Consider the following 144,179-nt stretch of genomic DNA (forward strand, 5'->3'; position numbering starts at 1 on the left):
TCTTGCCCAGAAAATTCCATGAACACAGGAGCCTAGTGGGCTACTGTCTATGGGATTGCAAAGAGTTGGATAGAACTGAGCACGCTCACACACAATTAAAAGAGATTAAAAAGCAATTGCCATTCTGCATTTAGCTTCCATCTCGACAGACTTGGGCAGCCTCCAGCAACACGGAAGTCTCCAAGGCAAAGGCTGAGAAATTGTATATATTCCTCCAAGAGACAGTTCCAGGAAATACACCTCTGTGAGAAAATAAACTCCAAATGACATTCAACAGCACATAGCATACACAACATCGGCTGAGACAAAGACTGATTTGAGTTTCCATACTTTGCCCAATTTAAATCACATTCTCTCATTCTCTATATTTTTAAGACTTTTCTAAATGAAAATTCATTCAGAATGGCCTGGTAAAAGATTCTCTCCCTTTTGAATAAAAGCATGTTACTTTTACTAACTCTAGTAATATCTATACAATAATGCTGAAAGTGAAACACTACAAGAGAATAATGATGGTTATGTAAGGGATGTTAAAGTGGTTCTCCTTGTGGAAAATGTGCACCAAAGGAGCAGCCACTGCCTGCTGTTGAGTTCCTACCTAAGCTCCCAGCCCCCATCCACTGGAACATCACACACCCTTAGACATCAGAACAGTGCATCCTCAATTTCTGGCTACCAAAGAGGAAAGTGCCAAGGTTCAGGCTCCTGGTCTTGTGGCTGCTTTGATGAAAGGCTGGCATCTGGATCACAGCCCCTTCCATTTGCATGCCAGACAGTCGAGTGGCTCAGCTCTCTCCATCTGCCATCACTGGGCCCCAGTGGTTGGGCTCTCTACACCCCATCACTGGGCCCTGGTAGGGAGCAGCCTGTGTGACAAAATATTTCACCTTCCCCTCATCCCTTCTTTACTTCCAGCTTCTGCTCTTTCCTGGTGGAAGGTGAAGTATATACAGCTCTCTTTTTCCCCATCAACCAACATAATGTCAGGCATAGATTTCCAACTTTCCCTAGTAGTCACTGGGCAGAATGGCTTTGGAAAATTTACTTGGTAATAAAGACGATCCAAACAGGGGAAAAAAGAAAAAAAAAAAGGATTCCTTCCAAGTGACAGAAGCAAATATTTTTAAGACAAAAAAATGATACAAATGAAACTGGCTCCCCAAACTTTATACAACAATTAATTTCCCCCTAAAACATCTATCTGCTGTCATGTGGATATAGCCTTGTATATTTTCAGTAGGCCTTAAAGGGTAGTGTTTATCAATAAAATGTTCCTACGTACCAAAACTAATTATACTTTATATTGCTAAATCTGGAAGTTGCTTTATTTAAGAAAAAAATCTGAGGTTTCTATCTTTACCAAATATGTGGCTTCCTTGCTGTCTGTATTTCATTTCCCTTGCTTATTTACCAAAGGATAAACTAGTCACTTTTCCCCACTGGCTTTGCTTATGGGGAAAGTTATGATTTTTTAACATCATAGTCAACTTCCTTTTGGATTTTGATAATGGGAGATCCTGTCCTTAGGTTTTCCATGTTTGTTCTAATTTAAATTTCTACTTAATTTAAAAGTACATTAACAAAAGTTCAACTCAAACAACTCAAATCAAACTCAAAATATGAAAGTGAAGTTGAAAATGGCAGTGTTTGTTACCTAAATTCTAACTAAGAAGCAATGAGCAAATAGGGACTTTTTTTTCCTAGGTCCCCCTTTGTTCTCTGAAAACATGATTTAGTCTCATGCTGGAGAAGGCAATGGCAACCCACTCCAGTACTCTTGCCTGGAAAATCCCATGGATGGAGGAGCCTGGTAGGCTGCAGTCCATGGGGTCGCTAAGAGTCGGGCACGACTGAGTGACTTCACTTTCACTTCACTCAGATCTTCAGTGGTCAGATTGGGGCCTTGTGTTAAGAATCCTCATCTTTGGAAGTTTCAGTTGCTCACTAGGAATGTCCTCAAGTAGCTTGAAAGTTTTATTTTCCACTAATTATGTAAAATCTATGTGCTGTCACCCAGGCTTAAATTTCTAAGCAAAATAAGCAAATTATTTTTCATCTTGGCATAAAGCCAGCTCAGGAGTCAGATCTCTGCCCCCAAGAGAAAAAGGAGAAGGATGACTTGACACATAAAGCGCAGCCCAAAAGTTAGGGGGAAAACCTCTCTACATTTACCGCTACAATGTCAAAAACGAAGCTGAAGAGGCAGTTGTGCAGAACCAACATCCACATTGAGAAAAGGAACAAAGAGGGCTTTCCTGGTGGCTCTGTGGTAAAGAATCCATCTGCCAACACAGGAGACAAGGGTTCAATACCTGATGTGGGAAGGTCCCACATGCCACAGAGCAACTAAGCCCAGATGCCACAACTGTTGAGTCTGGGCTGCAACTACTGAAGCCTGCGTGCCCTAGAGCCTGTGCTCGGCAGTGAGGAGCCACTGCAGTTGAGAAGTCCCCACACTGCAACAAAGAGTAGTCGTGTTCACCCCAACTAGAGAAACGTCTGCAAAGCAAGGAAGACCCAGCACAGTCAAAAATAAATACATAAATTCAAAAATGAAAAGGCCTAGAGAAGCAGAGGACATGCTTTCATTTGAGCCTACATTCAGAACCCTGAATTTCTGGAAGAAGTAATAAAAGCAGGTATCTAAAAGAGAAAAATACAAAAAGACATACTGCAGTGTACCAACATCCTTACCTCTCAGATCTTCCTAACAGACACCCTCAAACTTTTCTAACTGGCATTTCTGAGGTTCAAAGCACTCAATCTGGGGACTCAGTGCTTTTTTTCTATTCACAGGATTGTGTGGGAATCCTGTCATTTGGGCAGGTTTCTCCACCTTCCTAGACTTCAACATGTACTTCTAAGATTAATACTCCTTTCTACTTCCTCTGCTGTCTTATTCACTGATGACAAAGAATTCAGTTTGTCTACAGTTTCTATTGCTGAAATGTTTAACTTTCTATGATAAACCAAATATTCATAGTTTCTTTCCAATCACAACAGACTACTTTCTCTGCTCCACTAAGCAATTTTTAAACTAGTTTTATTTCTGTCAACCTAGAAATTGTTCTCTAATACACAGAATCTAGTACTAATTCATATAAATAATAATGTTATTGGTAAATACTAAACTAGTGCAAAAGTTGTTTATGTATTTGGAAGACGGTAGTCAAAAGGCATAAACTTCTAGTTACAAAATAAATGTTATGTGTAAACACACTATGATGACTATAGCTGCTGCTGCTGCTGCTGCTGCAAAGTCGCTTTAGTCGTGTCCGACTCTGTGCGACCCCATAGATGGCAGCCCACCAGGCTCTCCCGTCCCTGGGATTCTCCAGGCAAGAACACTGGAATGGGTTGCCATTTCCTTCTCCAATGCATGAAAGTGAAAAGTGAAAGTGAAGTCACTCAGTAAGTGTCCGCCTCTTTGTGACCCCGTGGACTGCAGCCTACCAGGCTCCTCCGTCCACAGCTAACATTGTATAATACACAGAAAAGTTAAATTTATACCGAGATTCATGTCAGTTATTTCTCAATAAAACTAAAAGAAAAGAGAAAATAATGAAAATGAGCCACTTTAATTCTTGGTCTTCTTCCTAACTCATGCTTGGAGGTTAAAAAATATTTTCTAATCTATTTTAAATGACCTGGCAGGTTTTACTTTCCAATAATTCAAAACAATACTAGACAGCTAATAACAAATACTTAAAGGGGTGTGTGTGTGTGTGTGTGTGTGTGTGTGTGTAAAATGACAGAAGTGAGGGAATGACTAATATAATTTCCCAAAATCAAGCTTCTAATGGAAGAAAATATGGGATTAAAATATTTCTCATATATTTCCCCATTTTTGACCATGGCTGCTGCTGCTGCTGCTAAGTCGCTTCAGTCGTGTCTGACCATGGCAAATATAGGTAAAATAGTAAAAACAATACCAGATAAATACATAAAGCCAGAAAATGTTGCTACCTAATGCTATAAAGTAGGAAGAGCATAGCTAGCTTAATCCATGTCCAAATGAGCTTAATTTTCTCTCTGCCAATAAAACTTAAATAAATAAAGCCAAAATATCCAAACTTTCAATGATTCATTTCAGTTCAATTGCTCAGTCATGTCCGATTCTTTGCGACCCCATGAACTGCAGCACGCCAGGCCTCCCTGTCCATCACCAACTGCCAGAGTCTACCCAAACCCATGTCCATTGAGTCGGTGATGCCATCCAAGCATCTCATCCTCTGTCCTCCCCTTCTCCTCCTGCACTCAATCCTTCCCAGTGTCAGGGTCTTTTCAAATGAGTCAGCTCTTCGCATTAGGTGGCCAAAGTATCGAATTTCAGCTTCAACATCAGTCCTTCCAATGAACACCCAGGACTGAACTCCTTTAAGATGGACTGGTTAGATCTCCTTGCAGTCCAAGGGACTCTCAAGAGTCTTCTCCAACACCACAGCTCAAAAGCATCAATTCTTAAGGGCTCAGCTTTCTTTATAGTCCAATTCTCACATTCATACATGATTACTGGAAAAACCATAGCCTTGACTAGACAGACCTTTGTTGACAAAGGTAACGTCTCTGCTTTTTAATATGCTGTCTAGGTTGGTCATAACTTTCCTTCCAAGGAGTAAGCGTCTTTTAACTTCATGGCTGCAATCACCATCTGCAGTGATTTTGGAGCCCCCCAAAAATAAACTCAGTCACTTTTTCCATTCTTTCCTCATCTATTTGCCATGACATGATGGGACCAGATGCCATGATCTTAGTTTTCTGAATGTTGAGCTTTAAGCCAACTTTTTCACTCTCCTCTTTCACTTTCATTGAGAGGCTCTATAGTTCTTCACTTTTTGCCATAAGAGTGGTGTCATCTGCATATCCAAGGTTACTGATATTTCTCCCCGCAATCTTGATTCCAGCTTGTGTTTCCTCCAGCCCAGCACTTCTCATGATGGACTCTGCATATAAGTTAAATAAGCAGGGTAACAATATACAGCCTTGACATTTCTTTTCCCGATTTGGAACCAGTCTGTTGTTCCATGTCCAGTTTTAACTGTTGCTTCCTGACCTGCATACAGATTTCTCAAGAGACAGGTCAGGTGGTCTGGTATTCCCATCTCTTTCAGAATTTTCCACAGTTGATTGTGATCCACACAGTCAAAGGCTTTTGCATAGTCAATAAAGCAGAAATAGATGTGTTCTGGAACTCTCTTGCTTTTTTGATGATCCAAGGGATGTTGGCAGTTTGATCTCTGGTTCCTCTGCCTTTTCTAAAACCAGCTTGAACATCTGGAATTCACCGTTCACCTATTGCTGAAGCCTGGCTTGGAGAATTTTGAGCATTACTTTACTAGCGTGTGAGATGAGTACAATTGTGCGGTAGTTTGAGCATTCTTTGGCATTGCCTTTCTTTGGGATTGGAATGAAAACTGATCTTTTCCAGTCCTGTGGCCACTGCTGAGTTTTCCAAATTTGCTGGCATAGTGAGTGCAGCACTTTCACAGCATCATCTTTAGGATTTGAAATAGCTCAACTGGAATTCCATCACCTCCACTAGCCTTGTTCGTAGTGATGCTTCCTAAGACCCACTTGACTTCACATTCCAGGATGTCTGGCTCTAGGTGAGTGTGAGTGATCACACCATCGTGATTATCTTGGTCGTGAAGATCTTTTTTGTACAGTTCTTCTGTGTATTCTTCTTAATATCGTCTGCTTCTGTTAAGTCCATACCATTTCTGACCTTTATTGAGCCCATCTTTACATGAAATATTCCCTTGATATCTCTAATTTTCTTGAAGAGATCTCTAGTCTTTCCCATTTTATTGTTTTCCTCTATTTCTTAGCATTGTTCACTGAGGAAGGCTTTCTTATCTCCTTGCTATTCTTTGGAACTCTGCATTCAAATGCATATATCTTTCCTTTTCTCCTTTGCTTTTTGCTTCTCTTCTTTTCAAAGCTATTTGTAAGGCCTCCTCAGACAGCCATTTTGCTTTTTTGCATTTCTTTTTTTGGAGGGTGATCTTGATCCCTGTCTCCTGTACAATGTCACAAGCTTCCGTCCACAGTTCATCAGGCACTCTATCAGATCTAGTCCCTTAAATCTATTTCTCACTTCCACTGTATAGTCATAAGGGATTTGATTTAGGTCATACCTGAATGGTCTAGTGGTTTTCCCTACTTTCTTCAATATCAGTCTGAATTTGGCAATAAGGAGTTCGTGATCTGAGCCACAGTCAGCTTCTGTCTTGTTTTGCTGACTGTATAGAGCTTCTCCATCTTTAGCTGCAAAGAATGTAATCAGTCTGATTTTAGTGTTGACCATCTGGTGATGTCCATTTGTAAAGTCTTCTCTTGTGTTGTTGGAAGAGGGTGTTTGCTATGACCAGTGTGTTTTCTTGGCAGAACTCTATTAGCCTTTGCCCTGTTTCATTCTGTACTCCAAGGCCAAATTTGCCTGTTACTCCAGGTGTTTCTTGACTTCGTACTTTTGCATTCCAGTGTCCTATAATAAAAAGGAAATCTTTTGGGGGTGTTAGTCTAGAAGGTCCTGTAAGTCTTCATATAACCATTCAATTTCAGCTTCTTCAGCATTACTGATTGGGGCATAGACTTGGATTACCGTGATACTAAATGGTTTGCCTTGGAAATAAACAGAGCTTATTCTGTCGTTTTTGAGATTGCAACCAAGTACTGCATTTCAGACTCGTTTGTTGACTATGATGGCTACTCCATTTCTTCTAAGAGGTTTCTCAGTGATTAACTGAATAGAAATATAAAAGCCAGAATGACATAGACAAGGATAAGCCCTTATAGATTCTTAGGCAGAAATTAATTTTAAAATGACACATTTTGAATTTCATCCAACTGTTTATCCCTTAGGTAGGATTTATGTAGAAGCTTTCTTAATTTAGAGATAACCTCATATGTTCTCAACCACAAGGGCATGCTTTTCTAAATGCACGCGTTGGAATAAAATCTGAGAATTCTCCAATAGACTTGCTAAATGCTCTGGAGATTGTGAAATGTTCCTTTTCTCCCTCACCATTCCACAGCCTCAGCAGGGGCCCCTATTCTTCCTGCAAGGGCATTACACCCGTTAACGTTGTGAAAGCTGAAATTCTTGCAATTTGCTACCTTCAGTGTATAACTGTGTGTGTGTGTGTGCATGTGTGTGTGTGTGCACACACTCATGCGTGCACTCAACTGTGCCAGACACTTTGCAAGTGTAGCCCACCAGACTCCTATGTCCATGGAATTCCCTGGACAAGAATACTGGAGCAAGTTACCATTTCCTTCTACAAGGATCTTCTCGGCCCAGGGAGTAAACATATGTACTAGCTTATTACTGTCATCTTGGACAGGTTGTTTCATCATCTCAGGCCTTCTTTTTTTCTTAATTTTTTTAATCTGTAAGGCAAAGACCTAAAGAAGTTAAAGTCTTTTCCAGCTATAATGTTTCAAAGTTTTATCATTGTCAGGGTGATAAGGTGAGAGGATAAAAGAGAAATCCTTGAGCTAAGCTCCATAAATCTAGGCTATATTGATTTTTGTAAGAAGTTACACTCCTGTGAAATTTGTGGAATTGTCTAAACAGTGATCAACCCACAAAATTACCTGTATATGTATTTTATATTGGAAGTTTTGTTGCCATACCCAGCTTTTACGCCCAACTGTCTATTTCACGGTTGCCTATATCTCTATTCTTAAAGAATTATCCTTATATAAAAACAAAGTAGGCCAAAAAACAATAATACTAATTTCCCCTCTTTCCTTTCTGTAGTAAACCATAAGTAAAGGTCAGTCAGTACAACAAATTTACTCACAAAATTAATGATTTTAAAAGTTTAGTAAAAATCTGTATTAGAAAACATTCAAATTTTCATAGCAAAACTAAAAAGAAAGTTAATTTTAATATACATCTTTTAATACAGTTTTCCACAAATACATATCATTTACATAGTTTACACGTCACTGAATTCCTTTTCTAAAGTTATTTATGTGAAAGTTCCAATACTGAAGCTCTAACATTTTGGCCACCTGATGTGAAGAGCCAACTCATTGGAAAAGACCCTGGTGCTGGGAAAGATTGAAGGCAGGAAGAGAAGGGGACAATGAGGGAGAGATGGTTAGATGGCATCACCTACAATGGACATGAATTTGCGCAAACTCCAAGAGATAGTAAAGGATAGGGAAGCCTGGAGTGCTACAGTCCATGGGGTCACAAAGAATCAGACACGACTAAGGGACTGAAAAACAACAATTTTTTGCACACTTGGTAACCAAAACATTCTACTCTTTAATTTTGAACTTCAAAATCATTTACCAAATCAAAAAACTTCTGCAGTAATCAACCAAAACTCAATACTAGATGCTACACTTCTTAAAGGCAGATGACATGTCTCATTACTTTTCGTACAGCTCAAGAAATATAGCACATCAAGCAAAAGCTTCTCAACATACTTTGTATTAAATTACAGTCCCCTATGGATGTTTGCAATGGCACCCCACTCCAGTACTCTTGCCTGGAAATCCCATGGACAGAGGAGCCTGGTGGGCTGCAGTCCCTGGGGTCATGAAGAGTCGGACACTTACTGAGCGACTTCACTTTCACTTTTCACTTTCACTTTTCACCTTCATGCATTGGAGAAGGAAATGGCAGCCCATTCCGGTGTTCTTGCCTGGAGAATCCCAGGGACAGGGGAGCCTGGTGGGCTGCCATCTATGGGGTCGCATGGAGTCGGACACGACTGAAGCGACTTAGCAGCAGCAGCAGCAGCATGGATGTTTGCATGTATATAAAACCCATAGTGTTCTGCACTGGTTACTTACTACAGAAGATTTATACTGTAGTCAGTGTCCTGATTAAGACACAAAATTTACCCTGACTGATCCATATGAACAAAATAACTAGTTGCAGAGATATATGTGGGCTTTCCCAGGTGATTCAATAATAAAGAATCCACCTGCCAACACAGGAAACACAGGAGATGCGTGTTTGATCCCTGAGTTGGGAAGATCCCCTGAAAGAGGAAATGGTAACCCACTTCAGTATTCCTGCCTGAATACCCATGGGATTCCCTAAAATCCCATGGCAGAGGACCTGGCCGGCTACAGTCCATGGGGTCATAAAGAGTCAGACACGACTAACACTTTCACACATTCACTCTTTTTTTTTCATATTTTAATGTGAGGAACACAAGGTAGCAGATAGAATAGGGAACTCTTATTGGGAAGTAACTAAAATGATGCACTAGAAAGCACAAAATATACATCCAGGAGTTTGAGGACAGAAGGTAAGGAAATTGAGTTGGGTTTAGCTAGCGGAAAGGACCCAGCCAAAACCTCCAGAGAGCAGGAGACACTGTAAGGGATTGTGCCAGGGCCATAAAACAGCCAAAGATGGAGTCTGGCTCTCTCATTAAGTCAGAGAATAGAGGTTAGGGTTTCCTTTGGCTCTTCTTTTAAGGAGTAAAACAACCAGAAAGCAATTTCAGGGGCTCTTCTTTCTCTTTTCATTCTCTTCATTTGCTGTCTGAGTCCTAAAATAACCCTGTTTTGTCCATCAGTAAAAAAGTGCCTAAAGTCATTCATTCATCCAATCATTCATTCATGCTCTTCACAAGGTAAGCTGCTCTGTCTAATTTATTGGCAAAATCCTGCAACATGTAGGATGTGTGCCATCCAGCCGGCAAACAATAGGTATCAATAAACATTAGTTGAATAAAAACCAATTCATGAAAGAATGAAGAAATGAAGATACTATAAATGTCTGTTGTTACAAAACACTGCAACTTTAAAGAAAACACTATGACCTGCCAATTGATTCACAAACATAGATGACTGCAATCAGAATGGTTAAGATTTTGGTCTAGGATACAGGACTAAGAAACCTAGAGAAGTGGAAAGAGGCATGGTTCGACAAAGGGACAGCTGAGAACACAGAAAACAAACAGAACTTTGCAGAGACTTCACAGCTTTGTCAAAGGAAGGTTCTGTTTACCATCAGCTGGGAGGAGACAGACAGCAGCTTGGTGGAAATACGTTGTTGTATTTGCTGCCAAGCTGCAGAGTTCAATTTCCAGGAATTTTTGGAGGTTTAGTATATGACTTAAACATCCTTATATAGAATATTTTTTCCTTCTAAAGATCCTTTTTACCATCTTGGCCATTTTTTTTCTTCTCAATAAGAGATCAATAAGTCTATTTGAAAGCTGCTGCTGCTGCTAAATTGCTTCAATCGCTTCCGACTCTGTGCGACCCCATAGACGGCAGCTCAAGCTAGGGAATAGAATATCTACCTTAGTTTCAAACTTTGAAAAAAATTGTTTAAGCCAATACCTATGCTTTAAAATATCATACTACTTTCTGGAAATTTAATATTAGAATACAGAAAGCAAAATCAAATTATAAATCTACTTTTCTAGAAGATGCCAAAATATTTTGGAAGATAACTTATAAATTTAGATTTTATATTTTAAAATATCCTTGAATATTCTAGAAATACATATCTACATTGCTTCTCAATTGTGTTCATTTCACAGACTTAGATAAAGTAGCCCCCTTTGCCTATATTTATATATATATATAGCTATATATATATATCAATATTTATTTGACTAAACAACAGGTATTCTTTAATTTAATACTAAACTATTTTATTATTTTTCTCTGGCTAATCTATTATAACACAGAAATACTGGCTTTTCATAAGTAAAGCCTCTTAGTTCTTCTTATCACTTCCTTGCTGGCATCTCAGAAATTAGAGTGATGAGTGGTCAATGATAAGCAGAAGAACAGAGAGGAGGAAAGAGAAAATAGACAAAACAGGTGTTACCAAAAAAATTAGGACAACAGCCCGTAACCTAGCACCTGAGTTCCAAACTCTGTTCTACCACTAAGTGACTTGGGCATCAATGTTCATTCACCTATAAAACGAATATCAGAGTCAAACATTGCTAAGAGTCCCACTGGCTCTGCAGTACTATATGACTTTTCATGAGGCAAGACCTCTTTTCCTTTCACCTGAAACTCCTAGTTAAAAACAAATAACATATCACTATTTTATCTGTCCCCAATATCATGACTATTAACATCATCTCTAGCTGCAACCTAGGAGATCACAAGCCCTGTAATACCTTAAAACTGGCATCTTCTGTATCCAAAAGAAAAAATGAGCTGGAGCACATACTCATAAGGGCTGCACGGCAGACTTTAGAAATGAGGCCTGCACATGTCTACTCTGTAAAACAGCCTTTCTGACTTTTGACCTGCCTTAGTATTATTTGAAGCAGCTTACTGACATTGCCAATAACATCACACATAATAGAACACACATCTTGTAAGTGAACCACAGATAGTGCCAGGCAACATAAAGAATTCAGGAAATACACACTTAAAATGTAAACTGTGTCAACAGAATAGCTACTGAAGGATCTGGAAGCAAATACACAAGCTGCTTCTCTGAGGTTAAGTAACCACATTTTAGGATTCCTCAATGGCTGCTGCCATAGTCTTGCTTTTAAAAGCCTCCATAATTTCTCAAGACATCATGTTTAACAAAAGGACACATCTATTTCCCCCAATAAAGATTTAGTTTAACATTACTGGATATTTTTAGGGCACAGAAATAAAGCATGCCTTCCAGAGGTTGGAAAAAAGAGAAAAACAGCCTTTTAGAATTAGTTGGTACCACTATTCTGAAGCTTGTACTGTCCTTTTCAATCCTTGCAGAGAAACAATTAATAAAGGAATCCATTAAGACCTGATTATTGCTGCTAAAAAAGGAAGGTAGAATTTCAGTCCTTTGAAGTAACTGAGAATGATTCGGGCCTCATTACAGAGATATAATCTACATTCATACATTTATGTTAGTGATTCAAATCTGTTGGGAGAGATTGAATTCCGTTAAATAGTGCATCTTTCCTGTGGAACTTTTCTCAGGCTTTCTCCAGCTAACCTAAGAGGTGACCTAACAATGCAAAGCAGTGGAGTATTTAGGGATTCGACTGTGCTATAAAAGAAAGGCTGTACAGAAAAGAGAAAGAAGAATGAGATATAATCTAAAAAGCTATGTCAGCTTTTCCTTTGGGCTGTTTCCTAAATGCCCTTCCTGTCATCACGATGTACAGAAGAGCTGTGAAAGGGCTTCTAGAACTTTTAAACACTGCACCTGCTGCAACCAGAGTTTAATATGGAGTTTTCAAGATGTGTTTTTCCCATTTAAGACAGAATAAAAACACAAAGTTCTAGCTTAAAGGTTTGAACAGCTTCTTCTCCTGGATAAGAAAGTTGATAGATGTCTGTATGTGTGCTGCCTGTGTGAAAGAGACAGAGAGAGAGAGAGATAGAGACTATTTTGAGATTGGAGGTGGGAGGAGGGGGAAGATGTCTATTGTCAGTTTTAAAAAAAAAATTAAAGGCTCTTAAGCTGGCACCAATATTGTTGATGTCCAGTGTAGAGAAACCTCAAAATAATAACTTCCTGTGTTTTGTAACTTTTCATGGCAGGATCTTTATTGTATGGTTTCATCAAACATGACTTTTAAAAAAGTGTAGTTTTAATTAGTTGTGCATTCAAACATTTGGATTCTGGTGAACAATTGGACTGAAACTCTAGTTCCTTAGCAACACTAGGCTTTTTTTTTTCAGGCATTTTTTTCAGCTCAGGTATAAAACTGTGAACTAGAAAATTGAAATTAGTACCATGAGCTTATTTTTTAAATATCCAGGCTTTAATGAAAGAAACAGACTTGTTTGACACAGGCTCTTTATTTGCTTAACTCCCTAATTAAGAGCTACAGAAATCAGAGCTAATTATATTAAATATGAAAATCTACTGTGTCTACCACATTGTTAAAGTCTTCTAAATAAGCATTGTAGTGTTTTTTTTAATAATGCAATTAAAATCCTGATTCTAGTATTAAAATGTTCTGTTTCAAAGACCCTGAATGCACAGGAAAATAGAAGAGCATGTGTGTAAAGTCATTTATCAGTCACCAAACAATGATTTGCAATATTCCTAAATCCCATTTCCAAAGCTAGATTTTTTTTTCTTTGCATTTTCTCCTGTTCAATGTAGACTGAGACCAAATACACGTTGTAGGGGCTGTGGTTTGTAGTATATACACAAGCTCGCCTGATTAATCCTCTCCAAATTATAGTTACAGAAGTCAAACTCCCAAGTTCATCTTGAAGTGATTCTCCCTCTTAAAATAACTGCCTAAAAATTAGGTTGAACCATATGAAATTGCCACTTTTGAAGGTCAAAAACCATAAAATATTGGCAATTTCATGTGTCCAACTGCCTCACATAAATACTTTATATGATTTATCTTCAGTGGCTCCTCCCAGTCAAGCTTTCCCTAGTTTAGAGTCGTTCTTGAAGAGAATCTCCAGGAATTCTCACTCAGATTTGAAAGGATTATCACAGTATCTCCTTCTTTGTGCCTCTTAATCCTTGGCAAAGGCTTCCTAGTCTGGGACTTGATTCCGTCTGTACCTGAGACATGAGCAAGTCTGTCAGCGATGAAGGAGTTGCGGTGGTGAGTGTGAAAAAAAAAAAGGGTGACTGGCGGTGCAGTTATATTGTAAAATAGAGCCTTTTAAACATTAAAATTGAAGCCAGGAAAAAAAAAAAAAAAAAAAAAAACCCCTTCATGGCAAAGTGCAAAGGAAATTGCCTACCAAAACAGAATATTCTGCCAAATCGTAAGGTTAAATCTTCGCAATCTCAATAAAGGCGAATTCGCTTTGAAGTGCACGCGTTATTCTGTAAATGACCCTTGTGAGCAATTAGAAATCGGTCATTTCGGTTCCTGATTTCATTTGCGCTGAGAGGGGAGACTTTTAAGGGTGGTGATAAATCTCCCTGAGCTTAAAAGGCAGAGAGGGCCAAAGTGTGAACTTTTTACTTCAGCAACGGAAGCGAGAAATCAGAGTTTCATTAAAGCAAGAGACCTCCTTGGAAGCTGGCAGAAGAGGAGGAAAGGAAGCTAATTATGTCTTCCTTTTCTCTGCTTGTCCCACCAGTTTATAATCTGCTGCTTTAAAAGGTTTATCCTCAGCATCTTCTGCTTTCTCCCTCAACCCTCCCCTCCTGGGAGCGAGGGGAAAAAAAAAAAGTCAGCCAAGCACCAGGCTCCAGGTGGCTCTCAAGTACTTCACTGCCAAAAGAAAAAAAAAAAAAAAAAATCGTACGCTGGAAAACAAGTGAGAAAGGGGCTCCCCAGAGGGGACTGGTTCAGACTGGAAGGCAGCAACATTCGGAAAGCGCGAGGATACAGCTCGCACCGGTCTCCCGCGCGCCGAGCACAGGGACGCTTTCGCTGCAATTAGCCCGAGCTGGAGGCGCTGGCGGAGGCTGCAGGCTGCAGCGGCCCCGGGGGCCGGGCAGGGTCCCGCAGCCCCCGAGCTCCGGGCAAAGGCATCACGCTCCCTTCTCCCGGCTCCCCTGCTCTCCCCCGCTCTCCCAGCCCCTTCCCCCTCCCTCTTCTTGGCGTTCCCAGCAGCCGAGGGTTTCAGATGTCCCACCGCCGTTTGACCCCCTCCCTCCTACCCCCCCGCCACCCCCCCACCTCCGCTTCTCCACCCCTGCAAATGAGGTTTGACCAGCGGAGGCAGAGCCCACCTCTGGCTTAGAATCACTGACATTTAGACTCCAGGCTTCAACCTGTTTACAAGCGGGCTTTCCAAAGGAAGGGGGGTGCGGGGGGGAGGGAAAGAGGGCCAAACAAAACACCAACCGCCATCCCCCCCGCCACCCCAAACAAGAAGTGACTTTCTGGAGGCTTCAAATCAACAGGCACTACCAAAAAGAGAAAGCAACAGGGGGAAGAAAACAACGGCTACCCGGGCAGCCGCCTCCGGTTCTGACAACTCCGAGAGAAGCACTTTCAGAGCTGGCTAGAGAACGAGGGCTGGTGCGGAGAGGGACTAGACGCTGCCAACCGCACCGGGGCGCAGATAGCTCCCCCAGCCTCCCACCCCAACCCTTTTGGGTTTTGTTCACCGTGCTGTCATCTGTTTTTCAGACTTTTTTTTTTTTCCCCCTGAATTTAACATGGTGAAGAAAGGAGTGAAGAAGAGAACAAAGTAAACTCCTGGGGGAGTGAGGAGCGAGGGGGAGCGAGGGTGACCCACACCACCACCGCCACCACCAGCTCCTGCTACTGCGGCCACCCACGTCCACATTCACCAGGAGACCCAGGGGCGCGCGCGGCAGCGGATCCGAGAAAGGAGCGAGGAGAGGCAGCCGGCCCTTCCGCGGAGTTATGGATGTTGGTGCTTTCACTTCTGGCCAGATCCGAGCCCAGAGGGAGCTAACCAGTGGCCGCCACCTCCAGCTGTCTCCTTGCCTCGCACCAGGTCTTACCCTTCCAGTATGTTCCTTCTGATGAGACAATTTCCAGTGCCGAGAGTTTCAGTACAATGTGGAAATGGATTCTGACACATTGTGCCTCAGCCTTTCCCCACCTGTCCGGCTGCTGCTGCTGCTTCTTGTTGCTGTTCTTGGTGTCTTCCGTCCCTGTCACCTGCCAAGCCCTCGATCAGGACATGGTGTCACCAGGGGCCACCAACTCCTCTTCTTCCTCCTCGTCCTCGTCCTCCTCGTCCGTCTCCTTGCCTTCCAGTGCGGGGAGGCATGTGCGGAGCTACAATCACCTCCAAGGAGATGTCCGCTGGAGAAAGCTATTCTCTTTCACCAAGTACTTTCTCAAGATTGAGAACGGGAAGGTCAGCGGTACCAAGAAGGAGAACTGCCCGTACAGTAAGTAACAAATGCGCGTTCCCCTCCTTCCAGTTATCCACCCCCACCCCACAAGGGGGGTAAAATCTGTTCCAGATGTGGCCAGCTAAATATTTACGTCCCCAACTCCTGTAAAATGATTAAGTGGAATACTTTCACACTAAATCACCCCCCCGCCCGCCCCGTGTATACATTGTGCTGCCGCACCCCCTCCCCGCGGCGCGCTCCCTCAACACCCCCCACTCCGTTTGCCACCCCATCTGCCCTGTCTCCTTGGCTTGCCCCTCGCGGGACCACGCAGGGCGCCCAAGAGTTCCCTCAGTGCATAGATGCCCCTCTCTGTCTCCATCGTCCTTCCCCACCTCACCCCAAGGTCTCCTTTCCCTCCCTTCTGGAAATGGCTCAAGTAAACACATTTTGTTCTTTTCGCTGGCAATCTTATTAAGAGTTTCAGGACAGTTTCCTCAAGCTGAAAATAATTATCCGCTGTCAATTGTAGGGACTTTATGGGAACTTTAAGAGAGAAAAGTCAAATTCACTGTCTCCCCACCCCCGTCTCTTTACCCCACCACCACTGTAGATAGGAGGAAAACATTTTTCTGGTTTTGATTTTTTGTTGTTGTCGTTGGTCCCTCTTGTTGGTTTGAGTGATTGCAGTCCATGAAGTTAGCTTTTCAGGCACCACCGCTGCTATTTGTCTTCTGCCTGCCTTCTCTCTTGGTAACATGATGCTCATGTCTGCATTGTCAATAGCATATGCGCTGCTTTGTGGTGTCCTGTTGTACTCGTTTCTTCTGAAACCTCTCATATTGCAGAGGCATAGTACTACAGTGCTATAAACATCTGGGACTGGAGTCACACAGACCTCACACAAATTTCATTGTCATTCTTTTATTTTCAAAGTAAAAGTCATAAGTCTGTTTCCATGGTTATAGTTTATCCCACAGGATGAGGTTTCCTCCTCAGTACGAAGTATGCCCCCATCCTTTGATTTCTTGCCTTTTTCCTTTCTCCTTCCCTCTTTCTTTCCTTCCTTAGCTGTTTCTCCTCTTTCTTTCTTGCAGGGATGTGGGCTGGGTAGGGGGAGAGAGAACTAGAAGAGGAGGGCTGGACATTGTGTCTCTTCTTGAATCAGTCCAGCAAAGCCAGATTACACTGTTGGCTTCCTTTCCTGCTTACTTTCAAGTGGTGAGACTTATTCATCCTCTATTGATTGCAATTTGAAAGGATCGGGAGGCTGTGTAATGGCACACTGAAGACAGTAGACAATGACTTTAAACATCTTTAATGACCATTTAGCATTATCTCCATGGTGCTTCCAAGTCACCTTTTCAAGGGACTTTTTTGTGTCAATTGTTTGGGAATTCCAAGCATATATTAATATTTGCTAGCTAACTTAAAAAGAGAGTCATAGATTTCAGATTCCTTAGCCCAGAAAGTATCTGGTATTAATGGGAAAGACAGTTAACCAGAACTTAGCATTATCTTTTTAAAATAAAGATTTATAAGAATTAAGATTTATTTTTCTTATTTGGGGACTCACATTCAAAACTAACTTGTGTTCCTCCTCAGCTGCTACTTCCATGTACTAAAATTAGCAATATGTTTACAAGTAATAAAAATATTTGTATAGGTGTTTTAAAGTATTCCATCTTATGTTTATCACCAGAGATGAACCTGTATTCCTCTACCTATCTATATTTTTCCTGCTCTTATTAATTAGAAATAACTGAAATAAAGTCAGTTATGATGACTGTTTTTGCTATAATTTTGTATATGAATTTATTAGATATGATATGTAGTTGTTAGGTTATTGATTTAAATTTTTAATATTTTTATTCACTTCTAAAACAAAATAGTTATGGTACCATCCAGGTAGTATGATGGGGAAGAAGTGGTCCAACACTTACTGACAAGTGAGCTGGGACAGGGACTGAAATTTTTCTTTATATTTTTACTTCATGGAAATAACTCAAAAGAAATATAATATAATTTCAAAGTGTTATCCTTGAGCAAATTTTTTTTACAAATGACAATGTTATTGCTGTATTTTAAGTGTATTTATAATGTCATGTAAAGACCAATTATAGTAGTTTATTTATGTGTCTTAAATTACTATTTTCTCAAATAATGTACACTGTGTAATTAACCGTTTAGTAAGATGGTTTCCAGGGTACACATTAAAATATATTTTTACAGTAAGAATTATCTGCAAAGAGAAAAGTATATGATTTTTATCACATAAAAACAAGTGGAAATTTTTCACCCTGTCTAAAGTACACTAATACGTCTTCCATATGACAAATTATAACTGATAGTCCTTGTTAAAATTCTAATATCTTATATAGTAATGCAATCCTAATCAATGGTTGAAATGAAAGGAGGTGGAGCCTGCTCTGTTAATAGCAAGCCATAAATAATTTAGGCTTTCCAAAAACATCTGTATCAAGACATAACAAGTGAATAGTAAAGGTTGAAAAAGCTTTAATTTCACATGTGGCTGGGTAATCAGAATGCTGCTACAATTTCCAGCTGGACTGATTCAGCTGAACTACATGGTATCATTAAGATATTGTCTAAATGTTGCATAATTACATGAGAACAAACTTTGCCATGCCTACAGGGTATTCAGCCAGCCAGCCCACCAAATGGTAGCCTGTTAAATATTAGGGTATCTAACCTCTGATGTTCCTTGTCCAAAACCGCATTTCAGTAACATTTTCCTAAACAAGTTATTAATTATTCTCAATGTACAAAGCTGTTCTTTTAAGGTTTGCTTATTTGAAGCTTATTATTATTTGAAGCTTAATTTTCTTTGTTACTTTTGACCCTAGTATTATTGCTGCTAAAATACAGTAACAGCTTATCTCAGAGGCTACATGTTTGTGATGTCCTGAGTAATTAAATGACTGTTTCACTGGCTTTCTGCCAGCAAAATGCTAACAAAAGAGAAGTAAGGAAATCACCCATTAGCACTGCAAAATCATTTTTAGCTTCTACTTCCAAAGTTGGCTCCCAGAAATTGGATGGTTCTAAAAATATTACGTATGCTAGAGAAACTCTTCTCCATTTCAAGTGACTATTATAATTTTTTAGTGGTGGGGTAATTTTTGTTTGCTCCTTTGCCATTATGTGAGAGTAGAATAAAGGGAGCAGTGATGAATTATGTTTCTCCTGCTAGAAGTCTGAGAAAGCCTGAATAATTTAGAATAGCTGTGGTGTATCTGTCACTAGATATGCTCAGGCTCATTTAGGTTTGTTTTATCATTCTTTACATCTAGAGCTTTGCCCTTGAAACATTACCACTCAGCTCCAGTTCTGGCCTACTAGAAAGGCTGGATACAGCTGTTAAGTGCCCTTGCAACTGGGACTGGCGGTCTTATTTCTGGATGTCAGTAAAACAGCTGTGGGCTACTCCCATGATTGTCACTTATAGACAAGGGGATTCTAGTGAAAAGAAAATGCATCCCTAAACTTGAGACAGTCGAAGATAGATATTTTCAAAATGGAAAGCCATACCGCTAATTAGTATTTTCAGGAAAGGAGTATGGGAAATATTAGAGAAATCAGTGTGCACTGAGTATGCAGACTGTGCCCTGTTTCTTAAATATATACATCATTTGACACTCATAATCATTCTATGATTTAGATAAATCCACATCTTTCAAATATGAAAACTAACCCTCAAGAAAAGTAAATTGCCCAAGGCCATTCAACTGGAAATTGACAGAGCCAGATTCAAGCCAAAGTTGATTTGGTTTCATCATGACATTCCTTCTACCTCTCTACTACTGGCAACTTTGATGTCAATATTTCAGAAGTAGACGCCATAGGAAACTCTAAAAAACAAATTATCCAAATCCTTCATTGCTTCTTACTGTGTACACCAGTTTTTCATCAGAAGGAAATGGAAAGAGAAGTAAATGACAGTGGAGCAGAATGAATTATGTTAAAGTTATCATTGCAGGTGGCAACATGGTATCAGACAATGTTAGTGCACTCTCTGTGTGAAATACCGCTTTTGATATTGTGTTTGAGAATATAATTGCTTAGGGCACACAGTATACACATACATCCATCTCACAGAAGGCATTAGAAATACTTGACTAAGAAAAATCCATGAATATCATTAAATACAGCTGAGGACCAAATGTTTCATGGTTTCCACATGTAATAAAACAATTTGATTGTAAATACAAGTGTGAAATTGGGCTGTTGAAGAAACTTCTGATGTATGACTCTAAAAGGAGCAAATCTTAGAGACCTAAAGTTTTAAAATGACTCTGCAAATCAAAAGGTACTTAATTGTATAGGAATGATAGATTATTGCCCTGTACTCAATCAAGGTTTATGTTATGACTTTTTAATCAGGATTAGAGCTTATTTTGTAGGCTTCCCTGGTGGCTCAAACAGTTAAGAATCCGCCTGCAATGCGGGAGACCTGGGTTCGATCTCTGGCTTGGAAAGATCCCCTGGAGAAGGGCATGGCAACCCACTCCAGTGTTCTTGCTTATTTTAGGAAGAAGTTAAATAAGCTAAGGATATCATTTTTGAGGAAAATAAGGACTTGACTATTATCTCCTAATAAATATGTAGCAGTTTTCTGGGAAGAAAATGTACACAGTTTATGATTTCCACTGATAACTTGTTTAAGTTGTAGTTTTTTTCTAGAATTTGGTTGCGTAATTTACAACTGGCGGCATTTAATCATGAGGATTGAGGATTTATGAAGGTGGAAGGCACTATTTAATGTTTACATGACACTGTCCTGTTACCTTTACTGCATTCCTACCATATGGACCCTCCACTTTGATGGATTTATCATAAGCCCATTAAAAATGCACAATTACAGAGAGTTTCCCCTTTATAAACCTGATTTATAACCATCTACTAGAAGAAACTCAAGAGAACAGTTGGCAGAAATCACATGCTAATCATGGAGTATGAGAATTTAGAGACCTCAATCTCTAGGTTTTTGGGTAGTTTAGTAATCTAGTACCAAAAAGTATGTATCATTCTTTAAAAATAAATCTTTTCAATGTATTGTTTAAGCACAGAACTTAAAAGAAGAATTGTGTTTTATACAATGAAGGAAACCCCACTGCATGCATTTTTCTTCTACATTTTTTACTACTCAATTTAGAGAGAAAAGCCTCAATCCAGGTAATTTCTTCATTTTTTAATAAATTTATGGTAGAACCTGAATGGGCATTTTAAATTCCTATACAATTACCTTAATGTTCCGAGGCAAACCCCATTTATTATTCAAATGTCTGACTTTCCGCAAGCCAAAATGTTGGAAAAAAGTTGACGGCTCATTTGAAATGGAGCGAATATTCCTCACGTTTATGAGCTGTGTATGAATATCTCCATCTCTCCTAAGCCTTAAATGTCTGTATGCTTATCCAAAATTGAGTACAAATGATATTTCTTTATTATGCTTCAGAAGGAAGAGTCATACATGTGTATTAGTTCAAAGTGATTTTAATCTATCTTAACATTAATTCTGTGAACTTTGCAATGAAGAGTAATTCAGATGACATTTTTAGTATTACTGTTCCAACATTTGTCAGGATTAATACTTGATGTTTGCTTAATGTAAGTAAAATATTAGCATTTCCCTCACAGAAATTAAAGTTCTCTTTTAATTTTCCAGTAAAATTGAGCATACAATTTATGTTACTGTAATTTTAACACAGTTTTATTACAATCTAGAAAAGTAATGAACCTCATTTTGTCTTAAGTTGTTTTATGCAGAAGTATCTTAATTTTTCATGTATATTGCAAAGTATTAAGATCATTTACATTTGCCATTTTAAAAATGGTATTTGTTGCTTGGTTTTGCATACCAAAAGCACTTGCTTTTCTTAATCCGCACTATTTTTTTTGTCAGTGCTTATTACTTCTACCTGTGCTAGTCAGTCAGTTATAACAAATGGTAACCTAGAAATGTGCCTTTAAAATCAGTGTAAGAATATATCAGCATCTTGGGAAGCCACCAGTGACACTCTGATACCCAATTAATAAACAAAAAGTGTCGATGTTTTACAGAATTAGTTTAAAACCAAGTATTGATTTAGTCAGATTTTGCACAAATAGAATGTTCCAGGATATCTAAAAGGGAGCCAAGTCACCCACAAAATAATGGCTTTAAAGGTCCCCTTCCTTTTAAATCAGGTCAGTGGTGTTCTTTTCTTTGAACGCTAAGTTCTAATTGGAACAATAAATCAAAGACGACACTCAGAGTAGATTCCCATGTAAGGTGGACAACTGGACAGTGACTTTTTACTGCTGCCAACACGTGCATCCAATTACCATTTGATAGATTCATGGTGCTGGCAGTAAAGCATTGCCTCATTTTATAATTCACCTAATAATTCTTCAACCTAGACCTGTCTACCTTTACCTATATCTAATCTGTCACTATGTGTGTTATCATTAATGAGGAATTTTCAAATGTTTAGCATGCTTCCTACAATGAAGGATGACATTAAGATATTAATGAATTATTTAACTAACCATAATAGATGAGGTAAAGTATTGATTAAGTCAGTATATCCCCAACTTCAAGTAACTGTCAACTAAATATAACCTAATAATTTCGCTACATCTTAATTGTGAATAGTGTGGGCTAACTGGAACTTAATTCTAAATAGCAAAATTTAAGAACTTTAAAAAGAAATTCTAATTAAATAATTGTAATGGCAAACTTAAGAATTTTTTAACAGGTATTTTTCTATATTCATTATTATTTTCTTTCAATAACCTTATGTTAACATGTTTTCTAATCAACATATATTAATATGTTAATAAATGTATGTTAGTTCATCCTTAACTTTTTTTTCAGGCAACTGCCCTTATTTGAGGATAACTTGACATTTTCATAGAGTCTACAATTCAAGGCCCATCAACTGCTTTCTAATGTTTCTATATTGAGGCAGTTATATATCTGAAATGTCAGTATTGTGAATCCTTGATACATTATCACCCTTTTACTACTTCACTATTTTCTCCTCCTTCTTTTGCTTTCTTTTTTTTCCCCCTTTCCCTGGTTTCTAAACCTGTTATATTTCACTGAAGCAAGGGAAAGTCATCCATCGTCATTCCTTAGCATCTTGGTTATGTTTAGAGCCAGTAGCCTAGTCATTTTGGGATGTATAGTATCCAAAACATGTAGTTTCTATTCTATGCATAAAAGTCTTCAGCAATGCAGATTCCACATACTCTAGCAGGTGCCTCTCCTCACTGAATCTCCAGTAAATTCTCCATTATCCCAGCACTCAGGCCAGTTTCTTATAGCTTTGCCATTAGTGAAGTGAGCAAACCACTTCTGAGAATGGATGGTAATTGTCTGGTTACTAAGTCATCAATCTGCATTTTCCCTTCAGGTTAAATATTCTGTTCCAGTAACTCTCCCTACATGTTCATTTTACCTGTCTTCTAAAAATTGTTTTAGTATATGCAGGCAACCCACTCCAGTGTTCTTGCCTGGAGAATCCCAGGGACGGGGGAACCTGGTGGGCTGCCATCTACGGGGTCGCACAGAGTCAGACACGACTGAAGCGACTTAGCAGCAGCAGCAGCAGCAACAACATTTACTAAATACTTTGTCAATTTTGTGAACTTTTTCCTTTTGTCTGGACTCCTATAAGTGAGAGTAAAGATGATTTAGGAAATCAAATATTACTTATATTTTAATCATCATTTACTTCAAAAAGTTGAATGCTATTTTGGAGGTCTTTGTGCGTATGCATGTGTGCTAAATCGCTTCAATAGTGTCTGACTCTGTGACCCTATTAACCGTAGCCTGCCAGACTCCTCTTTTCTACAGATTCTCCAGGCAAGAATACTGTAATGGGTTGCCATGCTCTCCCTCCAGGAGATCTTTGCGACCCAGGGATTGAACCTGCATCTCTTACACCTCCTGCATTGACAAATCAGTTCGTTATCATTAGCATCATCTGGAAAGCCCCTTGGGGATGTCTTTAATATTTCCAAATTCCAGAATTTTACTTAAATTATAAGCTCCTCTGTATAACCCTGCCAATTGTAGCTCTCTAAAATGAAACCCATGTTCTCATTTTAATACTGGTTATCAAAGAAGAAAAATGTAAAATGTATATGCATTTGTATTTCAGGTTGACCAAATATAAAAATGCACATAGCTTTATTAGAAAGATACTGAGAAACTGAAAGGAGCTAAAATTTAAATTCATAGCATATGTGTATTCACATACTTCTCTCAAGAAAGAACTTTTGGCACTGATTTCTGAATTAGATTTATTTTTATTATATGCAGAATCTGACTGTTTACATATGTTAGATTGATTTGTTACTATAATAATAATTAAAAGCCAAGCTTCTTTTTACAATTAGTTTCAAATCATATAGATAGGCAGATATTGATAGATGGATTCCCAAAGCCTAAATAGCTTTGATTTACTGATAGAATTATTAAAAGACAAATTAATATTCTGCAACATGAAGAAACATGACACTAATTTATATACTATTTATGTTTTGAAGTGAAGTATATTTCAGTTCAGTTCAGTTCAGTCGCTCAGTCGTGTCCAACTCTCTGTGACCCCATGAATCGCAGCATGCCAGGCCTCCCTGTCCATCACCAACTCCCAGAGTTCACTCAGACTCACGTCCATTGAGTCAGTGATGCCATCCAGCCATCTCATCCTCTGTCATCCCCTTCTCCTCCTGCCCCCAATCCCTCCCAGCATCAGAGTCTTTTCCAATGAGTCAACTCTTCGCATGAGGTGGCCAAAGTACTGGAGTTTCAGCTTTAGCATCATTCCCTCCAAAGAAATCCCAGGGCTGATCTCCTTCAGAATGGACTGTTTTATTTACAGTGTGATTAATAACAGTAATTAACAAGGTTGTTGTTCAGTCGCTAAGTCGTGTCCAGCTCTTTGGGTCCCCATCAACTGCAGCATGCCAAATTACCAGATTTCTAGGGCACTTTTTGGAACATCTCTGTAGAAGGATGTGATTCCTCAAATATGAAATATGAAAAGAAAAAGTGCTAGGGATATTCATCCCTAAGATTAAGAAGTTGACGAATGAAATTACATAAGAAGTTGGCAAATGAAACTACATAAATGCTTTAAAGCTGAATCAAGAGGGATGGCAAAGAACATAATTAGAATGTTAGAAGCCAGAGGAAGAGCAGAGAGTCCATAGAGCATTTAGACACAGACTGTGAAAGGAAGAGGAGATGGTTTGCTGGAGTGATGAAGACAAGGGTTTTGAACTCTCAGGAAGGAGATCAAGCTAATGAGTAGCACTGCAAAAGGGCTGACATGACAAGAAAGGTGTGAGGGAAATGTAACCCAATCCCCGGCATTCGACTGGATGTTAAATGAACTGAAATGAGAACCTGCGATCTAAAAGGAATCCCACAGAAGTAATCGCAGCCATGGTATCAGAGTAAGGAAGGCTAAATCTGAGTTCCTGTTAAAGAGGCAAAAGGACAGAGGGGTTAAAAGTGTGGGCTTTGATTAAAAATGATTACAGCTATGGGCCTGGATCAAAAGTAAGCTGTGTAGACACAGAAGTGGGTGCATTTGAGGCTCCAAACTGCCGGACAATAGTGTATCGCTTGGGCAAGTTGTTATCAGTAGAACAAGGGTAGTAACAATACCTACCTCTTTTCTCCATGGTAAAGATGAAATGAGATGACTCATTCATTCAACAGAAATGTCTTAAGTGCCTGCATTGTGTCAGATACTATCGGACACTTAAATACATGCTGAACAAAGATAGTTTTGCTCTTGCAGAGCTTCACTTTACAGACAGTATCAAAAAAAAAAAAAAAAAACCAGACATATGATGAATAATTGGGGTAATTGTATGGAAAGCATGCTACCCTAACAGAAAACAGTTGGTAACTGTTTCAGGCTAGAGAAGCCAAAGCCTGTTGAAGGTGAGAGGTAGGAAGATGGGTAAAGCATGGAGAGAGTTTGGTGCCTCCTCTAAGAAGTACAGAAAATGCACACTGAGCCCAGGGTTTAGTGAGAAGATTGGAGAAGCTGGTATTCGTAAGAGCTTAATGGCGCCCTCATCAAATGAGTACTATACAAAGAAAAAGTATGATGCATCCTCTTATTGCAAGGGTAAGTATCAGGAAAGCAGCAAGCAGATTATTTGATGAAATGAGAGATAAATAATAGAATAGAAGAAAGAAGAAGGAATGAGGGATGCACTTGGAATTTTTTAAAGGCAGCAATGTTAGAACATCTGAAGTAATGTAAGATTTGGAATTGCAGTATCCATAATGTTCTGAAGGTTGGGGAAAAGCCTAGAAGTCTGGTTCATTAAGAGACTAGGCACTTTGAGAGACCAGCAGACATTTGAAAATTGAAGAGGACTCTAGCGGTTGAGTGATTAAGAATCCACCTGCCAGTGCAAGAACATGGGTTCTGTCCCTGGCCCAGGGAGATTCCACATGCCCCAGCGCTACTAAGTCTGTGAGTCCAAGTTCTAGAGCCTGTGAGCCGCAACTACTGAGCCTACTCTCTGCAACTTGAGAAATAAGACCCAGTGCAGACAAAAATAAAATAAATAAATAACATTTAAAAATAAAATTGAAGATAACTTGAGAAGAGAGTGAAGAGCTAAAAATAAAGAGTAAAGAAGGTAACAATTGTGTTCAAGGATACAGCAATAAAAGAGAACAAACAGAAGGAAATCAACAGCAAAGAAAGTAGGGACAAAACAGGTAACCATAAAGATTAGAAGAAGACAGATGACTGTATTAAATGGAAAAGTAAGTGACTCAGTTCTTAAATATTTCACAATAAATCTTATATTTTAAATTATATATTTAAATTATGATGTGGTTTTGAATCAGGATAATCCGAGATGCTCAGCTCTCAGGAAATTCTGTAGTTAAGCTTCTATCTCTTATCCCATGCCTGTGACCTTTTTGACCTATACCCTCAAAGGGTTTACAATCTAGAGGGGGAAACAGGAGATCTTCCCAGACAGTTGGAAGGTAACGCAAGGCAGCTTACACTAAATTCCAAAGAAGCAGGGTGGAACTTAAGTAAACAGTAGCCTGTGACTCGGCAGGGATGAATGACAAGGGGAGTGTCACACTGAGGAAAAGGAACTCCAGATAGATAAGAAAACCGGAGTAAGAAATATCCTAAAAGAGGCCCGGAACCATGTGGTCACAGAACCTGACATGAGACTTTTAGAAAATAACAGGCAGGTCAATGGGGTAGAGCAGAATTTGCAAATCAGTGGGTATCTTATGATATACAAACAAAATATGCCAGAATGTACCATCATGGGAGAGGAAAATATGTAAATATCCTTAGATTTGAGGACTAGGTTTTCTGCTAAAATATTACATTTACATAGTTTGCATTTAAAATTGGCCTTCTCTATTTTATATTTGTTTTATTTTTTGAGGTAAAGAAAAAAACAGAGAAAGCAGAGATATTTGAAAAGAGTATGAATTATAGTACAATTGACACAACCTAAAAATATTAAAACAGTAAGTTAATCTGCCAAAAAAAAAGAAAGCTCTGAACTACTTTTGTACTAGGTACAGGAAAAAGTCCCTGGAGGAGGGCATGGCAACCCACTCCAGTAATCTTGCCTGGAGAATCCCATGGACAGAAGAGCCAGGTGGGCTGCAGTCCATGGGTTCGCAAAGAGTTGGACACTGAAGCGACTTAGCATGCACTCAAGCACAGGAAGAAGCAGTTCTGATCTACACCAAATGGCATCATGTTTAGCATTCCTGATTTGCTAAATGATCGCTACTTAAAAATTTAAAATAGCTTCTCCTGCAGAACTTCTTGACTTATACCCACCCTTGGGAAGAGATGTTTGCACTTTCACAGCAGATTCCCAAAGGGAACTACTAAACCCTCAATTTTACTTGCTCTAAGGTAAGGTAAGGTGAAGTCGCACAGTCGTGTCCGACTCTTTGCGACCCCATGGACTCTTTGCGAGTCTACCAGGCTCCTCCGTCCATGGGATTTTCCAGGCGAGAGTACTGGAGTGGGTTGCCATTTCCTTCTCTAGAGGATCTTCCTGACCCAGGGTTCGAACCCAGGTCTCCTGCATTGTAGGCAGACGCTTTACCGTCTGAGCCACCAGGGAAGTCCTTAATCCTTAGTCCAAAGGGAACTACTGAACCCTCAATGTTACTTGCTCTACCTGTGTATTTTTTCTCATTGCTATTCTAAATTGTCTTAGAGTTACTTGGTTTGGGCGATTAGGAAGAAAAATAAAATTGACTACAGCTCTTTTTCTTGCAAAAGAGTAAACAAGTGTGTCTAAGGGAGTAGGATGCTGACAGCATATATGCAACTGCACCCAGTATTAAGATGATGAGCTTTGCAGACAAACTTATTGATGCAGAATCTGGGTTCTGAAACTGTGAAGCTTCACCCATGGCCTTGACAAAGGACTCCAAGGAGGGACTTGATCTGTGCAACTGTTAAGTGAGAATAATCATATCACCTACCTCATCATTGTTGGAAGGATAAGTCTGTAAATTTACATGTGAGACTATAAATGTAAACTCGACATAGGATCAGTATATTTTAAGAGCTCAAAAATGTTAGCTCCTATTACTATTTTATGCTATGACTACTGTGTTGCTTTTAATTATCCCATTTTCTGGAAAGATCTCTAAGTCATAGGATAATAAAAAATTAAACAGAAAAGCTGTATCATACCACCTTACTTCCCTGGTGGCTCAGACAGTAAAGCATCTGCCTGCAATGAGGGAGACCTGGGTTCTATCCCTGGGTCAGGAAGATCCCCTGGAGAAGGAAATGGCAACCCACTCCAGTATTCTTGCCTGGAGAATTCTATGGACAGAGGAGCCTAGCAGGCTATAATCCACAGGGTTGAAAAGAGTTGGACATGATTGAGTGACTTCAGTTTCACATTCACTTTTCACCACTTTACTTCGCTTTATAGTTTATACAGAATTTTAATGTTTTCATTAATTGATTCTCAGAAAAATTCTGTGTAATGGGTCACTGTTACCCCCTACTATCCTTTTTGTTATTGTTTAGTTGCTGAGTTGTGTCTGACTCTTTCATGAACCCATGGATTAAATAGCCCACCAGGATCCTCTGTCCATGGGATTTCCTAGGCAAGAATACTGGAGTGGGTTGCCATTTCCTTCTCCAGGGGATCTTCTGACCCAGGGATCGAACCTGTGTCTCCTGTATTGGCAGGAGGATTCTTTACCACTGAACCACCTGGGAAGCTCATCTTTTTTTTTTCAAATACAGGACTTTAGTTGTTTATTAATAAAGTATATCATCATTATGATTTGGGGGAAAAAACTGTAAAATCTTCAACTTTCACGTTAATGTAGGTTAGGCCACCCAAAAGACAAAGCAAAGATAACATAAAAGTCATAGTCCAATAGATAAATAAATATTTATTTATTTTTAGTGTTAGTCACTCAGCCGTGTCTGAATCTTTGGGACCCCATGGACTGTAGCCCACCAGGCTCCTCTGTCCATGGAATTCTCCAGGCAAGAATACTAGAGCGGGTTGCCATTTTCTTCTCCAGGGGATCTTCCCACCCCAGAGATCAAACCTGGGTCTTCCTCATTGCGGGCAGACTCTTAACCAACCGAGCCACCTTACTGTCTTTAAATGACAGACTTGAGTCTAAAAGTTATGGTGCCAGACCGAAGTTATATTGTTAGAAGTGAGTCAGGGTTTAAACTTAGGACAGTCTTGGAAGTGACCTTCTATCCTCCTGATTGGCCTGGACCAGTCTCAGTATGTGCTTCTTATCTGGCATGTTATTAACACCACTCTTGTTCACTCTCAAAGTACTTCATTACAAAGTCACCCTAGTCTTAGCCATTCTGGTTTGTGTAAAGCACAAATCTACACGAGCCATTTCCCTCTCAAATACTTCCATTTGTTCGCAGTGTTCTCAGAGTCATATCTTAATTTCTTCGCATGGCATTTTAGGCCCTCAAGATTGTTGCCTATGGACCCCCCCAGCCCCATCTCATTTCTTAATACATGCCCCATTATAGACATACTGAGTTGATTTTAGCTCCAGAACATGCCTTGTTCCTCACATGAAGCCTTTGCACACTTCTAGGTCTGATTGGAGTGGTGTTCCTGCCCTAGTCCCCTTTCTTTCAGGTCCCAGTTAGATGTCAGCGCTAGGAAACCTTTCTGACCACTCTATTGTTTCCACAAAACCTGCACTCCCACACACCCTGTATTTAGTATTTTAACACAATCTCATACTTGATTAATTTATCCATCTAGTTTCCTTATACACAGAAAACTTGTTGAGGATGAGCACTATATGCCTCACACTGACCTTTGTATACAAACCCTTAATATACTGTCTAGAATATAATGGGTCTTCTCGTTAATATTTATTAGATCAAATTTTTTTCTAACTGCATGTCCTTGAGTCAATATACTTAAGCCTTTCTTTGGTTTCATCACCTGGCCTGGAAAGTGTGATTAACATATTACCTACTTGAAAAACATAGTTGAAGTAAATTATCTTCTAAATTCCATAGGGTTCTAAGTTCTGCAATTCTGAGAACTTAGACATTAAATGAGGCATCATTACTTAACTAAGTGTTAAGTTCGTACATTCATACAAACTTCTGAATGCAAGTTTGTGTAATCCTTGAAATAGGTTGTTTCCCATATTTTTCCAATTTGCCTAAGTTTACTATTGACTATGTTCAGTGGATATATATGATAAATTTTCTCTTTTAAAACTGATGCTGACTGTGGGATAGTTATTAATGGCTTCAGAGTTGTATTTGTGTTCTGGGGTAATTTGGTGACAAGAAATGAGCAATTCTTGGTAATTCATTTAGAGAAGAAGAATGTACTGCAAAAGAATGGGAGTAAAGGGATATGGTTCATAGTCTTGGTTATGTCAAAACATTTGCTATGCAATCTTAGGCACATCATTTACTTTATCTTGGCCTCAGAAACTTAATCTGTGAAATGAGGGTATTAAACTAACTACAATTATTAAAATATTTTTGTCTGACCATTTCCTAGATTAAGGACCAGATGCTAAAAGCATATTTATTTTAGGAGAGATAATAAATACAGTATGCTGAAGAACAGCCACCCAAAGATATCAGGTCCTAATCCATGGAGTATGTGAATGTTACATTTATATGATAAAATTTTGCGGATGTAATAAAGTTAAGGATCTTGAGACGAGGAAATTATCCTGCATTATCAAAGTTGGTCCTAAATGCTATCACTTGTTATTATAAAAGAGAGACAGGGAGATTAGACACACATAGACAGCAGAAGGCACTTTGATGATGAAAACACAGAAAAAGAGATTTAAAGATACAGTGCTCTGGCTGTGAAGACAGATGAAGGAGCCAAAAGCCAAGGGATGTGGCTATAGAAGCTGGAAGAGGAGAAAAACAGACTTCTCTAAAGCGCATAGAAGGAGCTTGACCCCACTAATACTTTGACTTAGCTCCAGTGAAACTAATATTTAGCCTCCAGAACTATGAAAGATTAAATTTCTATTAAGATGCCAAATTTACAGCAGCTGCTTGTTACAGCAGCTACAAGAAACCAACACAAATTTTGATATTGCAGAGTGGGGTGCTGCTGTAACAAAAACCTAAAATTGTGCAAAAGACTTTGAAATTGGGTAATGAGTATGGACTGGAAGAATTTTGAGTCGTGTGATAGAAAAAGCCTTGATTGCCTTAAATGTAGCATTGGTAGAACTATAAATATTAAAAGCCCTTTGGTGAGACTCCAAAGCAAGTGAAGAGCACAGTAGAGAAAGCCTGTATCATCTTAGAGAATATATGTATCTTCACAGAATGTTGGTAGAAATATAAATATTAAAACTGCTTCTGGTGAGAGATAGAGGAAATAGGGAGCATGTTATTGGGAACCAGAGGAAAGGCAGTTCATGCCATATAGTGGCAGATACTTAACAGAAGCTGTGTTTTATAGTTGTGTGGAAAGCAGTAAGTGGTCAACTTGGAAATACAAATGAGAACGTTTCTAACAGAAGTGTTGAAGGTGCCATCTGGTTTCTTCTTGTGGCTTACAGTAAAATGTGAGAGGACAGCGATAAAGTGAAGAAAGAACTATTAAGTGAAATGGAACCAGTACTTGATTTGGAACTTCTCAGTCTATCCAGATGGCAAAAGATGATAAATTAAAGGATTCAGTATTTGAAAAGTAGTTTCTAAAGAAAAGGCTAACGGTGTGACTGAACAGCCTTATGCTAGTGCATGTGACGTGAGTTCCCTTAGCCATTATAACAGAAGCCAGGAATAGAGGATTTCAAAGATCTGGGGAGGACCCTTTTGTTTATTTATATGAATACCTGTGACAAATACACAGGAGACCCCCAAAGTTTTTGAGAATATTATGTCAGCAGAAACACTGCCTGCTTGGACTGAAAGAAACTGAAATAAGACCAAATGAATGGAAGCTGTCAGACTCCTCAGATTCTACAAGCAGGCTGATAAAACCATTCAGCTACAAAAACATATTAGCTTTCAAGAAAGGAGGGATCATGGTGAGGGCAGAGCCTTGGGCGTAGAAGGCAGAATCACAAGTACAAAAGCAGACCCTTCAAGCCAGAAAGGACTAATCTCAAGTCTTGAAACCTAATGGAATTTGCCCTGCTGAATTTTGAAATTAGGTGGGACTCTTGACCCTTTTCTTCCTTCCATTTTTATCTTTCCCTTTTTTCGTAATCAGAATGGCTATAACTAGTGCTATGCCTGTCCCACTATTGGATTTTGGGCATAGATATTTTATGTTCTAGGTTTCAGGATCATACCTAGAGTCTCACAGATACTTAATTTAGATTAGTGATGACATGTGGGATTTTTAAGCTCATCATATTTAACTGAGATTTTGGCCTGAAATTCATGCTGTGATACGTGGAAGTTGGGGAGGTATTGGGGTAGAGTGAGTATACTTCACATGTGAAATGGATATAAATTTGGGCTGTCTAAAAGGTATTATAGTATTCTGAATAATGACCAACACAAATATCAGGACCTAATCACTGAAACCTGTGAATGTTATAAATTTTTAAAAATGTGATTAGATGAAAAATCTTGAGATGAAGAGACTGAAATTATCCTAGATTATCCATGTAGGTCCTAAATACCATCACAAATGTCTTTATAAGATAGACTTATAGGGAGATTACATACACACAGAATGTAGAGGGTGATTTGATGATGGAAGCAGAGAGATATCTGAAGATACTATACTGTTGTCTTTAAGATAGAGGAAAAGCCATGAGCCAAGAAATATGCCTCAAGAAGCTTGAACAGGTAACGATCGTTTCTGTCTGGAGAGCCTTCGGAGGGAATATGATTCCACTAACATCTTGATTTCAGTCTAGTGAAACTGATAATGGACTTCTGGCTCCCAGAACTGTGAGAGAATAATTTTTGTTGTTTTAAGTCACCAACTTTGTGCTAACTTATTCCAGAAGCCCTGGGAAAATCATATAGTAAACTCTAACGGATTTATGTGGCCCAAACTAATGGTGATTTGACAAAAAGAGTATCTTATAATAGAAAGCACTAAGCATTGACTCAAATAGATGTAAAGTACAACACTTCATCCACCACTTACTAGTTGTGTGACTGAAATACGTCTCCGAGATTCTCCTGATTCAACTGATTCAATGAAGATTAAAATAATTTATGTAAAAGTATCAAGCAAAGTATTAGGTTTATAATGGAACGCCAAATTTTACTTGAATCTAAATTGATGACAAGTTTAAATGAGTGTATATTTATAAAACATTGTTTTAAAAATATAGTTTATTTGCATCTAGTACTTTGACTGCTGGGTACTACCAAAGGCAAAGAAGAGCTTTGAATGTTTGATGCCGACCTAGGCTATAATGGTGGCCTGTTTTTCCATTGGGTTATAAATTCAGTCTGGATTAAAGAATGTTTGTTTTCCTCCTCCTCACTGGTCCAAGAGCCAGTGTCCTGAAGATGCTTGCTAAACCCATGAGAACCTTGCCATGTTATAGTTAAGGATAATAGAAGATCTATTTTATAAATGAATCAGTTCAGTTCAGTAGCTCAGTTGTGTCTGACTCTTTGCGACCCCATGGACTGCAGCACGCCAGGCCTCCCTGTCCATCACCAACTCCCGGAGTTTACTCAAACTCCTGTCCATTGAGTCAGTGATGCCATCCAACCATCTCTGTAATTAACATGTAATCAAGTGGTACTTTATGAAATATTTCAATGTCTCAATATGTTGAATGTACTAAACTGTGTTCCCCTTGAAACTATACCCTGCCTCATCTATCCTCTTTCACTGTGGATAGAATTCAGATAACAGCCCACGTGTAAGCCTCTCACATCTCAAAATGTTTCCATAATAGTATAACTCTAAATTTATTATCATGATTGTTTCTGTATCTTGAAATTTTAAGGCCTGGGAACCTATGATGCTAAAACTGGCATTTCTTCTTCCAGAAAATTAATTTCTGTCACAATAATAGAAGCTATGAAATGATATTTAGTCACTCAGTTTTGTCCAGCTCTTTGGACCCCATGATTATACAGTCCAAGGAATTCTGCAGGCCAGAATACTGGAGTGGGTAGCCTTTCCCTTTCCAGGGGATCTTCCCAACCCAGGGATCAAACCCAGATCTCCTGCATTGTGGGTGGATTCTTTACCAGCTGAGCCACAAGGGAAGCCCTATGAAGCCGTAGACAATAGATACATGTTTTATTGTCAACATTCAAAACACAAAGATCATGGCATCCAGTCTCATCACTTCATGGCAAATAGATGGGGAAACAAATGGAAACAGTGACAAGACTTTATTTTATTGGGCTCCGAAATCACTGCAAATGGCATCTGTAGCCATGAAATTTAAAGATGCTTGCTCCTTGGAAGAAAAGTTATGACCAACCTAGACAGCATATTAAAAAGCAGAGACATTACTTTGCCAACAAATGTCTGTCTAGTCAAAGCTATGGTTTTTCCAGTAGTCATGTATGGATGTGAGAGATGGACTATAAAGAAAGCTGAGCACTGAAGAATTGATGCTTTTGAGCTGTGGTGTTGGAGAAGACTCTTGAAAGTCCCTTGGACTGCAAGAAGATCAAACCAGTCAATCATAAAGGAAATCAGTCCTGAATGTTCATTGCAAGGACTGATGCTGAAACTCCAATACTTTGGCCACCTGATGCGAATAACTGACTCATTTGAAAACACTCTGATGCCGGGAAAGATTGAAGGCAGGAGGAGAAGGGGATGACAGGGGATGAGATGGTTTGAGGGTAATTCTGACCTGATAGACTTGAGTTTGAGCAAGCTGTGGGATTTGGTGATGGACAAGGAAACCTGTTGTGCTGCAGTCCATGGGGTCACAAAGAGTCAGACATGACTGAGCAACTGAATCAAATTGATTGATTAGGATAATGGGACTTTTTCCAAGTGGAAGCTGACAGTGGCATCTCCTAATTTAGAGGTTATGGAGCTTACTCCTTTTTATCCTTAATACGCATTGCTAACTGAATACATGAATAAGTGTTGGTCGCTCAGTTGTGTCTGAGTCTTTGTGACTCCATGGACTGTAGTCAGCCAAGCTCCTCTGTCTACAGGATTTCCCAGGCAAGAATATTGGAGTGAGTAGCTATTCTCTGCTCCAGAGGACCTTCCTGATCCAGGGAGTGAATGTGAGTCTCCTGCATTGCAGGCAGATTCTTTACCATCTGAGCCACCAGGGAAGCATTGTTAACTGGGGTTACGGTAATTTGAGAAGAAGGGTAATAATGGTGAAATGGAAATGGTGCGTACAATTAGGAATAGGGTACTAGTGCATGAAAACTGGGGATAAGATCTGACCCAGGATTTTCTTGAGCACAGTGAGTACCCTAAAGGGAAGGATCAATACCATTAGCCTTGGCAGCAAAGATTTTTACTTGTAGTCTCTGAGACCAGGCAAATAATACAGATCCGTATAAATCAACAACAGTCTTCTTAAACTTTGGTAGCAATAAAATGTCCACAGAGACAGTTGAGAGTTATGATTTGAAATCCAGCCTCTACCCAATTCTCTTAATGAAAATAAGATACCTTTTAATAAATCCTTAGAAAAGAAGTTTGAAGCAAAAGGTGAGGCCCAGTTTCAAACAGCTAATAACAATAGACAATGCTAGGTATTTTTCAAAGCTGGGCCTATGGGCTGCATGATGAGAATGAACCAGATGTTTTCTCAAAAGGCAAATTATGAGTCTTATTCCAGAAATACTGCACAGGGAAGAGGGGATGGATAAGAGAAGATACCCAGGAATTTGAACTTTATTAAACATCCCCAAGCAATTCTTAATGTCAGTGAATCTCTAAGAAACAAAAAAATTAAGTGTGACGTTATGCCTAGTGTAGAGGTGAGGAATGAAAGGTCAAAGTGTTTTGAGTTTTGGATAATCTGAAAATTTTGCCAGAATGAATTTCATGGGCATATTCTATGTCTGCATGTTTCCCACTTTTGCACATCTTGTCAGAAAGAAGAAAGCGATAATGTATTCTGTAAAGAGAAAGTATTTTCAAAGTTAAGACGTATGCTAATGTTAAATCCCCCCTGGTTGGTAGAAGATTTTCTGAAAGATCTGAAGTTAGTCAGTTTTCAGTTCACTACAGGAAGTGTATGAGCTATGTGTATGCTACATGTTGGGTGAGGGAAGAGAAGACACCATACCCATGTAAAGCTGTCTGTGTTCTCACCATGCAGAATGCTCTGCCGGGAGAGGGTACACCAAATGACAATTGAGTAAACAAACTTTTAGAGATTCAGGGCTCCTTCTCACTTGTTTTTTTGTTTTTTTTTAAAGCCACAGGAATTTGTTCACAAGCACCTTTAATCCTAAGAGTCTTGGCAGAAAACTAGCCCTCAAAATAATCATTTGAGTTTGTAGCACAACTTCCAAAGCTGAAACGTTAAAAGGGAATATTGATGAGATTCTGTAGTCTCCTCAGGAATGATCATTCAAATGTACATAGCTCCTTAAAGTCTTCTCTGTTACTGAGAGGAATTTTTCTCATATTGAGAGGAAATTTTTCTTTCAGCTGTTCAAAGTACATTTATATCAGTTCCTGTATATGACCCTCTCTTCATATATCTAGGACTGGCACTACAGTAAAAGAGACTATGCCCACTTGGGATGTTCCAGAGTATGCAAACTTTAGGTTTCCTCCAGGCGTTCGTGACACTTCTTTATATCATAAAAGACACCTTGGACCAAATTTCCAGTCCATATGGAATGTAAATTGAGTGTCTTCCGCTAAGTCACAGAGAATATGAATCTGGAATGGTCAATAAAGAGAGAATACCTAGCACACCCATCAACACATCTTTTTTTTCCTCCATAATTTTTTGTATTTTTAATTTGTACTGAAGGCTTCAATGTCATTTAATAAGATTAATCAGAATGTGTTCAGCCGAGCTTAGCAGTGTTTAACTACTGATACTGACCATAATTTATTGGTTTGAGACGGCTATTGTTCTGAGCAGCCTAAACTAGTGTGGTTGGGCTTTTCACAATCCAAAAAGACTTCCTGGGGTTTGAAATTATTTGTTATATCCTGTTGTGCTATATGAAGCAATTGGCCCAAGGCATTTTTGCCCTGATGTTTTGTGCTCAAAAGAAGGCATCAAATTATTTAAACTATTAAAGAATCTGAAATTGAGCACTGTTGATTTTACTCACCATCAATTGTCGTATTATTTTCTTTTATGGTGACAGTGATTATAGAATAAAGGCATATTATTCTAGAGCTCCTTAGCATTTCATGTCTTTATTCAGTGACTAACATTTTTAATTGAACTAACAATGTTTTTAACTAGTAACAGTGAATTATTTTTTTGATGGAGCAGAGTTGAATACTAGAAAGAGAAAAATTAGAACTTAAATTTCATTAATTTCATTATTTTTCATTAAAATAAAGCATTCAGTAATATTCTAAAAATCTGACTACATAAAAATCTATATTTTTCTATTTGACCATGGAAAATGTTGTAAGGCAGTTCAGTTTTGACTAACGTATGGATTCTTCATATGACATCATCGTGCTTTTTTACAAATCATATTGGACATGAGCAGAATCCATTGAATAAACAGGTAAAGGTTTTTTTTTAATGTAAAAGGAATTTTATTAGGTTGAATGACTGATGCAAACTGGGTGAATATCCTCAACTATTGATATCAAGCTTCATGGTTTTAGATATCATTTCAGCTTTGTTATTAGAATAAGATAAAATCATAATAGCAGGTAATGATACTGAATACCTAGTCTTAAGTACGCCACATGTGTACTCATTTAACCTTCAAACAATCGTAAGGTGTGGATACTAGTGTTATCCCAATTTACAGGTGAAAAAATCTGAAGCCAGGAAGAGACTGAGTAACATCACTGAAGTATTATGGTTAATAAGTGGTGGAACTAGGCTTTGAACCCTAGCAGAGTGGCTGTCATGCACATATATTCAATCATTATAACATTGTACTCTTAAATAAGATATAAACTATAACTAGTCCCGTTTGAAATCCTTTAATCAAGCAGAGGTGAACAACATTGTGTGACATCAGCAAATTAAATTTTACAGCTGGAAAAGCCTTATATAGTATTTTATGCTCCTTGACAACTTTGTCTGCATTAAGACCAAAAAAATATCTCTTCTGGCCAAATTTGTACCTGCAGCTGCAAAAATCTGGCCTGTGATCACTTTTGTCTTTACAATGACTAAAATAAGAAACAAGTCAAAAAATATATGAACTTTTCTAGGAGTAATATTTTTAAAGAATGATAAACTGGAAATGTTTCAAAAATAAAGTTTTGTACTATGAGTTCATATTTTTTTCTATCAATTCTCTCAGCTTAAAATTCTTTATATCATTCATTTAATATCAAAGATGATACTTTTGATCCATCACATATGAAAATAAAATATTTATTCTGTTTTTTTGCAGTTTCAGAAATATTTGTCTCAATGCCAAACTGCCTGAAGACATTCTCTTTCACTGAGAAATCAAAATATTAAGAGAGGTTTATTTAGAATTGCTGATCTTGTCCCTTTTACTTAATGTCTCAACAGTTCCCAAGTTCAAGACTTGAAGTATTCTCTTTATTAAAGAAACAAGACTTCATGTATTCTCTTTGTTAAAGAAAGTCATCCATATTAAACTCTTCCATCTACATGTAGCTATTTTAAAGCTCCAAGGAGAACTTTAAAATGATCCAAATATTGAATCAAATAAAATATTTATTTTCTCATCTTATAAAATGTCTTTCTTAATGAATTTCAACCAAACCAACCTAGAGTCAGCTTTTGACATACTTCATGCTAATGGTAGATTTGCTTGCTGCTTTTGAAGACGAATTGATACTCACAAATCATATGTCGCAAGCCACTAAAAGTGTCAGAATCCCACAGCAAGCCCTTGGTGGCTTGTTAATCTCTCCTGTTTAAAGGAAACAGACTAATTCACTTAAATATAATGAAAGCCATGCCTTCTCTAGGCCAGTCCCTCAAAGAGTGTCAGCTCATGCAAGTCCTGCCTTCTTTCTTCACCTCCTTCTTTCCTGGCTCTGATAATTAAACGTGAAACTAAGAAGCAGTGATTTCCTTAATGTTGCCATGTCTGAGTCATTTCAGATGTCGCATATATACAAAATGTAGAATCCTTTTTTTTGACATTGAAAATATGTGCAAGGAGGTATTTCTGCCCACCTCTGTCCATTGTTCTCAACAAAGCATAAAAGATAAACCAAGATGTTAATTGAGGGGGCACAGATGTATATATAACCTTTTGCCCTCATTGTCCTAATTGGTTTCCATTATGGGAGGAAGGAAAAACTAAAGCAGGACAAAATTGGAAATAATTGTTACAGAGGTGTGAGAGTGAACTTTTACAGTTAGCAAAAATCTGGAAATATTATGGTCAGAGTGATAGAAGAGCAGTTTTCAAAAGGATCAAATCAAAGATGATTGCTATAATAGTAATAGGAGGAAGGGGAAGACTCTATATTGATTCTGTGCTTCCAGAAATTGTCCAACTGTGGGCAGTTATGCCCAAGCTATATTACTTTTAACATTTCTCATTTATTTCTGTAATTTTGAGGGAGAGTCAAAATGTTATCTCTTATTGTGCAGATATATTCAGCCCACACAATTTTGGCTAATTATATCTGTAGTTAGTTTCCCCCTTCTCATCTTGTGTATTTTCCCCTTTTAATAGCATTATCTTTTTGTGGTTCTCCATGCTGAAACTATCTGCAATATTTAGTAAAGTTAGATATTCCTATCAAGTGCCTTAATGACAAAGGAAGGAACCTAGGAATGGGATGAAAACTTCCTAGGATGAAATGGATTTTTACTTTTAGCATATGTCTTAATCAAGGCTTAGAGTCATAAAATAAAAATCCAGAGTTAGGACATTTGGGGGGAAAAAACAGTTTTCATTGCAAGCATACTGTACATGTTAGTCATGGCTCAGTGCAGTAGGAATTTTATGGAGCAAGAAGGGGGAGGTGCAAGAAGAAGGTTTTGAGTTTCCTCCCAAATGTATTTTTAACAGAGCATTACTGAATCAGGATTTATGAAGAAAGGAAGAAAGTAACAAAAAGAAAGCTTTTTATTTTGGCCAATTATTTGAGAATTAGATTGACCACCAGGAAAGGAGCACAAGAGGCAAAAGGGAGTCAGTTGATTGAAGAGCTTCCTAATGTGGCAGTGTCTGGAATCCTACAGAACAATCAGCCAGAGCCTGTTGACAGCTTATCTTGGGTTATAAAGTCTGAGTGGAGGCTGGAGGTATGGAAGAAGCTTTCTGAGGTCATTTATGTCACCTCCAGTCTCGCTCTACAAAACACATTCTATGTCATTTTAGACACCTCACACCCACACTGGTATTTAACAATAATCACCATAATTAGAGAATCTACAATACTCATTAATAGCCAATTCTAGTGTTTGGACATAATATCTGAATGTATATTAATGTTTTATCTTAAAGTTCTGGTTCTTTAACTTTAGCTCACTTTGTCTTGGTTTCTCATTGATCATGAGAGATAACTGAGTAACCTACTTAATATCCTTACAATGACCTACTTAAAATCCTTACATTTGCCTTTTATTTGTGTCTTCAACTCTTTCATTAATGTTCTATCATTTTCAGTCCTCTCCTTGGTTAAATTTATTCTTAAATGTTTTATTGTTTCTGGTACTATTTTTATTAGAAGCATTTTATTTTTCAGATAGTCAGTTGATAGTATATAGAAATTCATCTAATTTTTAAAAATTTATTTATTTTTAATTGAAGGAAAATTGCTTTGCAGTGTTGTTTTGGTTTCTGCCAAGCATCAACATGAATCAGCCATAGGTATACATTTGTCCCCTCCCGCAACTGATTTTTGTATGTTGGTTTTGTATCCTGCAACTTTACATTTTCAATTTGAAAGCCTTTCATGAAGATTATTTTGCCAGATTTCTATCTTGATTTCCTTGAATCAAAAGGACTCACTCATATTGTGGCTGAATTCATTCAAATACTTTATTTATTTATAGGATATATTATGTGTGTGTGTGTATATATATATATATATATATATATATATGATCTTATTTGGTTTTCAGAAGAGTTTTTGGAATTAGGCAGGGTAGGTGATAATCTTTGTTATGTATGTGAAAAAACTAACCATATTGTACTTAAGCTAGAATTCTCTTCCTGTGGTTATTAATTAATAATCTTTCCACTGCATTATTATATTCTGCTGGAATAGAGTTTCCTAGCCACAGCACTACTGACATTTTGGGTTGGGTTAAATCTTTGCTGTGGGAGGCAGCCCAATGAGATGTAGGATGCTCAGCAGCATCCGTGAGCTCTTCCTACTAGATTCCAGTAATACTCCTCTCCCAGTTGTGACAATCAAAAATTGTCATTGTCATAGTCCATGGGCTAGGAGATTGACAGCCTGATCCTATCTTGAGAATAACTGCATTTAATTACTGTTGCTGCTGCTGCTGCTGCTAAGTCACTTCAGTCGTGTCCAACTCTATGCGACCCCAGAGACGGCAGCCCACCAGGCTCCCTGTCCCTGGGATTCTCCAGGCAAGAACACTGGAGTGGGTTGCCATTTCCTTCTCCAGTGCATGAAAGTGAAAAAATAAAGTGAAGTCGCTCAGTTGTGTCCGACTCCTAGCGACCCCATGGACTGCAGCCCACCAGGCTCCTCCGTCCATGGGATTTTCCAGGCAAGAGTACTGTTAGGTATCATGAAATTCCTTAAATGTGAGATGCGTATCTTTCTATTACTATTGATAGGATTGTTGAGTTGTCATCTTTTGATGATGAGTACCTATCCACTCACAGAGGATATAATCCTGTAGCTTCCCTTACTATTTCTAAAGGCTTTAGCTTCCCATCTGAAAGTATTTTTCCATCTTTTACTTTAGAAAGAGTCACAGTAAACTTTTTTTTTTCTTCAAACGGTTTTTCTTAAAAGTTTAAACAACAAAAAAAGAAGATGTAACTCAGATGAACTTAGAAAGTCTCCAAAGCCAAGATTTGAGCCAAGATCTGAGCCCTGAAGTGTTCTTTCCATTTTGCAGTACTTTCTGAAACTATTGGCTTCCCCGCTGGCACTAGTCGTAAAGAACCTATCAGCCAATACAGGAGACACAAGAGACATGGGTTTGATCCCTAGTTCAGGAAGATCCCTGGAGAAAGGCATGGCAACCCATTCCAGTGGGTTGAAGAAGAGAATCCCATGGACAGAGGAGACTGGTGAGCTACAGTCCAAAGGGTCGCAAAGAGTAAGACATGGCTGAAGTGACTTAGCACGCATAAAGGCACTGAGGGCTATCAGTTGTTGACATATTAATATGCTGCTGCTAAGTCGCTTCAGTCATGTCGGACTCTGTGCGACCCCATAGACGGCAGCCCACGAGGCTCCCCCGTCCCTGGGATTCCCCAGGCAAGAACACTGGGGTGGGTTGCCATTTCCTTCTCCAATGCATGAAAGTGAAAAGTGAAAGTGAAGTCGCTCAGTCCTGTCCGACTCTTAGCGAACCCGTGGACTGCGGCCCAGCAGGCTCCTCCATCCATGGGATTTTCCAGGCAAGAGTGCTGGAGTGGGGTGCCATTGCCTTCTCCATATTAATATACAGTGAATTCTAATTAATATACAGTGAATTCTACAATTCAATTCAAACAAAATAAGTTGTGTTTATTACCAGTTGCTAATTTTCACCTCATTTCTGTGTGATCCAGGGCTATCTTACTTGTGTAAGTAGGGGTATATGAAAGAGCTGAAGAGACAAACTGTGAAGGAAAAATTTATCTAGGGTGACCTAGAAAATAACTCGGAGAAGGCAATGGCATCCCACTCCAGTACTCTTGCCTGGAAAATCCTATGGATGGATGAGCCTGGAAGGCTGCAGTCCATGGGGTCGCTGAGGGTCAGACACGACTGAGCGACTTCACTTTCACGCATTGGAGAAGGAAATGGCAACCCACTCCAGTGTTCTTGCCTGGAGAATCCCAGGGACAGAGGAGCCTGGTGGGCTGCCATCTATGGGATCCCACAGAGTCGGACACGACTGAAGCGACTTAGCAGCAGCAGAAAATAACTAACAAAAGCGAAAAGAATAAAGATTTCCTATAGACTGCAAGTGTAGATACATTTGAGTGATTTCAAGTAAATATGTAGTCAGTGACGCTCTATCTTCTAAGTTAATAATAAATTTTCTAATAACATATACAAATATTAGATTGCCAAAAATTACTTCCTTCACATTGTAAAGAGGTCTGATGAATTAGTGAAGAAATAGAGTGTCAATGACCTCATTGGAAAATCACATTTAAAGTGGACAAACCTTTTACATTCATTTTTCACTTTTCAACACACATCTTTTTTGATGCTGCTTGAGTGTATAAGATAATTGGTGTGAAATTCCAAACTCCGTGAAACTTGCTTTGCCCCAAGTCCTCACACAAAATTTAGAGCAGTCAAGCTTTATTTGAGATGTCTTTAAAAGCTTCCAATCTATATTTTAAATTTTGCTATTGATTTAGAGAATGGCTACTGGCTAAATCTTGCTGGCTCACTGAAAGTACTAATTTTATATCATTGAGATAGTAAAAGACAGGGAAGCCTGGCAGGCTGCAGTCCATAGAGTCTCAAAGAGTCGGACATGACTGAGTGACTGAACAACGAGACAGGCTGAATACCCATTTCATTACTTCTACTTATCTAAGTGTCCTGGAATCAAGATTGCCAGGAGAAATATCAATAACCTCAGATATGCAGATGACACCACGCTTATGGCAGAAAGTGAAGAGGAACTAAAAAGCCTCTTGATGAAGGTGAAAGAGGAGAGTGAAAAAGTTGGCTTAAAGCTCAGCATTCAGAAAACGAAGATCATGGCATCCAGTCCCATCACTTCGTGAGAAATAGATGGGGAAACAGTGGAAATAGTGTTTTCACTTGAAGAGCCATTATCTTTTGTATTACAAGTTGAAAACTGTATTAATAGTGCATTAAATAATGGGAATTTAGAGATCTGAGGCAAGTGAAACAAAAATTTTTACAACATGTAATTTTTAGGCACATTATATTTATCTATTGATTTTCCCCAAAATGAAGTCCAGAAAAATTGATATTGTCATGGAAAATTGGAAGAGTCACAGAGCACACTTATTCGGGAGTACATTCATTATTCAACAAACATTTAGTGAGTACCTATTATTCCAAACCCTGTGAAATATTTTGGGGACAAAAAAGTTAGGCATTATTCTCTCTCCCTCATGGAACTCACAGTCTAGAACCAGAAACAGACACATAAACACATAATCATATAATACAGTCAGTGAAAAGAACAGTGCAGTGGAGGTGAAAAAAAAAAAAAAAGAGGCAATAGTTAATACAGCCTGAGAGCATTTTGGGTGGGAACATTTGAAAATGAGTAATGTTAATTCCATTTTCTTGAGGGGGTATCTCTTTAGCAGAGGATGATAGCATTAGTGGTAAAGTACCTACCTGCCAATGCAGGAGACATAAGAGATGCAGGTTCGATCCCTGGGTCAGGAAGATTCCCTGAAGGAGGAAATGGCAACCCACTCCAGTATTCTTGCCTGGAGAATCCCATGGACAGAGGAGCATGGTGGGCTACAGTCCATAAGATCGCAAAGAGGCAAACACGATTGAAGCGACTGAGCACACAAGCACAAAGCTTATGTAGAATATCTCCAACATTTTAGAGGCATTATAAATAAAGGGAGAATAGCTCACATAAGGGAAGACAGCATTGAAACAATTTGTCATATCTAGGAAAATTAAAAATGCCTTAGTATTTATCCTCTAGCACATAGTATTCGTTGATATGCTGATATCTCTACCTACAATAGAGAATAGGACAAAACGTTTCCAAGATTGGCTGCTAAATAGTATCAGTATTATCAAATGTGAGGCAATATAAGAATAGCTACTATGCTGTATTCTGGGTTTACCGGACCTTTACGTGTATCTAGGTTAATTCTATCAAAAATACATTGAAGAGTTGATATTTTCCCATTTTTCAGAAGAATTAAAGGATCACTGGTGAGATGAGGGCAGTGAGTAGCAGAGCCATGATGCTAAACTTGATCTGCACAAATCTAGCCATTATGGAAAATTATCCTTTCTCTATGTGTATTACCTGAGTTACTAAGGTATTTTAGAGATTGTAGTCTTCTCAAGGGACCTGAAGGGAATGGAAGCAGAAGGCATAAAAGCCTGGGATTTGTTTGAACAAAATAAATACAGATCGCCTTCCTAGTAAAGGGAGCAATTGAGAGAGTGATCTTGAAAATTCAGATGAAGGGAATGAGAAATAGTATCTAGGTGCTTAGGAAATGGAAATTACAAAAATGCTGAGCAGACAAACCAAAATTAGTGAAATTTCAAGTAAACTTACAGAAAATATCAAATGAAGATTTATTAAGTGCAACATAATAATGAGTTTGTAAGGCACAAAGAATCTGTAGAAGCCCAACATTTCTAAGGCTTGCCAGACTATGTAAGACAGACTTCTCTCTCCTCCCTGGCTCAGCTCCTAAACAGAGCTATTATCTGGAGAGATAATTCCAGATGCTTTGACCCTTTCCAAATTCTTATTTGATGAACAGTCATCTGAAGTGGAACTCTTACTCTCCATCGGGTTTTCAGGGTGATGCACCAAGCTTTACTCTCCTAATTAACACTATGGGTCATCTCCATGCACCCAGTAGTTCTTGGAGACTGTCAGATTCTCAGATCTATGACACTCCCCCTGGGGAGGAGAGGGATGGGTGGACCCTTTGAGTGGCCTTCAAATGCCTCAGTATTAAAATAGAAGTCTCTCGTGAGTGTCTGAAAAATCTCAGCTGTTATTTCTCCAACTTAAAAAAAAAAATTGAACTCAGAAAGCAATAAACTACAAGCTAAAAAGGCCCATAGAGCTTCTGTGGGACAGCAGAAGCCGTTTTTAGCTGAACTAGCAAACTCTGATTGTCATCATTCCAGTCAAGATTTCAACACTGAAGAAGAATCTTGACACAGAGTTGCCTCTGCAAGGCAGTCCTTTCCATTTAAAATTTTTATTATTGCTTGTAAGTCCATGAAGCACCTTTTAATATAGACATTTCAGGGCATTCTGTATTGGACCAATGAAATAACTAAGAGGTCATTTATTCAGAAAAAGTTGGAAGAAGAATTAGGAATGCACCTATCTTTTCATCAGCAGCAGATCTCTAGAAGATCTAAATCATTAAGACAGAATATTTTCTAAAGAAAGTCATAGCTTTAATATTCTTTGACAATCTGTCAATTGGTAGTGGAGTTGCTAGAGGTGTCTTGCTACTTTTAGGGGCAGTGATAAAAATGATTGCAGGTGTAATGTAAAGAGGCATAATATTCCAGCCCCCACGCTAAAGAGTCTTCTATCTAGTTTAGAAGACAAAGTTTGTAATGCAGTAAGTACCTATAAAAATTCCTAATTACTAAGTGCAAATAGAATGGTATATAAAATCAACAGAGAGGCAGGCATGAAGGAGCCATAGAGGCAGACACTCAAAAGGTGCTCTTTCTTTGAAGGAAATATCCAATCTAGACAAGTGTCTGAGATGGCAAGGGCCTTAAGGTATTGGCTGTGGCCTCAAGAAGAAATGTGGCCAGGACAATTAGGGATCAAGGATGGATGTTTATTGGAGAATGAGCAGTTGGCATGGGGAAAGGAGTGTGGGAGGTTGGCAGGAAAAGCTAGATGAGCATATCAACAGGCATCAGGAAAACTCAAATATAAAGCTATGTAGGAAAGTTCAATCAACACACTAAATGTCTTACCCTTCAAAACCACTTTTCTTGATGGAGTATTTTAAACAATTAAATGGAATCTGTTTTCATTAAAGATGATCTTCATAGGATGAAGATAATGTCATTTTATATAGTGGCAGAAAATTAAGAACTAAAGAACCTGTTGATGAAAGTGAAAGAGGAGAGTGAAAAAGTTGGCTTAAAACTCAACATTCAGAAAACTAAGATCATAGCATCTGGTCCCATCACTTCATGGGGATGAAATAGATGGGAAACAGTGGAAACAGTGACAGACTTTATTTTCTTGAGATCCACAATCACTGCAGATGGTGACTACAGCCATGAAATTAAAAGACACTTGCTCCTTGGAAGAAAAGTTATGACCAACCTAGACAGCATATTAAAAGGCTTTGACCAACCTAGACAGCATTACAAAGGTCTGTCTAGTCAAAGCTATGGTTTTTTCAGTAGTCAGGTATGGATGTGAGAGTTGGACTATAAAGAAAGCTGAGCACCAAAGAATTGATGCTTTTGAACCCTGGTGTTGGAAAAGACTCTTGAGAGTCCCTTGGACTGCAAGGTCATCCAACCAGTGAATCCTAAAGGAAATCAGTCCTGAATATTCGTTGGAAGGACTGATGCTGAAGCTGAAATTCCAATACTTTGGCCACCTGCTGCGAAGAACTGACTCATTGGAAAAGACCCCGATGCTGGGAAAGATTGAAGACAGGAGGAGAAGGGGATGACAGAGGATGAGACTGGCATCACTGACTCAATGGACATGAGTTTGAGTAAACTCTGAGAGTTGACAATGGACAGGGAGGCCTGGCATGCTGCAGTCCATGGCATCACAAAGAATGGGACACAACTGAGTGACTGAACTGAACTGATAGTGAAACAATGAGTTATAACATTAGGATTTCAAAATTCTCCACATGTGTCTTGAGAAACAACGTCCCATGAAGTCACAATATGTCACTATAATCCAAAGCACCAAATGAATGCTGGTCATCGTAAGCCTTTTTATTGTTTTCAGGATTGTGAGGATGGGGATAATTTGAAGAGGGAAACTCCTAGGGTTCATAAAAGCATCCAGGTATTCCAAGAAGGGGATTCAGTCCAGGAAGGTGGCACTCTCTAAACAATCACAGGCTTAAATATAGATCACAAATTTTCAAGATGGAATTAGATTTTCCAGTCCAATCAAATTAGACCACCATTGCTTATAGAACACAAGGTACCTTGGGAAATAAGGGGTAAAGTAACCAACCATTAAGGAGTATCTGTGTCCATATGCAAATGATTATGTGTGCCATTGGATAGGTCTCTACTTAGAAGTCCAGTGAACAACACCCTCCCTCTGATTCAGTGTGTAGGACTGGCCCAAAAGGGCCTTATCTAATACAGACTTCCCCTCTCCCAGGTAATGTGGAAGATTTTGTGATTTCCTTGGGAAGCTATACAATGGCACATAGAATAATTAAGGATTATTTTCCTTAGGAGAGCCAGAATATCATGTCAGTGTCTTTGAATATGCATCTAATCTTTGCAATACTATCTTACCAGTGTGTTTCAATATAATTTTTCATCACAAGATCCTTTATGTAAAAATGTGCATGTTCAGAGCATACTTGGACTTTGCAGGTGGCAAGTATTAAAGAATCTACCTGTCAATGCAGGAGACACAAGAGACACAGGTTTGATCCCTGGATCAGGAAGATCCCCTAGAGAAAGAAATGGCAACCCACTCCAGTATTCTTGCCTGAAAAATTCCAAGGACAGAGGAGTCTGGCGGGCTACAGTCCATGGAGTCTCAAACAGTTGGACATGACTGAGAGACTGAGCAGGAGCAATAGCAGGAAGAAGATCTTAAGATTCTACTAGCACATAAAATATACATAAACACTTTGCAAGTTACTGTGGATGGTTCAAAAGCAGTGTAAGATAGTACCCTGACCTTTACAAGATTTCAAATCTTAGTAGGAGGCTCTCATTGGGGTATAATAAAATTGCACATAATCAACCAGTGGAAACCTTGAGCCTTTGTGCATACTGAGGTTTGGAGGTTTGGGCTGTGTGCATTGCATCACATGGAAAACAAATGTATGCAAAAGCAGTCTTTCTTGAAGAACATCAGCCTGAAATTTTGTATTTTTGAGAGCTACTCCTATTAATTATATAACTTCCATTTTTCATGGCTTTAAAAATAGATATATCAATTTAAGATAAAATGTACTTTTAGTGTTGTCATGGGGAGAGCATGCACCATTAAAATTGATGTGTGGAGATAATATACACCACATGGTTTCTTACTGTCTATATGTCTGGCTTTAATCACAAAGTCTTCATGAAATGTTGCAATCCTGGGGTGAGTTAACTGTGAGATTCTTCTGGGGGTACAGACTGGGCTGTGGATTATAGGTGAAACTGCCTTATGAGGCTACTGAGGTTAATTACATCTGAAAGTTTCCAGGACAATTTACATCAGTTGACACTCCGTGCTCACTAAATAAACAATCTGGAGGGATCCTTTATTAGCAGAGCAAGAAGGCAGCTAGCTGTCTGTGTTCAATAATGTCCTTTTGTTTTTTAGAGCTTCTGACTCAAATAGCCTTCCTGTTTGCTTAATGTATGCTTTATTGAGCCAAATAATGAAGAGCCAAGGGGATCAAAATCTTGAATAGAAAGTCTCCATCTCAAGGAACAGTTCTTAATTTAAGATTATGTGCCCCAGGACACTGCACACAGGGAAAGCATCCCAGTGATTACCAAAACTTGAAAGTTTATAGTATAGTGCTTAGAGCCTTTCTAAATTGCAGAAGTTTTATAAAGAAATTAGCCAACAAGCATAGGTTAAAGATTGTCTCCCTTGAGTATGTTCTGCCTTATCTATTGGAACGTCTGCCATATAAAAGCCTCCTAATTCTCTGTGAGTCACAATCCGCTTATCTGTAACACTCTTTGAGGTCTTAAACAAAGGAAGGGTAAGAAAAAAAAAAAAAACCCATCAGTGAGGGCCCAGTAGTCTAAGCTGACCTGGAAATACCTTTGTCTTCCACCAAGCCTCCTATTTTTGAAGTCATTTAGCCTCTGGCATACACCAGTTCCATTTTTCCTCACATGGTCTCCATTTCATTATCTTATAATTTGGTGGGTATGATAAGTTCTGAAGTCAATGGAGGGAAATATATAATTACTACAGGTCTTCCTAAGAACTTCCATGGCAGAAAAAATTTGGGAGGCTTTAGGGTCCTGATAACTTTATAAGGAAAAGGGTGCTGCACTTAGCTATAAAGAGAAACCTATATCCACCAAGATGCTGAGAAAGCAGGAAAATTTTGCCCTCAGTTGACATCTTTGTCATTGAGCTACTTAAGAACCTTATAAGAGAGGTGAAATACCATATGATTAAGAGCAAGGACACTGGCTTTGATGATGAGCTTGACTCCTGGATTCACTTTAATGAGATATGTGACCTCGGGCATATCACTGAACCTCAGTGCAGTGCAGTGCAGTGCTCTGTTGCTCTGTCCTGTCTGACTCTTTGTGACGCCATGGACTGTAGCCTGCCAGGCTCCTCTGTCCATGGGATTACCAGATAGGAATACTCAAATAGGTTGCCATTTCCTACTCCAGGAAATCTTCCCAACCCAGGAATCAAACCCACATCTCTTGCATTTCCTGCATTAGCAGGTGGATTCTTTACCACTGCGCTGTTATTGAACCTCAGGTGCCTGTTAACTCAGTAAAGTAGGATACTAAGTGGGCTGTTAGATGGTTAAATGACTTGATTATGCTTAATAAAACTATGTTATATAGTTTTAAGCATAATTGCAACTGGAAATTTTCAATTTCACCCACTTCTTTGCTATCACGTTCCCTGTTTCAGTTCACATATATATCAATACTTTATGTCTGTAAACTAGTGAGAAAAGAAACAGACACAGATGACAAGATATTACAGTTTCTGCCCTATCCCAGTACTTGCGAGCTGTGTGAAGATGCAATTACTTGATCTTTGGGGGTTCAGGTTTCCTCAGCTGTAAAATGAGGAGGTTGAAATAGATTATGTCTATGGCCCCTTTCAGGTCTAATGTCCAGTTACTCCAACTTGAGAGATTTGTTGTTGTCCAGCCAAAATAACTCATTTCCAAGTTACATTAGAATGTTTGTTTTTTTCCATAAAATCTTAGGAAATTACAGGTAAGTGTTAGTGATCTAAATGGCACCCCTCACCTACCCACACATAATGTTTTATTTTGCTTTGTAACAATCTTTTTTTTCAAGTTTTTGGCAGTTGAAGCAGGAAGAAGTGAAACATTAGATTTGTGAAAGCAAAGTATATTGCAGGGAAAGGGTTATAAGGTCACCCGGTTAGTCTGAAGTGTGTAATTCTTTTCTCTCTCACCTCATTCTTGCTTCTTCAGAGTAGCAGTTGAGTAATATTGCATGAGTTTGATAAGGCTTACTTGCCCTTCCTAACAACTAAAACCATCCTGGACACCTTTTCATGGACACTCCCTCCATTAAAGTATCAGAGAACTTTAGAACTGCTTTTAAAAATAGCAGATAAATTAATGATTTTCTTGAGAAACTCTTTTCACTAGAAAAGTCTGACTGAGAAACAGTTGATAATGCCATATAAGATCTCCTTAGTGAATAAAGACATGGAACGTTTCTATCTCCAGAAACATGCGCAGAAAATATCTCTGAGACATTGATATTAGAAAAGGAACAGACACAAACTCCACTGAACTTGGCTGCTAGTAAAGAGCTCATTTTGTTTACATTATTACTCTCCAAGGAAGACAAGTTGAGATTGTCATTATCCAAATGTTGTCCAGTGTTTTCCAACTCAGTTCTTGAGCTAAAGTAAGAGATTGCCAAAAATCGTGTTTACAACATTGAATGTATTGTGTAATAAAGTGTTAGGTAGATTAGCTAATAAAATTACTTTAGACTTAAATCTAAGTTGAATTTAGGTCTAATTCTCTCCCCGAAAGGGGCCAAAGAGAGTTGATTTTTCGATAAGCTGAAACATACCCAACTTTTCTTGATAATAGAGGGTGAGATCTCTTATCTGGATGTTGCCCATGAGAAAAACTCCTTTTCAGTGGGAGTAGTTGGCCAAGCTCAACTGAATTGCTGATGGTCATCTATCTAATTGATTTTGATTCTCAAATTTGTTAAAATGAAGTTGGCAAAGAATATTCTTTATTGTTCCTGTTGGCTGACCTCTGGACTCTGAGCCACAATGGAGTTGGTGAAAGTTTAGGAATGGAGATGAAATTAAATCTTCGGATTCCAATCATTGATTTCCTGGGGGAGATTGTAGTAGTTTTACCTCCAACCCTTTTGTGACACTGAGAGTTGTATGATTAGCATTCCCTTGTTAAAGCATTAGTGCTGCAAGCCTCTTGGGAAAAGCGGTGATGTGCATTGAATATTTGGCTCAAAGTACCACATAAGATAATTTATCTCAATTTATCCTACTATAAAATTCAGATTAGGAGAACGGAATCATGATGTTTTAAGTATAAACACACTCTAATCTCAAAATAGGCATGTTGATTCATATATGAGATTTCTCTTATGCTATGTTGTACTTACTATTTCCATGTTCGTGTTGTTAACAAATTACAGAAAAATATGGGCCATTGGGCTCTCCTTGCTTTTCTGCTACCTTTGTGCACTAATACCTGATAAGTCATTCTTCGTTTTTGAATCCAGGAATCTGAGATGCTTGTTAATTCTCTACTTTCTTGGTAAATGGTACCATTTTAATGTATCACTAGATTGTAACTATATACCAGAATATCCCACGTTTTTGAGTCCTGAGCAAATTTTCTATTCTACTTGGTTCTGTTTGTATCAGATCCTTGTAAGCTGTTTTCTCTTTCTGTTCAATCTTTTATTATGTCTACAACAAAGACATTTTTATCCCATGTAGAAAAGGAATATACTTTGATTTTCCTATAAATATATCCCTTTTAGATCATTTGTGATGTTAGATTGGGGCCACATTTGGTAGGATGAGGCTTTGCACATCCTGAGGAGTCTAACAGGCAATAGCTATGCTTCTTGAATCAATTGTCTCCTACCTGCCATGGTTCTAACTCTAAATACAAGTGAAGTAAATGTTCTTATAAGTCCTGTCTTCCTGTTCATGCCATTGAGACAATAGTTCTGCACTATATGGACACATAATTTGGAGACTGGGTACATGCAAAGAGGATGAAGTCATTGCTTTTTAAGCTTTGAGTTTACATCAACACTGCCTAGCCAGATAGAAAGCCTAATGAATGGAAAAGGGAACTAGTCTTACAACAGTAGTGAATCATGAAAGCCAATAAAACCAAGATCTGACCAAAGCTGCATCTGGGAGTGAGGTTTTAAGGAGCAGTCAGGAATGTGCACTAATTATCGGATTGTTAATGTCTTACATGTGTTTTGGAGAGGAGATAGTGTGACTCAGGGCAGGCAGTAGCCGAACCAGTAGCCCTGGGTTTTATCCATCACAGATTTAGTATTACAATGCCAGCTGCATTGCAACTTTTCTAATACAACAAATTCCTATACAGAATCTGGTGCTACAACCAAACATACTACCACTATTAGAGATTTTAATATGATATGAAGACCAGAGTCTGTTTGGACACCTTCTGAACTGGATGAAGAGTTTAGATGCGTCCATTAGGTGACGTTTACAGCTCTGCAATGACAATGAACAAAATTTGAGAGCTCCTAAGGTCTTCAGATACAATTAAGACTTAAGAACAAATTAATTGTAACTTCCTTTAGTATGAGGTAGTTGGAGTCAGGGAAGATATTTTAAGCATAATAGAGTAGAGATTATATTTAATTTATATTTAATAAGCACTTCTAATTAAGAATGTACCTTCCTCAGCCATTCTGAGAAATGCCATTCATTACAATATTTAGGTAATATGTGTGCTAAACAAAAATATACACCACCTGAGAAAATAGACATTTAACACGTCACCTACTAAGAGTTTTACTTGAAAAGATTTAAATGTTACTGGAGATGCAGTTTAAGAATCTTGTATGTTTTTTGTTAAGCAGTCTGTTTTTCTTTTCTTTTTTTTTTTATTCTTCTAAGAAAAAGGAAACTCTAACATTAAATAAGAAAGGAAATTCAACATACTCTAATCCATCTAAACTAAGAAAAGAATCCCAGAGAGCTATAGCTTGTTATTCGCCATTTTATCCTGTTCTTTATTTTATTACTTGATCTTATTGCTCCAGTATGAGAGACAAAGATAGAGGGGGAAATCCTCAAATTATTTATGGAATAAGTGCATTTGTTACAATTTCATTTTATTTCATAAATGGAAACATATGAGCTAGCTGGGCAAACTAGAAGTACCCCTTTCAAATTCACCTGCATTTTAACAAGGAAAATAAGAGCCTTTTTCTTCATGATAAATTACTGTTTTCTCCCCCAGTGATGGGTTAGTAGACAGTTCACTTAATCCTAAAGCTGATATAGGAAGAGATTGTAGAGCCTCCACAAAGTCCCCACTCCCCAACTTCTTCTGCTAGAGAAAAAATTTCCAGATACATCCAATTTTATGAACAGAATCTTCCAATTTAGAAGGCATCTGAGAAGCTCTCATTATGATATTTGGAAAGTACCCTCAGGATTTTTTTTTTTACCTAATTACCAAAGGATTTGAGGTAATTTAAAATAAAATACAAATGCAAAACAAAACCACTAAAATAAGGAAATAAAAATATATAGGAATTATATAATAAGGGCTTAGTTGCTATTGTTTTATTAGAAACCATCCTTGGGCTTGCTATTGAATGTAATGTTTCACTCTAAGCCTATTAAAATATAAAGAAAAAAGAAAAAAAACAGTATAAAGCATATAGCTCTCAATAAAAAAACAAAGTGAAACAAGCAGAACAAAAACTAACCACCACCACCAAACATCAATAACAGAGAGGTCATCTGGACAGTAAGTATACATCTTGGTTTTGGATTCTTTTGTGAATACTGAGGAGAGAGGATAGATTACAGGTATGGAAACTGTTGATAAGTGATAAGAGAGCATTGACTAGACCTAGATACTTTAGCTGAATAATCTAATTTATAATCATCACAAGATCTCTATGAGGTGAGTAGTATTGCTGCTGCTGCTAAGTCACTTCAGTCGTGTCCGATTCTGTGTGACCCATAGACGGCAGCCCACCAGGCTCCCTTGTCCCTGGGATTCTCCAGGCAAAAACACTGGAGTGGGTTGCCATTTCCTTCAATGAAATCACTAAGGTTATGTGGTTTCATCCTACCTACACATGGCACTATGTCATATTAGAAATTTTTTTCTTAAATCCAAAACATTTTTTTCTAAGAAAGTCTCTATTATCCAGTTTTGTGAAAAGCCTGAATAAGAAGTCTGAAAGTTTTATTTTTAATAGTAAGAAAATAACTTGCATTTCTTGAGCACATACTATATATGTTAACTCAATTAAACCTTAGAAAAATCTTTACATTAAATACTATCAATATCCCTAAAAGGAGTCACAGAGAGATCACCTGGCCTGGGTTCCCATAATTGCAGAACCTAAAAATTTCCTGGGCTATGTCCAAATTGTATACTCCTGTTGATCTGGATTATTGCAGTAGCGGGTCTTTGGGACTTCAGACTACTGATTTCAAAAATCAGTTATCTCACTTGAAGTTCAGTTAGGAGCTCAGTAAGAGGCTGGTAGAGTTCCTGAAATGCACAGTTGATATTTTGTTTCCAAAACTGAAAAACCTAGCTTGTACCTCAGCCCAGGAAAGAGTTATGCCACCTTCGTGTGGGTGTTGAATGGAGGCATGGAGTGTCAGTCATGAGTTTCCTCTGTGACAACTTTTACATTGTAAACAAGTAGTTCTTTTATTGAACCTGTGAGTTCTGACAATAGAATCCAGCACACCCAGAACTTCTGCATCAGAAACTTCAGAAAATCTACTTAAAGCCAAAGCCGTCATCCTGCTAAATGGGTCACTAGCATGGTGTCCTCTTTGTTATCAAGCCCAATGTTGTAACCACTGTGGAATAACACCTATGTAACACACGTCAGTGCATCACAGTGCACTCTTCTTACGTGGACCATAAAAATTTTGGCCCTGCTTAGACTGAGAATTGATTCTACAAACACTCACTAGCTTCTAAATTTTTACTACGGAATTAGTACTAAAGCATGGTTCGGAAAATTCACATTTAAAGTAAAAAGAAAAGATTAAATCATACACCCTAGAGTTAAAAAAAAAAAAGATGAATCAATAAATATTTAGCTCTAGATTATGTATCTACATGAATGATGTGTGCTGAAGGAAGGAATATACCCGTTGTGCATCTTTTGGTACACATTATTAGGTTAAATCTTCTTGGCAAACAGATGGGGAAACAATGGAAACAGTGACAGACTTTATTTGCTTGGGCTCCAAAATCACTGCAGATGGTGACTGCAATCATGAAACTAAAAGATGCTTGCTCTTTGGAAAAAAAGCTATGACCAACCTAGACAGCATATTAAAAACCAGAGACATTACTTTGCTGACAAAGGTCTGTCTAGTCAAAGCTATGGTTTTTCCAGTAGTCATGCATGGATGTGAGAGTTGAGCCATAAAGAAAGCTGAGCACTGAAGAATTGATGCTTTTGAGCTGTGGTGTTATAGAAGACTCTTGAGAGTCCCTTGGACTGCAAGAAAATCAAACCTGTCAATCCTAAAGGAAATCTGTCCTGAATATTCATTGGAAGGACTGATGCTAAAGTTGAAGCTTCAATATTTTGGCCACCTGATGTGAAGAAAAGATCCTAATGATGGGAAAGATTGAAGACAGGAGGAGAAGGATATGACAGAGGATGAGATGGTTGGAAGGCATCACTGACTCAAGGACTTGAGTTTGAAAAAGCTCTGGGAGTTGGTGATGGACAGGGAAGCCTGTGTGCTGCAGTTCATGGGATCACAAAGAGTTGGACATGACTGAGTGACTGAACTGAACTGATTTGGTTGAATAATAGATTAGTGACTTTATCTCCCAAAATCTTATGCACAAAAATGGAAATTTACATTATTCAGTCTGAGTGTTAGTTGCTAAGCCATGTCTGACTCTTGGCAACCTCGTGGACTGTAGCCCACCAGTCTCTTCTCTCCATGGAATTCTCCAGGCAAGAATACTGGAGTTGGTAGCTGTTCCCTTCTCCAGGGGATCTTCCCAGCCCAGGGATTGAACCTGGCTTTCCTGCATTGCAGGCAAAGTCTTTACTGTCTGAGCCACCAGGGAAGCCCTTATTTAGCCTCAGTTCAGTTCAGTTCAGTCGCTCAGTCGTGTCCAACTCTTTGCGACCCCATGAATCGCAGCACACCAGGCCTCCCTGTCCATCACCAACTCCCGGAGTTCACTCAGAATCACGTCCGTCGAGTCAGTGATGCCATCCAGCCATCTAATCCTCTGTCGTCCCCTTCTCCTCCTGTCCCTGATCCCTCCCAGCATCAGAGTCTTTTCCAATGGGTCAACTCTTTGCATGAGGTGCCCAAAGTACTGGAGTTTCAGCTTTAGCATCATTCCTTTCAAAGAAATCCCAGGGCTGATCACCTTCAGAATGGACTGTTTGGATCTCCATGCAGTCCAAGGAACTCTCAAGAGTCTTCTCCAACACCACAGCTCAAAAGCATCAATTCTTCAGCACTCAGCTTTCTTCACAGTCCAACTCTCACATCCATACATGACCACAGGAAAAACCATAGCCTGGACTTGACGGACCTTTGTTGGCAAAGTAATGTCTCTGATTTTCAATGTGCTATCTATTGTTTGTCATAGCTTTTCTTCCAAGGAGCAAGCATCTTTTAATTGCATGGCTGCACTAACCATCTGCAGTGATTTTGGAGCCCAAAAAAGTAAAGTCTGACAATGTTTCCACTGTTGTACCTCCAAAATACCAAACTATTAGTAATAGCAAAATATAAATAGAAATGGCATAGAAATTTAGCCGTTGGTAACCTGGAAGGCTTCCTTCTTAGAGAAGATAAGATTCCAACGATAACCTAGCCTAGACTTTACATATTTGTTTTCAGAGGGAAAGCACTCATTTCAGCATGTAACTCTGTTTAATTAAGTGCATACAGTATTTGTGATTCTCTAATTCAAGTTTTAATTATAGTTCTCAATTCTTCAAATATTTTTGTTTTTAAATACTTTAGAAACCATCTAGCTTTAAAAACAAGTTTAGATCATATCAATTGAAATAAATCAGAGACTATATCTCATTGGACATAGTCTCTAAGCATTCAAATATAAGAACAAACTTACTCATCTGTTATCCATCTCTGTATCACACTCTAATCTATTATTGGATGATAAACTAAGCCACTCTTTTATGTAAGAATATTGTTAGAAATTGTTGCATCTTTAAAGCATGCCTTGTTCAGCTATCTTTTTGCCTTTTCATACTGTTTATGGGGTTAAAAGATAGGACACTGAATGATAAATTCCCCAGGCCAGTAGGTGCCCAGTATACTACTGGAGAAATAGTGTAGAAATATGCTACTGGAGAAATAACTCCAGAAAAAAATAAAGAATGAAGAGATGGAGCCAAAGGAAAAACAACACCCAGTTGTGGATGTGACTGGTGATAGAAGCAAAGTCCGATGCCATAAAGAGCAATATTGCATAGAAACCTGGAATGTTAGGTCCATGAATCAAGACAAATTGGAAGTGGTCAAACAGGAGATTGCAAGAATGAACGTCAACATTTAGGAATCAGTGAACTAAAATGGACTGGAATAAGTGAATTTAACTCAGATGACCATTATATCTACTACTGTAGGCAAGGAACCCTTAGAAGAAATGGAGTAGCCATCACAATCAACAAAAGATTCTGAAAGCAGTACTTGGATGCAATCTCAAAAACGACAGAATGATCTTCGTTCATTTCTAAGGCAAACCATTCAGTATCACAGTAATCCAAGTCTGTTCCTGATCAGTAATGCTGAAGAAGCTGAAGTTGAATGGTTCTATGAAGACCTACAAAACCTAGAACTAACACCCAAAAAAGATGTCCTTTTCATTATAGGGGACTGGAATGCAAAAGTAGGAAGTCAAGAAACACCTGGAGTAACAGGCAAATTTGGCTTTGGAGTACAAAGTGAAGCAGGGCAAAGGCTAACAGTTTTGCCAAGAGAATGCACTGGTCATAGCAAACACCCTCTTCCAACAACACAAGAGAAGGCTCTACACATGGACATCACCAGATGGTCAACACTGATATCAGATTGATTATATTCTTTGCAGTCAAAGATGGAAAAGCTCTATACAGTCAGCAAAACAAGACCAGGAGCTGACTGTGGCTCAGATCATGAACTCCTAATTGCCAAATTAACTCCTTATTGCCAAATTAAGGAAGAAAGTAGGGAAAACTACAGTTATGAACTAAATCAAACCCTTTATGATTATATAATGGAAGTGAGAAGTAGATTCAAGAGATTAGATCTGATAGACAGAGTGCCTGATGAACTATGGATGGAGGTTTGTGACATTGTACAGGAGTCAGGGATCATTGTACAGGATCATCAGTGCCTGATGAACTATGGATGGAGGTTCGTGACATTGTATGGGAGTAAGGGATCATTGTACAGGTGTCAGACATTGTACAGTCCCCAATAAAAAAGAAATGCAAAAAAGAAAATGGCTGTCTGAGGAGGCCTTACAAATAGCTGTGAAAAAAAGAGAAGCAAAAACCAAAGGGGAAAAGGAAAGATATACTCATTTGAATGCAGAGTTCCAAAGAATAGCAAGGAGAGATAAGAAAGCCTTCCTCAGTGATCAGTGCAAAGAAATAGAGGGAGAAAAAGGAATGGGAAAGACTAGAGATCACTTCAAGAAAATTAGAGATACCAAAGAAACATTTCATGCAAAGGTGGGCTCGATAAAGGACAGAAATATTAGGGACCTAACAGAAGCAGAAAATATTAAGAAGAGGTGGCAAGAATACATAGAAGAACTATACAAAAAAGATCTTCACAACCCAGATCATCATGATGGTATGATCACTCACCTAGAGCCAGACATCCTGGAAGGCCAAGTCAAGTGGGCCTTAGGAAGCATCACTATGAACAAAGCTAGTAGAAGTGATGGAATTCCAGTTGAGCTATTTCAAATCCTGAAACATGATGCTATGAAAGTGCTGTACTCAATATGTCAGCAAATTTGGAAAATTCAGCAGTGGCCACAGGACTGGAAAAGGTCAGTTTTCATTCCAATCCCAAAGAAAGGCAATGCCAAAGAATGCTCAAACTACCGAACAATTGCGTTCATCTCACACGCTAGTAAAATGATGCTTAAAATTCTCCAAGCCAGGCTTCAGCAATACATGAACCATGAACTTCCAAATGTTCAAGCTGGTTTTAGAAAAGGCAGAGGAACCAGAGATCAAATTGTCAACATCCGCTGGATCATCGAAAAAGCAACAGAGTTCCAGGAAAACATCTATTTCTGCTTTATTGACTATGCCAAAGTCTTTGACCATGTGGATCACAATCAACTGTGGAAAATTCTGAAAGAGTTGGGAATACCAGACCACCTGACCAGCCTCTTGAGAAACCTGTATGCAGGTCAGGAAGCAACAGTTAGAACTGGACATAGAATAACAGACTGGTTGCAAATAGGAAAAGGAGTACATCAAGGCTGTATATTGTCACCCTGCTTATTTAACTTATATGCAGAGTACATCATGAGAAACGCTGGGCTGGATGAAACACAAGCTGAAATCTAGATTGCCGGGAGAAATATCAATAAAGATATGCAGATGACACCACCCTTATAGTAGAAAGTGAAGAACTAAAGGGCTTCTTGATGAAAGTGAAAGAGGAGAGTGAAAAAGTTGGCTTAAAGATCAACATTCGGAAAACTAAGATAGTGGTATCCAGTCCCATCATTTCATGGCAAATAGATGGAGAAACAGTGGAAATAGTGGCTGACTTTATTTTTCTGGGCTCCAAAATCACTGCAGATGGTGATTGCAGCCATGAAACTAAAAGACGCTTACTCCCTGGAAGGATAGTTATGACCAACCTAGACAGGATATTCAAAACCAGAGACATTACTTTGCCAACAAAGGTCCGTCTAGTCAAGGCTATGTTTTTTCCAGTGGTCATGTATGAATGTGAGAGTTGGACTATAAAGATAGCTGAGCACTGAAGAATTTATGCTTTTGAACTGTGGTGTTGAAGAAGAGAGTCCCTTGGACTGCAAGGAGTCCACCCAGTTCATTCTAAAGGAGATCAGTCCTGGGTGTTCATTGGAAGGACTGATGTTGAAGCTGAAACTCGGATACGCTGGCCATCTGATGCGAAACGCTGACTCATTTGAAAAGACCCTGAGGCTAGGAAAGATTGAGGGCAGGAGGAGAAGGGGATAACAGAGGATGAGATGGTTGAATGGCATCACCGACTCAATGGACATGGGTTTGGGTGAAGTCCAGGAGTTGTTGATGGACAGGGAGGCCTGGCGTGCTGTGGTTCATGGGGTCACAAAGAGTCGGACACGACTGGGTGACTGAACTGAACTGAATGATAGGTTATTATCTTAAGATAAAGAGAAAAAGATATTTAAAATCAAAGAGAATTCAAGTTTCAGCGTGGGCTAAATTGAAGTAGCTTATATTTTTTTATTAATGTAACAACAGGAATAAGCAATTTGACCTGAGAAGATTAATTTCAACAAATGGATATGTACTTAAATACTTTTAAATTCTTGGAGTTATATAGTACATACAACAGTTTTCATTCAGTATTATTTTCTAAGCTACCTAATGGTGCAAATGTAAACAAGTTTTCTTAGCATATAAGTTATTAAAAACATTCTTGAAAAAAAAAAAGACAAAAAACTTCACTCCCATCTAAAACATGAATCAAACTCAGAAATCACTATAGTTATTTAATAAGCTCTTACTGTATCTAAACAAATATATGACTTTTTTCATGTAATGAACCATGGAAAAATTAAAAATAATCTTCTTTCAAAAATCTCTATTAATGATTTTAAACTGAATGTATTTCTTATATATAATTTAAGAGCATGTATATATTATGTATCCTCACTTTTGAATTACATATATGTATGTTATTCATATGTTTATATATACACATATATGATTTTCTTATTGCTAATGTTATTTCATGTACATTTTTAGAAATATTGAAGAAGGTATTAAAATAGTAATCACTTATAATTTCACCATCCAGAGGTGACTGCTGTTTGGTTTTGGTTAGCTTCTTTTCATTCCTTTCTCTGTATCTATGATTACATAATTCTATATTATGTGATATCCTTAATGGATATCATACTGTACATAGTATATTTTATCCTGGTTATAACTTTGTCTTTTTATGGATACTTTTTCATATCATTACAAATATTCATGAATATTAATTTAAGACTCCTAGAAGATTCTGACTTATACCTATACCATAGCCACAAAAAAGTAATCTGTAAAGTGATTGTGGAAAAGATAAGATGGTGAAATCACATTGCATGTGAACTTAATAGAAATCACTACTGGGCTGAGTAGCAAGACAGGAGAGAGGGTTTAAGAAATTAAAGAGGAGGGGAAACAAAAGGAAACAAAAGACTGGAGAGACAAGTGGTTAGTGAGCAGCCAGTCATAGTGGAACGTAGGAGACCAATAGAGAGTGTGATTAAAATATTCTGAAGAATAAATACATCTTTTATTTAATCTTCAAGTATTTAAACTAAGATCTGTATCCTCTCCCTAGCTGCAAATGCAAATGTATATTGCGAAGCCTGCAATATACACAAATGCCTTGAATGAGTTTAGAGGAACATTATAGAAATGAAGTTCTGTTTCACAGTGTGAAACAGCTTACACAAGTGATGTGAGCATAAAGAAGAGAAGACTCATGGAAGGTGTGGTTAAACTTTTAGTGGGCACGTACGATTGAGAGTTGAGTGCAAACAAGAATTTAGAGCCATCGGTCATGAAGAATACAAGTCACCACCACCCAGCCTCCTCCCCAGGCAAGGCTGTCAGATAAAATAAGAGCTCCCAGTTAAATATGGATTTTAGACAGACAGTGAGTGATTTTTTTCAGTATAAATGTGCCTTAAATATTGCACAGGATGTGTATACACTAAAAAAATGTCATTCATTGTTTATCTGAAATTCAGATTTAATTGAGTATTCCATGTTTTTATTAACTAAATCCACAACCTACTGCTAATAACCTCCAGAGATAAAAGCAAGGATAACAGGTTCCACCTTATCTGGGAGAGGAGTGATAGAAATTTGTGCTGAATTTTCTCTACAATTCAGAAGATAGGTCAAACACAAATATGCATAGTTAGTGTCAAAACTATTGTGAAGTACAGATCCCATGTTAAGTGCTTACTATGATCTGAATGTATCCCCTCAAAATTCATATATTGAAACCCTAAGCCCCTAAGGTGATGGCATTAGTAGGCAGGGCCTTTGGGAGGTGATTGGGTCATCAGGGTGGTACCCTCATAAATGTGATTAGTGCTCTTATAAAAGGATCATAAGAAATTCCCTAGCTTATGTTAGGACATGAGAAGTAACCTGGAAAGATGGCCCTCATCCAACCACACTAGCATCACCCTGATCTCAGATTTCCAGCTGCTAATACTGGGAGCAACAAATTTCTTGTTTATATGCCATCCAGGCTGTAATGTTTTGTTAGCAGCCTGACCAGAGTAAGACAGTGTCCTTTTTTCTGTCTCTAAATCTGCTTTCACTGTGGCAGGATTATTCCAATGGTACATTTTATTAGCATTAGTTTTGTTTAATACAGAATATTTCATCCTACTATCACCAGTGATTGCATGTAAGAAAATTACATTTTTAATAGCTAACTGCTGACCCACCTTTGGAATAGTTCACACATTTTCTTAAAGAAATGTTGCAAGACTACCCGTGCCTTACTAACCACTTCATCCAAGGTACAGCTACAAGGCAGGTAGAATTCTTGAGATCTTCTGTTAACTATCCTCATATTTGTAAAATATTTTCACTTTGACAGGTTCTATATGCATTTTATACCAAAATCTGACAGTCTTGAGAAAAAATGACATACTGCAGTGTGGTTATATGGAAGACTCCTATATTTACCTTCTACATTCAATAAAAATATAATACAGCCCTAACATACATAAAATCATGTTACTCAGACAGTAAAAATAATTGGTCTATAAAATAAAAATGGAAGGAAAGAAATTACTTTTCTGTGGGAAAAACAAAATCCTAGAGTCAGAGCCACTGGGTCCCACCCATCTTGTACAATGGAATCCTACTATAAAGACATCAGCTGAATTTAATTAACAACCATCAGTGGAGCACTTACTAAGTACTACAGCTAGAATTTTGCTCTGTGCTAAGGCTATAAAAGTAAACCACAGTCCCTAACCAAGTACCATATATTCATGTAGGCATAAAAGCATGAGTGAAGTCGCTCAGTCGTGTCCGACTCTTTGAGACCCCATGGACTGTAGCCTACCAGGATCCTCCATCCATGGGATTTTCCAGGCAAGAATACTGGAGTGCATTGCCATTTCCTTCTCCAGGGGATCTTCCCAACCCAGGGATTGAACCCAGGTCTCCTGCATTGTAGGCGGACGCTTTTACAGCCTGAGCCACCAATAAGGTATTAAATATAGATATACACACGGACACACACACACACACACACACACACAAAAGAGCTGTTCTCAGCAAGAGAAGGAAGATTTGCCATGGGTAAATCAACATGTGCCGTGGGCAAATCATCACCAAAATCGAAACATTTCTTTGGGATTTGAAGGATATATGAGGATTTGCCAAACGTGAAAAGGAATGGTTGTTTATAGCAGCCTAAGATGTGTGAAAACTGCTAGTTTCAGTATTGCTTGAGTGTTAGATGAGAGGCAGGGAGAGCCATGTGTGTAGAAGTCACCATATCATTCAGGGATGCTCATGATAGTGACCCGCACCAGAAAGTACTTCCAGGAGTGCATCACTTGATCACAGAAGTAGTTCAAAATGATCACTCAGTGACGTGAAGGATAGATTCAAGTTGGGGCAGAAGTAGAATGAGGGTTCCAGGGAGGACACTATTACCAGTAGTCTGAACTAAAGATACTGTACCACAGGCCTAACTTCAGCCAGAAACAGAGGGGATGGGTTCATCCATTCATTCATTTATGTTTTCTACAAATACTTATTGAGTACTTAACTATGTGCTAGGCCCTCTTCTGGGCTTTGAGTACAGAAAAGCAAACAGACTCAATTGTTCCTGTTCTGTGAAGCTTACACTACATAGAAGAAAATTTTTTTTTCAAAAGTATATCAATAAATTTAAAAATAATACTATGATATGAAATTGTATTTTAAAAAATAGAGTGAAGTTCTGTGCTAGAACTGCACTATTCAATACAATAGCTGCTAGCCACAAGTAGCTATCTTAATTTAGATTAATTAATGAAAATTGTATTATTCAGTTTCTGAATATCACTAGCCCCATGTTAAGTGCTCACTTATATTAATATGTTGGACAATATAGATTATCAAACGTTTCTGTCACTGCAGAAAGTTCAGGATGGAGCTACCTTAAGGCAGTTTCTTTATATAAAAGTATTTATCTATGATTTGTACAGAAACATGAATGATGGGATCAAGTCAGCCATGTCAAAATCACGGGAAATAAAGCTCAGGCAGAGGATGCAAGTGCAACAGTCCTGAAGGATTAAATCAATATTTTCAAGAAAGAGCCAGTAGGACTGGAGGATGGTGTGTGGAGGAGAGAGTGGTGGGAGAAGTTTAAAAAGTAGACTGTGGTTCCCAAGGACCATATAGGAAGTCTGACAATTATTCTAACTTAGGAGGAAGCCCATGAAAGAATTAATATACATTATGACATCATGGGATTTATGGTTATTTTAATCACTTTATTTTGGGGACAAGAAATAGTTGGAGGGAATATGGAAGCATTATGTTGATGGAAAAAAATGTTAGTGCCTTGGATCGCACTAACAACAGAGCTGTGGAGAAGTAGTAGGATCCAGACACAATTTGGAAGAAGAACAAACAATTCTTTTTGCTTGACAGTAAATGGGGGCAGAAGGTGAAGAGATGAGAGAGAGTGATTGGTATTGCTTTGTACTGAGATGAAGAAATCTGTGGGGGCAAGGAACAGCTTTGGGTGGAAAACTTGTTTGTTTAATTTTGGAGATATTAAGATCACTATTAAAATTTAAGAGCAGCTGGCAAGTAGTTAGAGGTTTATGAGCTTAGGAAAGAAGTCAGCACTGGAGAAGTATGTTTGGGCATCATCATCACATGTATGGAACTTAAAGTCATGAAGCTGAGAGATCCCCAAGGAGATGGCATAGGATACCTGGCTGGGTCTGAGTCCAAAGTCAACCCAGTTATCTCCATATTCAGTAAAGCAAGGGGAGAAGCTACAAGAATGACTTAGAAAGAGTGCCAAAAAGATAGAAGAAAAATCCAGGAGTGAATTCTTGGAAGACAAGTGTGAAAGTGTGGAAGAACAGTTATTTCAAATGCAAATGAGGGGTGAGCCTAGAAGAAACCACTGGGATTTAGCAGCATGGACTCTAGGGCTTCCCTGGTGGCTCAGAGGTGACCCGCATCTGATCCCTGGGTTGGGAAGATCCCCTGAAGAAGGAAATGGCAACCCATTCCAGTATTCTTGCCTGGAGAATCCCATGGAAGGAGGAGCCTGGTAGGATACAGTCCACGGGGTCACAAAGAGTCCAACACGACTGAGCGACTTCACTTTCACTTTCACTTTCAATCTGTTGGTACCTGATGAAAGCATGTCAAGTAGAAACCCAGTTTTACTGAGCTGAGAAAGAGAATGAAAAGTGGAAAAATGGATATATAGAGACAGATTATGTTTTGCTGAGAAAGAAAAAAAATGGAAAGAAATTGGAGAAAAGCTTGAAGTCAAAGGACTATTTGAAGATTAGAAATTCCCAAACACACTATAGACAGTGATCCTGTACTGAGGCAGAAATTGATGATGGTAATGGTTATTCACTTTAGTTACCATGAATAGAAGTTCAGTGATATGGCAAAATTTTAATGTATTAATATTCTTTTAAACTGAAGGCTTCCCTGGTGGCTAAGCAGTAAAGAATCCGCCAGCAATGCAGGAGATGTGGGTTCCATCCCTGGGTCAGGAAGATCCCCTGGAGAAGGAAATGGCAACCCACTCCAGTATTCTTGCCTGGAGAATCCATGGACAGAGAAGCTTGGCAGGCTACATACAGTCCATGGGGTTGCAAACAGTTGGGCGTGACTTAGTGACTAAACAACAGCAAACAAACAAACAAAAAAAGCTGGTTGAAGTCTAATGTTCTCAGACAATATAATCTTAGTTCATTTTAACTTTGCTTATTTTCTCCAAAATATCTTCAAATCAAATTTTCTCATTTTATCATTAATTATTTTTCAATAATCAAATAGTATATTGTAATTCACAACCTTTTATTATTTGCAGACTATGTTTAAGGGTAATATATTTTTAGACTCCCACATAAAATCTTATAACTACCTTATGATGGAAAGCTAGTAGGTATGCTTTAAAATAAATTTTTACCAGTGCAAAATACCCACAAGTATTTGAAAAGTAGTGTATATCCATTAGATATGAGGCTTTTTCAAGTTATAGACAATGTGTAATGTGATCATTGACCATAAAAACTGAAATCCTTCAGGCACACAGATTGGAGGGAAGTCAGGACTTCCCAGGTGGCTTAGTGGTAAAGAATCTGCCTGCCACACAGGAGATGTGGGTTCTATCCCTGGGTGAAGATCCCTTGGAGAAGGAAACAACTCACTCCAGTATTCTTGCTTGGAAAATCCCATGATCAGAGGAACCTGGTGGGCTACAGTCCATGGGGTCGCAAAAGATTTGGACATGACTTAGCAACTAAACAGACAAAACCATATACAGTATGAAAAGAGGTCAATAAATGATTATATATACTGCTTTAGCCTGAATCAGGGAAATTGCTAGGAATATGTGAGTGCTTTTATCCAAATTCAAAAAATTATTTTTCAAATGAAATCCTTTGAAAGTCCAAAAACTTCCTTTCCTTTACTGACCCCTAGAAACCACTGACCCAGCACATACCATAAAATCAGAACAATGCTGAAACTTACTGTTATTATTAGCAAATGTTTCAAAGAAAAGCTTAGAGGAAAACTTGTAATCTCTCAATCCTAAGTATTGAAAATACAAAATATTTGTCCCTAGAAGCAGAAGTCAGTCAGGGATGGGAGTCACTTTAAAAAAAAAAAAAGAAAAGAAAACCTGTAAAACTCTAATTTTGTTAAAAAGAAATGAACTTTTACCCAAATTATCACTCAACTTAAACCTGTCATTTTTACTGTATTTTATTAAGAAACAAAAACCATTCATGTAGTACTTTTAAATTTTTCCAATCATATATCCTGTAGTTTTATAGCAAAATCTAGTGTGAAGTACAATTGTTTCAAATGCTGTTCTGTTAATGGTTTGTCTTAAATTGGACATGTTGTCTTTTCTGTCTGAATTTATCACCATGCAGGGGTGAAGTTTGGTTAAGGCTCAAAGCTGGACTATGACAATGGAATGTATTGACATACTTAGGCTGAGAAAGCCACTTGCCTGAGCCTCAGAACTTTCCTGTGTTTTGATGCTCACCTCTCTCATTGTTTTCTTTGGCTGTCCCTTTGCTCTCTGTCCAGATTTCTGACCACCCAGCTTAGCTCATCCTGTTTGTCCCTATGTCTGGATTTGTATCTTTCCACCTCTGGTTCCTTGATCATAGTCTTGCCTTGATTTATCTGCACACAAGCAGCAATTATACTCTTAGAAAATAAAAAGTGATGTCATTAAGTTTGCAGACATCATTGAACTCCTCTAAGAAGAAACATTCCCTAACCTAAAATCCTTGAAATATCTCAAAGTATATCATTGATATTTGAAAAAAATGTAGATGAACTTTAACCTGTGTGAAGTGGTAAAGAATTTCATAATATTTCATTTCCTTTACCATAGGGGTCCCTTGCCTCCCTTCTTCTGCCTGTGTTTTGCAAGAATGTTTGACCTAAAGCTGGCAGTCAGTAAATACTCTGAATAATGGATTCTGTTTTCCCCATAAAACATTCCATAAGCTTCCGCAATCCAAAATCCTCATTCTCTTGAACTCCTAGTGAAGTTTTTGCTTATGCAATTTACTTGGCATCCTATATGTTACTTCCTGATAACTCAGCTGGTAAAGACTCTGCCTGCAATGCGGGAAACCTGGGTTGATCCCTGGGTTGGGAAGATCCCCTGGAGAAGGGAAAGGCTACCCACGCCAGTATTCTGGCCTGGAGAATTCCATGGGCTCTATAGTCCATGAGGTCACAAAAAGTTGGACATGACCACGTGACTTTCACTGTACATAACAGATGGACATCTATATCTAATATTTATGAACTTTTCACAAATTCTTTTACCCTTTGCCAGAATGTGCCCAATACAGTGTTCAGTGAATTAGAGTGGTGAATTAAAAGATCTATATGCTAGAATATGACTTCCATTTCTTTGTATCCTGTAGCAAATAATACCTATGTGTTACTTCACAGGTGGTCACTGATTTGTCTGTGATGCTTATGAATATAAATTTTAAGTCTAAAATAATATAACTTTATAGAGGAGACAATTAATTAAAGAATAACAAAAGGTAGTATCAACTGAAGGTATAAGTTCACTAACTTTGAAATAGAATGCAATTCACAAATAGGATTATTAAGGAATACATCAATTCAGTCACACAACCATTCTGAGTCTTTGCTCCCCAGTGGACTTGCAGCACTTCAGGCTTCCCTGTCCATCACCAACTTCTGCAGTTTGCTGAAACTCATGTCCATCGAGTCAGTAATGCTATCCAACCATCTCATCCTCTGTTATCCCCTTCTCCTGCTGCCTTCAATCTTCCCCAGCATCAGGGTCTTTTCTAATGAGTCAGCACTTGCCATCAGGTGGCAAAAGTATTGGAGCTTCGGCTTCAGTATCAGTCCTTCCAATGGATATTCAGGACTGATTTCCTTTAGAATGGACTGGTTTGATCTTCATATAGTCCAAGGGACTCTCAAGAGTCTTCTCCAACACCATAGTTCAAAAGCATCAATTCGTCAGCACTCAGCTTTCTTTTTTTTTTTTTTTTTGATTTTATTTTATTTTTAAACTTTACATAATTGTATTAGTTTTGCCAAATATCAAAATGAATCCATCACAGGTATACATGTGTTCCCCATCCTGAACCCACCTCCCTCCTCCCTCCCCATACCATCCCTCTGGGTTGTCCCAGTGCTCTAGCCCCAAGCATCCAGTATTGTGCATCGAACCTGGACTGGCATCTCGTTTCATACATGATATTTTACATGTTTCAATGCCATTCTCCCAAATCTTCCCACCCTCTCTCTCTCTCACAGAGTCCATAAGACTGTTCTATACATCAGTGTCTCTTTTGCTGTCTCGTACACAAGGTTATTGTTACCATCTTTCTAAATTCCATATATATGCGTTAGTATACTGTATTGGTGTTTTTCCTTCTGGCTTACTTCACTCTGTATAATAGGCTCCAGTTTCATCCACCTCATTAGAACTGATTCAAATGTATTATTTTTAATGGCTGAGTAATACTCCATTGTGTATATGTACCACTGCTTTCTTATCCATTCGTCTGCTGATGGGCATCTAGGTTGCTTCCATGTCCTGGCTATTATAAACAGTGCTGCGATGAACATTGGGGTACACGTGTCTCTTTCCCTTCTGGTTTCCTCAGTGTGTATGCCCAGCAGTGGGATTGCTGGATCATAAGGCAGTTCTACTTCCAGTTTTTTAAGGAATCTCCACACTGTTCTCCATAGTGGCTGTACTCAGCTTTCTTCATGGTCCAACTCTCACATCCATACACGACTACTAGAAAAACCATTATTTTTGACTATGTGGACCTTTGTCAGAAAAGTAATGTCTCTGCTTTTGAATGTGCTGTCTAGGTTGGTCATAGTTTTTCTTCATAGAGCAAGCGTCTTTTAATTTCATGGCTGCAGTCACCATCTGCAGTGATTTTGGAACCCAAGAAAATAAAATCTGTCACTGTTTCCATTGGTTCCCCATCTGTTTGCCATGAAGTGATGGGACTGGATGCCACAATCTTCATTTTTTGAATGTTGAGTTTTTTAAGCCAACTTTTTCACTATCCTCTTTTACTTTCATTAAGAGACTCTTTAGTTCCTCTTTGTTTTCTGCCATAAGGATGGTGTCATCTGCATATCTGAGGTTATTGATATTTCTCCCATCAGTCTTGATTCCAGCTTGTGCTTCATCCAACCTGGCATTTCACATGATATACTCTGCATATAAGCTAAATAACGAGAGTGACAATATACAGCCTTGAAGTACTCCTTTCCCAATTTGGAACCAGTCCTTGTTCCATGTCTGGTTCTAACTGTTGCTTCTTGACCTGCCTACAGTTTTCTCAGGAGGCAGGTAAGGTGGTCTAATATTTCCATCTCTTTTAGAAGTTTCCACAGTGTGTTGTGATCCACACAGTCAAAGGCTTTAGTGTAGTCAGTGAAGCAGAGCAAATGTTTATCTGGAATTCTCTTGCTTTTTCGATAATCCGATGGATGTTGACAATTTGATTTCTGGTTCCTCTGTCTTTTCTAAATCCAGCTTGAACATCTGGAAGTTCTTGGTTCAGGTACTGTTGAAGCCTAGCTTGGAGAATTTGGGGCATTACTTTGCTAGCGTGTGAGATGAGTGCAACTGTGTGGTAGTTTGAACATTCTTTGGTATTGCCTTTCTTTGGGACTGGAATGAAAACTGACCTTTTCCAGTCCTGTAGCCACTGCTGAGTTTTCCAGATTTGCTGACATGTTGGGTGTAGCACTTTCACAGCATCATCTGGAATTCTATCACCTCCACTAGCTTTGTTCATAAAGAATCTACCTACAGTGTAGGAGACCTGTGTTCATTTCTTGGGTTGGGAAGATCCCCTGGAGAAGAGAACAGCTGCCCACTCCAGTATTCTGGTCTGGTCTATACAGTCCATGGGATCACAAAGAGTCAGACATGACTGAGCAACTTTCACTTTCAGGAAATACATACCTAGCTTTTAAAGTCTGTGTTAGACCATGCTGCCTTCCCAGATCTGCCTTTGTCATCAACAACTGGTAGTTTTGCAAAACCTACTGAATCAGTTTCCCTGGTGGCTCAGATGGTAAATAATCTGCCTGCAATTCAGGAGACCTGGATCCGATCCCTAGGTTGGGAAGATCCCCTGGAGAAGAGAATGTCTACCCACTCCAGTATTCCTGCCTGAAGAATCCCATGGACAGAGGAACCTGGTGGGCTACAGTCCATGGGGTTGCAAAGAGTGGGACACAACTGAGCGACTAACACTTTCACTTTTACCTTCACCGGATCAGTTAGAATATTGAAATAAGAATATCCATTATTTGTTGAACACTCTGAATACATTAAATAATTTATTCTCTTCTGTACGCCCTGTGAAGTAGGGTTGTTTCAGTTCAGTTCAGTTCAGTTCAGTCACTCAGTCGTGTCCCACTCTTTGCGACCCCGTGAATCGCAGCACGCCAGGCCTCCCTGTCCATCACCAACTCCCGGAGTTCACTCAGACTCATGTCCATCAAGTCAGTGATGCCATCCATCCATCTCATCCTCTGTTGTCCCCTTTTCCTCCTGCTCCCAATCCCTCCCAGCATCAGAGTCTTTTCCAATGAGTCAGCTCTTTGCATGAGGTGGCCAAAGTACTGGAGTTTCAGCTGTAGCATCATTCCCTCCAAAGAACACCCAGGGCTGATCTCCTTCAGAATGGACTGGTTGGATCTCCCTGCAGTCCAGGGGTTGTTTAATATCACCCAAATAATAAAAAGCAGAGAGGTCTGTCTGATTTTAATTTCTGTGTTCAATCCCCTATCCCATGATTTCCCCCCAGTCACTACAGGGCATATGCACACTTGTTTCTGTTCTTCTTTTGGGGTCCTATAATGGCAGGACCAGAGAAGGCGATGGCACCCACTCTAGTACTCTTGCCTGGAAAATCTCATGGATGGAGGAGCCTGGTGGGCTGCAGTCCATGGGGTCATGAAGAGTCGGACACAACTAAGCGACTTCACTTTCACTTTTCACTTTCGTGCCTCGGAGAAGGAAATGGCAACCCACTCCAGTGTTCTTGCCTGGAGAATCCCAGGGACGGGGGAGCCTGGTGGGCTGCCATCTATGGGGTCGCACAGAGTCGGACACGACTGAAGTGACTTAGCAGCAGCAGCAATGGCAGGACAATCAGCTCCAATTGTCAGGGCCCACTATGGGACTTCAGCATCTGCAGATTTCAACATCCACAATGGTTCCTATAACTAGTCCTCCATAATACAGACTGTACTGAGCAATACTAACAGTTCCCTCATCGATTTAGGTCTTCTAATAATGGTAGGAAATCTCTTCCAAGATTATTCTCCTATAGTAGGGTTGGTCTGTAATGTGGACATCATAGAGCTTTCATTGTTTTGTCCAAAATCTTGAGTTTTAAAATAATTCACTTAGTTATAAACTCTGCTAAATGTTGTGTTATTAATTCATATACCTGCCTGGATATGTAAAATAATGAACTATGTTGTTGATCTTTCATTTATTTGGTAAATCAGATCCATAACTTAATGAAGTAGAATTGAGTGACATAGTTTTTTTTTTTTTAATTCTTGCTTCTAAGAATTCCTTAAAAGCTAAATCCAATCAATTTTAATCTATCCTAATATTACATATATTAAATTTCTAAGAACACATGTTCAATGAATCTGTATAATATAAATAGAAAAAAGTATTGATACCTTCCATTATAAAACATTACATAATAGTTATGATGTTAATAAGGGCTTCCCGGTAGCTCAATGGTAAACAGTCCACCTGCCAATGCAGAAAAAACAGGTTTGATCCCTGGGTCAGGAAGATCCCTGGAGTAGGAAATGGCAACCCACTCCAGTATTCTTGCCTGGGAAATCCCATGGACCTAGGAGCCTGGCAGTCCATGGGGTTGCAAAAGAGTCAAACACAACTTAGCAACTAAACAACAAAAACAATCGTATTAATAAACATTTATTGCCATTAATTTCACCTAGAACTTAGGTACAAACTTTTGCTCGGGAACCTTAGAGATCATACAGAATCCAGAGATGCTGAAAAATAAGAGCAAAGGAAGAATTGTTTAGAATAAATTTTTCCATGTTAGATGGACAGTATATTTCAGATCATCATATAAACCCATTTGGATGATTCTCATATTAACTTCTAGAATTTATATACAGAAGTACATTTTCTTCTTCCTGGGCTGATTCTGCCTTTGACTTCCAAATCTTCTTTACCCTTTTCAGTAAGGGAGAATACTAAATTTGTTTAGTATTCTAGTTCCGTTTTCTTTTCTGTACTTTTGAATTTACTCAAGATGGTAGATCTTAAATCCTAGAAATTGGAGCCTAAATGAATTTCATGTTTATGATACTCTCCAGTCAGAAAGTAAATTCTATAGGCTAGCAGTCAATATGTTAGTATTGTTAGAATAATGAAAAGAAAAACTATCACATTGACAAAAGTTAATACCTATAGCCAGTGTGATAAAGAGACAGTGTCCTGGGGTTAACACTCCTTGTCTTAATGCCTGTATATGATATATTCTTAAACTTTCAAAATTTTATTGTTTCATAATATTTTGATATTAGGTGAATGAGGCATGTTTTTTTTTTAAAGAGTTAAAGGAGATTACCAACCTAAAAGATGAGCACTGTATGAATAGAGAGTACACCTCAAAGATTAATAACTCTTACTCAAGTTTATAACCCTCAGGTAATCCTTGATGAAATTGGAAAAGAAAAAAATCTAAGGAATGTCTTTCCTGTTCTTTGGATCACTCTCATGTCACCTTCCAATTCTGTGTTCATGCATACTCTGCTTTTTCCTGCCACCTACTACTTTGGTCTCAAACTGCTACTGTCGTTTATAAGATATCCTTCTCATTTTTATTGCCACTCTTCCTTAATTGTATGAAGTGGTGAAAGTGAAAGTTGCTCAGTCGTGTCCAACTGTTTGTGACACCATAGACTATATAGTCTGTGGAATTCTCCAGGCCAGAATACTGGAGTGGGTAGCCTTTCCCTTCTCCAGGGGATCTTCCCAACCCAGGGGCTGAACCTAAGTCTCCTGGATTGCAGGTGAATTCTTCACCAGCTGAGCCACAAGGAATGTGTGTGAAGTGGAAAATTTTATGGTTACTTTGACAAGACCAGCAATTGGTGAACTGGGGCAAAGGCCTGACTACAGTCTAAAACTTCTTACTCCCAGTTTCCCATGAATTCTGATTTCTTGACCATTTTCTGTCCTATCAACCAAACAGTGGAGAAAGACATGCAAAGTTAAGGGCAATGAAAAAGTTTTACCTTGTTTCAAAGAGTGTGTAAGAATGGAGACCTGAGTCTTCACAGGCAAAGACAGGTGTTGATAGGAGAGTGAAAAGAATAGGAGCAGCAGATGGCTTGAAGTGGAGTCTTTTGTTCAAAATAATAAGTATAGTATGTAAGAGGGGGAGAATGCGGTCAAAGTGAGAAAGTGGGATGCTGAAGAGCAAAGAGCAAAAAAAAAGGTGTTAAAGATAGGGGTCAATGATCAGAGAAGATCTTTCAGATAAGAGAGGCCACCTTTCAATGAATTTCAAAGTGTAAAAGGAAGATATAAGTGGAATTTCTCAGCATGGGCCTAATAAGTTACAGTTTCACATATAGAGTGTTGATAGTAGGTTATCACTGCATTTTAGATCATTTGCAAATACACAACATGGAAAATCCTCTTGCTAGAGCATAACACGAGCCATTCATATAAAAAAGAGATACTTTTCCCAATAGAATGCCTTATACTAAACTTTTATTTTGTGTTTTTTTTTTCTATTTTCCCCAACCTCACATTTATTTAATATATTTTAAGGACAGAATGATTTGTACATTTAAGTTAAACACTACTCAAATTATGTGTGATATATTTGAAGGGTGGGCCAATCTACATTTACTTGTATTACTAAATTCTAAAATGATTTATCTATTCTGATCATCACTTTGCAACATGTAGACTCTTAGATGTACAGGCTTCAAATAAAAATAATTAATTTTTTTAAATGTTCTATGTGCTTGTATTTTAATCTCAGTTTTGTGACTTTAGATATTTTGGAAATTTTCAAAAATACCCTATATAAATCATATTTATTGTTTTCTTTGGTCACTTTTTGAAAGAAAAATAGTAAACAGAAAGAGGCTTTTTAAAGTTAAATATACTTGGTCCTAAAAAACAGGAAATTAGATTCATTAATTTGGCTTTACATGAGCATCTATCCAAATTCTAATTGACGTTTTTAACATGCTTTATTATTAAGTAGCTGGTTAGATAATCTCAACCTAAATATAGCTTTCATTTCTACATTAATTCTCTATGTTATCTTCTTGCATTCCTCACTGAAGAACAATAAAATGTCTCTATTATTTGTCTTTGATACTTGAAACAGAACACATAAATTACAAGTGGCTAATGAAAATTAATAAAGTGCTCTAACTCAGCTGTTGGGGCATTTCTGATAAATAAAGTTATAGATAAACTTTACATTGTAATTCAGAGCTAGAGAGAGGTTTTGTTGCAATTTAGCTTCTTCATAACAAATGTTTCTTTGAACTTGTGCTGTAGTGAGGGAAAGTGAAGGGGAAGCTCTGCTGATCTTTTAAACATGTCAAAGCCTTAGGGAGCTAAGCATACTGGACCGAAGCTTTTGCCAGCCTGTACAGTATCTGTGCCTTGTCTTCCTATGAAGATCCGTATCTCCTCTAAAGGCAGACAGGAGCTCCCGTCACTGTAGGAACTCTACAAGGTCTACATGGAACTTCATGATTTCTGTTTCTTTTAGTATCCCTCTACTTTATTAAGTCATCTTTTCTGAAAATTGATTTTATGCTTGGGGAAAAAAGTTTTAAATACTGGTTGTAGAAAATACAGATTATAAAGAAAAATAAAAATCACCAATAAGGCCATCACTCTGAAGTAATCAGTTATTTTAGATTATCTTCCTCCTTTCTGATGTATAACTATATGTTATATGTCAAATTACCATTTTTATAGAACTGGGATCATACAGTACCATATTTAAAGAGTGTGTTATTAGCAATTCCTCAAATCAATAAGTAATGGTATCTCTAACATTTTTCTGACATTTTCTATGATTGCCAATGGAAATAAAACACATCCTTTTAAATTAGAAGAATGACTTAATGAACACTTTTAGTTGGACATTTAGATTGTTTTCAGTTTGTCAGTGTTATATAATAATTTCAATGTATATTTAACATATAAATCTGATTTTGGCAACTGTAACCATTACTTCAGCATAGATTTCTAAAACTAAAATTATTTGATTAAAGGCAAAGGTTGAAGGTTATTCTAGTAAGCTGCTTGTTTTAAAAATGTTCCAGTTTACAGGCATGGCAACCACTCCAGTATTCTTGCCTGGAGAATCCCCATGGACAGAGGAGCCTGGCAGGCTACAGTCCGTGGGGTCTCAGAGTTGGACACGACTGAACCACTGAGCACACACACACACACACACACACACACAGGCCTATCAGCAATACTTTGTTCATCTTAGCCCATTTGATAAGCAAAGTATTTTATCTTGTTTTAATTTGGATTTATTTCACTAACTGGTGTTGTTGTTTAGTCCTTAAGTTGTGTCTGACTCTTTTGTGACCCCATAGACTGTAGCCAACCAGGCTCCTGTGTCCATGGGATTTTCCAGGCAAGAATACTGGACTGGGTTGCCATTTCCTTTTCCAGGGGATCTTTCCAACCCAGGGATTGAACTCACATTTCCTGCTTTGCAGGTGGCTTCTTTACCAGCAAACCTCCTGGAAAGCCCACTGCCTAAAACCTGTATTTTTCTTCAAGTTGTATTTTTATGTCTTTTGCTCAGTTTTCTATTGTTTTAGTTTATTATTTTTTCACCAATTTTTGTGAGTGCTTAAAAGACTTAGGTTAGTTCCCTTGTCAAATCTGTGGTACAAAATGTTCTATTTTAAAAAATCTTTTATTTTTATTATGTATTTTGATGTAGAGTATCATTAATTTTTAATATTCAAATTCAGAATTTTCAATTTGATAGTGTCCGTGTGTTTTATGTTTCTCATAACCTGAGATTAGACTATTTTCCTGTAATTTTACTTCTGATTATATTATGATATTGTTTTTCATAGGTAATATTTCATTAACTTGGAGTTTATTATTGATTTAAGATAAAGAGATCCAGTTACTCTGCTTTTTGCCCAAATCAGTAATTACCAAATTGGCAATTATCTAATTATCCATTAGAAATGTAATGAGTCCATTTCTAATTTATATACTATCTTAATTGCAAACTATATTTGATATACTGTTATTTTTCTTTATACTGTGTCCTTTCAAATTATTTACGAAGAAATATAAAGGATTAAAAAAATGTCAAAAAGAATAAGTAAAATGAAGCAAAGAAAAAAAATGAAATCATAGATAGAGTCAAGAATCAGTTCAGTTCAGTTCAGTGCTCAGTCGTGTCCAACTCTTTGAGACCCCATGGACTGCAGCATACCAGGCCTCCCTGTCCATCACCAACTCCCAGAGTTTACTCAAACTCATCTCCATTGAGTTGGTGATACCATCCAACCATCTCATCCTCTGTGGTCCCCTTCTCCTCCCATCTTCAATCTTTCCCAGCAGCAGGGTCTTTTCAAATGAGTCATCTCTTCGCATCAGGTGGCTAACTTAATGAAGTTTCAGCTTCAACATCAGTCCTTCCAATGAACACTCAGGACTGATCTCCTTTAGGATTCAAGAATGAGTTAACACAAATTTTCTGCCTTCAGATGTTTTACCTATGCAAAGAGTAGACCATAAATAGTGCCCCTTAGATTTTCAAGTTAGTGAGACAAGCTTAGTGTATTACGGAATTCAGAATTCACAGATATTAAAAAAACTAATTACCTTAAACATCACAAATTTTTAAAAAATAACAAATTATCTGCCCAATGAAACAAATAAGAAGAATATTGTGTACTATGCTGAAATACATTTTTACTATATCTTTATAACAAACAGAACAATACTCAAAAAGAAATTTGGTGTATTAACTTGCTATTTTCAAGCTAATGGCTTTTGTTTAATTCAAGTATAGTTTTTAAAATGTTTCTAAGAATGTATTCCATATCCCTCATAATCACTGATACTCTTATACAAGCTTTTGACAGATATTGAGTTGCCATAATTCAAGAGTATTCAGCCTCGGGGTTGGGGGGTGGGCACTAGTGAATCCAGCTAGTTGAGGGCAGAACTAGAATTAACAATTTGAAGAGTTAAGAAAACTGACATCTTCTTGGGGAAATAGAAGAGTGTTAAAGGGTCTTGCCAAGTTTCTGAATGGAAGTCCATGTCTCCTCTTCTTAGAGGAAATTTTAATACATACAGTAGTTAGTGTCTGAGCCATTTATTCCATCCATCAATTTCATTTACTACTTACATTTTGAAAATTATTATATCTATAAAATATATTTTATTTGAAAATAAAATTTTCTCCTCAAAATTTTATAAAGGTAAAATTTGACTATTTTTAATTATTTATTTTTCCTAATGAAGTATAAGACCACTTTGCTAAATTAAAACATTGAAATTGTGGTTAAATTGTATAAAATTTAAAAACATAATAAATGAAAAACTGAAATGTTTACAATATTTCTATCTTTAATACTCATCTTTCTTTTATACCTCTCAAAATTTTGTTTTTTCTTATAGCTTCTGTATATGTCTCTTATGATTATTTCTTGTTTTTTATTTCTTATGATTTTACAAAGGGATTATTTTCATTTTCTTTTTGAATAGTGGCTGGAATATTTAAAAACTATTAATTTTAAATATTTTATAATGATCTAAATTAAAGAACTATGAAGATTTTCAGTAGGTTTTATTAAGTTAGCTAATCCTATCATTCAAAGGTAGCGATGATGTTGCTTACTCTTTTCAATACATATCCTTCTAATCTTTGTTTAATTTTTCTGTGTTGCATTGCCCTGAACTTCTCAGTTAATGGTAAATACTAGTTCTGTCAACAGGTTTAGTTTCAGTTCAGTTCAGTCACTCAGTCATGTCCAACTCTTTGCAACCCCATGAACCACAGCACGCCAGGCCTCCCTGTCCGTCATCAGCTCCCGGAGTTTACCCAAATTCATGTCCATTGAGTCGGTGATGCCATCCAAGCATCTCATCCTCTGTTGTCCCCTTCTCCTCCTGCCCTCAGTCTTTCCTAGCATCAGGGTCTCTTCAAATGAGTCAGCGTTTCGCATCAGGTGGCCAACGTATCCGAGTTTCAGCTTCAACATCAGTCCTTCCAAAGAACACCCAGGACTGATCTTCTTTAGGATGGACTGGTTGGATCTCCTTGCAGTCCTAGGGACTCTCAAGAGTCTTCTCCAACACCACAGTTCAAAAGCATCAATTCTTCAGCACTCACCTTTCTTTACAGTCCAACTCTCACATCCATACTTGACTACTGGAAAAAACATAGCCTTGACTAGATGGACCTTTGTTGGCAAAGTAATGTCTCTGCTTTTTAATATCCTGTCTAGGTCGGTCATAACTTTTCTTCCAAGGAGCAAGCATCTTTTAATTTCATGGCTTCAGGCACCATCTCCAGTGATTTTGGAGCCCCCCAAAATAAATCCAGCCACTATTTCCACTGTTTCCCCATCTATTTACCACGAAGTGATGGAACCAGATGCCATGATCTAAGTTTTCTGAATGTTGATCTTTAAGCCAACTTTTTCACTCTCCTCTTTTACTTTCATCAAGAGGCTCTTTAGTTCTTCTTCACTTTCTGCATAAGGGTATCATCTGCATACCTGAGGTTATTGATATTTCTCCAATATAAGTCTGAATTTGGCAATAAGCAGTTCATGATCTGAGCCACAGTCAGCTTCCGGTCTTGTTTTTGCTGACTGTACAGAGCTTCTCCATCTTTGGCTGCAAAGAATATAATCAGTCTGATTTCGGTGTTGGCCATCTGGTGATGTCCATGTGTAGAGTCTTCTTGTGTTGTTGGAAGAGGGTGTTTGATATGACCAATGTGTTCTCTTGGCAAAACTATTAACCTTTGCCCTGCTTCATTCTGTACTCCAAGGCCAAATGTGCCTGTTACTCCAGGCAGGTTTAGTTTACCAGTATCAAACTGTATTTGAATTGCTAAATAACTCTCACTTGATCATAACGGCATCTTCTTGTACTATACTATTGAAATCAGCTAATTAGTAGTTTATTTACGATTCGGTTGTAGTTTTATGTTTCTTCATCATATTTCAGCATCAGAGATATGTTTTTTTTTGCAAAATAAATTTGAATTATTAATACAAAATTGGTTAACATATTTTAGAATATTTAATAACTTTCACAAGTATAACGGTCAGAAATTAAAGCCGTTTTTAGGATTGGAGAAATTGTTTTACAGTAGTAGTGGTAATAATGGTAATATTTTATTAAAAATAGACCCTTTCCTCAGTTTGAATCAGGTGATGAATGATATAGGTCCTAAGGACTGCAGTCCATGGGGTCGCTAGGAGTCAGACACGACTGAGCGACTTCACTTTCACTTTTCACTTTCATGAATTGGAGAAGGAAATGACAACCCACTCCAGTGTTCTTGCCTGGAGAATCCCAGGGACGGGGGAGGCTGGTAGGCTACCGTCTCTGGGGTCGCACAGATTCGGACACAACTGAAGCGACTTAGCAGCAGCAGCAGCAGCAAGGACGTTTGAGGGTCATTTTTAGTGTTGAAGTCATTCATCACTATTTACATTCATTATATTCTGACAGTATTCAAGAGTATGAACAGTTATATGAGTTCTTAAGTTGGTATGCATAAGTAATATAGAATATTCTATAGTGTTTATTTATAGAATTTTTTGCATTTTCATAATATGTGCTCTTCCAATATGCAAATAGGGAAGAAAACAGTAAATTAAAGCTAAACATACAGGCAAAATATAAACATATAACTTAACTGCAACGTAAATTTGTATAGAGGATTTGTTTTGCATGCTTAGCTTGTGTTATGCAATGAATTAAAATAGTGATCTAAATAGAACTTCATTGATTTCTATTAATGATGTTCAAGATGTAGATCACTGAATAAATTTAGTATGCCAAAAGTTATATTTAGCCTGTAGCTCTGGGATCATAAAATCTGAATGTTTCTTCACAGTAAAATTTCCAAGAACTTTGTTTAAATTTTATTTTGATAAAGTATCCTTAATATAAAAAGAGGGTTTTTATTATGTGCTAAGACTGCAGGGAGATCCAGCCAGTCCATTCTGAAAATCAGTCCTGGGATTTCTTTGGAAGGAATGATGCTAAAGCTGAAACTCCAGTACTTTGACCACCTCATGTGAAGAGTTGACTCATTGGAAAAGACTCTGATGCTGGGAGGGATTGGGGGCAGGAGGAGAAGGGGACGACAGAGGATGAGATGGCTGGATGGCATCACTGACTCGATGGACGTGAGTCTTAGTGAACTCCGGGAGTTGGTGATGGACAGGGAGGCCTGGCGTGCTTCGATGCATGGGGTCGCAAAGAGTCGGACATGACCGAGCGACTGAACTGAACTGAACTGAAGATATATACTAAGGAGAACACTAGCTATGAATAGGACTGGAGATGCAGCCAAATGGAGGCTTTACAGTTATTAACATTTTTAACACTTCTTGATCCAAAAAGAAATCTGGAAACTCTTTGAGTGCGATAGCACTTACTTAAAGAGAAAATAGAGTAGGTCATTTCCTTACATCATTAAGATGCATAAGTATCTCTGGTGAGTGACCATTGTTGTGAATAATTCTTATCATGCTGTGATCTACATAGTCCCACCTATAGGTATATTCTTATAATTTATGGTAAGAAAAATACAAGCTATTTCGATCTTTAACTTATCCCTTTGCTATTCATTATTCTTTATGTTGAAGTTAAATTCTGAGTCTGGAACTCTGTGGAAGAGATTAAATTAAACCCAATACAATATATGATTAAAAATCTACTGTTAACAGGGAGGAATGTTGAAGTGAGAATGATTCAAGTGAGGAAAGGTCCTCTTTGCTATAGTGATTTTTCTCACAGACAGTTATTTACCCACAGTATTTATGATCAATTTCCACTGAGCTTTCTCTGGTGTGTTTATGACCGTATCTTTATTTTCTAATCAACTAAGCAATACCAGGCATTAGCACTTCTGTTTGCCTGGCATTGCACTTCAGATGGTAGCTACCCTGCAGAGCACCTTTGTTTTCTAAAGCTGATGGAAAGAATTTTAGCTGGGATTGAAAAAAAAAATCTGCATTGGAATTTCAGTTGTGCTAACCATCAGTTGTGTAAAGTCAGATAATTCCTTTAACTATTATGTCATTCTGTGTAATCCAAATTATTAACATTCTTTAATATGACCTCTAATAACATGTCTATTGATAAGCACATTACTGAATTCAGTTCATTTTGTATGAAATGACCACATTCCCCTTTGTAGTTGGGGTGAGGCAGTGACAAGCATTCCTTTTTAATGAATTGGGAGAAAACTTCTCTTCTTGCTGAGTTTCAAGAAATGTTTATAGAGGTGGCCTAGGAATATTCCAAACACACTTGAAGAAAGGCCAGTGGAAGCTGTATCTTTCAAATGGAGTCTCACTCTAGAATGCAAGGATAACAAGTTAAAATGGGCGAAGATGGAAAGACTGAAGTTGTAGACATAACAATAAGGCATTTATGTCTTCATTCAGAAAAATGATTTAGAGCATCACAAAGTTTCGAGCAGCTGAAGTTTACTGAAAGCAAATACTGGTAAAAAAAAAAAAAAAAACTTGAAGTAACATTTACTATTATTGAAAGGAAATAGTGCCCTTTTGGTATTTAGCTTTAATGGAGTTTACCATCTGCTTTGGGCTGCATTCCCTAGTTGAAAGAGCAAGAGAGATGAGAATCACCTTTTGTACCAGCTGACCATTAGTTTCTGAAAAAAAGTGAGACCCAGAAGAATTAGTGTAAGAGAAGGAAAGCTCTGATGGAGTGGGAAACCAGAGCTGAAACACAGATGAGAGTGTCAGGCTGTGCCTTCCCTCCTCCTGCCAGCTCCTCCCTCTTCCAACCATAACACGCCCCACACATAGAACACAAACATAGAGATAGTGGAATCCAACACACATCTTTTATTATTCAAACTGGCAGCCTCAGTATTATCTTCTTCCATTGCTAAAAGAGTAAGGAGGCAGCTGTTGACAATATGGAAATCAAATCACACAGAGGGAGTCTGCTAGTTAACATTTTGAAAACCAATGAAACACAACATCACTTAGTGCTTAAGAGCCTGCATATTTGATGTCATATAAGAGTTTGCACCTTAATGCTAAGCTATTTCAATGTTAGCTTCCTCTTGTGTATAACAGGATATATAATGGAGCCATAAATGTTTATGACCGCAGTGTTCTAAACGTAGGGTCCAGTACAAGGGGATACCCTATAAGTTGGAGCTGTGAGTTTTAACTTTATCATAGTTACATATTCATTTTCTTTCTTCCTCTCTATGAAATGAACTTTTGGACGAAACACCACTGTTGTCTCTCTTATTCAGGTCTGTACTCTTAGAACCTAGCACTGTGGTTTGAACATAAGTAGTTTTTTGCTGCTAAACTTAGACCACTCTGCTTTCTGGAAAGAAATCCCACTATGCAAGAGTTTAGTTCATCTGACCATATGTATTCATTGTTCCATTAATACAGCTTACTTCTGTAATAAATTACATAAATATGGTGACTATTTTCTGTCTAGACTGACTTTAATGTGTGTTTTCACATAATTATAGAATTGAAAATTCTGACTTAAGTTCCCCTAGTTCTAGTTTTTTTAATAGGCCTATCTGCTGACTTCACTTTCTGCTAATTAACCTAAATACAATAAAATATTAGGAGGGAGACTATGTAAACCCAAATGCATATAATATCATATTAAGACTTAGAAACTTTCTAGAGATGGCCAGATCAAGAGCAGTGTGGCTTTGCCACATGAGACCTTTCAGTCTGGTGGACTGATTTCATCCTTTTTTCTTATCCTCCTGCCCTTCTCTTTCTTCCTCCTTTTCCTCGTCCTTCTTTCTCTTCTAACTAGAAACATACTTCCTTCCTTACTTCAACCAAGTATGTGTCAAAGAACACTAATCACTTAAACTCTTGCTACTCAGAGTGTAGTTCTAGGACTGGCAGCATTGAAATCACTTGGGAGTTTGTAATGCAGAAGTTGGTACCCAGCCTCAGGTGATTTACATAAAGCTTGAACTGCTCTTTTCTTTAGCCTATCTTGTGGGTAGCCTAGGGAAGATATGGTTTCACCCACTAGAGGGCAGTAAGACATGCACACCACTAGGCACTGCATGTATCTCCCCAAGTATGATTAACAGTTTAACTACCTGCAGTTGCCAAAGGGGTAGTATGCCTAGTTCCTTTAAAGGAAAAACAACCAAGTCAAACCAGGTTACATAGAGAAGTTCAACATGTGAGATCAATGAAATAAGCAGTTCCATGACACTAGCATAGTATAAAATCAGGTGCCAAATCCGAAATTGTAATGTTGGCTCTCTTTCATAGATTATAGGACTGTAAAGCTGGAAAAGGCTTTGATAATCACCTCTGGGGCAACCTCTTTACTTTACAGATGAGGAAGGATACTCCAAGAGGTTAACTGTTTCTTTCAAATTCATACAGCTCGCAATTTGCCAAGCCAAATCTGGAACTACTACCAACAGACTCCCCTACCAAGAGTAAAACAAGATTTTAACGAGATGCAAAACATATCTCTGTAGTATTCCATGGCAAAATGAAGTTCATACTTGTACTTTACACAGATGATGGGTTTAATATTGCTGTTGTTTTCTTTAGAGGGAGGGGATAGCAGTGGAGGTACTTGTCTTTTTTTCTTCTTCAGGTATTTATATTCAGTTGTACTACCATCAAAACACAGCATAGGTGTCTCCAGCTCCAGTTCCATAAGTGTCCACATGTAAATATCAACCACTCACTACGTACTGAGTAACTATAATATTCATGGCACAGTTTCACATTCTTTTTAGTGTGATGCTAGCATGATTTCTACTCTTGGTGGTCTTTAGTTATGTATGTTATTATAGCTTAGCTGGTAACTGTTTTTAATTCTCAATCCCATATGTTTTTTTGCATGCAAAATAGTGTCAACAACATTATGTCAGACCCAAAGATACAGAAGGTGATGAAAACTGAGCTGGTGGATCCTCATTCATCTAATAAGCTGGAAAGGCTTTACAGAAAGAGGAACCCTAATTGCACATACAACACCCTCAGTCTCACATGTCTTCAAAATGACCTTTAAAAGAATGCTTTAAATGTCATAGCTTTTTTAGAAAACATTGAGCCAAACATGGAAATTGCATGAGAAGAATTTCTGAATCTCCAATTAAAGGCACAAAGAGCCACATTTTCAATTTCCTCTTCTTTTTTTCTTTCTCTAACTTGTCAATGCAATTATTTAATAAAAACCAACATCACATTAAAATAATTAGGCATAAGCAGTTGAATGTTGATGGATATAATACAAGCAGTTTCTTAGACAGAGGTTAAGTTTTTGAGCAAAGTTCCAGGATAGAAAACGTGGTGAAGCAAAAGTTTCAGTGGAGTGACCTTAGCAATAAAAGTGCTCCAAAAATAACAGCATACATTTTTTAAGGAATGTCCAATCTTATTCAATTTCAACCTTGTCAAAGAAATTTAAATCTAGCTCCCAAATAAATGTTTAAGAATCCTGACTTACTCATCTCTTCTCTTACTTTTAGCAACTATATATAAATGATGTCATAATCAACTGTTATAATTTTGTCGTAATTGTTTATAATGAGAGTTACCCACAACCTTACTTAAATTATCCAGAATATGACTCCAAAATATAGCTGCTAAGATTGGAGCAGATTCTGAAGTAAATGGCCTAAGTAGGTTTTGTTCTTCCTATTTTAAACTCAAAAGGAAATAATCTTAGCAAAAGAATGATGATGTCTGATCAAGTGAGCTAGTATCCATAATCTGTAATTTAAACAACTTAAATTGTAATATTGATTCCCCTAAGGGATAAACAAATTATATACTATTTGTATAGGATATGTATTTTCTCTACCATTAATAGTACAAAAACCATAAATAAAATCAGTAGCATTTAATAGACTATATTTTAGTATTCATATTAAAATATATATGCAGTTATTTTAGGAGGTTAATATTACCCTTTGCACTTACTTTACCTGTTTTATCTGAGAATATCCTTTTTCACATTATAATAAAATAATAGCCTTCAATTATTGCCAGTAATATTAATGGCATAGTCATGTTTATATCTCAAATATGCTTTTAATTTTCTGAAGCAGAGGCAAATTGCTGGTGATATCTTAATGTTTTGAGGTACTTAATGCCAAAAGGCTTGGACCTGATCTTTAACTGAATATTTCCCAGATGTGTGGTAGGGTGAAAGGTGGAACAACTAACAGAAACCAACTTCCTATCCACGTTAGACTTACTTAGGTGAGTTTTAAGTAAGGATTAATTAGACAGTGAGACCTTATAAGCAGTCAACTTCACAGCTCCCAGAGATAAAAGCTGGGAACATGCTCAGTTGTAACATAAGCCATATGTTGAGAAAGAGAAGTATCAACTACCAGTGTCTGCTTTCACCTTGTTTATAATGCTTTTTTAGCCAACTTTCTTTTGAAAATCTAATATTCTGGGAAATGTTGAAAAGTTGTTTACTAAAGGGTGAAGCACCTTACATTTTTGAATAAGTATCAGATAAATATTGAAGGAGCAAAAAAATGTGAAACATTTAACTCCTATGGATGAGCTCATAAATATAAAAAAACAACTTAAGAATGACAAGAGGAAACTGCTATTAATGTGGCTTATCCTGGACTGGCTTTGTACTGACAGTTACCCTGGGGACACTAATGCTCTGAAACTCTATGTCTCCGTGGGAAGCCAGGCTGCCCAGTTTAGGAAGAGGAATTTGGCGCAAATTTACAGTTGTTTGTCCAGATTCAGTGGAAACTAACGATGAATTGGAACGAGATCTTGCCAATTATTCATTCTTAGGGGTTGGGTGCTTTAACTTGACAAGATTTTGCCACCTAAAACAGCTGTTTTGTGTTGGAGACTACTAGATGGTAAGTTTGCCAGAACTACTTAGAAGGTCTGAGCCATAAATGTCAAAGCAAATGTTTCTGATATTGGGTACATGCTCATTTTGTGATATTTTTCATTTGAATTATCATTAGTTATGGGTATTGGTTTAGATTGGTAGTGTCAAAGTAGAAGACAGTGATATCAAGCTAAAAGCCAATGATCAAAATGTGTCAGTCATGAGAAGAGACCTGCTTCAACAAACAATGAAAATTAGATATGGTCCAAATCATATAAGAAATCAATCCGGTGTACTTATTTGCCAACAAGAACAAAATCTTCATCAATAATATCAGTTCCTCAAATATGTCAAGTTATTCTGGATAAAAATCTACTGGAAATAATTTTCCTTATGTGTTTTTTTTTCCTTTTTAGACTTTAAAAAATTATTTATTAGCATAGGTGAAATTTTCAGGTTGTAGTAAGAAATAAATGAAATGTAAAGAATCTGTCTGATAAAATACCTTGCAAAGCAAGTAACTGATATATATATATATATATATTATATATTTTTTCTGCCTGTAATAAATTTGCCAGAAAATCTTGTCTACCAAAAAAGTTAGTGTGTTGATATTTTGCTTCAATGTAAAGGTCAAAAATATTTCTGACTCTTCATGTGATTACCTTACATAATAGTTAGCTAGCAAGGGCAATTGAAAAAAAGAAAACTATCAGATTCCAAAGAATAGTACACTGCTCACTCTACAGGGTTGCCAGTATTTTTGGAGGGGTTGAATGAAGGTGAAAGAAAAAAACCATGAAAATAATTTTCAAGCATAGCCATTTAACATCACAGTGTGTATATTGCTTGAAGTTTGTGAGTGGGAAGACAGCTAAGCAAATGTCTCTGAAACTCTCATTTTGAAAATCAAGTTTGTGTAACAGGAAAAGACATGTGGCACAAGTCTATGAAATTAGATCACATAGCCTAGTACCACAAACATAATTATTAGCGGCTGTTTTTGTCAACTGGCAGGTTACAGAAACAATAAAAAGAGGAGCTGATGATGATGAAAGAGGAAGGGCATGAAATGGTTGTACTCTTCTCAGTAGCTTTTAACTCTCAACATAAAGATTTTGTCAAACTCTCCAGACTTCAAGTGTTGACTGAGAAGCAAAGAGGGATGAGACAGCTTTTTGTTGGCTGGAAGAATAAAGATAGGATCTCCTATCACGCCAGCCAGAAGGCTGTTAAGCACTCAAGATGAAAACACTCAGGGTTTTAGAGTCAGCAAGCAATTGTTTACCTTGGACATTTGCAGCAGACCTCATTACCTTAACATCCTTGACCAAGTTTTTGAGGTAAAAAACATCCAGGTTATGGACTGAGATATTGGACTTTGTGGTAAAGCTACTTCTTTTTTTTTTTTTTTAACTTTTAAATAGGTTCCCATAATTGTACACCTATGAAGGGAAAGAAAACAGAGAAATCTTTGGCTTTGCTGTGATTGAAGCAAATAAAATTTAGTAAGAGAAGATTGAGCAGAACAGTTTAGGCTTCGGATTCCACTTTACTCTTGACAGTGGTTCTGTATGTTCAGTAGATGGCTTTCATACACAGAAAACATCAAATACTTGTCGATGTGATTTTCATAGGATTACAATTGGTAATTAGTCCCTCAAGGTACCTGTACCTTACTTTGTTGATTGTACATCCAAAAATAATGTGAGGAATCAGTCTCCAGGATAGAGACCATGCTGAGGTTAGAAGACAAATTGGGGCAGGATGTTGGGGTGCAGAGGATGGTATGTTCCTCTATATACCTGCCATGGGAGGTGAAGATGAACTGGCTTGTGATTTTACCCCACTGTGTAACCTATGGAGAGTTGGCATGCTCAAAGAGAGAATACCTGCCAATGGAGAAGAGCTTTCTTTTCCTCTTTCCAGAGAAAAATAAGTTTGCCAAAGTTGAAATTGGTACTTTGCACGTGAGTTCCTTCAGATAAATTCCTAATTTGTTCTATGATTATATGTTGGATCCTTGTTATGGGATAGGTGCTGGCAGTACAGATGTGGCCCATTTGGAGAAATAGAAGAGTCATGCTTTCAAAAAATCCAGCCAAAGGCACTCTTCTCTTTCTTCACCATAGTTCTCATCTGCATACTGAACTTCTTGACATGCCCAGTCCTTGTATCAAAATGCATAAAGAAATAAGTTCAGTTCCATGGTGACTGTAACCTATCCATACGTGAAAATTTCCCAAGAGAGTTCTAATCCTGAGTTCCATTTCCATGTTCTGTCATAGTTTAATCAAAATTTTCAAGATTTAAGGGCATGGCTAGCTTTTAGCTTTTTGAAATTTAAAAAATTGTTTTTCTAACTGGTTTATTTATATAAGATAGATATACATTTCTATTCATTTATCTGCTAAATAACAGTTACTATGAAATATATATCATCTCATGGCACTTGAATTTCTGAGTCTGTTTTGGTAAAATACAGAAGCATCAAATATATGCCCTCATAAATCACGACTCTAAATTTGACATCTATTTGGACATGATTTATAAAAATTCTTATATGAAAACAAATAAACAAGGTTTACTTTGAATTTTTCCCAAGAATAATATGCAGTGAAATATTTCAGTGTTTGTACTAAATCAAATTATATTACAATTATGTTATTTTTCTGACCTTCTTAAATTAGTGGGAGAAGAAACATTTACAATAGAATTTAAATGGTATGAAAGTGTTGAATGTTGATCATTCTTTATAGATGTTTCCAGTAATTTATTATCCTGTCTTGCTTAAATAACAGTCAGCCACTTTATCTAAATGTGTTTTGCCAATCTGATGACAATTTGACTCATTATTTTAAAATATGTATTGTCTTTTTGAGCTTCTGTGTCTCTCTACCTATATCCATGCACTAAAATTTTACTCACCACAAATTTTATAAATTATTTTATTTCTGTTGAATTTAATAATTATTTGACAAAACAAGTTAGTCAGAATTGAGCAAATCCATTCAAATGCTTCTTTGCAATTGAGTATATGAATTAAATAACATCATGAGTCTTTATTTTGGGGGAAATGCTTTCAGATTTCAACAAATAAACATCAAGTAGAAACAGTTCTTCAAACTACAATATATTGAATTTTATCTAGCTGAACTGAAGGATACTACAAAGAAGGTTTTTTTTTAAAAAAATGTACCCCTAATTTATTTTTTTCAAGTTTTGGCCACACCTTGCAGCATGTGGAATCTTAGTTCCCTGACCAAAGATAGAACGCATCCCCCCTGCATTGGCAATGCAGAGTCTTAACCATTGGACCACCAGGGAAGTCCCTACAAAGAAATTTAAGTTAACTTTTATTTGAATATTTTTTCCAATTTTTTAAAGATTTTAACAATTTGGGATAAAATTTAATTGAATAAAATGAGCTACTTGCAATTAGCATGGTTTGGATATGTATTTTAATGCAAGATATACAAAATCAAGTCAGTACAATAATTTTAATTCAGTGGTTTTTCTCTATTAACTTTTGGTTTTGATTTTCTCTCTTTTTTTGTCTCCTGTAATCTGGATACAAGAAAGCATATCTTATATGCATGAAAACTTAAGTACTTATAAGCTATCATCTGCGCTTAAATACCAAACATTCAGTGTGCTTCATTCAGAACAGTTTATGTGCATCAAGATGATTATGAAAGAACACTTGTCTGAAATGCATATATATTATACATACACACATTATATATTAGTTCACTTATTTGCCTCTCGACATTTTTTAAAACTCTCTTACAAGGTCCTGCTGATTATTTGGGACCAGCACCTACATTTAATGTTCTCTTATCTGACAATTTTCACTTTCAAACTTGGATCAGATAGTGTTTTCATTTAAAGGGTGTGTGTTCCTTCTCAAAAGTATACTATTTTAAACCAATTTAAGCGTTGGTTTTAAAATAAGATGGATATTAAGATAATCCCTGGTCTTTGTCAACCATGGGGAAACATAAATCATGTGTCAGGTAAAATTTATCCTGTCTAGTGATACCTGTATAGATAGTCTGTTCACTTAAGACAGTGAAACAATAAAAGTAGAGTTTAAAAAACCTTACATAATATTTCATTTTCCATGTATAAATACAAAGAATAAGAAAGGATATATGTTGGGTTCTAATATCAATTATCAAATGCATCTCACTAAAGGAGTAATAATCTACTCCTCAACATGGTTAAGGTATATCTGTTCTTAAAACATCTCTTCCTAGTCCAATGTTGCTTTTCCCATGTTCTGTCTGACTTTTATGCTCATTTTTATTTTTATACTGTCTCCAAATACTCTTTTTAAGTACCAAGGAAATCCCTTATATTGATTTCTATGAAAGTATTCCTTCCAATGCAGTCTGCAAAATACTGGCTGTGTGCATTACTAGTGACTGGAAATGAATGTGCGACGCTGTCTTCCTCTATTTCCAACCTGAGAGAAACCTGTTTTCAGGGCATTTTCATTAACTTTGGAGATAAAATCACTTCTACCTTAGTACATGGAGAAGGAATTAGCAACCCACTCCAGTATTCTTGCCTGGAGAACCCCATGGACAGAGGAGCCTGGCAGGCTGCAGTCCATGGGGTCGCAAGAGTCACACACGACTTGACGACTAAACCACCACCGCCACCACCTTAGTGTATGACCAAAATAAATCAGTCATTTTGGTTAAAGTCCAGAGAACCATGACCTTTCCTGAGTATCTTGATTAAACTTTCCCTTTTAAGCAGAAGCCAGAATTCTTTATTGCAATATGATGAGTTACAGATATGCATAATTTTATATATGACAAATGAATCAACGTTTTAATTTGACAAGTATATATAAATAGCTAAAATGTTTTTTGCATACTCAAATAAAAATGTACATACTAAATAGTCATGTTTGTATTTCTTAGTATTATAACTATCCACTATCTAAGTAACTATGGGAGGAATCTTTGAAAGAATAAAGAAACATTATATGCTATTCCATATCATGCAAAAGCTTTATTAGTTTACAAAATACATGTTCAAAGTGAGCCATGAGCTTGAACTCTAAAACTTGTTGTACAGTAAGTAGCTTAAGCTACTCAGGGCTATTTATTCTTAGCTAATTTGTGAACACTTCAATGTATCAAGTAAGACTATTTCTTACTAGAAATCCAACATTAAGATGTGCTCTACTAACCATTTTATTCTTTTTGTTAAATTGACGAAAAAAGATATTTAGATATTACATTTAGTTGTATTAAAGAAAAGTATTAAATTTAGTAAATGTGATAGACATTTTATAGGAATAACTTTAGAGTAATTATCTATATTGACATGGTGATCATTTAGCAAAATATATCATGGAACAATTCCTCTAATCATTTATGTTAGCTTTAAAATTTTTTCTTACTTTATAAATAAAATGCAGTGGTCGAGCTCAACTAGAATGAATTGTTTCTGTGTAATGACCAAGATAAATTAGTCTATAAAACATTAAGTAGATAGAAAACTTTTGCCTGGCTGCCAACAGTTTTTAAATGTTTATAGGAGCCTCATGTTGTAGTAGAAAGAACATGTACTAACTATTTATTTCAGGCTCTAAGTAATCTTTTAGAGATGCTTGGATAAGTCTTTGGATATCCCTAGGTCCCCCGGTGTCATCTATTACAGAAGGGAAAGAGATAAACCAGACAATCTCTAGATTTCATCAAACTCTTCTCTGACTCTACAATTTACTAAGACCTAGCTTTTTCTTAAGCCTTAAATGACCTGAACTTTCCTCACAAAAATAAATGACATGAAGCTTTCTTATTTAGTAATTTTAGCCAATTTTGAGGCTTTAAAATCTTTAATCAGAAGTTTTGTTTGAACCAAAAATATTTCTCAAAATAATCTATGATGATTCATCTGGGAGGTAGGAGAAGGGAATATCACATTTGATATGTTTACCAAAGCCTCCTTATTGTAATAGATCTGATTTAGGGAGTTGGATGGCCTTTTATAGTACATAACATGTTTCTAGTATTATTTTGCATTGTCTGTAGATTTATCCAGCAGCAGTAAGATTGCAGTGATTGTCCTTTATTTTCATATGGTTGGTATTTAGGCCAACATTTATGCACAGAATGAAAGACTTTCCTTCCCTCTATGCTCAGTGAAGAGACATAAACCACATGAGGTTTCCCTCAGGCTTTTCCCCAAAATGTGAAATGTAGGAGACATGATAGAGTAGGGCCAAAGTAGGATGTGATTGGATGCCCAGGCAAGAAATCAGGAATTCTGACACTTTAGAGTTTTTTTTTTGAAGAATTAGTTTACGAAAGGAAATGGGGAAAAAAGAAAAAATAAATATATAGCTTTATAAAACTTTATATATATTTTCTGACAGAGAAATAAAGTTTACCTTTCAAAAAGAAATATTTTCCATATTTACTCTTTGCCTTATTATGGCCTTATTACCTACCAATCAAATGAATTGTGCTAGATTTTCCTGAGAGTATCTTCAGCCTCCCTTTCTAAACTCTTTCTGTTTTATGCCATTTCCCACCGTTTATTCCATTGTAAAATGGGATCCAATGTCAATTATCTTGGGTCACAGCAAATGATTCAAACATGTATCTCCAGTGTTCTTTTTCCAGGATTACCGGCAGTTGGAAGTAGAGCAAGGGGCACACAAAGTTTTCTAGGTCTTTATTTCATGCAAAATTAGACTTACTATTTTTTCTCATATTGCAAATTAGTTTAATTTATATCAGTACTTACTATGGACAACACTCAGGAATTTCAAATAAATTCTTATCCTTAGAAACATGTAATTTATCTCGTTATAGATCTGCCCTAAGAACACAGAAGGTAATATCTGAAAACACAAAATATTAATAATTATCTATGTCCTGATACAATTCAATAAAGTTAAAAGAACAGCCAAAAACACTCTGCTAGTGAGGCAAAAACGTAAAAAATTTTAAGTTTACTAAGTCTATTGATCTAGCACAGTGTCACGAAGAGCCACATTAGATGGTCATCTGCAAATATTTATTGACTTATGATCAATATGGAAAACTTCAGAGTCATGTTTCATTTGTAATACAAATACCATAATGAAATGAATCTTTAACACACTTTAACATTTATTTATAACTAGGGAATAAAGTCTCTAGATTATATTATTTCTGATACTTTTAATGTTAGGTCAGTGACAGTGGTTAAATTACAGCATATGTCAATTAAAATATAGCTTTAAATTGACAGATGTTTTAGAATTTGCCACCATACTCATCAATCAGACCAAGCTATTCACTGAGTTTAGCCTCTGACTTGAAGTACCAGGTGAGAATGTAAAAGGTCATTGTGTGTTGCAGTAAATTGGCAAAGGTATATCTCATTGTATTATATAGGGATGGTAAGGATTTTCTGCTAATGTAGGTCCTGTTTCTGTCTGCAATTCTAAAAGAATGTCAAGGGTATCTGAAAGAACTGTGGCTGATAGAGAAACTAAATATCTTTATTGCATCATGCTGACAAGGCAGCCACAGTCTATAATAGTACAAGGTGGACCAGCTTTAGATCAATGAGCAGCCCACTCTGGTATCATCCCTTTAAAGGTAGTGAGATTATTCTAGAGGGTGGGAGATCAAGGGGACCCCTGCAGATCTGTAACAATTTCATGGCCATCAGCATAATTTTAAGGGAACAATACAATCATTTAATTCTTAAAGTGTCCAATGTCAACACAATTACCCTATGAAAATGCCTATAAAATACTTCTTTAGGAATAGTTGAAGGCACTTAAGTTTCCACCAGCATTCCATACCCTTATTGAGAAGAAGAAAACAAAGATTCTGCTAATAACGTTATTATAAGTAAAAAAACTGACCACAGACAACAGTATACTATATTTGTTTGTAAACTCTGAATCCACATTATCTCACTTATGCAGACATTGAATCCCACACCTATAAAAACAAGCAAAAGAAAAACTCAGTACTTCTTTCCACATTCTTTAACAATTTGCTTTGATGTTAAGTTGTTACCATTATTTTACAATTTTGTTTCTCTGCATGTGTCTCTATCAATGCTTTTTTTTTTTTAATACCAGAGTCCTGCTCTGTCTCTGAATGTAGTATATAGAACACGGTGTGGTCCTGGGACCAGCAAAATCAACACTGCCTGAGAAATTGCTAGAAATTTAACTTTTCTGGTCCTACCCCAGATCTACCAAATCAAAAGTCCAAAACATCTGTGTTTAAACAAGACTTGCAAATGATTCTGGTGCATATCCTCAAGTTTTAGAACTACAGGTATAGAAAACTAGTTGCCTTGGCACCATTCTGACTCAGCAGACAGTAAATATCTATCCAGTGTTCACTGCCTGGCGTGGCACTAGTGGTAAAGAACCTGCCTGCCAATGCAAGAGACATAAGAGACACGGGTTCAATCCCTGGGTCAGAAAGATCGCCTGGAGAAGGGCATGGCAACCCACTCCAATATTCTTGCGTGGAGAATCCCATGGAAGAGGAGGCTGGCAGGCTACAGTCCACAGGGTCTCAAAGAATCAGACAGGACTGAGCACATATGCATACGCACATACACACAATCTCCATATATGAAGGAAATGAAAGAACATGAAGATACAGGGGCCAAGTTTTTTTTCTAATAAAGTTATCAAGAAAATTATTCTATATGGAAGTGAATCGCTTTGTGCAGACTAAATGGTATGCTTGTCTAAAATACTTTTGAAATCTAATAATCAAGTGTTTGCTAGAATATGGAGAAAAGTATCTAAATAGATAAAACAACCTTTATTGTTGACTTTGTTATAATTTGCTTAAAAGTAATATTAAACATTTATATTTTATAATTTGCCAACTTTTCCTTTGAAGCATACATTTTGGCACATCCTCTAACTTTTATTTTCATTTTATTTGGATATGGAATTACTAATTCATCTCAAGATTTTACAAAGATTACTGTCAAAGAAAAAATATATTTAATAAATACCCAGTTTTTCTCTACTCAGCCAGTACTGGACTAACCACTTATGATTTATTTGTTCATTCAATAAATACATATTGAACATATATTATGAACTGTATACTTTTCTAATAATTTTTTTTAAAAAGATCACTATGACTGCTATAATTCTTTGAGTAAGATACACAATTAAGGAGATAGACCCAGAGTGATCCCTAAACTGAATACCATATTTTTAGCCAGTTAGGCCCATGCTATTGGGTATGGCCCATAATCTCAGATATATACTGTATAAATGTGATACCAAGCCAAAGAGGTCTGTAAGTCTTTCTGTAGTAGGATATAATAGATCTGTCTGGGCCACTGAACAATTCATGGGAAAGAAAGAGACAGTTTAGAGAGGATGGGATTTGTGTAACATACTAATCATGACATGTTTCAGCACACTGACTAAAGCTGTCAAAGTACATATACAGCATTATGATCTATTTTGTGTTAAAATGTTTAGAAAAAAATTATACATGACTAATTCTGAATTCATAAGTCTCTGACATTTATTGAGCTGCTTCCACGTTTCACAAATCATTTTTTGAAAAGTCCTTCCTCATCTAGGAGAGCATCACTTCTACTCAAGCAGAACCCTTACATGTACTGAGTGTCCCCCACAAAGTGCAATCAGTGGGGAGAGCCCACAGAGGCTCCAGCACACACTGAGCTCTTTCCGTTCCTCCATGCCTTTCATCACTCATTCACTTTTCTCCCCCTAAAATGTTCCCCTCAACTTCTCAGTTCCCACCTATTAAAATCCTACCCACTGAAAGGTTCATCTCAAATACCAACCATCTTCTTCAGGATGACTTCTTTATTAAAAACCATGGCAGCATATTTTATCTCTAATAGATCACTTAACATATTTACTTTGTGTTGTAATTACTTAAATTTTTCCTGTCTTTATCCTAACCAGTTTTTAAACTCCTTGCAGGTAAAGATTGTGTCTCATCTGTCTTTTCATCCTCCATAGTGACAGCTATCACAAGCCCTGAACATGGATGGTTACTTAGTACATGCTAGCAGAGGATAAGATGGTTGGATGGCATCACCAACTCAATGGACATGAGTTTGAGCAAGCTCCAGGAGTTAGTGATGGACTCAGAAGCCTGGCATATTACAGTCCATGGGGTTGCAAAGACTCGGACAGGACTGAGAGGCTGAACAGAACTGAACATTCTATCGGAATTAATTTACTCAAATAATCTCCAGGAGTGATTTAAATATGCAAGTTCTGTCTGTCCAGGAGAGGATAATCAGATTTTGCATCCATTTTTTGCATTTCACTTCCCCCTTGTATATATCCATTCTGTTATTAATAAATCACTTTTACATTCCTTTTCCTGTTATATCAATGAAAAGTTATTTAAAGAGAAAGTTACCATCTACGCCAATAGCTTGTTTATTATCATGGACCAAAAAGAGTAGTCTTGGTCCAGTGTAATTGCTGGAGGAAAAAACAGGTTAGATGCTTCATTTCTGGAGATGGATGAGAGACAGAAACTGGGAATAATGTTTCTGAATGGCTGCATCCTGAGATGGACAACTCAGTGACTCATCAAAGCATAATTCTTGCCCTACGAAGATGACACCATCCTTATGGCAGAAAGTGAAGAGGAACTAAAAAGCCTCTTGATGAAAGTGAAAGTGGAGAGTGAAAAAGTTGGCTTAAAGCTCAACATTCAGAAAATAAAGATCATGCTATCCGGCCCCATCACTTCATGGGAAATAGGTGAACAAACAGTGGAAACAGTGTCAGACTTTATTTTCTTGGGCTCCAAAATCACTGCAGATGGTGACTGCAGCCATGAAATTAAAAGACGCTTACTCCTTGGAAGGAAAGTTATGACCAGCCTAGATAGCATATTCAAAAGCAGAGACATTACTTTGACAACAAAGGTTCGTCTAGTCAAGGCTATGGTTTTTCCAGTGGTCATGTATGGATGTGAGAGTTGGACTGTGAAGAAGGCTGAGCACCAAAGAATTGATGCTTTTGAACTGTGGTGTTGGAGAAGACGCTTGAGAGTCCCTTGGACTGCAAGGAGATCCAACCAGTCCATTCTGAAGGAGATCAGCCCTGGGAGTTCTTTAGAAGGAATGATGCTAAAGCTGAAACTCCAGTACTTTGGCCACCTCATGCAAAGAGTTGACTCATTGGAAAAGACTCTGATGCTGGGAGGGATTGGGGGCAGGAGGAGAAGAGGATGACAGAGGATGAGATGGCTGGATGGCATCACTGACTCAATGGATGTGAGTCTGGGTGAACTGCGGGAGTTGGTGATGGACAGGGAGGCCTGGCCTGCTGCGATTCAGGGGGTCTCAAAGAGTCGGACACGACTGAGCGACTGAACTGAACTGAACTGAACAGTTAAAAAAAACACTGATTTACATGAAATTATGATTCCAGATTATTTCCATTTGGAGTTCATCAGTTTTCAAAATCCTCCCCATTACTACAGTGATGCTGCTTCATTAGGTAGAATTTACCAATTAATAGGAGTTAATTTTTTTGTCACAATAACTCTTATTAGATTATCAAACTTTATTAAGATTTCACATATCACTCAAAATAAATCATATGTTGCTATTATTAAAGGAATTTGCTTTAAAATTAGCTTTTTCTAATATATTCTTTAAACTGTTACACATTTTAGATAAAATATTTCCTATTTGCCAGAATCCTTAGTGTCAGTAGAAGATGGTTGATACCTTGACTCTGACAACTCCCCACCCTTACTTCTTACAACTTCCTGCCTTGTTTCTCACTTTCCCCTAGGAGGCTGTCCAATTGGCATTCAATTTTGCATTAAAGCATACACCTGTAGAACTATAAGTTATTAATGCAACAACTCTGAAACATACTTTCCAAAAGTATTTTGTAGGCAAACTTGATCATCCTTAACAAAGAGCAGAGAACATGGGAGAGATTCTGTCTTAAAAAATAGACAAGTCCTTTAGACTTGAAAGTTTAGAAAGTCACTCGCACATTCAAAGAAATTCGTAACAAGTCATTGTCCTTTAAGCACAAACTGGAATCAAGATTTCCAGGAGAAATATCAATAACCTCAGATATGCAGATGACACCACCCTGATGGCAGAAAGTGAAGAAGAACTAAAGAGCCTCTTGATGAAAGTGAAAGAGAGTGAAAAAATTGACTTAAAGCTCAACATTCAGAAAACTAAGATCATGGTATCTGGTCCCATCACTTCACGGCAAATAGATGGGGAAGCAATGATAACAGTGACAGAATTTATTTTCGAGGACTCCAAAATCACTGCAGATGGTGATTGCAGCCATGAAATTAAGACACTTACTCCTTGGAAGGAAAGTTATGACCAACCTAGATAGCATATTGAAAAGCAGAGACATTACTTTGCCAACAAAAGTCCGCTAGTCAAGACTATGGTTTTTCCAGTAGTCATGTATGGATGTGAGAGTTGGACTATAAAAGGAAGCTGAGCACCAAAGAATTGAAGCTTTTGAACTGTGGTGTTGGAGAAGACGCTTGAGAGTCCCTTGGCCTTCAAGAAGATCCAACCAGTCCATCCTAAAGGAGATCAGTCCTGAATATTCATTGGAAGGACAGATGCTGAAGCTGAAGCTCCAATACTTTGGCCACCTGATGCGAAGAACTGGCACATTTGAAAAGACCCTGATGCTGGGAAAGATTGAAGGTGGGAGTAGAAGGGGATGACAGAGGATGAGATGGTTGGATGGCATCACCAACTCAATGGACATGAGTTTGAGTAAACTCCAGGAATTGGTGATAGACAGGGAAGCTTGGCATGCTGCAGTCCATGGGGTCACAAAGAGTTGAACATGACTGAGCAGTGAACTGAACTGAACTGTCCTTTACCCACAAAATTATTGAATTCTGACTTACTGATATATGATGTATATAAAAGTTTATTTTCAGAACTCAAAAGAACTTAAATCATCCAGGTCTTCCTCTTTGTATTTTGAAGCATACTGAAGCTTTTCAAGCTTGCCCTAACTGATTATAGAGTAAGAAAAATGGTTAACTGATTGATGAATTCTTTGAATATTGTGTTCCTATTTTGTGCAAAACAGAAAGAAACCCAAGAGTTTCTGAGCATAAATACAATCTACCATGTGCAGTGCACTCTCAGAAATAATCAATCGAGGATTTGCCAATATTTATTTCACCAAAACATTTTTGCTTCTGCCAACTCAGTCCATTCAGTCAGTTCAGTTCAGTTCAGTCACTCAGTCGTGTCCGACTCTTTGCAACCCCATGAGTCGCAGCACACCAGGCCTCCCTGTCCATCACCAATTCCCAGAGTTCACCCAGACCCAGTCCATCAAGTGAGTGATGCCATCCAGCCATCTCATCCTCTGTCATCCCCTTCTCCTCCTGCCCCCAATCCCTCCCAGCGTCAGAGTCTTTTCCAGTCAGTCAACTCTTCGCGTGAGGTGGCCAAAGTACTGGAGTTTCAGCTTTAGCATCATTCCTTCCAAAGAACTCCCAGGGCTGATCTCCTTCAGAATGGACTGGTTGGATCTCCTTGCAGTCCAAGGGTTCTCCAACACCACAGTTCAAAAGCATCAATTCTTCGGTGCTCAGCCTTCTTCACAGTCCAACTCTCACATCCATACATGACCACTGGAAAAACCATAGCCTTGACTAGACGGACCTTTGTTGTCAAAGTAATGTCTCTGCTTTTGAATATGCTATCTAGGTTGGTCATAACTTTTCTTCCAAGGCGTAAGCGTCTTTTAATTTCATGGCTGGAGTCACCATCTGCAGTAATTCTACTTGTTCTCATTTAAAAATCTGTAATTCTTTGCTGAAATCAACCTTTTTCATTCTAACAATTTCCAGTTAAAAAGCATACATAGGGCTTATCATATAATTTACTGATAGTATTTACTTGCCTTTTTTGGCAGGTAAAACAAATATCAGCCTAAATATTTGCCGCAGATTCCTATCATTGCCTTGTTTTATACCCTCTGCTTATGACATAAATAAAGCACATTAGATTTCCTTCCCTGAGACTCAGACATCATCATCCATGGCATGCCAAATCCTTGGGAGGAAAAGCACATTATTAAGTTGTTAAAGACTATTATCTTGATGAGTCATTTTGTCAGTTGGTTTTCCAGCAGAATTCCCTTGTGGAAACAGGAAAGAAGCAAGAAATATGATGGAGAGGCAACACAGTCAGAGACAGAGACGAAAACAATCTGAAAGTGAGAGGAGATAGGTACTGGGTCCCTCATAATTGACCTATGTCACTTACTCACCTTGTATGTAAGTTATAAAACCTCAGTATCATCATCCAGTTTTTCATCTGTAATTGAGAATAATCCAACCTCCTTAGATGACCATTGTGAAAATTAAAGAAATAAAGTAAAAAAAAAAAAAAGTACTTTTTAACATGTGCAAATAAATGTGTTTGTCCCTTGAAGACAACTACTAGCATAAGGAATGGGATATCAAAAATACAGATACTGATTTAATATCTTGTAATAACCTCTAATGGAAAAGAAACTGAAAGACACACATGTACATGTGTAGTTATTTTCTTCTCCAGGGGATCTTCCCAAACCTGGGTTTGCTGCATTGCAGGCAGATTCTTTACTGTCTGAGCTACCAGGGAAGCCCAAAATAACCTATAATGGAAAAGAATCTGAAACACATACACACACATATATGCATATATGTTGTTGCTGTTCAGTTGCTAAGTTGGATCTGACTCTTTGCAACACCATATGTATATGAATTGCTTTGCTGAATACTTGAACATAACATGACATTGTAAATCAACTACACTTCAATAAAGCAAAACAGAACAAAAGTACAGATACTGTCTCCCTCACTCTTCACACTCTTTCCTTGTTTGAGCTTGCCAAAAGAGATCTGTCTTACTCTATTAATGAGGAGGTGTGCTGTGTTAGGTCACAGGCTTCCTATAGGATATAAGAACAGAATGGTCTACGGCATGTAGTCTGGCCCAAGTCTCTCTAGTGATGTCAGCTTTGCTCTGGGGCATGAAAGCCCTTCTACTGGCCATAACATGGCTTGTCAGCATGTGAAGAAAGAAAAAAAGGTGTCTGTGTCTAAAGGACACTCTCTCTTTTTGGGAAAAGTATAAGCACACAATATGCTGACCACATTTAGGATGGTGTTTCTAATGATAGGAAGTACAGGATAAATGCTAACTTGTATCAGCTTTCTGATTTTATAGGCTAAGCCAGTGGGAATTTGTGTGTCTTATTCAGAATTTACATAGCCTGTTGAAGAAGTTTCAAACTCTGTGACTGTTAGAGGAAAACTTTCCTCTCATAATAATTAAGAAAGCACTGAGCTCTAGGCAATTTCTAATTGTTTTATATGTACTCTCATTTAATCCTCATAAAACTAGAAAGGAGGTACTAATATGCTGCTCATTTTACAAATGGAATTGAGACATAGGCAGTTGAGTGACTTCTCCTGTGGCCATTCACTGATGAGTGCAAAGCCAGGGTTCAAATGCAGTCTGGACTCAGAGGCCTTTGCTAATCACAGTGTACTTCTCTTCCCTGAGACAGCTTTCCCAAGAGTTCAAAAAGAAGAAGAAGCAGGTATAGTACCTGGGGTCTCTTTACCTAAGCTAGGGTGGCATTTTAAGTAGATAGTTTACCTACCAACTTTTCAGAGGAAATTATCTTTAGATGCACTAACCAAAATTTGTGTATTAGGAGAAAAGATCTCTTATCTGTCAGTTCCCAGTTCCTTTAGTTTTTCATTCTTTCTAAGAAAAAAAGAAACTAAAGCTTTCAAAAGTATTGATGGATACTCTCCCAACCTAGACTAGCAATTCTGTTATTTTAAAGACAATGTGGACATTGGGATTAGTCTCTCTGTATTTTAGAATGTCAGTACATTTGCCAAAAATAAATTTATCAGTTAAATGCAGCCAAGAGATTTAGTTTATCTGAGTCCTACAAAGAAGAAATAGCTTACCAGTGTTTTTACAGATTGAAGTAAATCTGACATATTATTGACATATGCTATAGATTTAGTTTAATACCATAGTACAGATGTGTGCTCTGATAATTTTTTTGTAAAATCTAGGCTAAGATGAGTAGAGTTGTTTCAATATTTATAGGGTTGAAAATGCAGAGTTAGCAAAGGAAGTATTTTAATTAAAACAATATTTCCCGTCTATGCTCAGAGTAAAATGCAGGGGAATTCATTTAAAGACTATTTTTTTCCTCATATAGTGACTGTGTTTTAGGCACAGTGAAAAAGGTGTGTTTCCCACCCCACCCCACCCCCATCTTTTTGATTTTGCAACCATTAAAAATGAACAATAGCTTCTTCTGACCTTTATTTCTTTCAATTAAGTATATGTGACTCTTTAAGTTCAGCCTTTTTAAATTGTATGTTTTAGGTATCCTGGAGATAACTTCAGTGGAAATCGGAGTTGTTGCTGTGAAAGCCATTAACAGCAACTATTATTTAGCCATGAACAAGAAGGGGAAACTCTATGGCTCGGTAAGTATTCTGCTTTTAATTGAAAAATCCAGTTCAGTAAATTATTACCATAGTTTTGCAATGTTTCCCCAGACATTAAATAGCTTTGTTATCATTCTGTTGCTAGTAAATAGAACCACAAAGGGCTAGTCACCAAGAGTTTCAAGGGCGGGCAAGGCAGCTCTTTCAACTCTATAATCTCCTCTGTGGTTCACTCATTAGTCTACCACACAGGCTGGCACTCATATCAGTCAAAGATTTGAATGCTAATATTCTGAATGTTCTGAGCTAACCAGTCAGACTCTCACGGAAGCATTTGGCCAAATTGCCGTGGTTGCTGCGGACAACTTGAAGAATCATTGAAAATAAAGATCTTGGATTGAGCAGAAACCCACATGCTATGTATGTTTGTGTATTATAGCAAGAGATAAAATAGCAGCATAAGTGTTTTGTATTCTGTTAAAATCTGAAATGGAAAGACACATCAAGAAATTCATAATTTTCTGTGCTGTTAATCAACTTCAGAATTTTATTTATCTGAACAATAATTATTAATTCACTGATGGAGCTATTACCCAGCCAGTGCTTTGGGTACATACACCCTCTGTGGTCCATAGCAAGTATCAGGGAATATCACTTTAAAATGTGTAAATAAACTTATTTTGTTGATTAGTATTAGGATTACTGCAGTGCCTGCCTAGGGCCAGCAGCTCTCAAACTTGAGTGTCAGAATCACCTGGTGGATTTGTTAAAACACTTTCCCAGATTTTCTGATTCAGTTAAGTCTGTAAGACTTTGCATTTCTAACGAGTTTCCATGTTTTATCAATTGGTACCCCCAATTTGAGAATCATTGGAAATTGGTCCTGTCATTGGTCTGGATATACAATAGCTTTGTATTTCATTCCTGTAAAACCCATTTATAATTGGAGAATCAGGCATACTTTGGGTCAATTTCTTTGATAGAGTAAATGCTTTTTGGGTGAATGGGTCAGAAAAATTTTAGTTATTTTTTTCCATTGTATGTAGCTCTACTACTGAACCTAGAAGTCTAATGGACCATTTAGTCCATTAGTCTTAAGGCTATAAGGCTTAAGTCCATAAGGCTCCATTTGGGGGTTCATAGCATAACCACTTTGGAGATATTCTTGTTTTTCTTTTCAATAAACATGCAGAGGTCCCTTTCCTCCTTAATCTACTATATCAGAATTACTGAGCAAGAGGTCCAGGTATATATTCTTTGAAGACATACTAATACACAGTCAAAACCAATGCTTTAAAGTAAAACCTAATAAAAATTTAGATTGAGAGAGACATGTAAAATTTTTAATTGCAATAAAAGATTGAAATGATTTTTAATTGATAAAGTATACTTTTAAACGGAGAAGGCAATGGCACCCCACTCCAGTACTCTTGCCTGGAAAATCTCATGGACGGAGGAGCCTGGTAGGCTGCAATCCATGGGGTCGCTAAGAGTCGGACACAACTGAGCGACTTCCCTTTCACTTTTCACTTTCATGCATTGGAGAAGGAAATGGCAACCCACTCCAGTGTTCTTGCCTGGAGAATCCCAGGGACGGGGAGCCTGGTGGGCTGCCGTCTATGGGGTCGCACAGAGTCGGACATGACTGAAGTGACTTAGCAGCAGCAGCATACTTTTAAAAAGTGACATCAAGGAAAAATGGATAACTCTCAAATGTCATAAAAATATTTAATACTTTTCCTTCCATTCCCCCACTTTTTCTTCTGTTCCAACACAGTTCATGCCCTGAGTCTATGCCTCTTCTTGAGCTCTAAGGCCTGTGACTTGTTTCATTCTCTATTTCTAACATAGATGCCCAGTTGCTTTCTATCACATCATACCATTTTAATGATCTCCAATGGCATTTATCAGATATTTCTCTCAATAATGTGCTTGTTGTTGACTGTCTTCTCAGAGTAGATTGTGAAATTTGAGAGGACAAGGTTTGCCTTGTCCCACATGATTTCTTTAGCACTTGGAACCGTACAATAAACAGATAGTACAATGCATAAACTTAACTACCTCTCCAAGTAGTTCAACTCATCACAGCTAACACACTCCACTTCTAGCCTGTCTCAGAAATGAGCTCTTTCTCTAACCATTGTGCACTGTTTTTTCTATTTTGCATTACCACCAGGAAGAGTAAAAAAAGTATGGCTTGTTCAAAACTAAATTAAAAATCTACTAAAATTCAATGTCTTATTCAGGGCAGAATAGGACTAGGAGCTACCAGAATTATTCATGAGTACACGTTCTATATAATTCTGTATGGACAGAAGAGCCTGGCAGGCGACAGTCCCTAAGGTTGCAAAGAGTCAGACATGACTGAGCAACTAACTTTCATTTTCACTTTTCATCAGGTAACAACTCTTATAATCCCTCTATATTTTTTCCAGATAATTTCCACTGATTCCATCGCCTTCTTGAAAATAGCAATTAGGTAAAAGCCCAAAGTGACTGATTAAACCAACTCTATAAATTCTATTCTCTTAAATACTTTCCTAGATTCCCTTTTGGGAAACATATATCTCCCTTATATTTTCATTATTTGCCTTCTGATCCATGTGTCAATTGTATTATATTGTATATCAAGTTTTCTCCTGACTGATGGACTTGAATAAATACTGATAGTTTATAAAACTGAATTATATAGAATAAGTGCTTATAGGGCATGGTTTAAAAACTGAAGAAATTTCCCAGGTAATCCCGAGAAAATCTAAAAATCTTTTTTAAACTATCAAAACTCTACTTTTGAGATCTTGCTCTAGCCTAGATTTTTTAAAAACCTTTAATATTTATTATTCACCTAAATGCTGTAAACAACTATAGATTCCTAGGTCTCCTCCAGAGATTCTGATAGAAAAATTTGACCAATAGTCTATTCAACAATCTAAACACCAGAGATGAGGAGTCTGATACAAGTGTAATTCACTTTCAGAAACATTTCTCAATAAATTAATTTTAAGGAAAAATAAATTTAGCATCCATTCATACTTTTTTATATATAGCTCCATTTCAAATATAAATTCTTCCATAGTCTCTAAACTATACCTTCTTTATTGAAAAAATATAATTGCTCATGTAAAAAAATCCTCTTTGCTTTTAAATCCATATAGTTTCAGACAGACTAGGATCAATTAAGAGAAAAAATAAATTAAGAATTCAGATCATCTCTAATGCATAAATTTTGGGGATGTTAAAATCATTACCTTTAATAATTTACCTTTTCTTCTTACTTTCAGCCAAATAAGTCATCACTTGAACATTACATTTAAATATTCTTTATAGAGGAGAAGCATAGAGGATAGATTCCAGAAAACAAAGCTTAAACTGATAACATTAAACTATACCTGCTCATTATGGTTCTGATAATGTTCAAAATTAGGATCTACTCTGCAGAAAACTTGAATTATTTAAATATACACATAGTCAAAATTTCTAAAAGTCCTGAAGTGAGAAATACTGAACTGCACAGTAGAGGTTTCAACTGAAAGATGCCTGTAGTCTCCATATGTATATAGATATAGATGCCCTTGGTTTCCATAGAGAAGATAGATACAGACGGAAGAAAGCCCCAGTTCCTTTTTAACTGCTTTAGTTTGGGTATAAAGGAAAAGGAATATTTCTAAAGTCAGAGTTTTGAAATTAGTAAGGTATCTCCTTTTTGCTATTCCCTCCTGAGAGAAAATCTGGATTTCTACAATCTAGATTTCTAAAATGAATGAGATATCAATCTTTGTCACTAAAGATCCCCTTAAAAAAACTGTGCCATTTGAAATGAAGCCAAAGGACTATGGCTATAAAGTGGAATTTCTCAGGGTTCAAGTCTGCAGATTTATACTATATAAGCTGTGCTGTTGTTGTTGTTGTTAAGTCGCTTCAGTCATGTCCGACTCTGTGCAACCCCATAGACAGCAGCCCACCAGGCTCCCCCGTCCCTGGGATTCTCCAGGCAAGAACACTGGAGTGGGTTGCCATTTCCTTCTCCAATGCATGAAAGTGAAAAGTGAAAGTGAAGTCACTCAGTCGTGTCTGACTCTTCGTGATCCCATGGACTGCAGCCTACCAGGCTCCTCCATCCATGGGATTTTCCAGGCAAGAGTACTGGAGTGGGGTGCCATCCCCTTCTCCGATAAGCTGTGCTAGTCACAGACTTATAGTTTCTCTGACACAGGAATTCACAAAGCAAGGTTGTCTCATGTCCTACTGTTCAACTATTCCTAAACCTCAGAGTAAAATTGGTCAAAATTCCAAGTTATGGAAAATTGTCAATAATTTACAAAATTGAGAAATCTGGTATTTGGAAAAGAGAAGGATATCCCTCACTCCCAGGGTCTCTTGTTTATCTAGAGCTATTATGGTTTTAAGATCTGCTTTCTTAACAATGTATGTATATTTATTGTGGATTTATAGGTAAATAAAATTTGCAGACTTGATAAGCCCACCTTTTCCCTGTAATTCTGTTTTTCCTATGGAACCTCAATTATTACTCTGAAAAAAAAAAGGATGATAATAACATTCTTTATTATTCGTTCATCATAAACATTGTTACTAGAATGCTTGTTTCTTAATAATCATTCTAGGCACTTAAACATGTCATACTCAAAGCACATCAGCTCCTTAAAAGGGCCCCAAATGTGGTTATGATGATCGATAAAAGTAAATCATGTGCCTTCTAATGTAGAATGTTTTGTCCTTTTGGTTCACTCTTCTGTTGGTGATGATTTGTATAAGCACACGACTTATGTCCAGATGACAAAAGCAAATAAAACCCAGCAAGTGGAGTTCTCTGGATGGTTTGTGTAAAATGGAACCAAGTGTCATCACCACAGGAATAAAGGATTTTCTTCTTCCCTTGCAGAAAGAATTTAATAATGACTGTAAGCTGAAGGAGAGGATAGAGGAAAACGGATACAATACCTATGCATCTTTTAACTGGCAGCACAATGGGAGGCAGATGTATGTGGCATTGAATGGAAAAGGAGCTCCTAGAAGAGGACAGAAAACACGAAGGAAAAACACCTCAGCTCATTTTCTTCCTATGGTGGTACACTCATAGAAGAAGGCAATGATTGCAGATGCAGTATAACCAAAGGCTCTTTATGAGGCACAGTTGGTATTCTTTATGAAGACAGTACTTCACAAGGCAAAGACACATTGCAAATGTCTGCTTGCTTGAAAGAAAGGAAGCCTTTGAAGGTTTTTGTACTCTCTGCTGACATATGATGTTCTCTTAGTTAGTTCTGTGTCCTGCCTTGTGATCACAATATAAGCAGATCAAATGGATGGAATTTATTCCCAAGTGAACAATATTGTGGCTGAGTTTTGGGGTCAAGTTTTTGTTTATGTTTTTGTTTTTATCCTCTGAGATAGAACTTAAAGGACAAGGAACAATCTGTTGAATGAATTTCGGGAAAGTTATTTATGGAATACGAACTCATATCAAAGACATTCATTGCTCATTCAAGCCTAATGATTCAATGAGCAGTAAGACATGCAAGCATTTACTGGAAAGCACTTGGGTCATATCATATGCACAACCAAAGGAGCTTTGCGCGTGACATCATGGAAGAATCGGATAGGATTAACAAATATAAACATGGTAGTGTAAAACTGTTCTAACCAAACAAATAGTAATGGTATGCTTGTGCATTCTGCCTTCATCCTTTTCTATTTCCTTCTAAGTTATTTATTTAATAGGATGTTAAATATCTTTTGGGGTTTTAAAGAGTATCCTCAGCAGCTGCTCTCTGTTTTACCTTTTCTTTTTCTTTAGCACACCACATGCATATTCATGACAAAGTGTTTTTAAAACTTGGCAAACACTTCAAGAATAGGAGATAAAATTGGGGAAAGAGTGTGAGTGCCCCACGTGCTGTCTGTTGACTTCACCTGCACTTCTGCCATAAGAACCATCAACAAGAAACATGACAATACTACGACATGGCCTGAGTGAGAGATATCCGCCATCATTTACAAACATACATCACTCCTAAGGCTTCCTTTCCTAAGCAATAGACCCAAAAACCAAATTCTTCTCTTAATCAATCAGTGAGCCTCCAAAAGTACAGTAAAAGAAAGAAAATTAATTGTCAAATGCATTTTAGTAGCATAGGCTCATTATTTACTAATGATTTCTGCCGTATGTCACAGTGGTAAATGATGAAGAGGCTGTCTGCCTATGTAAGAACACTTTACAAGTCTCACATAGTGTATCTCCCCACAGGAACTGTCAAGGAATTTGGTATGAAGTGCAACCCTCCTCCCCCACAGGGGCTTAAACTGAGCAAATATATCCTGGTATATGTGTAACTATATGCTGAAATTTGTTCAAATGGTATGATCTAGTCTTTGCAAAACCAAATAAAACTTATTTTCTGTAAATTTTAAGAGCTTTGGAAGGTTCCATAATGTAACCTTATTGAAATTCATTTTGTTAGAGCAGGTATAGAAAACAGTACAGAAAAGCATACCAGTCATCATCACATTGTATTCCACTAAATAAATACTTAAACCTTATTTGCAGTGTCTGTAGTGATTTTTAAAAGTGTAGAAAAATACTATTTGTTCTAAATACTTTAAGTGATAACTATAAGATTATACTGATACTGCAGTTTTATCTTAATATTTCTTGTTTTGAAAAGGTCTGTTTATTTTTATTATTTGACACAGTATTTTGGTACAAAGGAAAGACTTACTAAATGTGTCTTTTTACTAAAGTTTAAGCTCTAGAAAGTCTGGTGTTTTATCATCTTCTCTAATAACTTAATTGTGTCGATGCTTAACCAGCACTTCCAGTTAATCTGTTATTGAAAAATTAGCTTTATTGAGAAATTTTCCCATAAAGTAATTCCATTAAAGATCATATTTTTCTCATTCCTTAAAAAAGTTGGGATTTCAAAGGAAATGCATTTGAGGCAGAATGTTTTGGCTTATGATAAACTTGCATTTTATGGTACTTGGCTTCCAAGTTGCTTTTTGACAAATGGGATTCTAAAAATGTTTAATTTTGTGGTTGGAATCTGTATGTTGAAATTTCATTGGTAACTGAGTCTGAACGCTATACTGTAATGCATTCCTATGAGAACTAGATTATCTTTGTTGTTTTATTTTAAAATAATAATTGCACCTGACACATGAACATGGACCACCCGCAACCAAAATTAAATGTTTGGTGAGACAAATACAGTATTAGATGACCATGGTAACAGCACATAGGGTGCACACTGGATTCGTATTTCACATAGCCATTCAGATTACCAAGAGACTGTGTGTAAACAGTCATCATCCTAGTACTCAAAACACTGAAACAGCTTCTAGCAAAATGTATCAAAGCTTGCAGAAGCCAAAAATAGAAAACATCTCCTTTACCTCTCCCCTGTCTCACCCCCAGAATAAACACATGGACAGAAAAAAAGATAGAAACAGTTTAGTAAAGAGTAATTAGATTCTCCTGCATTTAAAATGGCATCTTTGCTTGATCTTGAGATAGAAATCTGGTCCCCCCCTTGCAGCTGGATTGTGCTACTGAAGGAAAAGCAGCTCCAGTCCTGAATGTTGTTGTTTTTTTTTTTAATCATAATTTTGGTAGCTCTGCCTCTGTAGGAAGTGTGAGCCCTGGCTACAATGTCAGGGTGCATCAGCCACAAATGTGTATCCATCTGAATGTTGATTTCAAGGAGACTCCTCATAAAGATATAGATTCCCTCCCTCCTCCTACCTCCCAAAAGGCTGAACAGTGTATAGTATGTTACATTTAAATAAATCAATAAAAATACTGGGTAAAGAAAATAAAAATATTGTCCTTGTTTGTTTTATTAGCCTAAGACTATACCTGGTAATTAAGAGAGACGCTCACGTGTTGTGTGCTAGGCAGGATGTGGTTAAATGCCCCACAGCCCCAAACAACAACAGAAAAAAAGTCACTTAAACATTTGTAAGGTTTCTTTAATGCTTTACACGTGTGAGTCAGCTATCCTTACTCTAATAACAACCAAATGCTTTTTGATTTTTTCTAAGTATTCAGGTCCACCTAGTTTACACAGTGGATAAAGAAGGATGAATTGAAAACAAGGATGGCTTGTGAAACAATGAAAGACTTTTGGAGGAAAGCCAGGAGCCTGCAAAATCTGATTTCAAGGGGATGGAATAAGCCAATGAGTTTGATTTGAAAACTAGAGAGAGAAAAATACATAATATTGCAAGTTGGGGCCAGGATCCAAGCAAGGGTGTGTGTGTGTGTGTGTGTGTGCGCGTGCGCACACGCGTGTTAGTCTCTCAATTGTGTCTGACTTTTTGTGACTCCATGGACTGTAGCTCACCAGGCTCCTCTGTCCATGGAATTCTCCAGGCAAGTGGAGTGGATTGCCATTCCCTTTTTCAGGATATCCTTCTGATCCAGGAATGGAACCCTGATCTCCCACATTGCCCACAGATTCTTTACCATTTGAGCCACCAGGGAAGCTCCAAGCAAGGTTATGGACACCATTTAAATATATCATCACTAATATACACAGTTTATAATTTGGATGTTTCTTTATTCAGGTTTTATGATCATTCAGCAAAAATTGAAATTGCCTTTGCCTTATCTAAGAAGATTTTAGCTTATCTAAGCTTTGTTTAAAAAAAGTTATTTGTAGAAGTCATGAAATATTTGAGGAGATACCTAGAGTATTAGAATAGTAAAACATTTACATGAAAACAAGTATCCTGTTGATTAAGGATTCTTGTCAGTTTCACTAGACAAGACTGTTTTTAACTTAAAGTAAGATTTAAGGGGGGAAAGAAGATATTTTGAAAAGATACTGGAAACAAAAGGGCAATTTTGTTCCACCAGAACTGAGAGATGAAGCAACTAAAGTCCTCTTCCTCCTAGGCACGCATTTCCTCTTACCTCTGATTGGCTTTATTTGCTTGACTGCTGCCTGTCTCCATTTTATTTCTTTCTAATTGTAAAGGCCCCAAATCTCAAATCTCTTTTTCTCAAGATTCCAAAATGGAAGCATCCAAGGTATGCCAAGTTTGGGTGAGGTACTAACCTTTAAAGCAATCAGTAGGACAAGGCATATGGGCACTATGATTGGTCAAGCTTTAGTCACATGTCCCAGAGTTCCATGGTGTGGATTTTGGCAGTCCACACTACTGGAACTGGTGAAAAATGGTGTACCAAAAAAAGGTGGTGCTGGGCACATACAAAATCAAAAACAATTCTTAGCTACATCTATCTAAATGAGACTACTGACTTAATCTTGCATGTTTGCTAATGCTAACTAGGCTTCATCCTTTCCTTCAAATCAGAGAGCTCAAGATTTTTAAAGGCATTTTTTTAAAGGGAGAAATAGCATTTTTTTTTTGTTTCTGTATCAAAGCCAATAATAGGATCCTGAATACAGGCATGCTCACTATAATTCTGCAACTGGTCATTGAGTGAGATGAATGCAAGTTTCAGTTCAGTTCAGTTCAGTCGCTCAGTCGTGTCCGACTTTGCAACCTCATGAATCGCAGCAGGCTAGGCCTCCCTGTCCATCACCAACTCCCGGAGTTCACTCAGCCTCACGTCCATCGAGTCAGTGATGCCATCCAGCCATCTCATCCTCTGTCGTCCCCTTCTCCTCCTGCCCCCAATCCCTCCCAGCATCAGGGTCTTTTCCAATGAGTCAACTCTTCGCATGAGGTGGCCAAAGTACTGGAGTTTCAGCGTTAGCAACATTCCTTTCAAAGAACACTGAGGGCTGATCTCCCTTAGAATGGACTGGTTGGATCTCCTTGCAGTCCAAGGGACACTCAAGAGTCTTCTCCAACACCACAGTTCAAAGGCATCAATTCTTTAGCACTCAGCTTTCTTCACAGTCCCAAATCTCACATCCATACATGACTACTGGAAAAATGATAGCCTTGACTAGGCTAACCTTTGTTGGCAAAGTAATGTCTCTGCTTTTGAATATGCTATCTAGGTTGGTCATAACTTTCCTTCCAAGGAGTAAACGTCTTTTAATTTCATGGCTGCAGTCACCATCTGCAGTGATTTTTGAGCCCCCAAAAATAAAGTCTGACACTCTTTCCACTGTTTCCCCATCTATTTGCCATGAAGTGATGGGACCAGATGCCATGATCTTCGTTTTCTGAATGTTGAGCTTTAAGCCAACTTTTTCACTCTCCTCTTTCACTTTTGCAAGTTTGCACTAAGTCAAAATATAGTTCTCATACTAAGTATCAGTCTATATTACAACAGCATGACATTATAAATATTTCTTTACATTTATCCCAAGAGTATGTACTAGTATTTTCAAATATATCAATGGGAAGAGGAAAATCTGAAACTCAAATGTCATTCAATTTTCAAAAATTGTAAAATGAAAAAGGATAAAAGTAAAAACCTGTTCTATATCTCTCATTAGGCTTTATGTATATTCAATATAAGAGAAAAGAAAGCTGTATAACATGAATTTCTCTTTTCTGTTGCTGATTAGAAAATAATAAAACACAAAATGCAGTTGCAAGTGCACAATCTACTGAAAACACCTTTACAAACACCACATTAAAATGGAATAATCATGATCAAACTAATGAGATCAGAGGAGCTGGTCTCATTCCTAAGTGACTAATACTGAATATTTCCATGTGGCTGTTCCATGATAGTGGCTGTTCTATGATAAGAGCAACAATTCCATACACAAAGAGAAAAGCCTTATGCCAACCATCTATGTATGTGGCCTGTATTATCTTACACATTTTTATTATCCTCCACAAAAGAGCCTGTGTTCATTTTTTAATAGAGGCAACTGCATCCTCTAGAGAGGAGAACAGCAAATGAAGAATCAAAACATCCCATGGGCCTCATTACAACTGTAAATTGAACATATGCTTTTGTACAACTTGGGCAGTGACCCTAGTTGTAGAATAACCAACTACAGTAGGGTCTTAACCCTCCTAAAGTTTAGTTTTAATTACCTTATACACATCTTAAATGCATAGATAACAACTTTTGAAATTATTTCATTTTCATTTCTGGGTCAATTTAAGATGCTGACAATGAAAATATTCATGGAGAGGTCTTTCAAGGAGCAGAAAATTAAAATCAATATTTCATGAGATATTATAAATCAAAAAAGACTATTTTTTATGGCTACAGGAGGCATTTAGGTGAAGGGTCACTTATCAACTCAACATCATAAATATTTTAACATCTGGTATTTAAACAGTAGGCTTTTTTTTTTAGTCAAGTATCTTTATTTTTAAATTTAAATTTAAAAAGTGAAGGACAAAAGCAGTAAAAATTACCTTTAAGTGAAAGTGAAGTCACTCAGTTGTGTCCGACTCTTTGCGACCCCATGGACTGTAGCCTACCAGGCTTCTCCCTCCATGGGATTTTCCAGGCAAGAAGTACTGGAGTGGTTTGCCATTTCCTTCTCCAAAACACTAGACTTTTCAACTACTTTTTTTTTCAGAGACATGATAAATAAATATGTAAGACAATGGTATTTATTTGGGAGATTTCCAACTGGGAATAATGAAAGAGAAACACAAATGGTATAGCAAATAAATATGCAAACATCTTACTTGCTTTTCTGATAAATTGAAAATTTGAAATAAAATGTATTTTACAATGCAAGCCTACCCTCTTAAAGAAAACAAATGAAATTAAGTTGTTTTTGTTTTTTTTTTAATACTAGTATTTTAAAGTCAGTATCTGCCATCCTTCCTCCTCATCCTACCCTAGGAAAGTTCTACATTCCAGCCTCCAGGATCTCCTAAAAAACCCGTCAAATCACAACATTTCAACTGCAGCAGTTTATGACTCACAAAGTATGGACTTTAAACTAATACCTACTTCATCTGTATCAAATGAGTATAGACTCTACAGTAAAATTAGTAGAGATTATTGGAGGCAATTAATATTGAGTACCTGAAATTATTGTTATATTCCTCTATGTTTTTTAAGTTACATTTCTTCCTAGTGAAAAATTAATAGTTCTGAGAAATCTGAATTGTTCATTCCTACCACTGGGAAAAAAATTAAAATAAAATTTAAACATAGGCCCTAGGAAGGGTTGAAGTCCCTGTATCTTAGAATGTGGCTTTATTAGGAAGTAGAGTCCTTGCAGATATGATTAGTTGAGATGAAGTCAAACTAGACTAGGGTGGACACCTACCCAATATGACTGATATCCTAATAAAAACAGGAAACTTGAACACAGACACACACATAGGGAGAACACAATATGAACATGGAGGCAGAGACTGGGGTGACAAGTTTACAAGTCAAGAAACACCAGTTTTTACCAAGAGGCCATAGAAGCTATTCTCTCTCATGGTCCTCCGAAGGAATCAACTCTGCCAGTACCTGATTTCAGACTTCTAGTCTTCAGCATTGGAGAAGGCAATGACACCCCACTCCAGTACTCTTGCCTGGAAAATCCCATGGATGGAAGAGCCTGGTAGGCTGCAGTCCACGGGGTCACTAGGAGTCGGACACGACTGAGCGACTTCACTTTCACTTTTCACTTTCATGCATTGGAGAAGGAAATGGCAACTCACTCCAGTGTTCTTACCTGGAGAATCCCAGGGATGGGGGAGCCTGGTGGGCTGTCGTCTCTGGGGTTGCACAGAGTCGGACATGACTGAAGCGACTTAGCAGCAGCAGCAGTCTTCAGCACAGTGAAACAATGAATTTCCGTTGTTTAATAAACCAAGACGGTGGTACTTTTTTACGGTAGCCAGAGGAAACTAATACAGTCTGAACTTAAGACCCATAGAACTCAAGTTTAGGAGGTGCTCAGGCACATGTGGGAATCATAACAATACAACAGAATTGTTTGACTCTAACCTCATCACACAATCACAACAAACTCCTAAGTTATATCACCACAAAATCCAACATACAGTTTTTCTTAGTAAGTCTTTACTTAACCCATAGATTTTTGTAATAGCCCCAGAATCATGTCACATTTATCTCCAAAAATGTATTTTATTGTTTGCTCAATGACCCCAAATATGACAGAAATCAAGTAACTATATCTGATTTAAGTCTCAATATGCAATTTAGATGAGTTTGATGTAGGCAAAAACTATAATGATGAATATATATTCTACCAGGAGTTATTATTTAAATCTCAACACCTTATAACTAAAAGGACAATAAAAACCTAGTGTATACAAATATAAACCTATTTATGCTAGCCTCCATTAATTCCTGATAATTTATAACACATTTTATGAGTTAACAACTACATAATTATATTTATTTCAAAAAATTGGAATTAAACTATAAAGGAGATATGACTATTAAATAATGGAATTGGCTAATATATCAAAATTTATATTTATAAAGGAATGTTGCTTACTTCCGAATAGAACATTAGGAGACTATATTAATATTAATGATATTCTTCACCTTAGAAATCAGCTGTTCTCTTAGCCAGATCCTACCTCCTTCCAGGGCATTTTTGATCCAAGTGACCTTCCGTTTCATTCTATCCTAGCAGTTTACACCAGAGGTTGTTACCTAGATGCATACTAATTGATCATCTTAGCTTCCATTTTTAAATCTTAATCTTCCCAGTAGAACTGCAGAATCAACTTTTGAATCCAAATCCATGACTGAATTTGTTCTTGTCATCCTACTTGTATGCAACTACAAGATTGATGGGTATAAAGGGTCCCATTTCCAACGATTTTAGTAAATCCCTCTCTAGAACCAATGACGTATGAAACAATGGACTACTTGTGTTGTGCACCAAAAAACAACAAGGATGTTTTGTAACTACAGTCTCATTTGCCAACCCTTCTTTCATTTGTTTATCCTCCCTTCTCTGCTGTCTTACCAGTGAAGCCAATAATATCCAGGATTTCTACAGAGTTCGGTATTTTATCCTGCTTTCTTTACCATCTGAACTTCCGTCTTCTTTTGTACAACTAGTAAATAAACAAGCAAGGAGCTAACAGCCTTCAACAGAATAGACATCTGCTACAGAGATAAAATCACTCTGGGATAACCCAGTGCTAACCCAATGATTCATGTAACCACAGAAGTACTTAACATTCAAAACATCACAGATGGGTTCTGGGACACATCATAGTTCTGATTTGCTCAAGCTTTGTGAAGGGATTGACTGTAGTAACTTAGTTTAAATTCTACATTTACATACTACTTTTACATCCTAATTTTATAAGTGATAAAGTCGAAGTTAATTTTCTTTCCCAGAGCTTACTGCCAGGCAATGAATGCAGGTCTCCTGATTCCAAAATTACTCTTCCCTCTGTTGTGCTCAGTCACTTCAGTCGTGTCTGACCCTGCAACCCCATGGCCTGAAGCCCACCAGGCTCCTCTGACCATGGGGATTCTCCAGGAAAGATACTGTAGTGGGTTGCCATTTCCTACTCCAGGGCTACCCACTATTACATTGGCACGTTACCAAAATTTAAAAAAAAAATTAAAATCAGAACTACACCATTTACAGCCCAATATTATTTTTCAATTATTTTCAGAAATGAAATTCTAAGGTGTTTTATTTTAAATGACACATCTCTCTTTATAGACACTTTTTGGAGAGAAATAGCATGTACTTTTGAATCAAAGAGATCATTTTTTAATCCTGGCTCTGCCACTTTCTAGCAATGTAAATGTACAAAATTTATCTCATTTAAGATAAAAATGAATGAACAAAAACTGTGGGTAATTATTCATACACTTGGGACAGTAGTAAGAATTTAATGCTACTATATTAGTTAATTGTTTTGTATAATGACTGGCAAGTCATAAGTACTGGGTATATGTTGATTTTCTGCCCCCTTGTTGGTCAATTGTGAACATTTGTAAAAAATTTCCTTGTGTGTTAAATAATGTCTGTGTCACCTTCAAAATCTCTATGTTTACTCAAGAGATTACTTCACTACATGGACTTCAGGCTCGGTTTGAGTATTATTTTTTTTATTCCCAGAAAACCATTTTCTGACCATTGACTAGACCATCAATGTATACCAAAATCATGCTTCTCTCAGCACCGTGGATTACTGGGCCCTGGGCAAGCTCATGAGAAGGTACTTTGGTTTTAAACCACAGTTTTCTCCTCTGGAAAGATGGGCTATCTGAGGAATCAGAACAAAGGAGGCCAAGATAACTTAAGCACGGACAGAGCTGTCTTACTTCGGTTTTGGAGATGACACTGTCTGTGGGAAGTTTGGTTTAAGAATCAAGAGGGACTGATGTATTAAAATATTCATTTGGAAGTAAAGACACACACTGAGCATAAGTGTCTAGAAGAGTTATATATGTCTTAGTACAGCAATGCTGTTGTTTAGTTTGTGTATGACTCTTTGCAACCCCATGGACTGCAGGATGTCAGGCCTCCCTGTCCTTCAGCATCTCCCAAAACTCGCTCAAACTCATGTCCATTGAGTCGGGGATACCATCCAACCATCTCATCCTCTGTTGTCCCCTTCTCCTCCTGCCTTCAATCTTTCCCAGCATCAGGGTCTTTTCCAATGAGTCGGCTTTTCACATCAGGTGGCCAAAGCAATAGCTTAGCAATATTTCAGCTTCCCTCCCCCCCCGGCCATCAAAGCCTCATTTTCATAGAAAGTGAAAGTGATAGCTCTTAAATGTATAGGGAATGGGGCATGCACACACACACACACACACACACAACATAAGAATATCATACATATTCCACACTGTGTATTCATTATCTCCTGATTAATTCTTAACACTTTTGTAAATAATTGGGAAATGAGGGAAAATATGCCTATCATCTTTGTTTCCAAGACAATTCAGCTTTTAGAATCCTGCATAGTGAATGAGTGGTGCACTGCCATGATCCCTTTCTCAGTACCCAGGCACTCATTCCCCGGCTGCTGAAAGCAAGTTGCATGCCCCCACTGTGGCAGCCACATTCAATGACTGCTCAATGCAAGTATAAAAATCTTGTCCTCTTGCTCAGTTTGGAATAATTCAGTGAGGTCATCAGCTGAAACATTTCTTGTGACTTCATCTCAGATCAACGTTTTTTCCCTCTGGCTAACCCTGCTTCCTTAACCTCTCAAAGATGGCCAATGAACACTCCCCAATGAATTCCCTACATGCAAATCTCCATCACATAGTCTATTTTCTCTGCAACTAGATCTAAAACATTTGTCAGCGCATTTTGTTTGTTTTCAAGGTGTAGACTATTTGACAAAACTATCAACAAACCAGCTACCCCTTCTTCTGAAGTATGGTTGCATCAGTTTAACTTAAGTAACATGTGAGTTTAGTAAGTCCAATAGTGAAGGATGCACAACACTTACAAGGATCAAATTGAGGAGGAAAGCAGCAATGTTTAGGACCAGCTTGAGTCAACATAGAAACATAAGAACAGGTTTCTCATCAAGCCCAGGATATGAACTAGAGGCACATGGGCACTAAGCTAATTGCCAAAATTGAGAAGAGGCAAAATGGGAATTTGTCTAAAGTCTTTTTATTTTATGAAAGAAGCAGTAGAAAGAAAGGATGATAGACACAATTCTGTTGTGGAAAACCTAAAGCTTAGAAAAATATACTCAAACACTTCAAAAAGAATATTTCTAAATGTTTCCTTACAAGAAAAAAAAAAGTCCATATAAAGGATAAATGAGAGATATGTAGGTATATGAACCTCACCATAAGAGAGTTCATTTCTATTTATTATGAGTTCAAAAAGCCAAGGATTATAGCCTCAGGACTAAGAAAATTTTCAGAGCAGCTCCTCCAAACAGTTTCTGAAACCTGTGTAAGTATTTGTATCTTTGTAAAGAAAATCACTGATAACAATTTACTATTATTTTTTCCAATGTGCTATGTTGAAATTCCATTACTGGTAACCTCAAACATCATTACCCAGGACAATTCCCTATTATTATGTTGGAAATGAAACTTAATTTTAGGTTTCCAGTTCCAAGTCCCAAGTGGGAACTAAATGTCACAGAACAAAATGTCATGCAATGAGATCGGATACTAAAATATGTGACAGTAACCAGATGTTTCCGTAACAATTACCACACAGCAAAAGCCAGTCAAAGAAATGAGGTACAGCGCTTCTCACAAGTCAAAGGGCACTCCACGCTGTTATTTAGCATGTTGGTATTTGTCAGTTTATATTTATATTCTGATGAGCACACCCTGCATGCCTCTGAAGAAATACAGAACATGCAAAGCATGGTTATTGCTATAGAAGACATGTTTAAAGAAATTATTCAAATTGGTCTCAAAAAGAACCATTCATAGTATCAGCAATATAATCCAATTCTCATTGAAATATGAAGTATTTCAATGAGAATTGAGTGAAATAGGTCTTTATTTATTCTACTAAAACCTCATCACCATCATCCCTGCCCCAAGGCCCTCCCATTAACTCTACCACTTGACCATCTGTGGGGCAGGAAAAGAGGTCAAAGGAGGAATAAGGGGCCACGTGACACAGATATTCAGCTCAGAGATGAAGAAGCAAAATGAGAACTGACAAAGAACAAGACCACCACTCCCCTTCACCTTAGATACTGACCCAGATCCTTGAATTTTAGTCCTTGGATTGGTTCCTCAAATTCAAATTGCCAATTTCAGGAAGCAAATGATTTGCTTCAGGACTGAAATTCCTTTAGGCAGTTTTAACACTGAGGTAAAGTTATAGCGGCCAGTAGTGAAACCAAAGATGAAAAATCGAAAGACTCCTCAAGCCCAGTAGAAATACACAACCCTCCATGAGACCAAGGGTAAATATTAGTTTAATGGATTTATTCATTTAATGGATTAGAGGAAATATTTCAATAAGCAAAAGCCAGAAATAGACATAGGGATTACAAAGCCTTTTGATGTAAAAATAAACTTAGATTACAACGAGTCTTAGATGTAGTCACATGGTACAACTCACAGTTTGATCCGAGAAAACTTAGTATATATTTAACTCACCTTATATGTGCAATGTTTCTTTTATGGAGCCTCTAAAATACTTTATGAACTACTATATTTTTATACTGCTTAATGAGTTCAACATAGAATAAGCTAACAATTTTGGCAATGTTTTAAGTTCTAATATGTGCCGTTGAATTTTTTGAAGACCTCACTCTTTGTTTTATCTAAGATATCCTTGGGTGGCTAAAATACTACATGCTATAGGCAGAGTTTTTTTCTTAATTCTGAGTTTGCTAATAGATCTTAAAATATAAAAGTATACAAAGCCCCTTTTTTCTCACTTTCACAAAAATAATGTTTGATGAGATGTGCATTTGTCTTCAGCAGCCTTGGGATGCAGATGTATTAACAGAAACAAGTGACCAAGTCGATTTCAAAAGGCAAATATCCCCCTCCTATACAATTTTGTGCAAAGTTTTATTTGGTATATTTGTTTTATTTGCTATATGGCATTCCATTTTATGAAAATGCCGCAACATATTTATCCATCCTCAAACTGTTGCCATACATGTCCCTTAGAGCACAAGGTCCAAAGATCTCTTCATTGTGTATCTGGAGGTGGGTTTGAGCATCTCTGAACTTATACGCACATTGTCAAGTTGCTCTCTAAAGTTTCAAAAGAAATTTTTTTAAATTTTAATGTGGTTTGTGGTTTCATTTTAAAAAATTCGTCCCCCTCTTAATACTGTGAAGCTTTTCTCATAATTATTTCTAATAATTGTGACGATTTCTTTCATATTTAGATTTTCAGTTCATATGGAATGTATTTCTAGTGTCAAATATGGATAAAATTTTATTCTTTTTAATATGGATAGCCAATGATATCTCTATTTACTTCTAGGTCCACCTATCTTACTTACATAGGGTGACTTTATATATTTTTCATCTAAACCAAAAAGTGTTTGAAATTGAAAAGGATATTATTAACAATTATGCCGTAGGCATAAGGTCTCAGGAAAAGTCCCAGGCAAACTGGGACATACCCTCATTTTAATCATAAATAAAATTTAAATATGTGTGTGTCTATTTTTTTTTTACTACCTTCCTCTGTTAAAACTTTTGTTTATTCCTACAACTGCAGCACAATTGTAATGATTAAAAGTTTAGAAGGCCCGATAGTTTCAGGCAAGTTTTAACAAAATTTTAAGCAAGGTAAAATGTGTAGCATAGAAACTATTTCACATAATCTCAAATTTCCAGATGGAGAAACATGTTCAGCACATAGTATTGAGAGGTTTAGTATGAAGAATATATCAAAAACTCCTAAGATTTTCTAAGAAAATAAAGCAAAAAGAGACCACTTCACACCCATCAAATTAGGAAAAACTAGCAATTCTGCTAACACAAAGTGTTAGAGAAGAGTTGGTATAACGGAAAATCTCATTTGCTTTTGGTCTCTTGGCAGAGAGAGGGGGGAAACAGAGATCTGTTTAACTTCTTCTTCATCAAAAATGTTTCAAGGTACCTTGTGGCCCTTTTCTATTCTACATAAATTTTCAGATTATCTTGTTCCTCTAAAAACTATTTTGGTTCTCCTGGATGTTTTTTCTACTCTCAAATAGGTACATTGCAACTTGCTTACCTAGGAGAGTACCAGTGAATTTAAATCACGGATAATATTGCTTTATTGCATCTAGGAATAAACATGCCATAGAATATTTGGTGTCAGGACAGCCTTAACAGAAAGACGCTAGAGGAAGAGTGTCAGTTGTTCCTTAGCATCATCAGTTCAGTTCCGTTCAGTCGCTCAGTCGTGTCCGACTCTTTGTGACCCCATGAATCGCAGCACGCCAGGCCTCCCTGTCCATCACCAGCTCCCGGAGTTCACTGAGCCTCACGTCCATCGAGTCAGTGATGCCATCCAGCCATTTCATCCTCTGTCGTCCCCTTCTCCTCCTGCCCCCAATCCCTCCCAGCATCAGAGGCTTTTCCAATGAGTCAACTCTTCGCATGAGGTGGCCAAAGCACTGGAGTTTCAGCTTTAGCATTATTCCTTCCAAAGAAATCCCAGGACTGATCTCCTTCAGAATGGACTGGTTGGATCTCCTTGCGGTCCAAGGGACTCTCAAGAGTCTTCTCCAACACCACAGTTCAGAAGCATCAGTTCTTTGGTGCTCAGCCTTCTTCACAGTCCAACTCTCACATCCATACATGACCACTGGAAAAACCATAGCCTTGACTAGACAGACCTTTGTTGGCAAAGTAATGTCTCTGCTTTTGAATATGCCAACTAGGTTGGTCATAACTTTCCTTCCAAGGAGTAACCGTCTTTTAATTTCATGGCTGCAATCACCATCTGCAGTGATTTTGGCACCCAGAAAAATAAAATCTGACACCGTTTCCACTGTTTCCCCATCTATTTCCCATGAAATGATGGGACCAGATGCCATGATCTTCGTTTTCTGAATGTTGAACTTTAAGCCAACTTTTTCACTCTCTATTTTCACTTTCATCAAGAGGCTTTTTAGTTCCTCTTCACTTTCTGCCATAAGGGTGGTGTCATCTGCATATCTGAGGTTATTGATATTTCTCTCGACAATCTTTATTCCAGCTTGTGCTTCTTCCAGTCCAGCGTTTCTCTTAATGTACTCTGCATATAAGTTAAATAAGCAGGGTGACAATATACAACCTTGACGTACTCCTTTTCCTATTTGGAACCAGTCTGTTGTTCCATGTCCAGTTCTAACTGTTGCCTCCTTACCTGCATACAAATTTCTCAAGAGGCAGATCAGGTGGTTTGGTATTCCCATCTCTTGAAGAATTTTCCACAGTTTCTTGTGATCCACACAGTCAAAGGCTTTGGCATAGTCAATAAAGCAGAAATAGATGTTTTTCTAGAACTCTCTTGCTTTTTCCATGATCCAGCGGATGTTGGCAATTTGATATCTGGTTCCTCTGCCTTTTCTAAAACCAGCTTGAACATCAAGAAATTCACGGTTCACATATTGCTGAAGCCTGGCTTGGAGAATTTTGAGCATTACTTTACTAGCATGTGAGATGAGTGCAATTGTGCAGTATTTTGAGCATTCTTTGGCATTGCCTTTCTTTGGGATTGGGATGAAAACTGATCTTTCCCGAGATCTGACAGAATGTGGTCCACTGGAGAAGGGAATGGCAAACCACTTCAGTATTCTTGCCTTGAGAACCCCATGAACAGTATGAAAAGGCAAAATGATAGGATACTGACAGAGGAACTCCCCAGGTCAGTAGGTGCCCAATATGCTACTGGAGATCAGTAGAGAAATAACTCCAGAAAGAATGAAGGGATGGAGCCAAAGCAAAAACAATACACAGCTGTGGATGTGACTGGTAACAGAAGCAAGGTCCGATGCTGTAAAGAGCAATATTGCATAGGAACCTGGAATGTTAGGTCCATGAATCAAAGCAAATTGGAAGTGGTCAAACAAGAGATGGCAAGAGTGAATGTCGACATTCTAGGAATCAGCGAACTCAAATGGACTGGAATGGGTGAATTTAACTCAGATGACCATTATATCTACTACTGCAGGCAGGAATCCCTCAGAAGAAATGGAGTAGCCATCATGGTCAACAAAAGAGTCCGAAATGCAGTGTTTGGATGCAATCTCAAAAACGACAGAATGATCTCTGTTTCCAAGGCAAACCATTCAATATCAAAGTAATCCAAGTCTATGCCCCAACCAGTAATGCTGAAGAAGCTGAAGTTGAACAGTTCTATGACGACCTACAAGACCTTTTAGAACTAACACCCCAAAAAGATGTCCTTTCATTATAGGGGACTGGAATGCAAAAGTAGGAAGTCAAGAAACACCTGGAGTAACAGGCAAATTTAGCCTTGGAATATGGAATGAAGCAGGGCAAAGACTAATAGAGTTTTGCCAAGAAAATGCACTGGTCATAACAAACACCCTAGCATCATAATGCTCATTATTTTAAATTTTTAAACTTTATTTTCAGATTCATGTAGATTCACTTGGATGTTGTAGAAAACATAATACAGACATAACCTGTATCTCTTAACTGAATTTTCCTGAATGGGGTGTCTTGCAAAACTGTAGTACAAAATATAACAACTATGATATTGGAATTAAGAGTCACTATGAGAGAACATCTCATTGCCACATGCATCCCTCCTCTTGCCCTTTTAGAACCACACTCACTTTTTCTCATCTACATCCTTTCCTTTTCTATAATTCTGTCATTTCAAGGATGCTGTATAATGAAATCATATAGCATGTACCTTTTGGAAGGGGAAGAAATGGAAAGTGAGAAGAAGTAAAGAGGAAGGGGATGTTAGGGAAGGAAAGAGAAAGAGAAGAGGAATAGAAGCATCATTTTGGAATTTTGACCAAACTGTTCAAAATTCATAGCTTAATTAAGGTGGAAATAATTTTTCCCAATTGTCTTCTCCTCTTGTTTAAACAAGTTGTCTGCATCTTTCTGTGTGTTTCCATTCCCTTTTAAACTACATTCCTGCCAATTGTCCTGAAAAATTTGATGAAGAGAAGACTGAAGTTCTAAACTCAAGTAGCAGATCCCTTTCAACTGTGCGCCTAAATCACAGTAGAATACCAAAAATTTCAGTGAATGTGCTGGTTACTACTTTCCTGTATATATATGTACTCTAGACTCAAAATTGAGTATCTTTTTCTTGCTCATACCCTGATCATATCTTTTCTCTCTCTGCTTTATGCTCACTCCTACCCAGCACATAGTTCTCACAGCTTCTTAAACCTATTCAGTTCAGTTCAGTCACTCAGTCGTGTCTGACTCTTTGAACCCCATGAATCGCAGCACGCCAGGCTTCCATGTCCATCACCAACTCCCACAGTTCACCAAACTCATGTACATCGAGTCAGTGATGCCAGCCAGCCATTTCATCCTCTGTCATCCCCTACTCCCCCTGCCCTCAATCCCTCCCAGCATCAGAGTCTTTTCCAATGAGTCAGCTCTTTGCATTATGTGGCCAAAGTATTGGAGTTTCCACCTCAGCATCAGTCCTTCCAAATAACACCCAGGACTGATCTCCTTTAGGATGGACTGATTGGATCTCCTTGCAGTCCAAGGGACTTGCAAGAGTCTTCTCCAACACCACAGTTCAAAAGCCTCAATTTTTGAGCGCTCGGCTTTCTTCACAGTCCAACTCTCACATCCATACATGACCACTGGAAAAACCATAGCCTTGACTAGACAGACCTTTGTTGGCAAAGTAATATCTCTGCTTTTGAATATGCTATCTAGGATGGTCATAACTTTCCTTCCAAGGAGTAAGTGTCTTTTAATTTCATGGCTGCAATCACCATCTGCAGTGATTTTGGAGCCCAAAAAAATAAACTCTGACACTGTTTCCACTGTTTCTCCATCTATTTCCCATGAAGTGACGGGACCAGATGCCATGATCTTCATTTTCTGAGTATTGAGCTTTAAGCCAACTTTTTCACTCTCCTCTTTCACTTTCATCAAGAGGCTCTTTAGTTCCTCTTCACTTTCTGCCATAAGGGTGGTGTCATCTGCATATCTGAGGTTATTGATATTTCTCCTGGCAATCTTGATTCCAGCTTGTGTTTCTTCCAGCCCAGCGTTTCTCATGACGTACTCTGCATATAAGTTAAATAAGCAGGGTACAATATACAGCCTTGATGTACTCCTTTTCCTATCTGGAACCAGTCTGTTGTTCCATGTCCAGTTCTAACTCTTGCTTCCTGACCTGCATATAGGTTTCTCAAGAGGCAGGTCAAGTGCTCTGGTATTCCCATCTCTTTCCGAATTTTCCACAGTTGATTGTGATCCACACAGTCAAAGGCTTTGGCATAGTCAATAAAGCAGAAATAGATGTTTTTCTGGAACTCTCTTGCTCTTTCCATGATCCAGCAGATGTTGGCAATTTGATCTCTGGTTCCTCTGCCTTTCCTAAAACCAGCTTGAACATCTGGAAGTTCACGGTTCACATATTGCTGAAGCCTGGCTTGGAGAATTTTGAGTTTTTGAATTTTGGGTTTTGAATTAAACCCATTAGCAAGGTGGAATTTTGGACTTTCTCATTCTATGTTGTGACCCTATGTGATCCCTAGGGTATATGTGTCGCTCACTCACTTATTTCCATCAAGTTTCTGCTTAAAGGTCACTTTTCAAAAAGGTCTATCTTAACCACTCTGTATAAAATATTTCTGTACGTAGATTTATTTTTCTACATGGCACTCAATGCAATCTAACATATCATATATTTAGTTCTTTGATCTCCACTGGAATTTAAGGTACATGAACACAGATTCTTTTCTTTTTTTCACTATTATATACCCAGAACTCAGACTAGCTCCTGACATGTAGATGGCAAGCAAATATTTGCTGATGGAATTAAAAAAGTATTTGTACACCCTTAAAATTCTTGTATATCCTTAATGATTGAGCATGAAGAGATCTTACTGCTTTGTATTTTTAAGTTGGGGAAATTCAGAGGAAAAGTTTGAAAACAACAGCAGAATTAATGGTAAACAAAGCGGAGAACCCAAGCTTTAAGATCTAAAGCTTAAACGGCACTCTTCACCCTCATGGAGCTTCTGACAATTTCCTACTTTTGCATTATTACCGAAATTTTGTTTTATTATCTGCAATTTCTGCATTTTTTCAATCCCTGGGAAATTTCAGAGTTTTTTTTAACATAGAGTTTATAACAAAAGTTGACTTCCTCAAGTCAGGTCTAAATTACCCCAAGAACAAGCCTTCCCCATAGAATTTTGGCATTTCCCCTCCTAGCTCCAGTCAGATTCCAGAAGCCAAAAGGTGTTGCAAAGTGAAAAGTAACAGGAAGGAAAAATTAACCAAAACTTCTGAAGCCTCCAAAACAATTGGTTTCAAGTTACATTTGCATTTTGGTATGGATTAGTCATGAGAGGTGAAGGGGAAGGGTTATTATATTATTCAGCCTAAGAATTCAGATTTGAGGTATTTCTCTGTTAAGCTTTCCTTAGAATTCCTTTGTTTAAGTTTCTTCTGTTTCTTGCTCAGAATTCATTTTTAACAAAGTTTTTCTTCATGTATATTTAGAACATTTTCTTAACAGGGGCCAGAACACATTTAACATAATCAGGATGGACATAATTAAATAGGGGACAGATGCCTATCTTTCCATAATACATGGAAATCATGTAAGATTTCTTCTTAATTGAGCATGAAATATGCAACAGATTTGTTGCCACCTATGTAGAATTACAGATTCAAAAATAAGTACATATGAGAGTATACACACATATACAATAGTTTATAAAGATACAGGAAAAGAAAAACACCTGTAGGAAATATTTTTCATGTTACTTGTTATGCAGGTCAGCCTAAAACCAAACTTAGTAGCCACATTTGAGAAAGAACTATCTTTCATTCCTTTCAGTAATATAATTGTATACTGCATAGTGATGAAAATCATTACCATTTTTTGTATCTTCTCATTATCCCCCTCCCCCAACAACACACACATCCAAAATAAAGTAGAATACAGTTTTTCATTATCTATTTTACAGTCCTGTTAAAGAACTTTTCAGGTGGTGCAATGGTAAAGAACCCACTTACCAATGCAGGAGATGAGTGAGACTCAGGCTTAATCCATGGATTGGGAAGATCCCTTGGAATACTGGCAATCCACTCCAGTATTCTTGCCTGGGAACTTCCATGGATAGAGGAGCCTGGTAGGCTATAATCCATGCAGTTGCAAAGAGTCAGACACAACTGACCACATACACATAATTAAAGAACTAGCCTCAACAATCTCAAAGTAGTAGAGAGAACATAAAGATTAGAGTCTGCCATACCTATAGTCAAATCCCTGCTCAGTCATTTATTAGCTGAATTCAATATCAAGATGAAAAACATCTACTTCTGCTTTACTGACTATGCCAAAGCCTTTGACTGTATGGATCATAACAAATTGTGGAAAATTCTTCAAGTGATGGGAATACCAGATCACTTTACCTGCCTCCTGAGAAATCTGTATGCAGGTCAAGAAGCAACACTGAGAGCCGGACATGAAACATCAAACTGGTTCCAAATTGGGAAAGGAGTACGTCAAGACTGCATATTGTCATCCTGCTTATTTAACTTATATGCAGAGTATATCATGAGAAACGCTGGGCTGGATGAAGCACAAGCTGGAATCAAGATTGCTGGGAGAAATGTCAATAGCCTCAGATATGTAGATGACACCACCTTTATGACAGAAAGCGAAGAAGAACTAAAGAGCCTCTTGATGAAAGTGAAAGAGGAGAGTGAAAATTTGGCTTGAAGCTCAACATTCAGAAAACTAAGATAATGGCATCTGGTCCCATCACTTCATGGCAAATAGATTGGGAAACAATGGAAACAGTAACAGACTTCTTTGTGAAGGGCAGGGGCCTCCAAAATCACTGTAGATAGTGACTGCAGCCATGAAATTAAAAGACGCTTACTCCTTGGAAGGAAAGTTATGACCAACCTAGACAGCATATTCAAAAGCAGAGACATTACTTTGCCAACAAAGGTTCGTCTAGTCAAGGCTATGGTTTTTCATGTATGGATGTGAGGGTTTGACTATAAAGAAAACTGAGCACCAAAGAATTGATGGTTTTGAACTGTGGTGTTGGAGAAGACTCTTTAAAGTCCCGTGGACAGCAAGGAAATGCAACCAGTGCATCCTAAAGGAAATCAGTCCTGAATATTCATTGGAAGGACTGATGCTGCAGTTGAAACTCCAATACTTTGGCCACATAATGTGAAGAACTGACTCATTTGCAAAGACCTGATGCTGGGAAAGATTGAGGGTGTGAAGAGAAGGAGACAACAGAGGATGAGATGGTTGTATGGCATCATCGATCAATGGACATGAGTTTAAGTAAGCTCCAGGAGTTGGTGATGGACAGGGAAGCCTGGTGTGCTGCAGTCCTTGGGTTCACAGAGAGTTGGACATGACTGAGTTATTGAACTGAACTGAACTGAACTGAATATCAATTGACTTATAATAAAAGAGAGGTTGTAATTCTGTTCTTGAATATTGTTATAAAGATTGGAAATAATACATGCAAACTCCTAGCTCAATAAATACAAAATCGAAAGAATTCTGAGAACACCTACAAGTTTTGTGGGGTTTTTTGACCACTGTTTGTTTCAAATGAAAAATTGGGCCCCTAAATTTTTCAGACACATACAACTTACTGTAATGCTAACACTTGAATAACTTAAACATCAACTAGTTCAACTCATTTGTTTTAGAGAGAATTAAACAGAGGCTCTGAGAAATTAATTAATGGAGGGGATCAGATGTTGGCAGCCTGGCTTTACAGTTATAATGAAAAGTTCATAATAGACAAAATCCATAATTCTATGACATAGCACTTTCATTTTTTGATATTACTTTTCCCAAGTCTTTTCACATGGATATTTCTTCTTATGTATTGGAATTATAGACTTCATATAATTTTGCAAGATTTTTTCAAAAGTCTGTAATTTAATAAGTGAGAGAAGAAGAAATGGAATTGAAGGAATACAGAAAAAGTATATTCTTTTCGGGAATTATTGTATTTTATAATCTTCAGTTCTAGATAGATAATTGTCTTTACATTTATGGAGCTTTCTTTTTCTCTGTATATGAGTAAAAGACCATTACAATCTACTACCATAATTCTCACCAAAGGTAGTGGTGGGGTATGTGCATGTCAATTGTGAACATTTTTCTTGGGTAATTCCTCCTCTCCCCATCCTCCATTGACAATCAGTAGATTAATTCAAAGGCTCTCAAAAGTGGGCATACAAGCCACAAAATTATCTGTGTGGTATATCTTTTAAATGAAAAAGTAAAACAGAAACTAAGCTTTCCTAATATCTAACAGACCCTGTCAACCTTCCCCAGGGCATTTTGTCCACTGGGCATGAGCATTTACAAGGGGAGGAGCCCTCAGAGAAAGAAGACGGATAGTGAAACCTTGAAAATGTATTTGCTTTTAAAATATTAGCATTTTGTAGAATTTACAAGCGGCCAATTAAGTAGAATTACATGTTATATTATCTAGTTTTAATTTAACTCTAAGATGGATACATGGTTTTAAATGATTTTTATAAATATTTCAGAATAAAGATAACAAATGTCAAATTTCTGTACTTAGTTCTAACAAGTCATGCCCACATGAATAGACACACTCTGAATGCTTTTTCTTAATTCCATCTTCACTATTTTAACTTTCATACCTTTACCTCTGACATAATTCTCTTTATATTTTAAATTTTGAAGACACACAGCGAAGAATTCTTCCCACTTGTAATTTCATTATGAGACTTTCTTTAAGGGTTTTATAATTTTATACATGACTTTCAGTCAAAATATACTTCAATAAAAATGCATCAGCATTTGTATATATTCTCTATCCTTTGCTAAAGGCTCTGAGGCAATCAAAATTAAGGCCTTATGATCTCTGTCTTTGAGGCAGTAGCAATAAAAATAAATAAACCATAGGCAACAAGATAATCTTGCAAAAGGTATAATGTGATAAATAATTGTATAAAGACTTATTACAGAAAAGTCTGGATAGATTCTGGAATATGGTGAAAGGATATTAAAAACAAGTAAGATTTGAACAGGCTATTATTAGAGGAAAAGAAAGAGGAAACACAAAAAGAATAACAGTACCACCAAAGGAAGGAAGAGAAAAAAACTAAGAGAAAGGAATGTTGGGATAATCAGGGCCCCATTTTTCCCAATAGTTTCACCACATATAAATGTATCTCCAAGCAACTTATTGTGTAGTTAAGCTTACTTTTGATCTATGAAAGGAACCAAATTGTATGTATTTTTTTACTTTTTCCCCCAAATTTCAGTTTGAGATTCATCCATGTTGATAAATTGGCCACAATTAATTCATATCCATTGTTGTATAGCTTTATGAAGATATCACTATTTATTTATTTATTCTAGTAGTAAAGGACTTGGTTTTATTAGTTTACTTATTTCGGTCTTTGGCTCCTGTAAACGTATCTTCTAGTATACACACACCTAGGAGCAGAATTGCTGGGAAATGAACATTTGCTACTTAATTGGTTTTCACACTATGGTAATAATTACATTTCCATAGTGTTCTCATCACAACATACCCTCACCAATACTTCGTATTTGCAGAACGTTAAAAAAATATCTTTAACAACCCATCTGTGTCTTGGTAACTCATTGCTACCATTAATAATCATGGAAAATTATTTATTAAATTATTTCCACAATTATTAATACAGATCAGCACTTCCTATGTATATAGGTCATTCTTGACATAAGGTCTGTCCTCAACAACTATTTCTTAAGCTAGTGAATAAATGAAGAGTCAAACAGCATTATGTGAATTCTATCAAACAGTTAATAGTGTTAGAGCAAAATCTATTTTTCTTAGGGAAAAATAGATTCTTAAAAAAAAAAAATCTTAGGGAACTAAGAATTTTGAAAGCCAAACTAATGTTACTTGGAAAATGTTGCTATGACTCTTTTAAGGTTGTATTAATAAATGATTCAGTAGAAACAAAGTAGAATATGTTTCTTATTTAATTTCAGTTTTCCTTATCATTTATACTGGATCTATAAAAATATTTGTTTCTAACTAGAAAAATGCCCAGGTAACATGAGCTTACCCTTAAACTTCTTAAACTTTGATAAGCAATATAAGATTAATTTATTAATTGTTATTTAAGAAATTTGTAGTTTGTAATCACACAAATATTTATAAATCATAATATAAATCAGTCATAATATTCTGCTCTTTATCCACATGGAATCATCCTTAATATCCTGTTAAATAAAATGTAGGTCCTAGCCATAATGAACTTATTCAGGTTTCTGAAGGTGCCCCTTGGAGTACAAAATGAAGCAGGCCAAACTTGCCTGTTACACCAGGTTCAAAATTGGGAAAAGAGTATGTCAGGGCTGTATATCGTCACCCTGCTTATTTAACTTATACACAGAGTACATCATGTGAAATGTCAGGCTGGATGAAGCACAAGCTGGAGCCAAGATTGCTGGGAGAAATGTCAATAATCTCAGATATGCAAATGACACTACCCTGATGGCAGAAGGGCTTCCCTCGTGGCTCAGATGGTAAAGTGTCTGCCTGCAATGTAGGAGACCCGGGTTTGATCCCTAGGTTGGGAAGATCTCATGGAGAAGGAAAGAGCAACCCACTCCAGTACTCTTGCCTGGAAAATTCCATGGACGGAAGAGCCTGGTAGGCTACCATTCATGGGGTCTCAAAGAGTCGGACACGACTGAGCAACTCACTTAATGGCAGAAAGCGAAGAGGAACTAAAGATCCTCTTGATGGAGGTGAAAGAGTGAAAAAGCTGGCTTAAAACTCAACATCAAAAAAAAAAAAAAACTCAACATCCAAAAAACTAAAATCATGGTGTCTTGTTACATCACTTCATGGCAAATAGATGGGGAAACAATGGAAATAGTGATAGATTTTATTTTCTTGGCCTCCAAAATCAATGTGGACAGTAACTGCAGCTATGAAATTAAAAGACGCTTGCTCTTTTAATTGGAAGAAAAAACCAATGACAAACCTAGACAGCACATTAAAACCAGAGACGTTACTTGGCCGACAAACGTCCATCTAGTCAAAGCTATAGTTTTTCCAGTCATCATGTATTAATGTGAGAGTTGGAACATAAAGAAGGCTGAGCACCAAAGAATTGATGCTTTCAAACTGTGGTGTTGGAGAAGACTTTTGAGAGTCCCTTGGACTGCAAGGAAATCAACCCAGTCAACCCTAAAGGAAATCAGTCCTGAATATTCACTGGAAGGACTGATGCTGAAGCTCAAATGCCTTAACTATTCCAATGAATAGTTAACTCATTGGAAAAGACCCTGGTGCTGGGAAAGATTAAAGGCAGGAGGAGAAGAGGATGGCAGAGGATGAGATGATTCGATGGCATCACCGACTCAATGGATATGAGTTTGAGCAAACTCTGGGAGATGGTGAAGGACAGGGAAGCCTGGCATCCTGCAGTCTGTGGAGTGGCAAACAGCTGGATACATCTGAGCAACTGAACAACAATCTGAAGGAGCTATGAATATTCAAATATGCAGTACTTTCTATTATCAATTCCTCCACTGCAATCCATTTTTCATGTTCTGGGTCCATTTAAACTCTACATACCAAAAAATTATTTTTAAAATATTTACATTAAATCCTGTGGTAGATCCTTGCAATCACATCTTCCTTCCCTTTTTCATGTAATCATATTATACTATTATTACCTTTCCTCACTATTGTTTGATTACATAAAAATTGTGTAGAAAGCTGATATTTTAAGTTTACATTTTGAAGATAATCTTCAGATGTTTTAAGATCCACAAATTCTGAGAAGCCAATAGATATTATATATTCACTATTTGAATAAATCCCACTTGTATTTTTTTTATTATATTTAATATACATGATTTAAATAAAGAAGGAAATGTGTTTAACTCACCATTTCAATGAAAGTAGTGAAAATAAATAGTAATTCCTAGGGGAAAAGAAATAATTGAGTCAGTAGAAATGCTGCCACCAATTTAAATATTTTTCAGGTATAATCACATCATTCCTTACATACAAATAAAGCTGCCCTCATTAAGTCAAGGCAATTTATTTGGTGAGCCATTCCCTTCCATAAGCCAGAGTGTAAGAGTGCTTCTTAAAGCTTACCATTTGTTTTGGTTTTCACTTGCTTCCCCTTTAAAATAGTGTGAGGCATTATTATACACCTGCATTAATATAATTTAATATTAAAAATATGCAATTTGAAAGTGTTATTTGTATACATCGTTTCAATTTCATCCTCTACACATTTTTCTCGACATGAAGGATCATTTCCGTACACTGGAAGTGGAAATATGTTTCACCTCAATTCTCCTACTCCTCAAATTCAAAATTTCCCCTAAACCATAAGAAAAGCTGGGAAACCTCTTAGTACTTCATCTCCTGTCTACTCTTGCAGATGACATTTCCTGTAACTTAGTAATTATTTTGGTTGCCTTCACAGATGCTAGGCTTTTATACAAGGAGTCAAAACTAGAGTTTCAATTTTGTTCCAGGAATTCCAATGTTCAGCTTCAACCTCTAGAGTTTCTTCCATGGTGAATAATTTATTTTGAAAACAGTGTATTATCCCATGATTAAAGGGGCAATGAAAGGAAACAGAATAAAAAAATCTATAGCTCTCTCTTGCCCTGAGTAATTAATGTGAGGTCCTGATGTGTTTCTTCAAATTGACCATCCTCATAACCTCTTTTCAAAATACTAACCCATCTGATATCTGTCTTACGTTTAATTTAGTAAAGCAGTCTTTTTAGTCTGTTTCTAGCATCCTGTAAGAGAAGTCATTTTTTCAAAATTTTGATATTTTGTATTTCAACCCAAATTATTGAACATTACCAGTTAAAACTAGATATGGAATTAGTTATTGATTTTCTTTCATAGTTGATGATACGAGCATATATATTAAAGAAGTAATAATATCTTTTGTACTTTTACATATTATATCATATTATTATAGAAAGTGTTTCATTATTTCATTTGCTATTCTTTTGTCTGTGTGAATTATAGCAATTTAAACACAAACACACATAAACCACAAGGAAGCAAATCTTATTGGCTGAGCAAAACCTAATCTATGGTGGTGGTATAATTTCCACTGAAGTAATATAAGTACTCTTAAATATTTCTTGGATTTTTAAGATTACATTACACTTCTGTTTTTTTTTCTTTTTCTTTTTTTTTATGATTCTAAGATTACTTATTTTTTTTAATATAAATTTATTTATTTTAATTGGAGACTAATTACCTTACAATTTTGTATTGGTTTTACCATACATCAACATGAATCCACCATGGGTGTACACCAAAGCAACCTTTTAATGTCATTGGCTGAGCTGGGGCCTTTCTCTACTGTCCCACATGAGGTGAGTGGGGAGCACCAGGCAGAAACCCCTGTGCTCTTGTTGCTGGGGGGCGATGGGGGACTCGATCTGGAGTGTGAGGGTGAGGGGCAAGAGATGTTTCCATTCTGAAGTGGTGACCACAGGAGTTCTTACATTACAGTGTTCCTTTAAAATGAAAAAATCAATCAATTGATAAAATAAAGCTCCTCCTCCATGACAGAAGGAGGAGGGGATGTTCCCCATGGGATGTCCTCCATCCCGAACCCACCTCCCTCCTCCCTCCCCATACCATCCCTCTGGGTCATCCCAGTGCACCAGCCCCAAGCATCCTGTATCCTGCATCAAACCTGGACTGGCGATTCGTTTCTTATATGATATTATACATGTTTCAATGCCATTCTCCCAAATCATCCTTCAAATTGAACGGTATTTACTTATTTATAGCCACAATGGCATGTGGGACCTTAGTGCCCCCACCAGGGATAGAACCTGTTCCCCTTGCAGTGGAAGCGTGGAGTCCTAACCATGGGACCACCAGGGAACTCCTTGCTTCTGTGTTTTAAGTCTGTTAGGAATCTTACGAATTTTAGGATTTAAATTACCAAGTAACTTTGGTGATTATCAAATAATTTTGCATTTTTGGTTTTGTTTTCACATTGTATAACATCCTTACTATAAATGAGTAACCTATAAAATTAAAAATCTCTAGACCATGAGTCGTTCCATCATAATTTGAGTTTAGCTGTATCTCAATAGCTTGTAGAATAGTTAGGACCACTTTAGATCTTGGAATTTCACTGGATCAATTCATTCACTAGTTAGAACTCAAAAATACCATTTTTCTTGTAACTTCTCTCACATTGTGTTATGAGGTGAATACAGTACAGTCCACCAATAATTAAGACAACCCATTATTTTGGTAGAAGTATCAATTGAACACCTACTGTGTACTTGGCACTAAGTAATTCTGTCTGATTTTTAATGATTTCTGTCTTAAGAATTTCTCCAACCATCCCTGTTTAAGAATATGCCTAAATAACTCATTTCTATTTCTTGCAATTGATCTATGCAGGTGACACAAGAGTGATGGGACAGAGAACAGTGAATTTAAAACAGACTGTTTTACCCAACTACTAGTTTTTCTTCTGCTTTTACACGTGTTCCTATTGTTCAGTCAACAAGTCATGTTCCTAGCACGTGTTAATGGAAGAAGTTATGGAAGAAGTATATGACAATTTTCTATTTCTGTGGAACTGTTAGTCTTGTTGGGAAGAGAAAGAATGGAGACAAGATTTACACAAGTCAAACAGAGATCAAAAGGTGAATCAGGTCTCCACCTGATGTTAGGACCCCAATTGAAATGTAAGTGACATGGCAACAGGGGCCTTAGCTGTCTTATTCATCTCTCTGCTTGGGGGCTAGGACTGCCTGGTACATAATGGAAGCAAACTCTGCGTTCTGGAGAGTCACTGGTGATGACCTTGTTTGCTAATGCGGCAGCATGGGAAAGAAGGAAAGTCAGTTTGACATACAGTGCTTACAAAGGTTTTTCGAAGCAAGGATCCAAGCAGTTAAGCACATCTTTGATTCTTCAGTTCAGTTCAGTTCAGTTGCTCAGTCATGTCCGATTCTTCATGACCCCATGGACTGTAACACACCAGGTCTCCCTGTCCATAGCCAACTCCTGGGGTAACAAAAAAGGCAAAATAGTCTTCCTGCTGCATTCACATTACCCAGCTTTCAGTTCAGTTCACTCACTCAGTCATGTCTGACTCTTTGCAACCCCACGGACTGCAGCATGCCAAGCTTCCCTGTCCATCACCAACTTCCAGAGCTTGCTCAAACTCATGTCCATCGCATCGGTGATGCCATCCAACCATCTCATTCTCTGTCGTCCCCTTCTCCTCATGCCTTCAATCTTTCCCAGCATCAGGATCTTTTCCAATGAGTAGGTTATTCATATTAGGTGGTCAAAGTGTTGGAGTTTCAGCTTCAGCATCAGTCCTTCCAATGAATATGGTTGAATCAGTTCCCTTCATGGTCTTGCTGTACACAATTCTGTATTTACAGAGGCAGAATATCTTCCCAAAGCGAGAACTGGTATTCCTGGGACCCACACTTCATGGTCAACACTTATTTTGGGTTTGTCAAAATGTTCATTAGAATTTTTCCATAAGATACTATGGAGAAACTCGAACCAACGTTTTGGCCAACCCAACACTACAGCATATAATTATGGAACCCAAATACCATCATGCTGATTATCCCATATTGTACTGCCTCTTCCATCAGTCTCTTTGCTGTCCCTCCTCCTCTTATCTCCTGGCATATCCTCTGGCATAATGTAAAAGAACTACCTGAGCTTAGATATTCTTTGATGTTCTTAACTTACTAAAATTTCTTCTCATGATCAATGTATGTGTGAGTGCTAAGTCACTTCAGTTGTGTCCAAATCTTTGAGATGCTATGGACTGTAGTCTGCCAGGCTCCTTTGTTCATGGGATTCTCCAGGCAAGAATACTGGAGTGGATTGCCATTTCCTCCATCAGGGAATCTTCCCAACTCAGGGACTGAACACGCGGCTCTTATGTCTCCTACACTGGCAGGTGGGTTTTTTATCATTAATGCTAACTGGGAAGCTTCATGGTTAATGAAACATTATAATTTGATATGATTAACCTCATATTTTGTGTTTTGAGGAATTAAGAATCATTGTGTTACAGGAAATCTAAAGGCACAACTTAAGCTGATTCAAATTCTGTTTCATTGAAGCTAAAATTAATAATAAGAATATGTTCCCTTAGCCATTACAAGATTTCTGGAAATTTAGTACATTAGGCCACGTAAGAGCCCTTAGTCTGAAGAAATAATGTCAAAGTGATGTCTTTTTCCTTCATATCTGCTAAGATGGTTCAAATACTTAAACAGTAAAATTCTGTTAGAATTTACATATATTTTTATTGATTTTTATCTGAATCAAAAGAACCGGATTGTAGCTTGTTAATAATGCACTCCTCTAACAAGACCTCCAAACTTAAAGTGTGAGTTCAAAACAACCTTGTAAAAACTAATAGATGCCATTTATGTGTACTAAGTCTTGCCTCTGATTTTATAAAATCCTTTTTCCAATGGCATCATTCATATAAAAGAATCATGAAACTTTTTTCATCTTCTCCTTTCCACATTTGTGGTAACAATTTACTTTTAGTTATTAATATTACAATACAGAAAGTATACTTCTCCAAACAATGGAGTGGCTACTGTGGCTAGAAAAACATGAGAATTTGCTCACAAAGAGTTAGCCACCAAAGCAAATAAACGCTTTGAACTATAAAAGCTGCCCACAAAAACTTGCTGGGCTTTTTGACCTTGTTTTCATTTGCGTAAACAGAATTCAAGGACATGGATACAAACTATTGCTGACATAAAGTCCTTAGATTTTACTTTCTGAATCCTTTCTTTCTGTTTCTGAGCTAATGCTACCACTCCAGCGGATAAGTAATAATCTGATACAAACCTTCAAGGTCACTTTCTTCCAGCTCAAATACATTTTTAGGTTATTTTGACAGAGCAGCAGGAGGCTACATATTCTTTTACCTTTATGGCAAAATTTTATATTTTAAGCGGTTTATATATTTAATTTTTTATTCTTTGAAACCAAGAACTGGGGAGTAAAGTTAGCCAATTCAAAATCTTGGAATAGTTATGGTTTTAGACTATGTGACAAAAGCCTTTTATATAGATTCTCTCCCAGATAGACAACAGAAGGGAAAGGTAACCTTGCTTATAGCTATAAAGAACTAATTGAGTTTTCATTGTTTCTGGGTTTGAAGACCTCATTGCCTCTGGATTGACTAGTTCTTATAAACAATTCCATACAATTTTGTTTTGCTTTACAGTACTTTCTACACAATTATTTCTGTATCTTGATTCATTACTCACATATGTGAAGAATGAATGAACAAATGAAAAAATGTATATAGGGAAATATTTAAGAAAAATCATAACCATATTAATATAGAATATGTAATGGCATTTGAAAATAACTATTTAATCAGCAAATAGGTAGGTCTTACTGTTGTTACCTCTCTGTTTTAATAGTGGATGTAGAAGTACCAGATGTTTTTTATTTAGGTCACTGTGGTGGCCTGAAAATAATAAATTTCTTCTGTTGAGGGCCTTGAAGACCTGTGGCCAAGAAGAAAACTTCAGTCCCTCATATGACTAGTGGAAACACATTTAATGGTACATGTGTCAACAATGTAACTTAAGAGAAACACCAGCTTAGCAGGCGACAAACATGGCAATGCCATATTGTATGATGCACCTTGCAGAACACAGCCTGAAAAATCTATATTATGGAGACAGGAACTCACCATGCTTCAAGTCAGTGATTTGAAGGAAATTTAACAGTTAAGTTAAAAGTAATGAAAAACTGAACCATATCCAGATCGTATCTATGTGTTCCTTGCATGATAGCTTCACCCTATAAGCAAATCAGAAAGAGCATTTTCGTGAAGTGCATTGTGGCAGGTTGGGCTCCAAGAGATATAAAGGCCTCTCCAATGCCACCAGCAACAGTCCATTCAGGAAATACTCCGTGTTCTGTCCCTTCCTCACAACTTATTAAGCATATGATTTGGGGGTGCTGAGATGCCATAACACAGGTCGCAAGCTTTTTCTATCCACAATTTATTTGAATTCAACCAGAGTAGTTTCTGACCTATTGCTGAAAATAATAGTTCTTGTCAATCTGTGTTACTCAATTGTTGAGTTGTCACTATATCATCAGAGATTTGAAATAGGACTAAGGGTATATTGAAACATGCTCGATAAATAAGTGATTTTCTTTGGGGAGTGGTCTATGAAAATTCACACCAAATTCCAATCAAACTTCTTAATAATATCATTTACAAAGAAAAATAAGTTTTCAGTTCAATTTCAAATTGTTCATTATTAGTATGTATTGGTACAATTGATTTTTGTATTTTGACTTTGTATCTGATGCCTTGCTAAATTCACATTTTACTTCTAACAACCTACTGTTGATTCTTTGTAGCTTCTTCAAACACAATAATGTCATCTGTGAATAGCTAACTGCTCTATTCCTTTCTCTCCATTTTGTATGGTAATTATTTTTTATTTACTTCCTGCTTTATTTGCCTTGTTGCACTAATTAGGACCTCCAATATGATGTTAAATAAGAGTTATGGTGAGAGTAAGCATACTTTCCTGTTTCCCAATCTTGGAACTAATTCGGTCTTTCACAATTAAGTATTATGTTAGTCATATTTTCTGCGTTGATTCTTTCTCTATTGGGTTTAAAACAATAAATTATTCCCAGTTTATTAAGAGTTTCAACACAAACAGATGTTGACTTTTGTAAAATACTTTTTCTGTATAAATACAATCATATGGATTTTCTTTAGTTTGTTAATATATTTATTGATAACATTGATTTTGAATGTTGAACCAGCCTTGCATTCCCAGGATAAATCCTGCTCAGTTTTGGTGTTGTAATATTTTTAAATTATTGAATTTAATTTGAAACATTGTGGAGGATTTTTGCATCTATATTCATGAGAAATACCAGTCTACAGTTTTCTTTCCTTGTAATGCCTTTGTTTTGTTCAAAAAGTAATTCTGACTTCATAAGATGAATCAAGAAGTGCTCTCACACCTCTTCTGTATTCTAGAAGAGTTTGTGTAAAATTGACATTATTTCTTCCTTGTATTTTTAGTATAGGCTTTTAATATCTGAATCAATTCCACTGCACTAAACACAATTTAAAGTCAACAATTTCATGTAAAGCAACAATACAAACATTTTGGATCAGAAATGCTGTGACAACCTTTTTTTTTTTTTTTTGGATAAGAATTCTCAATGACTTAAAGATTTTACTTCTTAAATTGACTTTTGATTTGTCTGTTTTGTAATAGAATTTTACAAGTAATTTGACAAGCTGATTCAAAGTTTACGTGAACAAAAACTAATCAAAGTATTGCTAAAGAAGAATAAGAATATAGTATTTGAAATATCAATGTTTATTTCAAAACTGTATATAATTAAGCCAGTGTGGTATTGGCATAAAATAAACAAAATGACTAGCATAAATAAATTGAGAGGACAGAAACAGACACCTAGATATAAGGATATGAAAATATGAGACAAATGACAGAAGTGGATTATAACTCCACGAGAAAAGGTTGAGCCCTTAAAACTTAATAACTAGGACCACTGAAGATGAGAAAATATGAGAAAGCAAACTTTAATTCTTACTTTGTGCTCTTTATAAAAGTTAATTTCTAACAGGTTAAAGACTAATGTGAAAGGAACTTTAAAATTTAAATAA

General features: G+C 37.4%; 1 protein-coding gene across 1 annotated transcript; it reads left to right on the forward strand.

Moving 5' to 3' along the window:
* Positions 1 to 14,591: 14,591 nt before the first annotated feature.
* On the forward strand, positions 14,592 to 112,804 carry FGF10 (fibroblast growth factor 10). The gene is made up of 3 exons (XM_061393582.1): positions 14,592 to 15,751; positions 104,904 to 105,007; positions 109,869 to 112,804. The coding sequence occupies exons 1-3, from the start codon at positions 15,412 to 15,414 to the stop codon at positions 110,064 to 110,066; spliced, it is 642 nt and encodes a 213-aa protein (XP_061249566.1). The 5' UTR covers positions 14,592 to 15,411; the 3' UTR covers positions 110,067 to 112,804.
* Positions 112,805 to 144,179: the final 31,375 nt, after the last annotated feature.

The sequence above is a fragment of the Bos javanicus genome, chromosome 20 (genome assembly GCF_032452875.1).
Source record: "Bos javanicus breed banteng chromosome 20, ARS-OSU_banteng_1.0, whole genome shotgun sequence".
Classification (NCBI taxonomy): domain Eukaryota; kingdom Metazoa; phylum Chordata; class Mammalia; order Artiodactyla; family Bovidae; genus Bos; species Bos javanicus.

Bases quoted from the DNA above. Each gene is read 5' to 3' on its own strand.
- FGF10 (XM_061393582.1), top strand. From the start codon at position 15,412: ATGTGGAAATGGATTCTGACACATTGTGCCTCAGCCTTTCCCCACCTG. The intron at 15,752-104,903 runs GTAAGTAACAAA...TGTATGTTTTAG, and splicing joins GAAGGAGAACTGCCCGTACA to GTATCCTGGAGATAACTTCA. The intron at 105,008-109,868 runs GTAAGTATTCTG...CTTCCCTTGCAG, and splicing joins AGGGGAAACTCTATGGCTCG to AAAGAATTTAATAATGACTG.